A 144179-nucleotide genomic window follows, 5' to 3' on the forward strand; every position below is an offset into this window, starting at 1 on the left:
AAAAGAATACAGACTATTTTGATTAGGTGAATTAAAATCCATAATCATATTTACACAAAAAAAATTACACAAACTATTATAGCAACTGCAGTAGGTTTATCTTCTTGTTCACTAGTGGCAACAATGCTTCATAATAACAAAAAACGGTATTATAAAAATTACCTTCTCTTGTGGCCTATACCATACCATATGCTATAATTATTGTGCAAACTTGGATTTTCTTGTTGGATCACAACCAAATCATCACATCCCCTTGTGTTACATTTCGAGGGTGCTGTGCCTTTAAGAGTTTGCAACGCTCGTTGAATTCACAGCGCCGTCGCTGAAAGTTTTGAGGCAATGCAAGTAGAATACTCTGCTGTAGTTTGGATACCGAAGGAAGTGACGGGACTGAATGGGAGAAAAAAAAATAAAAATAATATGAGGATAAAAACAGAAAGCAGAATACGAAGCAACGTGCTGTGTGTACGATCAAGAGAGAGAGAGAGGGATACTACATCTCGCATGATTCTGATATGCATTGAAGTCGTGCGGGTCAAAGTTTTTTTTAGTTGTTACAAAGTAACGTTAGCTGTGAAATGAAAAGCAGAGATTGAATTCTTGATCGAGGTGGGTTTACCTACCTAACGTTACTGTATGCGTTTGACAATTCACCCGAGTCGCGTTAATGTTTGTACACAATCAAATCAATCACGGCATGAATTATAGCGTAAAGCATGGAAGACGAACAACTGGTTGGATTTCATATATATATATATTTTTTTACAAAGAATAGATTGCAAAGGGGCTGCTGTTGAAACTGAAATGCTAATAAATAATTATATGTTAATATTGAATAGAGACGGTTGGATTTCTCCTGGACTTTAGTATTTCTCCTCTGTCAAGTTCAGTTCTGCGTCTTCTGGAATGTTTGGGAGTTGTTTTCCACCGGTTTCAGCTCGAATAAATACATTTCTCTGGGCACTAATATTCTTAACAACGTTCGGACTTTGTTCAGAGCTGAAAGTTCGTGTTCGTTTAGCTGATGGACAAATCACAGAGGAAGTTCTAGAAGCAGACAGTGAAAAAGACTCCATCACACTTGAGTTCAAACAGGAAGATGGAACTCTCATAACGTTTGTCGCTGACTTCAAACAGGTGAGCGGTACCAAATGTGTTTTGCCCCACACCCTCATTGTTTTGTGTTGGGTTATTGCCCAATGACCACCTATGTTGCCAGCCTGATCGGCGGTAACGCAGATGTTGAATGCAGACTATTACACCTCCATGTAACTAATTTAGAAAACAGTACACCATAGCTTAATCGTGTTAGTCTAGCCTGTGTCATTTCAGTGCTGATGAGTTGACTCCCTGGCCATGGGCCCTCCTCTTCTCATGCTGGTAAATTCCTCAACATGCATGAGTGGATAATGTGAGGTGGCACAACAAACTGAATATTGAATTAGACTCTCACTTGTAAGGATCGGTTTAGGAATGCTATTCTTACTGTTTTGCAATACAACTCAACAATGTATTTTACTCTGAGCCTGCTCAGTCCTATCAACACGGAAGGGCCTAGTCTGAGAGCAAGGGCATCCATCTACTCCAGTGGTTCACAAACTTGGTTGTGCCAGGGACCGGAAAGATATGGTCCTTCTTTCTTGCAGGACCAGTTACATTAAACAAATGGCTACATTAAAACTAGCACAAAATAAGCGACTAAGCCTAAACCAGTGTCCGCTAACCATAAGGGACCCGTCAGCAATATCTCCAGGACTGGTGCTGTTTCATGGGCCAGAGGTTGAGAAACACTGATCTACTCACTGCTTCAGTGTGACATGTGAACCAGAAAACATGCAGCCTGTTCTCCGGGTGCCTCTGGTCACTGTGCACTACTCTCAGACACAGACCAAAGGCATGCGTCTGTGATTGTTGCAGTCCCACAGAAACTGACAGCCTGGCAAGAAGTGAAGGGGGAGATTTTCTAGGATTAAGTGGGCATGTCTGACCTTTTTGATCTGTGGTTTGGTTCGCAAATCAAATGGGAAATTTTGTGATTAAAAGAGGCCGGCACGTTGCCAAATCGGTGATGACACATCTGAGCACATCACACCATGGTGGTGAAGCCTGTTTAGCCAAATTAGCTACAGGCACAGGGCTCTTTCCTCTTGGTTTCTGCTCTGTTTGATCAGTTCCACTTGGAGGCCTGCCTCTCCATTCCGTTTACATGTGGTTCTCATTCAACTCTCTATCTCAAGTATTTATGGGAAGAATTTACTGCTCGGATCCGCATCTGGACAGGAAAGCTCTTAAACAGGGCATATCAAACAATGGGTAGCAGTAAATGGACAGAGTAGATCTATATGAATGGATTTGTTGCTGTAATGAGTTTGTTCACGGGACCAGCCAGCTAGGTGTGTAGATGCTGTTTTTATCAGTCATAGCCTCATGCCAAAATCCCCATGAGTTGGCATGGGTTGTGGGAACAGGAGTCCTGTAATCTATGGGATCAGTACAACTATGAGAATTGGAATGAGTCATTCCGTGATAAGAAGAGGGGGGATGAACTGAAAATTTTACACGAACATGGACACGTGGCGAAATGATATGGCTACCTAACAAACCACACCTCAATCTGTAGGAATGGATTATTCTTATTCCCCATTTGCATGAAAACAGCTGGAACGTGTGTATTAATTTACCATGTTCAAGCAAGCACTTGACCCCAAAATGTAGCCCCTGATTCCCCAAAGTTTAATTTGACTAAAAAGGGAGATGCAATTGCCAAAGTCTCTATACTAAAATCAAAAGACCACTGCTTTACGTTGAACTCCAATGTTGTGGCACATTCAGAATTGCCCAGACGTAGCAGTTACGATAACAGAACTAGAGCCATCATAACATTGCTTTTGCCAACCTGATAAGGTAATGATTACATTAAAACAAGTAGGGCAGGGTACCCCAACCGAATTTGGCCCGCTGGTGTTTTATTTCTATATATAAGGAGTGTGTGTGTGTGTGTGTGTTTGTTTGTTTGTTTGTTGTTGGACTGTAAAAACACCAGCAAATCAGCATTAAAAGTTATTTTAATTTTGGAAATCTGTTCCAAATTATTCCCACTCATAATAGAGAGAAACAGTATATGATCGTGTACAAATGTAAGCAAGGTTTGAAATATTGATTTAGTTAATTATTATATCAGTTTGGGCTTCTTGCGGTCAATTTGCAGTTGACAAATGATTTGTAATTATGTTCCGCCCCCCTGACCATCCTCTCAAAAAAAACTATCCTAATTCTTGTATTTTTTAGTCTCTAGTCTAAGATGACCTAATATGAAAACAAGTGTACTGTTACCTTGACTGAAAAGCGAAACCTCCCCAGAGTTTCACTTCAGGGCACAACCTCACTCTGAGTATACCCTGTCCCCTCAAAACAGCTTTAATTTGTCGGGGCATGGACTCTACAAGGTGTTGAAAACGTTCCACAGGGATGCTGGCCCATGTTGACTCCAATGCTTCCCACAGTTGTCAAGTTGGCTGGATGTCCTTTTGGTGGTGGACCACTCTTGACATGGGGAAATACCCAGCAGGGTTGCAGTTCTTGACACAAACTGGTGCACCTGGCACCTACTATCATACCCCTTTCAAAGGTACTTAAATATCTTGCCCATTCGCACTCTGAATGGAACACATACGCAATCCATGTCTCAAGACTTATAAATCCTTCTTTAACCTGTCTCCTCCACTTCACCTACACTGATTGTAGTGGATTTAAGGGATCATATCTTTCACCTAGACTGACCAGGTGAACCCATCATGGAAAGAGCAGGTATTCTTAATTTTTTTGTATCCTCAGTGTATATAGGGAAAACACCAGGAGACAACAAACATACTATTTACACAAGGGAACATAATATTATTTACAGTACAGTTAAATTAGATCTTTAGATAGAGGATACAATATGTTTGTTTTTTTTAAGCTGAACTTTGCTTTTTGCCGGAGTAACCTCTGGTGGCAGAGCATTCCACGATGACATGGCTCTATACATAACTGAGCAACGCATTAAATCTCTATTTTTGGTTTGGGTACTGTAACGAAACCATAGTGGCTTGTGTGGTGGGGTATGTACTCTTACACACACACACACACACACACTAAAGTATACCCTGGTTCGAATCCAGGCTGTATCACATCCAACTGTGATTGGGAGTCCCATAGGGTGGCGCACAATTGGCCCAGCGTCGTCCGGGTTTGGCCGGGGTAGGCCTAGGCCGCCATTGTAAATAAGAATTTGTTCTTAACTGACTTGTCTAGTTAAAGGTTACACACACACACTGACCAAAAAGTTATTTTGTTAGAGTTACGTATGTCCCCATTACCAGTAAAACATAATCAAAACCTATTTCTTTCACTTACTTGCTGTGCTGTTTCGTCGTTCACTCGTTTCATTCTCAACCAGGATTTCATCATGCATGTCAAGCAGTGAAGTTTCAGCTCTCTCTGTCCGTGGCTTCTCTTCCTCAGTGCACTCTGTCACTGTCCGTTTCCATATTGTTCAGCTGTGTATGTAACATTTCACGTAAACCCTGTTTCTTGTCTGCCTCGAGGTAGCGGTCCTTGTACATAGCATCGAGCATGGTGGCGACACAGTAAAGAGAGAATGCCACCGAATCGCTTGTTCACAGCCTGTGTTGGCAGTTTTGTTGAGCAGGCATTTCAATGCCATGACCGAGAGTATCACGTATTCTGCAGGCGCAGTTGATGAGCTTATTTCTCAAGTCAGTTGTTCGAGTGGAGCTAGCTAGTGTGTGTGCAAGTTTCAAACATGTTCTCAAGTGCCATTGAAATGGCAGCAGTGGTATGATAACCAGCATATTCATGAGCATGCAAAACGACTTTCCTCAGTACGAAATCCTCAACGACACACTGTGCTATCGGACTTGGCATGCTCGTGGGCTGATATTTTACTGGTCCAAATGTCAGTCGTGAAGCTAATAGCAGTGATGCTATTACTGTGTGACTTCGGTAGGGCAACATTTGAAAAATAGCGCACTTGGTAGTATGTACCGGCGCTCGACCAATCAGTGAAAGCCAACATTACCCACAACCGAGAACGGTTGATTGTCAAGGGCAATGATTTCCATTATCTTGGCGTTAATGGATTTAGCCTTTTTGAGTTCTCACTGAAATGTTCTTACTCTTTTGAATGCCTGCTCGACTTGTTGACTGCTCGATCCACACAGCAGACATTGTGGGCTAGGTTAGGAATGCTGTGTTGCACGTGTAGTGCAACGTTTTACGTGGCGTCATTACATCATGTACCTGTACACTACCATTCAAAAGTATCGGGTCACTTAGAAATGTCCTTGTTTTTGAAAGAAAAGCACTTTTGTCCATTATTAAATAACATCAAATTGACCACAAATACAGTGTAGACATTGTTAATATGTTAAATTACTATTGCAGCTGGAAACGGCTGATTTAATGGAATATCTACATAGGCGTGCAGAGGCCCATTATCAGCAACCATCTGTTGTCTATGGCGTCATTAAATTTGAAGACTTATTTTATCATATCAATTCTCTTGCATGATTTTTATTTTTTATTTTTTTTATTTCACCTTTATTTAACCAGGTAGGCTAGTTGAGAACAAGTTCTCATTTGCAACTGCGACCTGGCCAAGATAAAGCATAGCAGTGTGAGCATACAACAAAGAGTTACACATGGAGTAAACAATTAACAAGTCAATAACACAGTAGAAAACGAAGGGGGGGTCTATATACAATGTGTGCAAAAGGCATGAGGAGGTAGGCAAATAATTACAATTTTGCAGATTAACACTGGAGTGATAAAAGATCAGATGGTCATGTACAGGTAGAGATATTGGTGTGCAGAAGAGCAGAAAAGTAAATAAATAGAAACAGTACGGGGATGAGGTAGGTGAAAAGGGTGGGCTATTTACCAATAGACTATGTACAGCTGCAGCGATCGGTTAGCTGCTCAGATAGCTGATGTTTGAAGTTGGTGAGGGAGATAAAAGTCTCCAACTTCAGCGATTTTTGCAATTCGTTCCAGTCACAGGCAGCAGAGTACTGGAACGAAAGGCGGCCAAATGAGGTGTTGACTTTAGGGATGGTCAGTGAGATACACCTGCTGGAGCGCGTGCTACGGATGGGTGTTGCCATCGTGACCAGTGAGCTGAGATAAGGCGGAGCTTTACCTAGCATAGACTTGTAGATGACCTGGAGCCAGTGGGTCTGGCGACGAATATGTAGCGAGGGCCAGCCGACTAGAGCATACAAGTCGCAGTGGTGGGTAGTATAAGGTGCTTTAGTGACAAAACGGATGGCACTGTGATAGACTGCATCCAGTTTGCTGAGTAGAGTGTTGGAAGCCATTTTGTAGATGACATCGCCGAAGTCGAGGATCAGTAGGATAGTCAGTTTTACTAGGGTAAGCTTGGCGGCTTGAGTGAAGGAGGCTTTGTTGCGGAATAGAAAGCCGACTCTTGATTTGATTTTCGATTGGAGATGTTTGATATGAGTCTGGAAGGAGAGTTTGCAGTCTAGCCAGACACCTAGGTACTTATAGACGTCCACATATTCTAGGTCGGAACCATCCAGGGTGGTGATGCTAGTCGGGCATGCAGGTGCAGGCAGCGACCGGTTGAAAAGCATGCATTTGGTCTTACTAGCGTTTAAGAGCAGTTGGAGGCCACGGAAGGAGTGTTGTATGGCATTGAAGCTTGTTTGGAGGTTAGATAGCACAGTGTCCAAAGACGGGCCGAAAGTATATAGAATGGTGTCGTCTGCGTAGAGGTGGATCAGGGAATCGCCCGCAGCAAGAGCAACATCATTGATATACACAGAGAAAAGAGTCGGCCCGAGAATTGAACCCTGTGGCACCCCCATAGAGACTGCCAGAGGACCGGACAGCATGCCCTCCGATTTGACACACTGAACTCTGTCTGCAAAGTAATTGGTGAACCAGGCAAGGCAGTCATCCGAAAAACCGAGGCTACTGAGTCTGCCGATAAGAATATGGTGATTGACAGAGTCGAAAGCCTTGGCGAGGTCGATGAAGACGGCTGCACAGTACTGTCTTTTATCGATGGCGGTTATGATGTCGTTTAGTACCTTGAGTGTGGCTGAGGTGCACCCATGACCGGCTCGGAAACCAGATTGCACAGCGGAGAAGGTACGGTGGGATTCGAGATGGTCAGTGACCTGTTTGTTGACTTGGCTTTCGAAGACCTTAGATAGGCAGGGCAGGATGGATATAGGTCTGTAACAGTTTGGGTCCAGGGTGTCTCCCCCTTTGAAGAGGGGGATGACTGCGGCAGCTTTCCAATCCTTGGGGATCTCAGACGAGATGAAAGAGAGGTTGAACAGGCTGGTAATAGGGGTTGCGACAATGGTGGCAGATAGTTTCAGAAATAGAGGGTCCAGATTGTCAAGCCCAGCTGATTTGTACGGGTCCAGGTTTTGCAGCTCTTTCAGAACATCTGCTATCTGGATTTGGGTAAAGGAGAACCTGGAGAGGCTTGGGCGAGGAGCTGCGGGGGGGGCGGAGCTGTTGGCCGAGGTTGAAGTAGCCAGGCGGAAGGCATGGCCAGCCGTTGAGAAATGCTTATTGAAGTTTTCGATAATCATGGATTTATCAGTGGTGACCGTGTTACCTAGCCTCAGTGCAGTGGGCAGCTGGGAGGAGGTGCTCTTGTTCTCCATGGACTTCACAGACTTCACAGATTAAACTAATCATGTAAATGTAATTAACTAGGAAGTTGGGACACTAAGGAAAATCTTGAGATTATAAAGTTATAATTTTCCTAATATAACTTCAGATATTTAACATCTGATCAATTAGTCTTCTAATTAATGAATTATTCTTTACCTCATGTTAGTTTCATTCCAAACATTGTAAATGGTTGGTTATCTGCACGAGCCCCAGGCTTTACTATGAGTTATCTATACATAAATTGTCTTAATCATTTATTTACTAACTAAGAAATAACAAAAATGCATAAACACAGTAGATATGGTTACAATGAAATGATAGGGGAGGTTCCCGAGTGGACTAAGCTGATATGACGGCTTGGCGGACAAAGGGTGTGGACTGAGAAGGGCGGGAAAGACACTCACAATACAGTTGATAATTATATTAATTGAAATGCTAATCCTTTGCACTTGAACGATCACTCATTCGGGAATAATTGCAATCAATCAATATATTTACGCACCAGTCTGTCATCGTGGTCTCTGTTGGAATCGTCAGTCCCTTCTGTTGGAAAGTTCATCCGAGCGTCTCTCTCTGCTTCCCTGAAGTCTTTCGTGGTTAGAATGGATACTTCAGAGTACCATTCAGAAATGTTCTTATAGATTAGATGTTTCGGCGTTTGTCGGTCTTCGCATCCCAGGTTGATATCATTTCCAGCTGCAGACTAGTAATTAATATCTAAGATTTGCTCTTATTCTGTCGGGATAAGATTTCCAGCCGTGTAGCCAATGCTCCACGTGGTATGGTTAGGAATTCAACAACCTTCGCTTAAACTGAGGTTTTTGTGGTCTAAACTCAACTTGTGTCCATCGAGGTACGCGTGGTCTGAAGAGGATTTCTTCAGGAGGGTTTTTTATTCGTAACAGTAGAAAAGGGCTGTTCCATGACGCTAGATCTTGTCTGTGCTCACGGGGGTGGGCCCGATGACTTAGTTAACTTTAAGGAATACAATTCTTTAACATTAAATGTTTTGCATCATATTACATCATTTCACAAATAGTTTCATTTTTATTCATTCATTTTATACAGGAATTAGATGCAAACACCCTAATTGAGAAATGTACATATTCAGAGATAGTCATCTGTGTTTCCTGCCCTCTCTGAGGTCACCAAATGAAACACACTCGTCATACCCTTACATTTAGGAGTTCGCCATGTGAAATCGTTTGTTCTCTCTGTCTCTTTCTGCATGGCCCGGGGGAGAGGGTCTCCTCCAGGAATTTACGACCTGAGATAAGTGTGTGTGTGTGTGTGTGTGTGAGAGAATACCCCAAAAGGACCACGTCATGACACATCACTCCTGTGTTCCAATGGCACGTTGTAAACTATTCCAAGTTTATAATTTTAAAAGGCTAATTGATCATTAGAAAACCCTTTTGCAATTGTTAGTACAGCTGAAAACGGTTGTGAGGATTTTAAAGAAGCAATAAAACTGGCCTTTAGACGAATTGAGTATCTGGAGCATCAGCATTTGTGGGTTTGATTACAGGCTCAAAATGGCCACCAGAAACAAATACCTTTCTTCTGAAACTCATCGGTCTATTCTTGTTCTGAGAAATGAAGGTTATTCCATGTGAGAAATTGCCAAGAAACTGAAGATCTCATACAACGCTGTGTACTACTCCCTTCACAGAACAGCGCAAACTGGCTCTAACCAGAATAAAAAGAGGAGTGGGAGGTCCCGGTGCACAACTGAGCAAGATGACAAGTACATTAGGATGTCTAGTTTGAGAAACAGACGCCTCACAAGTCCTCAACTGGCAGCTTCATTAAATAGTACCTGCAAAACGCCAGTCTCAACGTCAACAGTGAAGAGGCGACTCCGGGAGGCTGGCCTTCTAGGCAGAGTTCCTCTGTGCAGTGTCTGTGTTCTTTTGCCCATTTTAATATTTTATTTTTATTGGCCAGTCTGAGAAATGGCTTTTTCTTTGCAACTATTTAATACATTTTAGAATAAGGCTGTAACGTAATAAAATGTGGATAAAGACGAGGGTCTGAATACATTCGAAATGCATTGTATGTGTGACCGATACTATAATTGCTGCTTATTTGTCTCACACATACACACTGGTTGAGATGAGCAACAGATGTTGGGAATATACCTGACACACTATCACTTTAAATGTATTATGCCCCTGTACCAACAATGCCACGGTCGTGTGAACGGGAACATTAGCTCTCTCTTAAGTCTTTTATCGGTGTTCATAAATGTATTGTGTTTCACAACTCCCTCAGCCCTCCGGCTGTCTTATGTCTAGATATTCTCTCTTCAAAGAAAAGGTCATTATGAATACGCCCAAACAGTAAGCAACTCTTGGGATGAATTGATTTATTTCTATCACACACCCACTTGTTTGTAAAGAGCAGCGAGCACGGCGGTTAGCCTTTTATGAGCAGACTCCCATTGTGATATATCTCTGACCCGTATGGCGGCTGCCCATCCCTTTTTATATCCTTTCATAGCCATCGCATATCTCCCAGTAACCTTGGACAAGTAGTTGGAAACTTGAACAATAACTTGGACCCCGTTGCAGCACAATTACCAATGCACCTTTTTTTGTTTCCATCTTTTCATTATTATCTGGGTGGCTTGCACGTTATTCGGTTGCTCGTGTGGGAATTCTTTGAAATTTCTCTCAGCATTTCCTTGTGAACGTTGAAGTGGGGTTCGGTGTGCAATGCGTCCGATGTCGACTCATTTACCAGATCTTATGCTCTACTGAGGCCATCCCACTTTGTCACTTGCACAAACTTGTCAGCCTTTTTTTTAACGGGCAAGCAGTGTCACCTTTTCCAGGAAATGTTATTGTTTTAGGAGTGGATGCCATACAAGGTTAGAGCTCTTCATCCGCAGGGGCCATCCAGTGAATCCATCCACTGCAGTTGTTTAAGGCCCCACTACTGCACTGCATATGGGAAGGATATGGACTCCAACTCCCACCATGTATTCATCCCTGTGTGGAAGATCTGCTCCACAGATAAGAAATGGGTAGTTGCTCAATACACAGGACCTGCAGGGCATTTCCTCAGAATATCTTTTAAGTTTAGCAGACAGTCAGCATGCACACTAAAGAGGGAGGTGTGGAAGAAGAATGGTGTCTAGTTTCTTTCTCTTAAGACAAGCTTCTTTCTGACAGTAGCCTTGTTTTGGTGTGGCAAAATAATTTGGGCTACATTGTTATTCTAGGCCAAGTTTGCTGTTTTGGCAATTTTTAGCCTGCTGTTTTCAGAGCCTGTTCCCATTTTAGTTTTTTTTTGTTGCTGTAGCCAACTCACTCCTGTGGTTGTTGGCTACACAGCACGAACAGAGCCTTTCTCCCATACTCATTGTCCTCCACTCCGGGCTGTTCTCCCTGAGGACTGCCTCCTGGCCTCGTCCACTAGCGGATGTCTTTATTCTGCTCTGGGTCGCCAGGCAGATGTTGGGCTTTGAACACTGCTAATAATAAAAAAGGTCTCCTGTCGTTCCCACAGTCAGAGACAGGCAGGAGGGGAAAGGGCAGGCACAGTAACGCCAAATACCTTTTGAACTTTTCGCAATCAAATGCTCCACAACACTAGACTATTTTTTTTAATTGGATTTTTATGACTATGGATCTGGTTTCTGCTTGTTTTAGCCCATCTATATTCCCTTTTTGGACTGCAGCTCAACAAGGAAAGCAAGGCACCTTGTAGAATCAACACTAAGAGATACGTTCTATCGGATATGGCCAATTTTCTATGTAATTTTCTATGTATGTAAAGTTTTAACTTTCTGGCTAACTGGTTTTCAATTGAAAGGATGGCAAGGCTGTTCAACCTGTCTTGGCACATTGTAGATCTTTTAGTTATTGAAAAAAAAAAATCAGCTTACTGAAGGAACGTTCGCCTCCAGCAACTGTTACAGGCATTGTACAGAAGAGTCGCAGCGCACACCTCTCCAAAAATGCTCTGTAGCTGCAGCTTGTGGATGGCTGAAAAAAGTGGCACCATATCGTCTTTAATATCGCACTTCATTTTCAAATCCAAATGTGAGGTCTTTGGTGTACTTGTTTCTCAATTTATGGCAAGATAACCACATTTTCTGTTACTTACATTTATGAAAATGACTGAATTGGTGTAAACTCCTCGCATATAGCTTCAATCGTGTGGAACCGCATGTCCAAATGACTGACTGAACTATCCAGAGCCACAAAACACTTGTGAAATCCAGTGTCTGACTTCTGTTCATTTGCTATGTCATCTTCAGTCTCATCAGGGAAACTCCTCTGCTCCTCTACACCAACTAAGTGTGCCAATCAGTGCACTGACATTTTAAAACATTAGATAACAAATGGGCTTGGACTCCTAGGAAATGAAAGGCAAATTTTCTGAATGTCAAATGAGAAGACATGTCTGTTCATTTTTAGATCAATGCAACACACTCATTTTGTCAGGGATGTTGCTGAATGTTGGGTAAAATGCATAATTCTATATAATTATGTGGTCATATTTCTGCTTTTAGCAGATGGGCTTATTTTCTCATGTTTTCTCATAGCACTTGGCACATTTTAATTTAAAGCACAAATATGTAGTTTTGGTAAAAAGCTGAAGGATGTAAATGTAACCACTCAAATTCATAAACAGCTATGGCTGCAAGGACAGACCATACATGATGTCATTTTATAACTTTAAATTCTTTTATTATTATTATTTTATTTTTTACAAATATTGGAGTCAATCAATCTTATATTTTGGGCTCTGATGGGGTTTCATGAGGAATAAGTCTTATTTCAATAATCAATGGGTATAAATCATTAATTCAAATGGATGTACCAATCAGATTGCATTTTTATTACAGATTCTCCTGACTAGTGTACAAAACAAACTTCAGTTTAGGGGTATATTTAAACATGAAAATGCTTGAATAAAAATGACAAGCCGTACAGTTGTTACAGTCCTATGACACAGATGTGTCAATGAGTTATCTTTGTCATTTTAATTGTCAATCTTTTAGGTTTGGGCAGCTGTGGATACCACCAGTTGCAGTCTCTGACGTGCAAGGGAAGTAGAGTGGGCCAACAGGAAGGGTTACACACACTCCTCCCTCATTAGCATTCCTGTTTGCGTCCCAAATGGCACCCTATTCCCTACATAGTGCCCTGTGGGCCCTGGTCGGGGTACCATTTAGGACACAGGTCCTATCGATCGATTAGCTCTTTGGCCCTAGCCCCTTAGCTGTTCGAATCTGGACAACTAAATCAGCTGGAGCTTCCATCATATTTTTTCCACCTTACAGATCAAGTCAAAGGGTTAGGGCCAGAGGTAAATGGTAGGGAGAGAATTGGAGCCGACTATCTATGCAAATTTATTTGAGGTGGCCAGTAGCTTGTGCTCAGTCACCATGTGCTGCTAAAGAACAAGGTATTTTCATAATGCACTGATTTAAAAAAACATAACCAACTCACTTGCCAGATTTTTTAAGTAGGATCTATCTTTTGATCGCTTAGGTTTCAATACACTCTCGCATGGTGCGTTGCTCTTGACATGGCTTATTTGCATTCTGTCATCATATGAGCAGGGGTACTGCCTTTTAGCCATTTTCTGACACCGCCCATCATTGGTTGCACATTTTCTCACTTATCCTGTAACCTAATGTCTGTCTTCTCGAGTGCACAGTGTTGCTGTGGCAGTTAGGCCTGGGACTGGGAGGGTGCCAACCTAGTGTGGCTTGGCACAGAGCTTCTATTGCAGCCCAAAGTTAGGACTACTCCATGATCCTACTGGTGCTGTTGTATTTATAGAACAGAGGGTGTCCATCTTATTTGTTTTTAACAAATTCTAGCCATTTTACCGGGTTAGTGAAACCACCCCAAAAATGCCATAAATGGTTTTAAAATAAAGTGCAAAAAAACCCATTTTTCTTTTACAAGAAAACAACACTTCCGTTTTTTCCTTTTATGAAGTTCACACACAGTAGGTCTCCAGCATACTTTATAGCAGGATGTTAAATGTAACACATAGATGTTACCCAGTCTTAACACCCGCCATAACACAATGCTGGGGTTGGAGAAGCCTTGGTTGCATTACCATGTCCTCCCCTTGTACTACCCCCCCCTGCTGCTCTCTGCCTGGGTTCCTCCCCTATGATGTTGGTTTCAGAGGAGAAGAGCAGTGCTGCTTTCCTGTAATTACCCTGAGTGTGCCAGGAGCAGTCCCTCCGCGGGCTGTCTGGTTCTCAGCGGACTGTGTGTGTGTGAGAGACACGTCAGGGAAGGGAGAGTTGATGAATGGGGGAGACAGGTCTGTGGCTTTGCTGTCCTCGGCTGGAACTTCTCTTTATGGCCTTGGGGCTGCAGCCAGATCTCTCGTTCGGTTGCCAACAGCAACAAAGTCGTGGTAAACCTTCCTTCCAACATCTTCATTTTTCTACTTTGTTCACATGAAGAGTATAATGAGATGATTCATCTTTTGAAGTTATGGGGGTTATAGTTTATTAAGAAGAACTCTTTGGGCACCGATTTGACTGTAAATAAGCAGTGTTAGTGAAAGGAGACTGAATGTGAATTTATTTTTCCAAATCTCTCATTCTAATGTGGTTTAATGTGTAACAGTGCAGATGCAGAATGAAGGGTTCAGTTGCTTAACTTGCATTTCAACCTTGTTTCAAGCCTACTATACTGGTCCAAAACAGTATGGCACACCCTGTGAGCAAAACGTTTTAAAAATGGTAAATTAAAATCTTTCTTATTGGACAAGTCCAGGAAGTCCCTCACTGTTTCAATTGTTTGTTTTGTTTTCTTCCATATGGTGCATAATGAACACGACCCAAATCCTATGCAGTTACCCTGCCTCACAATCGGTCTCCCTCCTTCCCTCCCCTTCAGCATGTGAAGATCTTCCGGGCACTCATCCTTGGGGAGCTGGAGAGGGGCCAGAGCCAGTACCAGGCCCTGTGCTTCATCTCGCACCTCAACCACAATGAGTTCATCCCCAGCGAGTCCATGGCCCGACTCAGACAGGTATGTGTCACCCACTGGGGTTCTAACCCGGGTCTCGGGTGCTTCAAGGCTGTTAGTTGCTGAGTTAAAGGCATTAGCTCAGGGCGCTAACAGAAATATTCAGGTCTCAGGCAAGTTTAGTCAACGCATGAGAGTGGATCCAAACCTCCTCTGCTACATGTGCACTAGTAGTACAGAGAAAATAACTTTCTGAGTTGCCTTGTTTGAATATGTTGAAAGTGTATCCTTCCTCTCCTTCAGGTAATCACTGATCTAACATGATACTTGCTAGCAAGTGGTTCCTATGTAGCTTCCACCTATTCCTGCTATGTCAGATCAGTGATAACGCCAAAGGAAGGGTACAGGGAATAACAAATAATAAGGCCAGTGGGTACCCTTGCTGGGAGTGTGGGGGGAAGTGAATGAGCATTATCCCATTTGATAAATAAAGTGACCATGGTGACATGACTTTGTCCTGTGGTCCACCAGAAAAACCCTCAATCCATTCGCACGGCGGAGGAGAGGCGGGGCCTGGACCAGCTGACCATGAACGTGGCAGTGAACCTGAGCCAGGCTTGGCAGCTCAGCAGCCACATCCACAACATGTGCAGTGAGGCCCGGGAGGCTATCTACACCCGGGAGAGGGACGTCAAACATTGGCTGGAGAGAGGTCAATAGAATGAATATGTGGGCACATCGTCACAGATTTGAATTGATTTTGGGCAACGTGACATATACAACAAAATGCACAATGTGGACACAGAGGATATCGCTTGAAAGTATTAATTAAAATGCTTATTTCCAAAGTGGTCCTCAATGGTAAAAACAATAACACATAATGATTTAAAATACAAGACAACATTACGAACAACCATAAATATTAATTTATATTGACATCCTAAAAAGTGGCACTATTCACTGCGCTTCTCCCTAACCTTAAAGATCAACCATATTAAAACAATCTATTTTTTTATTTTTTTATTTAACCAGGTAGGCAAGTTGAGAACAAGTTCTCATTTACAACTGCGACCTGGCCAAGATAAAGCAAAGCAGTTCGACACATATAACAACAGAGTTACACATGGAGTAAAACAAACCTACAGTCAATAATACAGTAGAAAAATAAGTCTATATACAATGTGAGCAAATGAGGTGAGAAGGGAGGTAAAGGCAATAAATAGGCCATGGTGGCAAAGTAAATACAATATAGCAATTAAAACACTGGAATGGTAGATTTGACAGTAGATGAGTGTGCAAAGTAGAAATACTGGGGTGCAAAGGAGCGAAATAAATACAGTAGGGGAAGCGGTAGTTGTTTGGGCTATTTATAGATGGGCTATGTACAGGTGCAGTGATCTGTGAGCTGCTCTGACAGCTGGTGCTTAAAGCTGCTAGTGAGGGAGATAAGTGTTTCCAGTTTCAGAGATTTTTGTAGTTCGTTCCAGTCATTGGCAGCAGAGAACTGGAAGGAGAGGCGGCCAAAGGAGGAATTGGCTTTGGGGGTGACAAGTGAGATACAGTGCCTTGCGAAATTATTCGGCCCCCTCGAACTTTGCGACCTTTTGCCACATTTCAGGCTTCAAACATAAAGATATAAAACTGTATTTTTTTGTGAAGAATCAACAACAAGTGGGACACAATCATGAAGTGGAATGACATTTCTTGGATATTTCAAACTTTTTTAACACATCAAAAACTGAAAAATTGGGCGTGCAAAATTATTTTGAAGCCTGAAATGTGGCAAAGGTCGCAAAGTTCAAGGGGGCCGAATACTTTCGCAAGGCACCGTATACAGTGGGGAGAACAAGTATTTGAAACACTGCCGATTTTGCAGGTTTGTCTACTTACAAAGCATGTAGAGGTCTGTAATTTGTATCATAGGTACACTTCAACTGTGAGAGATGGAATCTAAAACAAAAATCCAGAAAATCACATTGTATGATTTTTAAGTAATTCATTTGCATTTTATTGCATAACATTTTTTTAAATGTGTTATTTTTATTTCACCTTGATTTAACCAGGTAGGCTAGTTGAGAACAAGTTCTCATTTGCAACTGCGACCTGGCCAAGATAAAGCATAGCAGTGTGAACAGAGAACACAGTTACACATGGAGTAAACAATAAACAAGTCAACATAGTAGAAAAAAATTATCTATATACATTGTGTGCAAAAGGCATGAGGAGGTAGGCAATAAATAGGCCATAGGAGTGAATAATTACAATTTAGCAGATTAACACTGGAGTGATAAATGATCAGATGAACATGTGCAGGTAGAGATACTGGTGTGCAAAAGAGCAGAAAAGTAAATAAAATAAAAACAGTATGGGATGAGGTAGGTAAATTGGGTGGGCTATATACCGATGGACTATGTACAGCTGCAGCGATCGGTTAGCTGCTCAGATAGCAGATGTTTAAAGTTGGTGAGGGAGAGAAGTCTCCAACTTCAGAGATTTTTTGCAATTTGTTCCAGTCGCAGGCAGCAGAGAACTGGAAGGAAAGGTGGCCAAATGAGGTTTTGGCTTTAGGGATGATCAGTGAGATACGCCTGCTGGAGCACGTGCTACAGGTGGGTGTTGCCATCGTGACCAGTGAACTGAGATAAGGCGGAGCTTTACCTAGCATAGACTTAGATGACCTGGAGCCAGTGGGTATGGCGATGAACATGTAGCGAGGGCCAGCCGACTAGAGCATACAGGTCGCAGTGGTGGGTGGTATAAGGTGCTTTAGTAACAAAATGAATGGCACTGCTATAAACTGCATCCAGTTTGCTGAGTAGAGTATTGGAAGCTATTTTGTAGATGACATCGCCGAAGTCGAGGATCGGTAGTATAGTCAGTTTTACTAGGGTAAGTTTGGCGGCGTGAGTGAAGTACGCTTTGTTGCGAAATAGAAAGCCGACTAGATTTGATTTTGGATGGGAGATGTTTGATATGAATCTGGAAGGAGAGTTTGCAGTCTAGCCAGACACCTAGGTAGTTATAGATGTCCACATATTCTAGGTCTGAACCATCCAGGATGGTGATGCTAGTCGGGTGTGTGGGTGCAGGCAGCGACCTTAGATGAGCTGGGCAGGATGGATATAGGTCTGTAACAGTTTGGGTCCAGGGTGTCTCCCCCTTTGAAGAGGGGGATGACCACGGCAGCTTTCCAATCTTTGGGGATCTCAGATGATACGAAGGAGAGGTTGAACAGGCTGGTAATAGGGCTTGCGACAATGGCGGCGGACAGTTTCAGAAATAGAGGGTCCAGATTGTCAAGCCCAGCTGATTTGTATGGGTCCAAGTTGTGCAGCTCTTTCAGAACATCTGCTATCTGGTTTTTGGTAAAGTAGAAGCTAGGGAGGCTTGGTCGAATAGCTGCGGGGTGGGGGGGGGGGGGGGGGGGGGGCTGTTGGCCGAGGTTGGAGTAGCCAGGAGGAAGGCATGGCCAGCCGTTGAGAAATGCTTGTTGAAGTTTTCGATTATCACAGATTTATCGGTGGTGACCGTGTTACCTAGCCTTAGTGCAGTGGGCAGCTGGGAGGAGGTCCTCTTGTTCTCCATGTACTTTAGTGTCCCAGAACTTTTTGGAGTTAGAGCTACAGGATGCAAATCTCTGCTTGAAAAAGCTGGCCTTTGCTTTCCTGACTGACTGCATGTATTTGTTCCTGACTGCCCTGAACAGTTGCATATCGCAGGGACTATTCGATGCTATTGCAGTCCGCCACAGGATGTTTTTGTGCTGGTCGAGGGCAGTCAGGTCTGGAGTGAACCAAGGGCTGTATCTGTTCTTAGTTCTGCATTTTTTGAACGGAGCATGCTTGTCTAAGATGGTGAGGAAGTTACATTTAAAGAATGACCAGGCATCCGCAACTGACGGCATGAGGTCAATATCCTTCCAGGATACCCGGGCCAGGTCGATTAGAAAGGTCTGCTCGCAGAAGTGTTTTAGGGAGCGTTTGACAGTGATGAGGGGTGGTCGTTTGACCGCGGACCCGTAGCGGATACAGGCAACGAGGCAGTGATCGCTGAGATCCTGATTGAAGATAGCAGAGGTGTATTTGGAGGGCAAGTTGGTCAGGATAATGTTTATTAGGGTGCCCATGTTTATGGATTTAGGGTTGTACCTGGTGGGTCCCTTGATGATTTGTGTGAGATTGAGGGCATCTAGCTTAGATTGTAGGACTGCCGGGGTGTTAAGCATATGCCAGTTTAGGTCACCTAACAGAACAAACTCTGAAGCTAGATGGGTGGCGATCAATTCACAGATTGTGTCCAGGGCCCAGCTGGGAGCTGAGGGGGGTCGGTAGCAGGCGGAAACAGTGAGACTTATTTCTGGAGAGATTCATTTTTAAAATTAGAAGTTCGAACTGTTTGGGCATAGACCTGGAAAGTATGACAGAACTTTGCAACTCCTCCCCCTTTGGCAGTTCTATCTTGACGGAAAGTGTTATAGTTTGGTATGGAAAGCTCAGAATTTTTGGTGGCCTTCCTAAGCCAGGATTGAGACACGGCAAGGACATCAGGGTTGCAGAGTGCGCTAAAGCAGTGAGTAAAACAAACTTAGGGAGGAGGCTTCTGATGTTGACATGCATGAAACCAAGGCTTTTTCGATCACAGATTAACTACACACAGAGCCTGAGTTCGCGGCTGGGTTCGACAGATAAAACATAAATAAACCAAATGGAGTACCGTGATTAATGGACAGTCCAGCAGGCATCAGCTATGTAGCCAAGTAATCATAGTGTCCAGGGGGCAGCAGTAGATGGAACAGGGAAGCCGCAACTACGCTAGCACGCGGGTGACACAGCGTTTAGTAGCCCGGGGTTGGTAGAGGGGAGTCTCCTCAGACGGAGGCCGGTTGAAGGCACAGCGGATGCAGTATTCGTCGGCAGACCAGACGTGGTGTTGTGTCGGAGCGCCGTGTCGACAGAGAATCCAAGCCGGATGGCGAAAGAGGTATTGTAGAATTTTGTTTGCTAGCCGGGAGATGTGTCTGGCTCACGGCTAACTGGTACTAGCTTCGTGGCAGTGGCGTTAGCCACTATAGCCAATCGGTAGCAGTGGTGATCCGGTGCCAAGGTCCAGACTTTACAGCAAGGATCCGGTGGAGTATTGGGCTCTAGCCGTGTATGAGTGGGGTTCGGGTGAACAGCTAGTAGGCCGGGAGGTGGGCCTCAGGGATAGCTTCGGTACTGGGTGCCATGGAGGGTGCAAGCGAGCTGTGAAGATTAGAAGTAGTGGCACAGGGATTATGGCAGGAATCCGGCGTTGTTATGGAGAGACAGTCCGATACAGGTAGATTGGCGAGTAATATCCAGACTAAGAACAGGGCTGGTATCTGTGCAGAAGGTAAAAGCCGCTAGCAGTGGCTAACAATGACTAAATCGCTTGTAGCTAATTAGCTGGTTAGCTTCTGGAGGTTCTTGAATGTGTTCTAAAGTTTAAAATAATAGCGATTCCGTATCACATTGGGTGAGGCAGGTTACCGGCAGGTTACCGGAAGGTATAATCGAATTAAAAATCGAAAAGATAATTTTTTTTGTTGTTGAAATATATACAAAAGTACACGAGAGGACAAACAAAACACGTCTACACTGCTACGCCATCTTGGATGACATAAGTATTTGATACATCAGAAAAGCAGAACTTAATATTTGGAACAGAAACCTTTGTTTGCAATTACAGAGGTCATACGTTTCCTGTAGTTCTTGACCAGGTTTGCACACACTGCAGCAGGGATTTTGGCCCAGTCCTCCATACAGACCTTCTCCAGATCCTTCAGGTTTTGGGGCTGTCGCTGGGCAATACGGACTTTCAGCTCCCTCCAAAGATTTTCTATTGGGTTCAGGTCTGGAGACTGGCTAGGCCACTCCAAGACCTTGAGATGCTTCTTACGGAGCCACTCTTTAGTTGCCCTGGCTGTGGGCCCCATCCATCCTCCCCTCATTACGGTGCAGTCGTCCTGTCCTCTTTCCAGAAAAGCATCTCCAAAGAATGATGTTTCCACCTCCATGCTTCACGGTTGGGATGGTGTTCTTGGGGTTGTACTCATCCTTCTTCTTCCTCCAAACACTGCGAGTGGAGTTTAGACCAAAAAGCTCTATTTTTGTCTCATCAGACCACATGACCGTCTCCCATTCCTTATCTGGATCATCCAGATGGTCATTGGCAAACTTCAGACGGGCCTGGACATGCGCTGGCTTGAGCAGGGGGACCTTGCGTGCACTGCAGGATTTTAATCGATGACGGCGTAGTGTGTTACTAATGGTTTTCTTTGAGACTGTGGTCCCAGCTCTCTTCAGGTCATTGACCAGGTCCTGCCGTGTAATTCTGGGCGGAGCCCTCACCTTCCTCATGTCATTGATGCCAAACGAGGTGAGATCTTGCATGGAGCCCCAGACCGAGGGTGATTGACCGTTATCTTGAACGTCCATTTTCTAATAATTGCACCAACAGTTGTTGCCTTCTCACCAAGCTGCTTGCCTATTGTCCTGTAGCCAATCCCAGCCTTGTGCAGGTCTACAATGTTATCCCTGATGTCCTTACACAGCTCCCTGGTCTTGGCCATTGTGGAGAGGTTGGAGTCTGTTTGATTGAGTGTGTGGACAGGTGTCTTTTATACAGGTAACGAGTTCAAACAGATGACGTTAGTACAGGTAATGAGTGGAGAACAGGAGGGCCACCTAAAGAAAAACGAACAGGTCTGTGAGAGCCGGAATTCTTACTGGTTGGTAGGTGATCAAATACTTATGTCATGCAATAAAATGCTAATTAATTACTTGAAAATCATACAATGAGATTTTGGGGATTTATGTTTTAGATTCCGTCTCTCACAGTTGAAGTGTACCTATGATAAAAATGACAGACCTCTACATGCTTTGTAATTAGGAAACACTGCCGATTTTGCAGGGTATCAAATACTTGTTCTCCCCAGTGTACCTGCTGGAACGCGTGCCGCGGGTGGGTGCAGCTATGGTGACCAGAGAGCAGAGATAAGACGGGACTTTACCTAGCAGGGTCTTGTAGATGACCTGGAGCCAGTGGGTTTGGCGATGAGTATGAAGCGAGGGCCAGCCAACGAGCGTACAGGTCGCAGTGGTGGGTAGTATATGGGGCTTTGGTGACAAAACGGTAGACAGCATCCAATTTGTTGAGTAGGGTGTTGGAGGCTATTTTGTAAATGACATCGCCAAAGTCGAGGATCGGTAAGATGGTCAGTTTTACGAGGGTATGTTTGGCAGCATGAGTGATGGATGCTTTGTTGCGAAATAGGAAGCCAATTCTAGATTTAACTTTGGATTCATGTGAGTCTGGGAGGAGAGTTTGCAGTCTAACCAGACACCTAGGTATTTGTAGATGTCCACATATTCTAAGTCAGAACGGTCCAGAGTAGAGGTCGACCGATTAATCAGAATGGCCGATTTCAAGTTTTCATAACAATCGGAAATCTGTATTTTTGGACGCCGATTTGCCAATTTTATTTTTTATTTTATATATATATATATATATATATATATATATATATATATATATATATATATATATATATATATATATATATATAAAATTGGCAAATCGGCGTCCAAAAATACTGATTTCCGAAAAAATGTGTATATGTGTGTATGTTTTAAGACTTTTATTTAACTTGGCAAGTCAGTTAAGAACACATTCTCATTTTCAATGACGGCCTAGGAACGGTGGGTTAACTGCCTTGTTCAGGGGCAGAACGACAGATTTTCATCTTGTCAGCTCGGGGGATCCAATCTTGCAACCTTACAGTTAACTAGTTCAATGCAATAACGACCTGCCTCTCTCTCTCGTTGCACTCCACAAGGAGACTGCCTGTTATGCGAATGCAGTTAGCCAAGGTAAGTTGCTAGCTAGCATTAAACTTATCTTATAAAAAACAATCATAATCACTAGTTAACTACACATGGTTGATGATATTACTAGATATGATCTAGCGTGTTCTGCGTTGCATATAATCTGACTGAGCATACAAGTATCTGACTGCGCTGTTTATGACTTCAAGCCTATCAACTCCCGGGATGAGGCTAGTGTAACCGAAGTGAAATGGCTAGCTAGTTAGCGCGCGCTAATAGCGTTTCAAACGTCACTCGCTCTGAGCCTTCTAGTAGTTGTTCTACTTGCTCTGCATGGGTAACGCTGCTTCGATGGTGGCTGTTGTCGTTGTGTTGCTGGTTCGAGCCCAGGGAGTAGCGAGGAGAGGGGCGGAAGCTATACTGTTACACTGGCAATACTAAAGTGCCGATAAGAACATTGAATAGTCAAAGGTTAATGAAATGCAAATGGTATAGAGGGAAATAGTCCTATAATTCCTATAATAACTACAACCTAAACCTTCTTACCTGGGAATATTGAAGACTCATGTTAAAAGGTACCACCAGCTTTCATATGTTCTCATGTTCGGAGCAAGGAACTTAAACGTTAGCTTTCTTACATAGCACATATTGCACTTATACTTTCTTCTCCAACACTTTGTTTTTGCATTATTTAAACCAAATTGAACATGTTTCATTATCTACTTGAGGCTAAATTGATTTTATTGATGTATTATATTAAGTTAAAATAATTGTTCATTCAGTATTGTTGTAATTATCATTATTATAAATACATTTAAAAAATCAGCCGATTAACCGGTATCTACTTTATTGGTCCTCCAATAATCGGTATCGGCGTTGAAAAATCGGAATCGGTCGACCTCTAGTCCAGAGTAGTGATGCTGGACGGGCGGGCAGGTGCAGGCAGCGATCAGTTGAAGAGCATGCATTTAAGTTTTACTTGTATTTAAGAACAGTTGGAGACTACGGAAGGAGAGTTGTATGGCATTGAATCTCGTCTGGAAGGTTGTTAACACAGTGTCCAAAGAAGGACCAGAAGTATACAGAATAGTGTCGTCTGCGTAGAGGTGGATCAGAGACTCACCAGCAGCAAGAGTGACATCATTGATATATACAGAGAAGAGAGTCGGCCCAAGAATTGAACCCTGTGGCACCCCCATAGAGACTGCCTGTTATTGTTTAGAACCTTGAGCGTGGCTGAGGTGCACCCATGACCAGCTCTGAAACCAGATTGCATAGCGGAGAAGGTACAGTGGGATTCGAAATGGTTGGTGATCTTTTTGTTAACTTGGCTTTTGAAGACCTTAGAAAGGCAGGGTAGGATAGATATAGGTCTAGCAGTTTGGGTCAAGAGTGTGTCCCCCCCCTTTGAAGAGGGGGATGACTGCAGCTGCTTTCCAATCTTTGGGAATCTCAGACGACACGAGGTTGAACAGGCTAGTAATAGGGGTTGCAACAATTTCAGCAGATAATTTTAGAAAGAAAGGGTCCAGATTGTCTAGCCCGGCTGATTTTGTAGCTCTTTCAGAACATCAGCGGACTGGATTTGGGAGAAGGAGAAATGGGGAAGGCTTGGGCGAATTGCTGTGGGGGGTGCAGTGCTGTTGACTGGGGTAGGTGTGGCCAGGTGGAAAGCATGGCCAGCCGTGGAAAAATGATTATTGAAATTCTGAATTATAGTGGATTTATCGGTGGTGACAGAGTTTTCCTATCCTCAGTGCAGTGGGCAGTTGGGAGGAGGTGCTCTTATTCTCCATGGACTTTGCAATGTCCCAGAACTTTTTTTGAGTTTGTGTTGCAGGAAATACATTTCAGCTTGAAAAAGCTATCCTTGGCTTTTCTAATTGCCTGTGTATATTGGTTTCTAACTTCCCTAAAAAGTTGCATTTCTCGGGGGCTGTTCGATGCTATTGCAGAATGCCACAGGATGTTTTTGGGTTGGTTAAGGGCAGTCAGGTCTGGAGAGAACCATGGGCTATATCTGTTCCTGGTTCTACATTTCTTGAATGGGGCATGCTTATTTAAGCTGGTGAGGAAAGCACTTTTTTAAAGAACAACCAGGCATTTTTTACTGACGGGATGAGGTCGATATCCTTCCATGAATACCCAGGCCAGGTCGATTAGAAAGGCCTGCTCGCTGAAGTGTTTCAGGGAGCGTTTGATAGTGATGAGTATGATAATGATTGCACATCATACCAATCCTTAAAATAAATACACCTGACCAGCAGTACCGGGGGCACAAGGGTCAGTGGAGTGGTTTCCCTTACAATTACGACCTTGACCAAATTAAACTTTATTCTGTGGAAATGGAAACTGTCTATTCCATAGACAAATGCCTATATGGAAAAACGTGCTCCTCGCAGTACTGTTTACTCTTGGGATTTTACAAGACATAACACGAGCTCTGGTATTGTGACTGTGTTGGTTATAGACCATATCAATGCGTTTCATGTAACCTGGGGCGCGATCGTTTAAGATGTCAAGCATATGATTTAAGTTGGTCCACTCTGGACTCCAAAGGCAACAAGCCCACCTTCAGGAACTCCCCTACCCCTATGTGGGTCCTAGGGGAGACATTCAGCATATACCTGAACATTATTTTGCAAGACCTGCGTTCTCTTTTTCAGCTTTTTTGATAGCCCACTATACCAAACAGAGCAGGCATAATCAACATGACACTGAATCAAGGTTGAGACAAACAGTTTAACTTTAATGTTAAAATATCTAGTGTTATGATGTCAATTTAATTTGTTTGCCATTTTTATTTTTTTTAATTTTTAGCAGCAATCAGGTCTCCAGAAAGGGATTTATCTAGGGACACAAAGATAAGATACTTGTTTTAGATTCGCTCTCCTTGCCTGGACAGTTTACCGTTATCTTGTCAGCCCTAAGCAATCTGTTTTGTTCCAAACAAAATCGATTCAGTTTTTACCAAATGTAGTGACAATTTTAATTTGCTTAATGAGCTCAGCTCAAACAAATAATTTGTGATACCTTTGCTATGGTAAAAGTAGTTAATGAAAGTCTGGCCATAGTGTCCAGAGCAGAAGGGTAACTTCTGAACCAGAGATGAAGCTATATAGTGGTAAAAAAAAAAAATATCCAGGACAATACTACAGGATTTTACATAAGGGGGAGTTTTTAAGCCAGTGTCCATTTAAAAAGTTCTAAAGTATACAAGGCTGATGTAAGTTGACATTAACGGCATCTATATAATGTTGGGATTTGGTCTTATCCATTTTGTAACTTGCCTGGTTTCTACAGTTAATTTAACCATCATAATCTTGTTGTAGATTTGTCCTTCTGAATCTGGCCAGGTAGCGATCCCTTTTCCTTATGAGGTCTAAGATCTCGGAAGTGATCCATTTCCCTGACCGATGTTTGATTTGAATTTGTTTCATCGAAGCCAGAGTCGAGTGCAGACAAGCATATCCTTAAAAAGATACCAAGCTTGATCAACATCACAGTTTAGTACATGAGATCAATCCAAAATTCCCAGGACCTCTACATAACGTTTTTTTTTGTTGTATTGTTTCATAGACCGTACCTTCATGAATATATTACCAGCTCTAGTAGCATTATGGATTTCTTACGGGTACAGTAGGTTACCATATGATCACTAAAACCAATATTTAAAACTCCTGACTGGCAGACATCCTCTTGATCTGATACAATAATCAAATCCAAAGTCGATTTACTGTCAATACGCACCTGGGTTGGCTCAACAATTAGTTGTTCTAGTCCAAATAGCTGATTTTAAAGTTATAAAGGGCATTTACTAGTGTACTTTTCTTGGGTGATAACTGCACATTTGTATTAAAATCGCCGATAAAATACACCAAGTATAGGATGACATTTAGGAAGAAGTATATCTACCCATGAAACCTCAAGACCATCCATTTTCAGATCTGAAAGAGGGTTAAAATGCACATCATTCCTAGTAAAAACACACACGCCACCACCGTTTCGGTCAATTCTATGAACGCTATGAACACGGTAGTTCAACCTCATGGTTGGATGGGTCAATTGAGGACGATGTCGCAGTAACTACTGCAGCTCGTGTGTTTAGAAGCAAGGAATTTTAGTTCCTCTAATTTCAGCAGTAGGCTCTGCGTTCACATGGATAAAATGAAGTCCTCTCTGGTTGAAACAGTCAAACATGTCATTTTCTGTGCCCACTGCTGATACATGACGATCTCATCTAGATTGCACTCATCATCCCTGCTTGTGTCCAGCATCCCAATGTTTGGCACCGCATTTAAACAGCATACATTGCACAATGTTACTTTGAGACTTTACAGCTTCATCATATGACAAGGGGTTGATACTTCCACACTTTGTGAACAAACAAATGTCACAATCCACTGCTTTTGAATTCTTCCTTTTGGTCTTACCACAGTTTGGGCATAGTTGTTTAGCTTGCTTTGTGGTGTTTGGGCCAGGATGGGTGTACAGTGTAGCAGGCTTAATGTAACACGCAGCTTGTTGGAGTTAACACCGGTCTCAGCTGTGTTTACTGTGTACCTTCCCCGAGCGGCTCAGCTGTTGCCGTAGGAAAGGTGATATCAGGTGCTGGTGCTGTGCTGGAAAATGTCCCCCCTGCCAGAATCCCCCCCCCCCCTTTGCGTTCTTCATTGCTGCGACTTGCCTGCTAGTTGAGATTTCTGCTCTTCACTCCGTTGTCAGTTTAGCCTACATTTCACTGATCTTAGTAGCAGAAAGCATTTTTTTTGTCTGCAGTTTTCGGCACCCGTGCCGCCCCCTGCAAAATGCTACGGTGGGTGGCTGCCCATGTCACCCGTACCTAAATCCGCTACTGATTTATATTGGTCTATAAATCAATCTCCAAAATTCGTCATCTCTCCCATGTCTTATTCAACTAGTATTTTTGAAAGTGGAAGGATAATAATTCAGCTATAATTGTTCTGAAATGTTTATTGCTTGCCAACATATTACTCCCTCTATGTTTAATATAATACGCATTTATGAATTCTGTTGCCTATCCTGACGTGAAGTTTGTTCTATAGAAAGTATTTGACTCTAGCCACAAAATTAAGGAAATTAGAAGGGGGGGGGGGGGGTTCTGCCAGGTTGGAGATTTTTGGCACAACACCTGTTCAGTTGCTCATGGCTGAAGTTCACAATATGAAAGCGAAGATTTCCATCCACGTCTTTCGGTGTAGGTGGAATGGGAGTTTAGGATAATCGCCATGTTTGAATTGTAGAATAAATCAGAAACGACAAAGCAAAACCTCTGGCTATAGCCATAATAGTATTGCATGTTGAGATATACAAACAAACAAACAAACAATACTCGAATAGCAAAAAATACATTTAAGAGTCTGTTAGGTGAAAATAATAAAAAGTGATCTGCAGTGGTGTAAAAATATTTTAAAGTACTACTTAAGTAGTTTTTTGGGGGTATGTATTTGACTTTATATTTTGGACTACTTTTACTTCACTACATTCCTGAAGAAAATAATGTACTTTTTACTCCATAAATTTTCCCTAAGACCCAAAAGTACTCATTTACATTTTGAATGCTTAGCAGGACAGAAAGTGTCCAAGAGAACACCCCTGGTGTACTTTTTCCACCACTGGGGAATAGTAGCTTTCACAGTCAATGTTTTTGGCCTAGTGGCCTTTCTCAAGACAAGGTGCACATTAGTCCACCTTTGTGTGGACGTGGAATAAAAGATGCAGATGACCTTTTCATTTTTGTCCTTCTAGCTTCTCTTTTTCATATGGAGAGGTCAGCCCCTCCCTCGGTGAAGTATGATTGACTGGAGTGCTGAGCTGGAATAAAAGCCTGCACACACTATGGCCTCCAGGAATTCAGTGCCCACCCTTGGTCTAGACCTTAATCACACACTCGCTCCAAGTTAAATTCATCCAATACATTTTAGCTCTATATGTACACTACCAAACTAGCCCAGTTCTACTTCAATAACACTATTAGTATTTGACAATGTAGAAATAGTTTACGTAAACAATAGTTTACGCTATTGACTGTAAACTGAAACGTTCTCTCCCTGAGAGTCTGTTTTGCTCCTATAGCTCTCTTGCTCAAACTTTAGGCAATCACTTTTTGTGATCTTTTTAAAATATTTTTACGAGAGCTGACTGAAGAGCCCTGTATCTTTTAGTTTATATGAAGTCAACCGTTTCTAGTCGTAGATAATGTACTGTAAATTTTTTTTTGCCTAATGGTCAGTGCAGTGCACGGTGAACCATCTGTGATTTGAATAGAGATAGCAGCACTCTTTTGCATGAAAAAGCTCCTTATTACTAGCCTAGTCCCAGATCTGTTTGTGCCGTCTTGCCAAATCCTATGGTCATTGTCACAGTGGGTGTTGGCAAGACCGCACAAACAGATCTGGGACCAGGCTACCTTAATTAGTGCATTGACTCACAAATATGTTGCTTGCTGCACCTGTAGGAGTGGAGGGCTCCGTGTTTGAGATCCTGCCCCAGTCGGTGGACGTGGTCCCGGTCCTGCTGTCGTGCCGCTCTACGAGAGACGTGTGGCAGCCCTGCTCCTGCAGCTTCAGCCTGCGTCTGGAGTGGTACCCCTGCCTGCTCAAGTACTGCCGCAACCGCGACACCACAGGCAAAGGTAGCCCCTACAAGTGCGGCATCAAGAGCTGCAGCAAAGGCTACCAATTCACCTACTATGTCCCCCACAAACAGCTCTGTCTCTGGGATGAGGAGACTTAGCAGCACACTGGCTGTGCAGTCAGACCCCCTCACCCCCCAATGCTTTTCTTTTCCTCCCTTATTTAATTTGGATATCACGTTGGAGTTCAGTTCATCTTGTCGTGAGATGATAGTAGTTTTATGCCTTAAATGGGACAGTTTAGGTTGAAATTGAGACCAAAGCTATACCCTCTCAATGACTCCTTTTGACATTTCCTATAGTTGGGATATGATGCTGCCGAAGTGTCCAGGTACCTACTGTGCCACCTAAAGTTACTCTCACACGTTTGTTACTCACACGTTTGTGCCCAGCTAATAAAAAATGACTACAAGAACCTCCTCTCATAAGGACACGTTTATGCATACGGCTGGACAGAGCAGCCTTTTTTTCTACATTTCTTGCCCAGTGGGATGATTGGTGAAGGAACAACGTTCCCATTATGTTGTCACAGGAAACCGTGGGATGCGGATCGGATCGGTCAGTCGGACAGTGACTCATGACGTCAATAACACCGCTTTAGCCAGCTCTCTTCCTGGTCGACGGCAACTCAGGTTGCAATCAACAATGTTTCTCTGATTGCTGGGATTATTTATTTGGTTGCAAGGTGAAATTATTGAAGATTCTTACGTATAAAATGACTAATCTTACGTTTTCTTTATATAAACTTCATCCCATTTTGTCTTTTGATTTGTGTAGCAAAACAGACAGATTATATACACATTGTAAAAAAACATTAGCAACACCTTCCTAATATTGAGTAGCACCCTCTTTTGCCCTCAGAACAGACTCAATTCGTCGGGGCATGGACTCTACATGGTGTCAAAAGCCTTCCACAGGGATGCTGGCCCATGTTGACCCCAATGCTTCCCACAGTTGTCAAGTTAGCTGGATGTCCTTTGGGTGGTGTACCGTTCTTGATACACACGGGAAACTGTTGAGTGTGAAAAACCCAGCAGCGTTGCAGTTCTTGACACGCTCAAACCAGTGTGCCTGGCACCTACTACAATACCCTGTTTTTCCAAGGCATTTAAATATTTGGTGTTGCCCATTCACCCTCTGAATGGAAAACATACACAATCCATGTCTCAATTGCCTCTAGGCTTAAAACTCCTTTGTTAACCTGTCTTCTCCCCTGCATCTACACTGATTTGAAGTGGATTTAACAGGTGACAATAAGGGATAATAGCTTTCAACTGGTCAGTCTGTCATGGAAAGAGCAGGTGTTCCTAATGTTTTGTACCCTCAGAGTATATTGTGAAAATGTCTGGGCATTGTATTTAGTTAACAGTATAGATGCTGATGCTAATTTAAAGTACATTGTTGAAGAGCAAGTCACTTCTTTCTAGCCTCAATGTTGTTTTTCTTCTGTCAATGTGATAAAAAATATATATTTCTTGGGACCAAATTTCATGAATCCCAATTCACAATGGAAGATCACCTGAGTATCTGTAAACCGTCTGGGTTTGAGAGAGAATGCCACTAACTTGATCATTCACAGCTCAATCACTGACGGCCATGATTGATTTTTCTTTTACACACACTATATATATATTATTTCATTTTGACAAATGTCTCCAAGTTAATTTGCTTATATTTCATTATTCTTTCAAGGTTAGGGGCCAACCACAGTAAAGATTCACAAAGGAAATCTTCTCCAAGGAAGGGCTGAAGTTGCAACTTATTTGATTTGTGTTCACTTTTTTCACTTCTCATGGAATGGATCTGATAAATGTTCGATGCAATACCGTTAATGCAATGTGAAGCTAATGCATTCCATTCAAAGTTCAACACATGGAGTATTGGGGGGGGGGGGGGACATCTAACCATAGTCCGTGAAACCCTTTTACCATTATTACATTTCTCATGTCGGTTCATTTCATTAACATCACAATTTGTTAAATGTATGTGTAGGGCCTTCCTGATTATCACTTGGATATGTGATTCTATTCCACACAGAACACTTTGTTCAGGTAGGACTAAAATAATCAGCAATCAGTAGGGAAAAGTCCAATTTTATTCCACAATATGATCACTTGTCTGCTATCCGATTCCTATACCTCATTACGGCATTTTACATCTCGAGTAGGTTAATGTGTTTAATCATATTCAGTAGTAACTGGTACCTAATTGTTTTTGTTTAATTCTCCTGGTTTTATTCTGTCACGTTATGCTAATGTTCACTTTGTGTATGACTTCTTCCTAACTGACAAACCAAAATGTATTTTTTTGTTTGTTGTAAAAACCCTTCAAACTGTGGCCATTCTATGGTAACCTATGTGCCTTAACACTTCAAATGATATTTTTGCAATGTAAAACTAGAGTAAAGTCTCTTGTATTTTTCTATGTAAGAGTTGTGTATGTTTGCAAAGAGCAATACCACAGAAAATGAAGTCATTTACAATTCAAAAGTACATTTTTGCCTGCAAGGGTTCAATAAAGGCACTTTTGCACTGCACTTCTGTGGGTGGTCTTTATTCAGCAAAAATCTGACTTCAGAACAAGATTCACTGACACCTACCATGCGCCAGGTACAGTATCCATTTTCGTGTAGCTTTCATGTTCCCCACCTGTACCAGAGAGAGCATTTCTGCAGAAGGCTTATTATACCTGCATCCCACATTTTCACCTCCACGTACTGATGGAAAAAATACCAAAATATTACCAGCGGATGGCGCCACAACCCCATTCTAGTTGACAAGTAGACACCACCCGACCACGGTAAAGCTACTCCTACATTCTGGAACCAGGCTAGCAGTAATTATATTTTGTTTTTGTCTGAGTGTTGGAAACTAATTCACTAATTTCGTTTAGGGTTGGGTAGCTATCTGCAGCACCATTTGCTGACACTGCAAGGTGGGGGAGTTGGCTATTGAGATTAGATTCTCGAGACGCAATTGTTTGTTTTTGAGCCGAGTAACGTAATGGACACAAAGAACCGAAGATGAAGTGACTGTCACCCGAGGGACCATGCTGGCCACAAAGAGACTAGAGATGTCACCGACATGAACGTGCAAGCGGTGCAGAAATAAGGTGATGTTACAAAATAGTTATTTCGCTTTGCCAATATTTGATAGCTTGAGGAGCTAAGCTCTTGTCCATCTAGCTTGCTGTCTTCTAGCCTGCCTTAGGAAACTTGCCTAGACAGCTAATCTGGATTCATTTTTATTCCCTTTTTAAATATGTTTTTAGCTAAAATATTCGCATCTTTATAAATGGCTCAGTCTGGAGCTATATTGGCAGTGTTATTTTCTATCTTTGTTATAGAGCCCTACAGTGGAGCTGTCATAAAACCCCTAAAACATAGTGGTCAAACGGGGAGATGGTTCCAATCGTTTTTTCCACCATAAATGTTTCACATAGGGGATTTTAGAAACACTTAAAATAAGGGCTGTGTTTCGTGTAGGCTTACCCTGGCGTGACGTTTTGGTAACCATGTAAATCTCTCTGACGAGTGACTTTTGAAAAAAATATGTCCAGCTCCATTTACTCTGATTCGAAAATGCTAATTCGCTTCAAAGTAGACATGCAAAACTACAAGTCCCTGCAAGCTCTTAAATATCATCTTTGCAAACGGGTATTGTGTCTTTTCAAAACGTGCACAAGACAGTTCACAAAATTCTCCATTTAAAGAATGTATCCAATTTATTAATTACTACATTTAACTAACATTAGATATTTCTTCCAGAGATTCTTTCCTTTGCCTCGATTTGCCAGACTTGTCAAGATCATTGCATTTGTAGTTCTTTATGATAGCCACATTAGCATTTCATTTTTGGGGGATACATACAGGCTAATACATTGATAAAAGTCACAATGTCTTAGAGAGATTTACAAGGTTATCAAAATGTCACGCCAGGGTAAGCCTACACGAAACACAGCCCTTAGTTGAAGTGTTTCTAAAATCGCTTATGGGGAAAAATGAATGGTGGAAATATGATTGGAACCATTTCCCTGTTTGACAGCTCAGTTTTATGGGTATTATGACTCATACTGTGGTACTCTATACTAGAGGTCGACCGATTATGATTTTTCAACACCGGTACCGATTAATCGGCCAATTTTTTTATTTGATTTATTTGTAATAATGACAATTACAACAATACTGAATGAACACTTTAACTTAATATCAATAAAAATCTATTTAGCCTCAAATAAATAAACATGTTCAATTTGGTTTATATAATGCAAAAACAAAGTGTTGTAGAAGTAAAAGTGCAATATGTGCCATGTAAAAAAGTTAACGTTTGAGTTCCTTGCTCAGAACATGAGAACATATGAAAGCTGGTGGTTTTAACATGAGACTTCAATATTCCAAGGTAAGAGGTTTTAGGTTGTAGTTAATATAGTATTTATAGGACTATTTCTCTCTATACCATTTGTATTTCATATACCTTTGACTATTGGATGTTCTTATAGGCATTAAAGTATTGCCAGTGTAACAGTATAGCTTCCGTCACTCTCCTCGCCCCTACCTGGGCTCGAACCAGGAACACATCGACAACAGCCACACTCGAAGCAGCGTTACCCATCGTTCCACAAAAGCCGTGGCCCTCGCTATTAGCACGCACCCCGCTAACTAGCTAGCCATTTCACATCGGTTAAACCAGCCATTAGGCTGATAGGCTTGAAGTCATAAACAGCGCTGTACTTGCGAAGAGCTGCTGGCAAAATGCACAAAAGTGCTGTTTGAATGAATGCTTACGAGCCTGCTGGTGTCTACCATCGCTCAGTCAGACTGCTCTATAGACTTAATTATAACATAACACACAGAAATGCGAGCCTTAGGTCATTAATATGGTAGAATCCGGAAACTATCATCTCGAAAACAAGAAGTTTATTCTTTCAGTGAATTACAGAACCTTTCCGTATTTTATCTAACGGGTGGCATCCCTAAGTCTAAATATTCTTGTTACATTGCACAACCTTCAATGTTATGTCATAATTACATAGAATTATGGCTAATTAGTTTGCAATGAGCCAGGCTGCCCAAACTGTTGCATATACCCTGACTCTGCGTGCAATGAACGCAAGAAAAGTGACACAATTTCACCTGGTTAATATTGCCTGCTAACCTGGATTTCTTTTAGCTAAATATGCAGGTTTAAAATATATATACTTCTGTGTATTGATTTTAAGAAAGGCATTGGTGTTTATGGTTAGGTACAGTCGTCCAACGATTTTGCTTTTTTAGCAAATGCGCTTTTGTAAAATCATCCCCCAGCGTTGCATCGATTATATGCAACGCAGGACACGCTAGATAAACTAGTAATATCATCAACCATTTGTAGTTATAACTAGTGATTATGATTGATTGATTGTTTTTTATATAAGATAAGTTTAATGCTAGCTAGCAACTTACCTTGGCTTCTACTGCATTCGCGTAACAGGCAGGCTCCTCGTGGAGTGCAGAGGCAGGTGATTAGAGCGTTGGACTAGTTAACTGTAAGGTTGCAAGTATGGATCCCCCGAGCTGACAAGATGAAAATCTGTCGTTCTGCCCCTGAACAAGGCAGTTAACCCACCATTCCTAGGCCGTCATTGAAAATAAGAATGTGTTCTTAACTGACTTGCCTAGTTAAATAAAGGTACAAATCAGCAAAATCGGCACCCAAAAATACAGATTTCCGATTGCTATGAAAACTTGAAATTGGCCCTAATTAATCGGCCATTCCGATTAATCGGTCGACCTCTACTCTATACTAGCAAACTAGCTGCTCTCTCCCCTACTGCACTGATGTCAAAACAACTGAACAGAGGAAATCATAGCTAGCTCTATAAATAGTACTCCAAATTCATGATATTAATAATAAACATTTACATTTGGATATTGTCTTTTTTTTTTTACATATTGTACATAATAAAGGTTCAAGTATAAATAATAAATAGGTACTCTAGCTTGCTTTATGACAGTTTGCTGGCAGATATGGCTACTGTCTGCACTGCAGCGCAACCTGGTCTCAGAGCATTTTGTGTTATTCAGTATGTAAAACCGGGACTCCATTTAGTATGCTAAGTATGAATTTGTGAATGTCCATCATCCATTTCGTATGATATGTTACGCGATAACATACAGTGTGATACTGATTTGAGTGCCCCGGATTTGAGTTTACTATGTTACGTCTTGTCTATGAGACCAGGATGTGCTGCCCCACTGCCCCAGACACAATTACTTTTGGACTAGTTTTGAAACTCCCTGAAGTGAGCTAGCATGCAATTTCCCCTCACCAACAAGGTTGTATCATGGTCTCATTTCCCAATCCTACGACATGAGACGTCCCCCTCACCAGACCTTCACTACTCAGACTGGCCAGAGCACTACAGCTGCTCAGTTCATATATACACTTGTTTATCAGTCTCTTTGGATTATAACAAGGGTTCATTGAAAGGTAATGTATTTCCGTATTGCAATTATGTTTTAGTATTTTTAGGTGAGGGATGACATCGCTGGCTGTCGGCGTGGTCCTCTGCCTAACAGGCTGGATCACTCTCTACACCCTACTGTGTAGCACCAGTGGCAGCCATGGCTCTGAGTGGAACTGTAGGCTGGTCACACTGCTCCATGGAATCCTTGCAGTCTGTATAACAGCATACATAGGCTATGTGGATGGACCTTGGCCCTTCACACATCCAGGTAAGATGCTCACTATCTAATCCCATTGTAGTGTTGCTCCTGTACCAGCTTTCTGTAAAGTTGGTATATGAGCTACATGTTTTTTTAATGTAGATTCTTGATCAGTATACTTCGATGTGTGTACAGTACCAGTCAAAGGTTCCATTTGTGTTATTTCATCGTTTTGATGTCTTCAGTATTATTCTACAATATAGAACATTGTAAAAATAAAGAAAAACACTTGAATGTGTAGGTGTTTCCAAACTTTTGACTGGTACTGTATGTATGCTACTAACCATGAATGGTGTTTACAATAATGTTGTGATCTTGATTTCAGGCACAAAGAACACCCCCCTTCAGATCACTGCTATGGTCATTAGCCTGGGCTACTTCATCTTCGATATGGGCTGGTGTGTTTACTTCAGCACAGAGGGCCCGGTGATGCTGATCCACCACACCATGAGCATCCTGGGTATCTTGTTGACCCTGAGCTTGGGGGAATCGGGCATTGAGTCCTGCGCCGTACTCTTTGGCAGTGAGATCACCAACCCCCTTCTGCAAGCTCGCTGGTTCCTGAGACAATTGGGTCGCTATGAGAGCCTGACAGGGGAGGCGGTAGATGTTCTGTTTGTAGTGCTATTTGTATTTATGCGCATAGTGGTTGGCGGAAGGATGTTGTACTGCGAGCTCATCTCCACACGGCCCAGGTTCATTATAAAGTGTGGGGGAGTTGCCATGTATGTGCTGTCTTGGTTGTTCATGGTGGACATTGGTCGTTTCGCCTACCACAAGAGTCAATCCAAATACAGACGCTGGCGACACCAACACAGATTGGAAACAGTTAACAGACATGATGGAAAGACAGACTGAAAGACTTCCTGATCTTTAGAAGATGAATATAAACATCCAATGTTTATACTAATATACCTTTAACAAATGATTAACTAACACATGGTTGTGTGTAAGAGGAGGGTCAAAGTCACGTCATTCTTTAAGTATGATTATTGGGGAGACGTCTTTGGTATTCAGTTTACACTTTTTTTGTGCTCAGTTCAGAAAAAAACAAGCTGCTCAGTTTAGACATACACTGTTCATCAGTCACTTTGGATTATAACACAGGTTCACTGGAAGGTAATGTACAGTCCCTTCAGAAAGTATTCACGTCCTTTTTCCACATTTTGTTCAAATCCATTTCTATTTGTCATATGCTTCGTAGACAACAGGTGAAATGCTTACTTACGGTTCCATTTCCAACAATGCAGAGAGAGTTAAGATACACAATGTAATACTTTAAAAAAATGTAAAAAATGTTTTAAATATTGACACAAGGAATAAATTCACAGTGAATAATTAATAAAAAATAACAAGTAAAAATAACATGGCTATATACAGGGAGTACCAGTACCAAGTCGATGTGCAGGGGTACGAGGTAAATGAGGTAGCTATGTACTGTAATTATAGGTAAGGGTAAAGTGACTAGGCAACAGTATAGACCATAGACAGTAGCAGCTGTGTATGTGGTGGGTGTGTTGTGTTACAGCCTGAATTAAAAATCTATTAACCTTAGATTTTTAGTCACTGGCCTACACACAATACCCCATAATGTCAAAGTAGAATTGTTGTTTGAAATTTTGACAAATTAATTACAAATGAAAGCTGAATTGCCTTGAGCAGTGGTGGAAAAAGTACCTAATTGTCATACTCGAGTAAAAGTAAAGATACCTTCATAGAAAATGGCGAAAGTGAAAGTCACCCAGTAAAATAATACTTGAGTTAAAGTCTAAAAGTATTTGGTTTTAAATATAGTTAAGTATCAAAAGTCAATGTAATTGCAAAAATGTACTTAAACATCAAAAGTAAAAGTATATATCATTTCAAATGGCTTTTTATTAATCAAACCAGATGGCACAATTTTATTTATATATTTTTTATTTATGGATAGCCAGGGGCACACTCCAACACTCAGACATAATTTACAAACAAAGCATTTGTGTTTAGTGAGTCCGCCAGATCAGAGGCAGTAGGGATGACCAGAGATGATCGTCTCTTGATAAGTGCGTGAATTGGACCCATTTTCCTGTCCTGCTAAGCATTCAAAATGTAGCGAGTACTTTTGGGTGTTAGGGAAATGTGTGGAGTAAAAAGTACATTGTTTTCTTTAGGAATGTAGTGAAGTAAAATTTGCTAAAAATATAAATAGTAAAGTATAGATGCCCAAAAAAACTACTTAAGTAGTCATTTTCACCACTGGTTTTGAGTCTGTAAGTATTCAACCCATTTGTTATGGCAAGCCTGAATAAGTTCAGGATAAAAAATGTGCATAACAAGTCACATAAGTTGCATGGACTCACTCTTTGCAATAATTGTTTTTAACATGATTTTTTAAATGACTACCTCATTAACCCCACACATACAATTATCTGTAAGGTCCCTCAGCCGAGCAGTGAATTCCAAACACAGATTCAACCACAAAGACCAGGGAGGTTGTCCAATGCCTCGCAAAGAAGGGTGCTGTTTGGTAGATGTGTAAAAAAAATAAAAAAGCAGATATTTAATATCCCTTTGAGCATGGTGAAGTTATTAATTATACTTTGGATGGTGTATCAACACACACCTAGTCACTACAAAGATACAGGCGTCCTTCCTAACTCAGTTGCCAGAGAGGAAGGAAACCGCTCAGGGATTTCACCATGAGGCCAATGGTGACTTTAAAACAGTTACAGAGTTTAATGGCTGCCATGGGAGAAAACGTTGTAGTTACTCCACAATACTAACCTAATTGACAGAGTGAAAACAAGGAAGCCTGCACAGAATTAAAATATTCCAAAACATGCATCCTGATGCAACAAGGCACTAAAGTAATACTGCAAAGAATGTGGCAAAGCAATTCACTTTTTATCCTGAATACAAAGTGTTCTGTTTGGAGCAAATCCAATACAACGCATTACTGAGTACATCTCTCCCTATTTTCAAGCATGGTGGTGGCTGCATCATGTTATGGGTATGCTTGTAACCATTAAGGACTGGGGAGTTTTTCAGTATAAAAAAGAAACCTAATGGAGCTAAAAACAGGCAAAATCCTAGAGGAAAACCTATTTCAGTCTGTTTTCCACCAGACACTGGGATATGAATTCACCTTTCAGCAGGACAAAAATCTAAAACACAAGGCCAAATCTAAACTGAAGTTGCTTACCAAGAAGACAGTGAATGTTTCTGAGTGAACGAGTTACAGTTTTGAATTAAATCTTCTTGAAAATCTATGGTAAGACCTGAAAATGGTTGTGTAACAATGATCAGCAGAGCTTGAAGAATTTTGAAAAGAATAATGGGCAGATGTTGCACAATCCAGATGTGGAAAACTCTTAGATACTTACCCAGAAAGACTTACAGCTGTAATCACTGCCAAAGGGGATTCTAACATGTACAGTATTGACTCAGGGGGTTGAATACATCTAATCAAGATATATTAGTGTTTTATTTTTCACAAATGTGTTTTATTATTATTTACATATATACTTTTTCTTCCATTTTGACATTAGAGCATTTTGTGTAGATCATTGACAAAAAAAAAAAATCACAATTAAAACCATTTTAATCCCACGTTGTAACTAAACAAAATGTGGAAAAAGTTGAGGGGTGCGAATACATTTTGAAGGCACTGTATTTCCATATTGCAATTAAGCTGCATTTTACAGAACATTACCTGAACATAAAATGTAGGTTAATCAGACTTGCTCACACACATCTTGAGCATAGCTAATATTTTTGGTGATGGTAGAAAATGAAGTGCATCATGCAATCTTTTAAAACTTCTATATGTGTTTGTTGGTCATTAAGTTGTTTTTGTCTTGTTTTTGTGTATTTAGCTGAGGGATGACATCACTGTCTGTTGGCGTGGTCCTCTGCCTTACAGGCTGGATCACTCTCTACACACTACTGTGTAACACCAATGGAAGCCGTGGGTCTGAGTGGAACTGTAGGCTGGTCACACTGTTCCATGGAATCCTGGCAGTCTGCATAACAGCCTACATAGGTTATGTGGAAGGACCTTGGCCCTTCACACATCCAGGTAAGATGCTCACTATTTAATTGCACGGAAACAGTGTAATCGTTTCCATGTAGAGTGCTGCTTCTAGAACACCTTTTTCTAAAGGTGGTTAAGTTGGTATAGGGATCATTCCGTGCCATTTCAGCAAGCCATGACACCCACCCTCATATTGTTCAGAGCATAGGTTGTGTCTGAGTTGGTAGAGACCTGTTGATGGGCATATATAGAGTCAGTGTGGACAGTCTGTGGGAGATGGAGAGCAGTAGTTATTAGACATTTTAGAGTATTATGGTCAGGGGATAGAAGCTGTTTGCTGGACAGGAGCATGGAGAACAGTCTTTCTCAGGCACCGCTTGGACCGTCCTCAACTAACTCTGTAGGGCCTTCCTGTCACAGGCGGGGCATTTGCCGTACCAGAGAGTGGTACAACCAGTGGTGCAGCTGTACAAGTTCCTGAGGATCTGAGGGGCTATGCCTAATCGTTTCAGTCTCCTAAGGGCTTCTTCACGACTGTTCTGGTGTGAAGAGACCATATTAAGCCCTCAGTTATGTGGACACTGAGAAACTTGAATCTTTTCACCCCCCCATTTCCTGTAGTCCATGATCAGCTCCTAGGACTTGCTGATATTGAGGGAGAGGTTGTTGTCCTGGCAACACACAGCCCTGGCAACACACAGCCAGTTCTCTGACCTCCTTCCTGTAGGCTGTCTCATCTCCATTGGTGATCAGGCCTACCACGTCGTGTCATCAGCAAACTTGATGATGGAGTTGGAGATGTGCGTGGCCACACAGTCATGGATAAACATGGAGTACAGGAGGGGGCTAAGCACACACCCCTGTGGGACCCCCGTGTTGAGAGTCAGCGTGGCGGAGGTGTTGTAGCCTACTTGTTTCGGCCTGTTAGGAAGTCCAGGATCCAGTTGCAGAGGGAGATGTTCAGTCTCATGGTCCTGAGCTTGGAGGGCACTATGGTGTTGAATTCTGAGCTGTAGCCGATGAACAGCATTCTCAAATAGGTATTCTTCTTGTCCAGGTAGGAGAGGGCAGTGTGGAGTACAATTGAGATTGCATTGTCTGTAGATCTGCTGGGGCAGTATGCAAAATGAAGTGGGTATAGGGTGTCTGGGATGATGGAGGTAATATGTGCCATGACCAGCCTTTCAATGCATTTCATGACTACAGATGTTAGTGCTACAGAGCAGTAGTCAGTGTGGCAGGTGGCCTTAGAGTTCTTGGGAACAGGAATGATGGTGGTCAGCTTGACGTGGGGATTACAGACTGGGACAAGGAGAGTTTAAAAATGACCATGGAGATGCCTGTGAGCGAATGTTGAACAGATTAAAAACCTTATTCACGTTGGCCTCGGGGAGCAAGATCACCCAGTCCTCTGGGACGGCGGGCCCTCGTGCACAGCTCTGTGTTGTTTTTGTCGAAGCGTGCATGAAATGTATTGAGTTTGCCTATATAGGCGGAGTCTCGAGCCAGGATTTCGCTACATATTTTGGCAGGAGTCTCGCCCCCTAAGCTCTACAGATCAGAGCATGCTTAGTGTTGCTAGCTATTCTCTCAAAGCATCCGAAGCCGACACCGAGGCAAGAGCACGCAGCAGCAAAGCAGACACTGAGGCACATCGAGACACAAAGCTATTTAGCATATATTTTTGTATTATAGCGACTTTTTCTTGGAACACACTTCTCTTGTGTATCCAATTGTGTGACATCCGTTCCTTGCACACAGATTCAGTGCTGTACTCAGAATGTCATTCCACCCGTGTCAACAGTGTGAGAAGCGTCTCCCAGCCTCAGATTAGCACACTCATCTGCTTGGGAGCTGAACATGCTCAAGTGGCTTCACAGTGTAGCAGCTGTTGTACTCAGTGTCAGAAATTCAAACAGAGAGTATTAAAATCTCGACTTGAGAGCTTTGCGGGCGGAACCTCCGGACTGTCATCAGATTGAGTCTGCCACACAGATCATTGATCGTAGACCTTCCTCTGCAGATTATTTCAAACACTCCAGGTCAAATGACAGGTCTCACTCACCTCGTGATCCACCGCCCAATAAACACCATTTCTTATCCTCGCCATACGGAGGTGCGCAAGGAGATTGTCACTGGGCATCCACATGGGAACCATTTGAGTCCACCCTCAAGCACATCCTGGCCAGTCTTCCTCCACCGGTACCAAACCCAACCCCTACCTCTGAACAGAGTGTGGTTGTTGAATCGGACGACACTGATGTACTGTCCACAAGAGCTTCCCAGTCTTATGCCACCGACTAGGATCACTCTGATGATGGTATGCACCATGGCTCTAGCATTGTCCAGTCCCAGCCTGTCGGCCTGGCAGTAGCCACGCTCATGCCCCACCCACCTGAGGATGTGTATTTTTCAGCCATCAATTTACTTTGTTCGAGGGGTGCAAAATCCACTTGTTGCTTAAATTTTCCTGGATTGATTGCTTTCATTTTACTCCTGCAACTCTTCCGTACTCTTGCTTGTGCCTGATGTTTTTTCCCGTTAACGTGACGACGTGGAAATGCTTGTAAGGACCTGTCAAACACACCCAGGTGGCTGAAATGGGCGCAATGGAATACATTCTCTTTCCGTTGCATTTATAAGAATGCTAAAGCTTAATCTTGGATTTAAGACATCATTTCGACACTTGCGTCACAAGGAAGAGGAGCAAGATAACTTTAGTTTGATGGGTGTTCATTTTTTGTTGAATTGAAAAAAGTTAGAATTTTTATAATGATTAGATGCACTGAAATGAAAGCAACTTCTGAGAATGAAGACTTATAGTGAGTGATATTATGTCTGATCTCACAAACAATGTAAAGTATGTATAGATATATGTAATATAGAGCCAAGTGTGTTGATTTTTTTTATCGGTGTATCCTGCTATTGACTCACTTGTTGAATTATGCAACCGAATGGGACAACAACAGTAATGAATGAGGCAGTCTAGACAGCACAGGTGAGTGCAGGTAGGCCTAGACATTTTTGTGGTTGCAGCCTACCCCTTTATCTTAATGTATTAATATATGCCAATACACCCAGTGTATTTATGCAAATTAGGCACTTATAGTTTTCTTTATTTTAACACAAAATATAAAATAAATACCTGATACCATTAGAAAATGTAGTATATATGAGTGCATTCTATGAAAACAAAAGTTACATTTGACAAATTGAACACCTGGATTCCACACCAAAATCCCACTGCATTCATTATTTGTCTGTGCCAGTAAAATGTTTTATGTGCTATAATTGAGTCAATACTTGATGGATTCAAACAGTTTGGAATATCTTCATCCATTGTCCTACTGTTACATTTATTAGAATTGTTAGTAAAACCTTTTTAACAATTTTGATGACCGTTGCTACTGGCAGTGACAGTCGACCAGAAAATATCCTTTGAAATCTTTGAGAGGGCAAGCAGGAACCTCAATGTGGAGCACGCCCCTTCTGCCATGGTGTCCACATTCAAGTTTGATGAATTCAGTTCTTCAAAGACTGAGGTATGCCTCCTGTTGTTCAAAGACTTTGTGCGTTAGCTCCAATGCACATGAAACACGCCAAATCAAAGAACCCCTGCCATGCCAAGCAAATGCACTCGCTTAGCTACAGTTCATGATGCAGACAAAAATGGTTTTGGCCATTTCCCCCGTATGGATAAATAATTTGCTTCACTTGTTCTGCCTGCTTCGATCTGTCACAGTTCAGACCAAGAGCTGGCTTACAAACAATGCAGGGCATTTGATTGCTTCCTACGCAGGACACATGGCAGCACCTCTCTAGCCGCTAGGCTTGGCAATTCAGCAACGATACTGGCTTCCTTTCAGGAGTTGCTGCAGGCACGCCTCTCCGCAATCTACGACACTAGGACCATGAAAGAACTGTTGACAGTGACAGATCTGCTCATCCAGTGCCTTCAGGGCAATTCTAAGATGGTTCGGAAAACTTTGGCCACACTGAGTGTTGCACAGCGCCATTTATGGTTAGCGCAGTCCCAAGCTACCTGACAAAGAAAGTTCCACTCTTAGATATACCCATATTACCTGGCCAGACTTTTGGCTCAGCAGCGGCCCACTTACAAGGCTCAGACATGCTGCACCTGCTCAGCAGTGGGGGAACGGACACTCTCAGCCATACCAAATAGGTGGAGGGCCTCGGAAAAGGCAGAGATGCACCACATGCAGACCGCGTACACTCTGCACAACAGCACACAGAGCCTTGGTCCTACCACAAGTTTCTCGCTTGCCCCTTGCGCTTTCACAAATTGCATAAGCGCAGCGTCAACACCCCTTCGCCAAGCAGGAGTCGGGGTCCTGGAGTACTTAGATGATTGGATAGTATGTGTAGGGTCACAAAGCCTTGGCACACACATTCCTTGTCTCGCATCACCTCTCTGAGTTGGGACTAACAATGAGCTTGGAAAATAGTTATCTGGTCCCTACTCTGTGTGTGCGCTTCCTGGGTTTGAAACTGTACTGGAGCAACTCCCTCTTCAAGCAGACCTCCTGTCACAAGCAAATGGCAAGCTTTTTCACCCCAAGCCCAGCATACTGAAGTTGTGTGTGTGGCCCCTGAACGTGACCACCTTGTAGCTGTACCCTCCTTGGTAATTGATACAATACGTGCAGTAAGGGGGTCCTCTACACAAAGACTCTATCCCAACAAGTGGAACGTGTTCATGAAGTGGTGTATTGCCCATGCAGAATTGCCATCTTCCTGCCCAATTACTGACATTTTGTCTTTTCTCCAGAAGCTTATTTCTGCAGGGAAGTCCCCATCTACATTGAATGTGTATATGACAGCCTCCCCACTTCTCACAGGAGAGTCGTGAGTTGCATACACTTTGCACGGTTAGGGAATTGAGAGACCATCTTGCCACAACAAGAACTGTTCGTCAAACAGAACAGCTTTTTGTGTGTGTTATGGGGAGAACACCAAAGGTCGCACTGTCTCGAAGCAGAGACTGGCACATTGGATTACCAATGCAGTGTTATTCAAAATCATACATTGCAGCAGGTACACCAACTCCAGATGGCATGGTAGCACACTCCACTAGGGGTACGGCCACCTCATGGGCCTTGTTCAGAGGGGCCTCCCTGGAATCAACACCCATTACTTTCACAAGGTATTCCAGACTCAATGTTATGTCCACACCATCAGTGGTGTCTGTGGTTCTGGACACAGCACCCTCTCTCAACCCAGATAAGTGAGCATACTGTGAACCTTGTACTTACTTATCAACCATCAGTGAGATGGATGTTCTATACAGAGGCCTTTTACTCTTGGTGATGTTACACCTAATTGAAGCCTCATGTTTTAAGTTCTTGCGTTCAGCTTGTTTGTGCTTACAGTTGTATACTACAGTTGGCATTTAATCCACCCTGTTGGGTTAATATATTCTGTTGCAAATGGTTTCCCAACCATTTCCTCACGCCCCCCCCCCCCCCCAGACATTTCACATTTTATTTTTACGCCTAAACTGGCACACCTGATTCAATTAGCCAACTAATCATCAAGCCTTTGACTAACTGAATCAGGTTTGGCAGTTTAGGGTTAAAACAAAAATGTGAAATGTCTGGGGGGGTGGGCCTGAGGACAGGTTTTGGAAACCCTGCTGTGGTACATACAAGGACTTCCCAGGGACTCATCTAGACTAAGGTTTAATGGTGAGTGAGGTATCCCACTCTGTTGCCTGAATCACCTGTTTGGTACAGCAGCCCCTTTACAAAAACGAAAGAGAACATTACGGATTTAGCCTTGGTTCTCTGAGTAGAGTAACGGATCGCCAAGCTTTTCATGTCTTTCCTCCACCTCTGTGGAATTCAAGTGAAGTAATAGACAGTGTGCCACGTCACACCGCCTTTTATATTGACAGGTCACATGGGTACAGTAAGGGAGGGGCCTAACTGTAAACATCTTTGATATTAAGCATCTCATCGCGTGAAGGGGAATGAGTTTCCATAGGTCGTTTGGCGACCCCGTTAATCTACTCAGAGAACCAAGGCTTACATCCATAACCAAATGTTCTCATGTAGAGTTTCTTGCCTAGTATAATTTGATGTGTGTATGACAATGTTACTAACCATGAAGAGTGTTTACAATAAAGTTGTGATCTTGATTTCAGGCACAAAGAACACCCCCCTTCAGATCACTGCTATGGTCATTAGCCTGGGCTACTTCATCTTTGACATGGGCTGGTGTGTGTACTTCCGCACAGAGGGCCCGGTGATGCTGATCCACCACACCATGAGCATCCTGGGTATCTTGTTGACCCTGAGCTTGGGGGAATCAGGCATTGAGTCATGCGCTGTAATCTTTGCCAGTGAGATCACCAACCCCCTTCTGCAAGCTCGCTGGTTCCTGAGACAGTTGGGTCGCTATGAGAGCCTGACAGGGGAGGCGGTAGATGTTCTGTTTGTAGTGCTATTTGTGTTTATGCGCATAGTGGTTGGCGGAAGGATGTTGTACTGCGAGCTCATCTCCCCATGGCCCAGGTTCATTATAAAGTGTGAGGGAGTTGCCATGTATGTGCTATCCTGGGTGTTCATGGTGGACATTGGTCGTTTCGCCTACCGCAAGAGTCAATCCAAATACAGACGCTGGAGAAACCAACACAGATCGGCAGCAGCTAACGGACATGACGGAAAACAGACTGAAAGACTTCCTTATCATGATGAATAAAAACATCCAATGTTTATGCTAATAGACCACCTTTATACAATTGGTTGTGCATACTGTAAACATGGGGTCAAAGTCATGCCATTCTTTGGGCCTATATGATTATTGGGAACTATTTTTTGGTATTTAGCTAACACTTGTACATTTGTTTTTGTTTGCTTTTTTAATTAAAAACAAGCATCTTGAAAAATGTACAACTGTAGCAAAAACAATTGAGACATAGTTTGTCATTGAAACCAAAGGACCTAGTGCCAATATGATGAACAGATGTATTTCACAAGCTTACTGCAATGAACTGTAACCTAATAAATAGTATATTCTTCTAACCTTGTATCCAGCAATAAGTTGACTATTGGGAAACAGACACTTTTGATATCCATCCAGATGACATAACATCCCCTAGCCATCATAGGTTAGGCCACACCTGTTTTGAGGCAGTGAAATTGAACCAATACTGACTGTTTCCTTACTTTTATTTTGTTATTGTATGCAGTAGTTTTCCTGCAGAAATTCAACTTTTTTGCAATTTGTTGTATAATGTTTCTAATTTCAGTCTAATTTGTCTAATTTAAATTGTGGTACTCCTTATAAGCCATGGAATATCCCATGTTCCGTTCCATTTCCAGGAAGATGTTTATAAACGCTCGCTGAGATTGCAGTGTTATAGATTGTGTATTGTATGCATATTCATATGGAGTACATTGACACTGGCTTTTATATAACATAAAACTCAGTAAAAAAAAATGTTTCTTATCTCTGTCTTTCGATTTAGCTAACAATAATGCTTTTCACAACGGTTTTTCGTTTAAGTTCACAGCAACAACAAATCAATAACAAATTTGGAATAAAATAATTGTATGTTTAGTGGCATTCCATTGCTTGATTGGGTATATGAGTCATTAGTCATTGTAAATTAGTTGAAAATACCAACTGGTAAACAGTGATTTGTGCTAAATGTTTTGTATTGGTTGAAATGTTCCAGTATGACGCAAGGTCACATTTCCCAATATTGTATGCATTCATATTTGAAAATCACTACTTTTATATTAAATATTTAAATCTGGTGCCTAAATAGTTAGATCTGTGGAATGCTATATTAACTTTAACATTCACCATCCCTGTGTCTGTGATAAGGGAGAATCATACAAGTGTGACTTTATACATGTTCAAATGTAATGTTTACTTTTGTTGTGTGTTCAATAAATACCCTGAATACAGAGCTGGTATAAAAATATGTGCTGTAATATCAAGTAAATTAGTCCAAAAATGATTGCATCCCAGTAGGCCTATATAGTACAAAAACGTTTTAGAACATTTTGAAGAGTTGTTTTTTTTTACTCAGGGAACTACTAGTTTGCCATTTGTTGCAATGAACTTTTACATGTATTTATTTTTTATTACAACAATTTTAAAGAGATACTAGTCTACATTACAATCAGAGATGTAGTGTAACCTTGTCCTGTACTGTAGGGTAGGCTTATTGTGCAAAAGCCATCACAGAGTTCTCTGTGCTTGAAGCATTCAAATTGTCCACATGGTGGCATATGTAAATCACCAAATCCTCCATTATACTGTAGTATAGTCCTCAACCAAAAATGTTTGAACACGTTTTGCTGCTAAATGCCATAACCATTTATCCCTGTAGTGTTATGTGTAGTGTTAAGTGTAGTGTTAAGTGTTATGATTTATGAGTTATGATTGTCACACCAGGAAATGATTGTACTTTATTAACTGGTCATTTTAATGGGATAGTTCACCCACAAATTAAAGTTAGTCAGAAGTTGTCACACCCCAAAAGGTGAGTCCTGATGAGTCCACATCCTAACCATCTGCTGTGTAGATCCATTTATACAGTGTACTTGAATCCAAAATGAATGGGTGTGGTATAGGGATCTCATTTTATTCTGGGCCTTGTTTTCATTCATTTGGGTTGGAGGCATACAACGGTTAACATGGACTCCTCTTGACATTAGACCACTTTCTGAGACCTAAAATCATCTGAAAATTTTGATTTTGGTGTGTCAGATGTTTTCAAGTTTTAGGAGTGGTCTAACACAAATATATAAGTAGACACAATGAGGGGAATATAAGATGGTGTTGTAGAATACCAATGTGATAATCATTAGGCCAATAATAACAATGATAATTTTTGGTTTCACAGAAAATGTATCTACATTTTAAGTTCAAAATAGATTTGGTCTACAGTAAAATATATGTGTAATCCTATCTGCCAAGAACATCCCGTCAGACACTATAATGAAAAAGGCGAATGTATTATTATTGTTATTATTATTTATGAAAGTCTGGCAAGGTTTTTATTTGGATCCCATCTGCCAATGGCATCCAATTAGACACCATAATGAAAAAGGCAAATGTATTACTATTATTATTGTTATTATTTATGATAGTATGGCATGTTTTTTTTCGGCGGAAGTAGACAGACGCAAATTGGGAGCTGTTGGCCAGGGCGTAGTTATCCTGATATTTAGTGAAATTGTAGAATGTCGTGTATTTTTCTCCTCAATAACACATCTGGAAACACATTCTAATAATCACATTATTCTAAAGTGATAACCGGCTCAGTGTTTATTTTTTGTAATTGAGATAATTATTTTGTTAGCTAGCTATCCTTGTTAGCATAGACGTCCAAGGGAATTCTGCAGAGAAAACTCAAATTGTCTGAATTCTGGAAACATGGAGTCAACGAAAACTGCGCTCCGTTAAGTTCTGTGGATGTTTGCAACCCGAAGGAGATCTACAAGAAACATTTGAAACGGTTCCTTAAGTCGTGAGGACTTCATATATTCGCCGGGACACGTTTTATAATTTTTGCTACGCTTGTTTTTGGGAATGACATTCAGAATTGTCGGAGCATACGAAGCGAAGTTTTCTAGTTACTGAAAGTGATCCCGTTTTCGTTGGTACAGTAGATAGCTAGCTAGCCATCGTTGGCCGAGACTCGGCAGCAAGGTACAGTAGTTAGCTGATGTATTCATTCGGCTGAATTTCAATGATTTACTTTGTTTCGTAGCCAGCTATCACTCTTAACTTTTATAGAAAACGTATATTATTGGACACGTTTCGAGTCTACTGGAGGAAAAGCCGTTGGATTTTCCACTCCCTGGAGTTAACTAACCGCTAGCTAGCGTTCAAGCTATCTGAATTGAAGCTCCCAACAAATTTAGAGGGGCACATTGGCTAGCAAGCTAAATAGTGCAATAGCTAGCTGGGGGGGAAAACAATGCATTTGCTATAGCTAGCTGATCAAGCTAGGAATATTACGTAGTTTGTTATTTTGATGCAATAATTACTAATGGTTATCTAGTTAATTCCCAACACGGGTTTCAACTCAGACTTGTCGGTTTTTAGAAATTCTCATGGTCACGAGGGGCTGGCTGCTCGTCTACGGATAAAGGCAAACCTGGAGGCTGGGAACACCAAATGGGACTGACTCGATTTTTTTTTTTTAAGATACACTGGCTGTTACTACACCAGGCCCAGGTAAACTGGTTGTATTTTCTATAGGGCGGAAACAGTTAAAGTGGAGCCTGTATCAATATTTTCCAAGGGAACAACGCATCATTGTCAATAGGAACATCATCCCCGACCCTGGTGTCTTGTGCGATAAAGTGGAGAGCTGCACGACGTAAGACTAGGGCTTCTTATTAGAGGTCCTGATTTATCTCAAGAAATTGCTACAGTAGCGAAAATAGCATTATCGTCAGTGGCTTCACTGAATACGTACCATTTCACTGTACATGATTGCAAAACTCTTACATTGAGGTATTGAATTCAGTATTAGGACATACCCAGATATTTATTTTTCACTGGCAGTCTATCACCGAAAATTGAAGGTGTTTTCATGACATTGTTATTTGGAGATTCCGCTCTCAATGTTGTTGATTTTTTGTTGTTGATGTCATCACCTTTTTCAATCATCTCTTCAACATAGACGGATGTTAGGGGAGGGGTATTCAAAGAGTCTGTCTTATCATACTTTGGAAAATGATAATTGGATATAAATCCCAGCAAATCTAGAAACGGAAGCCCAATGAGCGACACACAGTCCAGTATCACTGATAGGTAAGTACAACCTTTTCCAGGCATTATGTAAACACACTTCACAATGTCATTGAAGGCTGCGTGCCTCTTGGCTCCTGTACTTATGCACCTTTGCTTTATCAGACATGTTATGTTTGATCTCAAGTCTTGTGAAAGCCTGCAAGGATCGTTATGGCCACAATGCGAATTTTCTACCGGCTGCATGCAAGTGGCAATTCTTCTCATGTTATGTTATGGCCAATTGTTACAGTTTCTGGAGTCATGTATAGATTTTTTCTATCTTTCATATGGTATAGCCTAAGCTGTATGTAAGTAATTTGTATTAAATGTCTATTAGTACTGAATGTTACTCAATATGTATTCCAACAACCCAGGCAAGTAATGTTGCCCCATTTCAAAATGATAAACCAAAAGGCAGGCCTATGTGGGGCTTTATTTTTCATTGCAGTGTTGTTTTTAAGTAGCACAATAACCCCCAATCTATTTTCTCAACCCAGCACTCTACTCAATTCTCCAATTTGTCACACCACTGAAATGGCCCTTTTTGGTAGGGGCAGACCTCTGACCATTTACCATGATTTTGGCACAAACAACCATTTTAATTTAGAAAGAGGTCTTGAGCAGGTTGTTTTTGCACCACCAAGAGTGAAAATGGAATTTGATCTGTTCCAAAGAGCTTCAGCCACAATCACGGCAGTAGTAGAGCTGATGAGGCCTGACAGCCAAATGAAGGAATGGTGCAATTGTGTCCTCTGCACCTGAAATCCACTTCCCTGCAAAGAAGGAAATTAACAGACCAGATATTCCGTGTGTAGGCTAACCCTGTAGCCTGTACTGGAAGCTGTTTCATTAATCTTATCCAAAATAGAGAAATTACGTTTCCAACATGAGTAGTCTTATGGGGTGTTTTGAATGAATGGGATGCTACTTGGTCAAACTAGGCCTATAGCCTAGTAAAAATAATTCTACCTATGCAACTACATTTGTGCAGTGCAGCACTCTTCTCTCCTCTCTGTGAGCTGCATTTTGTTTATGCTTTGGCTTGTCTAAAGGCAACAATACACTAGACAATTTTGCTTTCTACGGGCTCTAACTATCGGAGAACCTCACATTTAATGATTCAGTCAGGCCAAATTGTAGTGACCTAGTAATCGGTTTAGTACATACACCTGGCCGCACCTCTGTGGCAGTATGATTTGGACAATTGGGCCAGAATCAGGCTATACTTGCTGGGCAGGTTTGCACATGTGCAGGCCTAGTAAGGAAACCATCATAGCAACTGAAGAAGCATAACAATGCGCATAGAAGGAACGCAACGTCTGTGCACGTGGATTACCGATGTCCTGTTCAGTTTGAGAGCACGAAGATGAGTACTGGAGGTAAACTTTGATAGCTTGCTGCTGCTATAATTGATTTGAATAAACACTATGTTTTGTTGCCCATGGTTAAGCTATTTATCAGAGATGTTGCCCTCACAATAAGCCAGATTCGAGTAACTTACACAACTTGCATTACATTGAAGCGGCAGCCACGGCACAATCAATCAGAGATGGACAGCGCATGGGTGCTGAAATTGGGCTTCATTTTAATTTGACTTACTAACAACTAGGGCTTAGTGTTGAAACCAATTTCTTGTTATTTAAGAAATAAGAGCTAGGGCTGTGGCGGCCATACATTTTGTCAGCCGGTTATTGTCATGCAATTGAGTAATTGTCACAGTAATTGACCTTTAATTAACATAAACACGTTTATCATCTCCAGTCCTCCACGAATATAATCCGCTGATGCGTGCCTTTTGGAACATCTACATTTTTTAAAGTATAAAAATCAATTTAATATACATCACAATAAATTATTTATTTATTTTAGGCAGGTCTAAAGAAACATGATATGAAGAAAATCTATTTCAGAAGAACAGAATGAGTTACTTGGCTTACTGTATGTTATCTGGCTATATACCATCCCATAGGCTGTAGGCTTGTTCATTTAGCACACAATATATGCTTATAAGTCCCTTGCCATTGTTTTATGATTTTATAGTAAGAAGAATATCATTGAACTTAGCTGAATAAAATTTAAAGGATATTTTTCCCATTTCGGAGGGAGTGCACACATGAAGTGGCTATGTTGAGTATAAAAGTGATCATTTGAAACAGGTCCGATACGCTAGATTCAGAGTTATTTGGCAACTTCAGTTGTAAGTGACACAAACAGTTAGAATGTCTTACAAATCAAAACCTACACTAAATGACCAAAAGTACTGCTTGTAAGTGCTGCTTGTCAAACATCTCATTCCAAAATCATGACCATTAATATGGAGTTGGTCCTCCGTTTCCTGCCATAACAGCCTCCACTCTTCTGTGAAGGCTTTCCCTAATTGTTGGAACATTTCTGTTGGGCGATTAGGCCTGGCTCGCAGTTGGCGTTCTAATTCATCCCAAAGGTGTTCGATGGGATTGAGGTCAAGGCTCTGTGTTGGCCAGTCAAGTTTTTCCACACTAATCTTGACAAAACATTTCTGTATGGACCTCGCTTTGTGCACGGGGGCATTGTCATGCTGAAATAGGAAAGGGCCTTCCCTAAGCTGTTGCCACAAAGTTGGAAGCACAGAATCATTTAGAATGTCATTGTATGCTGTAGCGTTAAGATTTCCCTTCACTGGAATTAACGGGCCTAGCCTGAAAAATCAAAAACAGCCCCAGACCATTATTCCTCCTCCACCAGACTTTACAGTTGGCACTATGCATTTGGTCAGGTAGCAATCTCCTTGCACCCGCTTAACCAGATTCGTCTGTTGGACTGCCAGATGGTGAAGCGTGATTCATCACGTTTACACTGCTCCAGAGGACAGACAATTTTTACACGCTACAGCATTCGGTTGGCCCATTTTGTGAGCTTGTGTGGCCTACCACTTCGCGGCTGAGCCGTTGTTGCTCCTAGACATTTCCACTTCACAATAATAGAACTTACAGTTTACCGGTGAAGCTCTAGCGGGGCAGACATTTGACAAACTGACTTGTTGGAAAGGTGGCATCCTATGATGGTGCCACGTTGAAAGTCACTGAGCTCTTCAGTAAGGCTGTTCTATTGCCAATGTTTGTCTATGGAGATTGCATGGCGGTGTGCTTGATTTCATACACCTGTCAGCAACGGGTGTGGCTGAAATAGACAAATCCACAAATTTGAAGGGCTGTCCACATACTTTTGAAAAATGAGTTTCGATTTACAATGTCGATGTCTAGTTTAACGCCGATTTGCAAAACCGATGTCAAAGCTCTTGTGCATACCCATATAACGTAATGATGCCGCTTAAATTTTACGCTATACGTGCAACACAGCATTCCTAAACTAGCCCGCTATGTCTGCTGTGTGGATCGAGCAGTCAACAAGTCGAGCAGTTATTTGAAAGAATAACAACATTTCAGCGTGACAACTAAAAGGCTAAATCCATTAAAGCCAAGATAATGGAATCCATTGCCCTTGACAATCAACCGTTCTCTGTTGTGGGTGATGTTGGCTTTCGCCGACTGGTCGAGCACCGGTACACACTATCATGTGCGCTATTTTTCAGATGTTTCCCTACCGTTGCACAGTAATAGCGTCACTGCTATTAGCTTCACGACATACATAGTATGGAACTCCGTTTGGGTCTTTGCGTGTCAAAAAAGATACAGTAGCATTGTCAAGCTGTGCAAACTAGCAAACAGAGTCTCGTCAGTGAAAACATCCAAAGATCATCAAAGGTAAACGCTTAATTTGATTGCTTTTCTGATTTTCGTGACCAAGCTTCCTGCTGCTAGCTGGACATAATGCTATGCTAGGCTATCGACTTGCTTTGGCTGTAAAGCATAATTTCAAAATCTGAGGTGACATGGTGATTAACAAAAGGCTAAGCTGTGTTTCACTATATTTCACTTGTGATTTCATGAATATGAATATTTTCGAGTAATATTTTTGACCGTTGCGCTATACTAATTAGTGTAGTTGATGACAATTCTCCCGGATCCGGGATGGGTAGTTCCAAGAGGTTTTAATTAACTTGTTGACGCTACCCATCCCGGTAGCGGGATAATTGTCATCAGCAACCGCTGAATAGCATAGTGCCACAGTCAAATAATATTACAGAAAAATATTCATATTCATGAAATCACAAGTGCAATATTGCAAAACACAGCTTAGCCTTTTGTTCTTCCACCTGTCGTCTCAGATTTTGAAATGATGCTTTACAGCGAAAGCAATCCAAGCGTTTGTAAGTTTATCGATAGCCTAGCATAACATTATGTACACTAAGCTAGGTCACGAAAATCAAAAAAGCATTCAAATTAATCGTTTACCTTTGATCTTCGGATGTTTTCACTCACGAGACTCCCAGTTACACAACAAATGTTCAGACCATATACCACGGGTATGACAAAGCATTTGACTTTACTGCTCTATGTTGGTAACCAGCTTATAATAGCAATAAGGCACCTCTTTTGTGGTATATGGCCAGTATACCACAGCTAGGGGCTGTATCCAGGAACTCCGCGTTGCGTTTTGCATTAAAACCGCTCATAGCCGGGGTATATTGGCCATATGCCACACCTCATCGGACCTTATTGCTTAATTAACATAGCTCTCATAAAACATCTCTCAAGCACAAGCCCACGTACTAGTGAGTAGCCAGATAATCTATTTGCTAGCTAACAAGGCAGAACAGTTGAGTTGCTAGGAACACACCCTTCTGTCCATCTCCAGCTGTTTGAACAGCATGCTAGCCTGTCCACTTTGTTCAGATGTTGAAGTCAAGTGGCCTACCTTATTTCTCAGAATGAGGAGTTGCCAATTCCTTATATAATTGTATTTTATGCTTATTGCACATTTATAAATCACAGACCAAACAGCTAGTATTACAGCCTTTGGCTAAAATGATGCTAGCGTTACGTGGTACCAAAGTGAGCATGAATTTCCCCATATCAATATTAATTGATACTTTAAACATAAAAAGGGTAACTTCACCTCTGAGACATTATTTTACTGTAATATTGTGTTTCGGAGTCCATATGACGGATACTGTTGGACCTAAACTCAAATGGTGAGTTGTCAGAGAGGAAGAAGTGAGCTCTCATCTTTGTTGTTAGTGGTAGGGGAGGGGCGTGGTGTGTGTGTGTGTGTGTGTGTGTATAAACAGAGAGGAAAAGGGCGAGGCAAGAAGTTACACTTCCCAAAATCAGTCCAAAATAAGCCCAGTGTGTTTCTATTGGCTTATTTTGGACCTAACCTTGTCGCCTGCCTTTTGGACAATGACTCCCATTGTTTGGGTGGAGACATGAGAATCTCGTCATTATATACAGATCCCTGGCTTAAATGGGAGGTGCAGAGAAGAAGCGAAGGAGACGAGATTTAAAAAGACATGAGAAAAAGCAGACATAAACGCTAATTAAAAATAGAAGAAATATCCTTGATTCTTGTGATAAAGACACTTCGAATATCACACAAAAACATACATTGGATATAATTGGATATATAGCCCAGCCCAGCCCTAACAGAAACATACACTAACAAAGAGCCACTCAGCTCAGTGAAGTGCTCTCAGACAGATCCAGCTCAGAGGGGCCCAGCTCCTGAGTTCCCATCAACAGCAGATATTCATTTTTAATTGGAAAATGAATGTTCATGCAAAACGTTTTTTTTTGCATTGAATCTTATTTAATCGCATCAATTAGTTCCCCGAATCGCACAGAATCGTTTCAAACTAAAATGTATCATATCAGAGCCCATGTATCTAGATGCGTATCGATTTGTTTTTTAAAGGAGAGCTAGCTGCATATCCCTATGAGAGACCCATGTGAGGTGCTTCGAAGCACGACTATTGGCAGCCGGGAGAATAATTATATATTTAACTTAAGGGCACAAGGGCCACTTTTTAGGGGCCGTTACAGCCACACAAGGGGGCATCGGCAGCCATGGCTGGAAAATTCGATGCCTGGTGGGATCACACTACCTCCCGGCCCTCTCCCATAGGTCTGCTTGTCTGTCAGTGTAAGGTAGGCTGGAGTGGTCTGTTCTACCTGGCTGTTGAAAGCCTAGGACACACAATCGGAGACCCTGTGAGTTGGGGTCTGACTAAGGTTCGCCAGGTTTGTTTTTGAACTGCGTGTTAGCCTACTAGATGACAGCAAAACATGAATGTGTACATTACTCCCAGCCTGTGGTGCACTCCACTGGTCCGTGTTTATACAGAGTAAGCTCTTTTAGCAGGTGTGAACTGAGCATGCAGGGGTCAAAGTAAAAAGGGAGGTCTCGTGATGAGCTGTGACGACTCCAGCTCCATGGAGGGGGAAATGTCAATATTGAATCAATATTTCACTGGTACTATTAGCTAGAGCTTGGAATTGCCAGGGACCTCACGATCTGATATTATGACTAGAGGTCGACCGATTAATCGGAATGGCGATTAATTAGGGCCCGTTTCAAGTTTTCATAACAATCGGAAATCTGTATCTTTATTTAACTAGGGCAAGTCAGTTAAGAACACATTCTTATTTTCAATGATGGCCTAGAAACGGTGGGTTACCTGCCTCTTTCAGGGGCAGAATGACAGATTTTCACCTTGTCAGCTCAGGTGATCCAGTCTTGCAACCTTACAGTTAACTAGTCCAACGCAATAACGACCTGCCTCTCTCTCGTTGCACTCCACAAGGAGACTGCCTGTTACGCAACTGCAGTAAGCCAAGGTAGGTTGCTAGCTAGCATTAAACTTATCTTTTAAAAACAATCCATCATCCATCACTAGTTAACTACACATGGTTGATGATATTACTAGATATTATCTAACGTGTCCTGCGTTGCATATAATCTGACTGAGCATGCAAGTATCTAAGTATCTGACTGAGCGGTGGTAGGCAGAGGCAGGCTCGTAAGCATTCATTCAAACAGCACTTTCGTGCATTTTGCCAGCAGCTCTTTGCTATGCTTCTAGCATTGCGCTGTTTATGACTTCAAGCCTATCAACTCCCGAGATGATGCTTGTGTAACCAAAGTGAAATGGCTGGCTAGTTAGCGTGCGCTAATTGTCGTTGTGTTGCTGGTTCGAGCCCAGGGAGGAGCAAGGAGAGGGACGGAAGCTATACTGTTATACTGGCAATACTAAAGTGCATATAAGAACATCCAATAGTCAAAGGTTAATGAAATGCAAATGGTATAGAGGGAAATAGTTCTATAATAACTACAACCTAAAACTTCTTACCTGGGAATATTGAAGACTCATGTTAAAAGGTACCACCAGCTTTCATATGTTCTCATGTTCGGAGCAAGGAACTTAAACGTTAGCTTTCTTACATAGCACATATTGCACTTTTACTTTCTTCTCCAACACTTTGTTTTTGCATTATTTAAACCAAATTGAACATGTTTCATTATTTACTTGAGGCTAAATTGATTTTATTGATGTATTATATTAAGTTAAAATAAGTGTTCATTCAGTATTGTTGTAATTGTCATTATTACAAAACAAAAAAAACATGGCTGATTAATCGGTATCGGCTTTTTTGGTCCTCCAATAATCGGTATTGGCGTTGAAAAATCATAATCGGTCGACCTCTAATTATGATGAGACTTTGGTGCTGATTCGATATATATATATATTGCGATTCTATATGTATTGCAACTCGATAGTGTGATTCGATTTCCCAAACATCTTGCTCACTATAAGTCTCCTGCAGAGAGACGAGAGACATTATAATGAGTTTTGATCAGTCATGGAAATAAGTGTTGGAAACATGTTGGCTAACTATTTTTTTAAAAGAAGATGAACAAGCTTTATGATGATAAATACCAGCATTTGTCGCAGGTACAGCCGACTAGCAGTAGGTAACGCTACCTAGAAAAAAATGCTTTCATCTTTTGTCTTGAAGTCAAAGTATCGATATAATATTGTCTAAAATAACATCACGGTATATAACTGTATAGATTATTTTCGTCACTACTATTAGCACACACTTAAACACTACAGGCCAGAACATCTGAAACAGAAAACCTTGTTGAGCAACCGATTTCATGTAAATCAAGGTCTGTTCTAAGCTATGCAACGCTTTAGCAAGGTAGCCTAGATATTATGACTGGATACCCTTATTATGCCTGGAATAGGGGTTGAGTCAGATGGAATTACTGGACATACAGTTTGGTGGGTGCCCTCTTACTAGAGATGCCTCCTCATGTGGCCTTTCACTCTCCTGATGGAATGTTATGGCGATGGCCGGTGACGCAACATGGCCGTCACAGCGGTCCCATCCGTTCACTCTCAACTCCTACGTTGTTATTTTAGTTGTAGTTTCCTATTCCCCTTCCTCTGTCTAGGTTCTCAGGGTGCCGCTAAACCTCGTAGTGATTCTGTTTCTTGAGTTTTAATAAAAAATCATAATAATCCAGTCTGCTCTCTCACTACCCTTCCCCAACGTTGGGTTGGGCACCTGATTTTCCTGTGGGTTTAATTGCCTTGGAGACTCATCGTAGATCGATTCAGTCTCTCACTGGGGTGTAAATGAGGAGCCGTGGAGGGCTTGCCTAACACCTTGCTGCCACTTTGACAGGCACACATCAGCTCCCCTACCACTGCAAGCTCCCAGTCCCTATCACCAGCCCCAGCAGCTCTAGAGCAAACAAGTACATTATAAAAGATTACTGTAATGTTGAAGAATGACAGGCTAGGCGGGCCACACCTATAAATGCAATCAATGTTCCCTCAGAAAATGTCATGTCTGCTGAGCACAAACTTGTAGTTCTCGTTTACTGTGAACAGTGAGGCTGTACCCGCTTTAAGTTGCAGTTTTAAGTGGTCAAGTAGGCTACTTTGACTATTTGATCATAATGTAGGCTTACCAGAGTGGCCTACCATCAAAAACAATGGAGAAAATGCATCCCATAACATTTTAACATGGAAGTACCTTTTCTATCATTCAGGTTAAATGCGGAAGATGCATTCAGTTGTACAATTGACTAGGTATCCCCCTTTCTTTTACTCGCGACCGGTCATACTGTAGCCTAAACAAATGGCACAGATCCATATATGGCAATGGCTATTTGCATATAGGCCTATTGCAGCTCTGCTTGGTTAATGACGCACAGGTCTGTGCAGAGTTTAAAATATATATATATATATATATTATAGTTTTTTTTCTCTGGTTGCACATTTGACATGCTGGTAGAAATAATATTTAGCAAAGTTAGTTTTTGCATACTATGTCTTGCATAGTTTTGAAAGTGGCTAATATTGTGTTCATTCAATCACAATTCCAATAGTAGTGTGAAATGTTGATTTGTGTTAACTGAAAAGGAAATCTCTAGAAAGTTGAGTAAAGTTCAATCTAGTGCTTCTCTGTGCAGGCTCATATTTCTTCTGCATGGCAATCCGAGGGGAGCTGCGCGACTACACGCAGCTTAGAGGGAATATTGAAAGCAGTATGCAGGTGTTGGTGCCGGCCCTTTCTTTGACAGTCTGAAGACGTAGCTGGTAACTCAAAAGCCGCCTGATGGAAATATGTTTTGTCAGACGGCGGTGAGTCATTCTCTTCAAGTCAGAGCCCAGGATTTTAATCCCAGCCCTGGTTGGTTGCCCATCCCTTCTGTTAGATCACTTTCTTACCTAGAGTTCAGTTAGTGGAGCTAATATTTAGACTGCAGAAAAAATACATGCTGCCTAGAGCCTACCTCACTGCAACAACAACCAAAAACGCTTTATCCATTAACAAGTTAGTGGAACAAATGAAAGTAAGGAATGGATAAAATAGAATACCATCTGCTCCCAGTATTTTCTGTAATTATGTAGCCTAGTATTTTCTCAGCAGTGAGTGGTTGGGAGTTGTTGGGCCAGCATAGTGAGAGAGAGATATACTGAGAGATCCAGATAAATCTAGGCGATGCCCCAGGGCTGGTGGTGGAAAGGGGGCGGGGTAGGAGCCCAGGCTAAGGGGTGGGGGACCACCACCGCGCATCTCGCTTTGTGATGCTGATGCTAGTGGACACATTGCAATCTCTTATTTGCAAAGAAGTGCTGCAGGGCCCAACATTACTTTCACTTCACAGAAGACAGGATCGCAACAATGGAGAGAAGGACACGGTGGAAGGCAGTGTTGCCAATGTGTCAAGTCTTCACATGTCTGTGCTGTGGTTTCAGAGACCAAGAAAAAAATAGGCCCATTCAAGGCATTATACTCCCTCATGACTCTGCAAGTAATTGTTGTTTTTGCCACTTAGGACTGTCAGCTCTCTGTTTTTACCCGAAAGGGTTTAGGAACTTTCTCGTTTTAACTGAGAGCTGCATGGACAGATGACTTTGCATTTCTTACTTCAGTGGAAGACTCATTTCCTGACTTGGATGTTCAAAATACTGCAAATCAGAAACAAACTAAGACCAGGGAAGCAGTCTTGCCAGTTAAAGCTCAGACACACCGGTAGGTTTGTCAAATGTTTGCCTGGTGACAGTACTGACCACCTCTGAACGGTGCCGGCAGTCAATCTTATTTGTGTTCACACAGCAAAGACCTTGGAAGTTGTCAGCCACTCAGCCTTGTTAAAATACTCCAAACCAGAAGGTAGCAGTAGCGTTGATTGGCAATGCATATCTGTGCGTGTTGCTTATGGTCTAGATTCCAAGCTATCTGAGCTAATGTTGCTATTTTGTAGAAAGCCCTTGTTGATACTAGCTAGATGACTTCCTAGCAAGATGACAAAGAGATATATATATATATATATATATCTAATTCACTAACCAAACGGCCAGCTTATAGCCAAGTGATTAGCTAGCTAAAGTTAGCTATGTTGTGCTAGCTAGTGAATATGCTAACTAGCTAGCTAAGGACACTGCACTAACACAGGCAGCTGTTTCATGGAAAGCTATTCCATTAGCTAGTCCATTGTGGTTTAATTATGTCAATACTAGTTACAGTGGTTGGAGGAAATATTGGTGCTCTGTGCATTGCATCTGTGCACTTAGCTTAGATACCATTCCATAGCCTACATTGCATATGAAGTGTGACAGGCTCATTTGTGGATGTACAGAGAATTTCTGTATTTTTTTCAAGTTGTTGGCAACTGACGAGCATTGCGATTCTACATGAAGAATCGGTAGGTTCGTCACTACCGGGTCGGCACACAGCTTTTTTTCTAGCAAGAGAAGAAACGGCCTCCCACTTTCATGCTTTAGGCCTATATAAGTTAAATGGGCAATCTGCAGTTGCTACATACATTTTTGGATTTTTAAATGAACGATATGTACACGTTGATTCTTGAGGAATATAACTTATAAATGCCTCATGAGCTTAGTTCAACTGTTGTACTCCATCACAACCCAAAATATAAACTTGTTTTACTCCAATGTTATAAACAAAGTAAATGTAAATAAACACTATATAGCCTCAACATGAGTGGGTACATTTCTCAAACCCTATCCCTCAGCATTTACCGAAACAGGGGCGGGGATGACACTTTCTTATTGTTTCAACTGCTGATTGACCCTTTACCACACAACCAGCCTCCTAGTTTTTTTCCCTCTATCTAGGCTTCCACTAGGTTCTGTTACACTTTTACAACAATGGCATATGGGAAGGTGTTTGTGTGAGGGAGCAGGGTCTGCTTCTCTGCAGAGGCCGATTAGACATGATTTATTTTGCCCGGCTCTCTTTCCCTGCATCTTGGTGAGGATGCCCAAATTGAATGCGGTCTCAAGGGGTAGTGTGGAGCAGAGCGGAGACTATCAGTGGCCGCACTGTGATTTAATGACCGACCAGAGCCTAAAATTCCTGTGGTCTCGAAGATTAACTCACCAAAGCAGAACATTAGGAAACAATACATTTCCACACTCTCCGGCGGCACAGATGCTGTCGTTAGCCCACACCCCATGCGCGTCAGTTGAGGAAGTGCATTAGACTTGATGTGCAAAATACAGTTAAAGGGAAATTTCACCTCTGCTCTTTCACTGTAAATGGCCATGAATATATGAACATATAATGTGCCATAAAATCAATAATTTCCTCACACAAATACAAGCGTTTCTGCATCTCACAGGTAGAAATGAGCCATCTACATTTTCCTGGTTGTAAGCAAACCACAATATCCAGAATTCATAGCAATTTCAGGATGCCTTCGAGGGTGGGGACACAGTTGGACAAGGAAGTATGGCTCCCGTCAGCTGTAGGCTTTACAAAGCCAGAGAAAATGTGTCAACCTTGATAACCTGCAGTGTCCTGGCAGATAGGTTGTTGAGAAAGTGCAACGGCTTTATTGAACAAGGACAACCATCTCAACTCGCTGCTAGCGTGATCGGTGAAACACAAAGGCCACAATAATTGCCACAAAACAATGACTCCATACATTTTTAGATCAGACAGCAGGCTCAATCAACCGATGACATCATTGGTTGAACTCACCTGGCGTGGAAAATGTATACAAATACAACTATAGTGCATAATTACGGTAGCAGTCAAAAGTTTGGACACCTACTCATTCCAGAGATTTTCTACATTGTAGAATAATAGTGAAGACCTCAACTATGAAATAACGCATATAGAATCATGTAGTAACTAAAAAAAAGTCTTAATTAAACAAATCAAAATATATTTTAGATTTGAGATTCTTCAAAGTAGCCAACCTTTGCCTTGATGACAGCTTTGCACACTCTTGCAATTCTCTCAACTAGCTTCATGTGGTAGTCACCCGGGAATGCATTTCAATTAACAGGTGTGCCTTGTTAGAAGTTCACTTGTGTTGTGACAAGGTAGGGGTGGTATACAGAACATTTGGTAAAAGACCAAGTCCATATTATGGCAAGAACAGCTCAAATAAGCAAAGAGAAACAAGTCTATCATTACATTTACTTCTTGACACTACCCATCCCTTTAGCGGGATAATTTTCGTCAGCAACCGCTGAATAGCATAGCGCAACAGTCAAATAATATTACTAAAAAATATGAATATTCATGAAATCACAAGTGCAATATTGCAAAACACAGCTTAGCCTTTTGTTAATCCACCGGTCGTCTCAGATTTGGAAATTATGCTTTACAGCGAAAGCAATCCAAGCGTTTAAGTTTATCGATAGCATAACATAACATTATGTACACTAAGCATTAAGTAGCTAGGTCACAAAACTCACGAGACTCCCAGTTAAACAACAACATGTTCCTTTTGTTCCATAAAGAGTATTTTTATACCCAAAATACGTTTGTTTGTCGTGTTATGTTCAGAAATCCACAGGAAAGAGCGGCCACGACAACACAGACGTATATTCCAAATAATATCCATAATGTCCACAGAAATATGTCAAACGTTTTTTATAATCAATCCTCAGGTTGTTTTTAAAATATATATTCGATAATATATCAAACGGGTGTGTAGGTTTTTCAAATACACCGGGAGAAACAATGGCCGCTTTACTCTGTAGCGCAAAACTCACTCTGAGAGCCCCCACCTATCCACTTACGCAATGTGATCTTTCACGCTCATTTTTCAAAATAAAATCCTGAAACGATGTCTAAAGACTGTTGACACCTTAGGGAAGCCATAGAAAAAGGAACCTGGTTGATATCCCTTTAAATGGAGGATAGGCGTGCATAGGAACAGAGAGGTTTCAAAATAAGAGGCACTTCCTGATTGGATTTTCCTCAGGTTTTCGCCTGCAATATCAGTTATTTTATACTCACAGACTTTTTTACAGTTTTGGAAACTTTAGAGTGTTTTCTATCCTAATATGACAATTATATGCATATTCTAGTTTCTGGGGCTGAGAAATAGGCAGTTTCAAATGTGTATGTTTTTTTTGCCAAAAACTAAAATACTACCCCCTACACGCAAAAGGTTAAGACATGAAGGTCAGTCTATCCGGAAAATGTCAAGAACTTTGAAAGTTTCTTCAAGTGCAGTCGCAAAAATCATCAAGCGCTATGATGAAACTGGCTCTCATGAGGACCGCCACAGGAAAGAAAGACCCAGAGTTACCTCTGCTGCAGAGGATAAGTTCATTAGTTAGCTGCACCTCAGATTGTAGGCCAAATAAATGCTTCACAGAGTTCAAGTATCAGACACATCTGTCACGAACCGGCTCGAAGTTCGTAAAAAAGGGAGACAACGTGGAGACAAGGAATAACAAAATATATTTATTTATTAAATAAAGTTAACTAAGTACAAGAGAGTCTCTCCAATTAATGGGGAAGAGGTGCATTTATCCTGGGACACGCCTGAAGAAACGAAGAAACCAGATCAATGAACATTAGACCAGTGGAAATCTGTACTTTGGTCCGACGAGTCCAAATTTGAGATTTTATTCCCACCGCCTTGTCTTTGTGAGACTCCGAGTAGGTGAACGGATGATCTCCTCGTGTGGTTCCTACCGTGAAGCATGGAGGAGGAGGCGTGATGGTGTGGGGGAGTTGCTGGGGACACTGTCTGATTTTATTTAGAATTCAAGGCACACGTCACCAGCATGACTACCACAGCATTCTGCAGCGATACGCCGTTCCATCTGGTTTGGGCTTAGTGCGCATATAATGTTTTTTTTTCAAAAGGACAGTGACACAAAACACACCTCCAGGCTGAGTGAGGGCTATTTGACCAAGGAGAGTGCTGCATCAATGACCTGACCTCTGCAATCACTTGACCTCAACCCAATTGAAATGGTTTGGGATGAGTTGGACTGCAGAGTGAAGGAAAAGCATCCAACAGGTGCTCAGCATATGTGGGAACTCCTTCAAGACGGTTGGAAAAGCATTCCTCATGAAGCTGGTTGAGAGAATGCCAAGAGTGTGCAAAGCTGTCATCAAGGCAAAGGGTGTTGAAGAATCTCAAATGTAAAATATATTTTGATTTGTTTAAAATTATTTTTTTTGGTTACTACATGATTCTATATGTGTTATTTCATTGTTTTGATGTCTTCACTATTATTCTGCAATGTGCTCACTACGACAATTGTTAAAATAAAGAAAACCCTTAAATGGTTAGGTGTGTCAACTTTTGACTGGTAATGTATATCTGAAACACCTCATCAATCAGAATTATGTGGAGACACTGGAAAAGCACCATTCAATTACAAACCTCTTTAGAGCTCTATGCAAGTGCATAACAGACTGCAACACTGGACTCGATGCATGCGCTTCAACTAGCCTATATTTCCTCCAAATCGCTGCACAGCTCGTGAAGGTAAACACTTGATGTAGCCTAGTGGATTGCGCTTCCTCTGGGATATGCTTCCAGTTTAAAGTTAAAAACCTACAACGACAGGCTGCTTTTGTTAAGCGAACACTATGCCTCCAGTGTCGCTGCACTGTGACTGACGCAAAGTCACTGTTGCGCTATGATGGTGGAAGGTGGTCCAAGATCTTATCACAGGCCCTTGCTATATGATCTGACTCCTCAAGCAAAACATAAGTGTTGTGGCTTGATCTCAAGTCCTTGTATTTTGGATTAGACTGATACTAGTGCCGTATGTAGTTTACTGTTTTCACTGCAGGTTCAACCTCGCCCTCAGACGGCACTGTCTGGGCCAAAAGGTAAAGCCAGTTTCTCACACCCTGCCGTGCAATATTAAAGGATAGTTCCCGACAGTCTAGGGTGAAAAAATGTCTGTCCCCAAGCTCTGTCAGAAATCCTTATTTGGGTTTATTGGGGCAGAAACGGTGCCTTGCCCCCTCCGGCTGTGACTGTGACTTTTCTTCTCACCAAGGCAATGCTTTGATTCCATAATTGGGGAGGGGCTGTGCCTGACAGTGCCTTAGCTTTCACCCTGCCATTTCAGCCTGGTAGCCAATCCACTGGCTCTATTTTCCCTCTATCTCTCTGTCCTCGGTAGTCAACATGGACTCTTACAGGCAGAAGACAAGGGTCACGTTTTCCAAAGACACTTGACTAACAATTTCTCTTTTCGCTCGTATCGTGACTCATCTTGACTTGGATCTTGTAGCACATATCTTTTATCTGTGCAGGACAGGTAGCCTATTATATGGCACTATATCTCTTTGAACGTTGCACTTTGACTCCTCTGACTTCACAAGTCAACCAATTGCTTTAGCCTAAATGTCCATAGGTCACATTGGTTCATTGGCTAATTGCAGGGGGGTGTCCAACTCATTACATGGAGGCCCTAATGTCTGCAGGGTTTTTTTCCATTTTTTTTTCAATGAAGACCTAGACAACCAGGTGAGCGGAGTTCTTTACTAATTAGTGACCTTAGTTCATCGATCAACTACAAGGGAGGAGAAAAAACCCGCAGACACTCTGCCTTCCGTGGAGTGAGTTTGAAACGTGGCTTATTGGCTTTGTGATTATGTTCAAGGTAGCATTTCTTTGCACATTATTGTATGTCCATGTATATCAACCATATATAATATTGTCACCTGTCTGTCCAATCAGACATTGCATTATCAACCTGAATCCCCCAAGAGTTTTTCAAATAAAAAGCTGTGTGTGTGTTTGCGGGAGGACTTCTGTTAGTGGAAAGACAGGTGATGTCATAGTTGTGAGTGAGTGTGATGTTGGTGTGTGTAGTCTGATACAAACAGCATGTGTTCTCTCTCGCCCACATTGGCTCTGCAAACATGAGTCACTTTTCTCCCAGCCCCTTTTGCCAGCAGCCCTGAGATCACCCATTTGCAGCTCTCAGATCATTGAGGATGTCAGAACAGAAGGAAGGGCCCCTCTCTCTCACGACAGCTCCTGTCTGTGCACTACTACACTGCTGCTGCAACCTTCCTTAAAATTACAGCAGTTGGCTCAAGTTTTAGCCCAGCTTTAAACTACACTTTGTCCTGGATGGAAAAGTAGTTCTAGGTATGTGTTGCAGCTACCTTTGTGCTGGTAAGCCCTAGTTGTTTGTCAGGTACCCTGGTTACGGTACAGCGGAAAAATGAAATGCCAACAGTTTCTGTAGTCCAGTTTTTGTTTATTTGGCAAAAGATGCTAAATTAAAAAGCACCCTATTTGTGGCCCAGGTTAGGGATGGGCGATAGATGGACAGTTTGACAGTATTTTATGTTTCTTCATTTGCTTTGAGTAGTTTGTGATCTTAGGGTGGCAGCACACATTCTAAGTGATTTCAATGGGTCTTTCTCCATTCTGATTTGTTTATACTGTTTTAATTCAACTTCAACCCCAAATAATTTAACACTTTCATACATTTTGGAATTTCCTGCGTTCATTTGAGATCATTTCCATACTGCCATGTAAGGCTGTGCGATATTGGCCAACAATCTAGGCCTTATTTTTAACCAAATGTTGCAGTTGTGATTTGGCTTGTGATTTAGAGCGAAACACTTGGTGAACTGTTGGAATCATGTAAATAGAATGATTATTCTAATTCTACCGTTAGAATACAATTGTGGGCACTTTGACTACAGTGTTTGACATAACAATGACGTTATTGTGACAGGATAGGAACCAAAGTGTTAAATGTTTCCTAGGGGACCCTATAATATTTGGCTACAGTTGTTTTCTCATGTAGCTAACATTCTTGCTTAATGCTTCACTCTTTGATTTAGGAGATATTGTTGCACAAGTAACATGCTGATTTAGGTCTACACCATCACTAGTATTATCAGCCTGATAATACTAGTGATGGTGTAGACCTAAATCAGCAGTATAGCTGATATCAATACACAGAAGTATATATTTTTAAACCTGCATATTTAGCTAAAAGAAATCCAGGTTAGCAGGCAATATTAACCAGGTGAAATCGTGTCACTTCTCTTGTGTTCATTGCACGCAGAGTCAGGGTATATGCAACAGTTTGGGCAGCCTGGCTCATTGCGAACTAATTTGCCAGAATTTTACGTAATTATGACATAACATTGAAGGTTGTGCAATGTAACAGCAGTATTTAGACTTAGGGATGCCATCCGTTAGATAAAATACCAAACGGTTCCGTATTTCACTGAAATAATAAACGTTTTGTTTTCTAAATGATAGTTTCCAGATTCGGCCATATTAATGACCGAAGGCTCGTATTTCTGTGTGTTATCATGTTAAGTCTATGATTTGATAGAGCAGTCTGACTGAGCGGTGGTAGGCACCAGCTGGCTCGTAAGCATTCATTCAAACAGCACTTTTGTGCGTTTTGCCAGAAGCTCTTCGCTGTGCTTCAAGCATTGCGCTGTTTATGACTTCAAGCCTATCAACTCCTGAGATTAGGCTGGTGTAACCGATGTTAAAAGGAACTACCAGCTTTCATATGTTCTCATGTTCTGAGCAAGGAACTTAAACGTTAGCTTTTTTACATGGCACATATTGCACTTTTACTTTCTTCTCCAACACTTTGTTTTTGCATTATTTAAACCAAATTGAACATGTTTCATTATTTATTTGAGGCTAAATGGATTTTTATTGATGCATTATATTAAGTTAAAATAAGTGTTCATTCAGTATTGTTGTAATTGTCATTTTTACAAATAAAATAAATTGGCGATTTATTCGGTATTTAATCGGTATCGGCTTTTTTTTGGTCCTCCAATAATCGGTATCGGAATTGAAAAATCATAATCAAATCTATTTATATAGCCCTTTGTACATCAGCTGATATCTCAAAGTGCTGTACAGAAGCCCAACCTAAAACCCCAAACAGCAAGCAATGCAGGTGGAGAAGCACGGTGGCTAGGAAAAACTCCCTAGAAAGGCCAAAACCTAGGAAGAAACCTAGAGGAACCAGGCTATGAGGGGTGGCCAGTCCTCTTCTGGCTGTGCCGGGTGGAGAAAATAACAGAACATGGCCAAGATGTTCAAATGTTCATAAATGACCAGCATGGTCAAAAAATAATAATCACAGTAGTTGTCGAGGATGCAGCAAGGTAGCACCTCGGGAGTAAATGTCAGTTGGCTTTTCATAGCCGATCATTCAGAGTATTTCTACCGCTCCTGCTGTCTCTAGAGAGTTGAAAACAGAAGGTCTGGGACAGGTAGCACGTCCGGTGAACAGGTCAGGATCCCATAGCCGCAGGCAGAACAGTTTGAAAGTGGAGCAGCAGCACGGCCAGGTGGACTGGGGACAGCAAGGAGTCATCATGCCAGGTCGTCCTGAGACATGGTCCTAGGGCTCAGGTCCTCCGAGAGAAAGAGAGAGAAAGAAAGAAAGAAAGGAGAGAAAGTGAGAGAGAATTAGAGAGAGCATACTTAAATTCACACAGGACACCGGATAAGACAGGAGAAGTACTCCAGATACAACAAACTGACCCTAGCCCCCCGACACAAACTACTGCAGCATAAATACTGGAGGCTGAGACAGGAGGGGTCAGGAGACACTGTGGCCCCATCCGATGATAACCCCGGACAGGGCCAAACAGGATCGGTCGACCTCTAATCCCTACCCCAAGTCCAGTTTCTGTGACTGCATTTACGATATTCCTTGCATTGTCTGTTGTGACAGGGATTGTTATGTTGGGCCTCTCGAGTAGCAGTCTTCATGGAACCGTTCCGAAATGGACCTGGGGCTTTCCTACCCGGACCCAATATCCATAAATATATTCTTTTAAATATAGAGACATGTTCCTAACGGACCTGGTTGGACCGGGTCTGGATCCGATCTGAGTGAGGGAAACAGCAGCCTATGGTTCTCCTAACGATGTATTTAGACTTAAGATGCTTTTGGGAAACCGGGCCCAGAGTTGATAAAGCACAAGCGAGAAACACTCTAGCAGGCGGCGGAAGGGCCTTGCAGTGTGTGTGAGTGACACGGGTAGCAAGGAAGGAGGGAGAGACCGCAACCAACCATACCAAGCCGACTCGCGCCTATATACTAACTTCTAGCTTGTCATAGCTAGGTTATTTGCCATCTATACTGAACAAAGACATAACCACAACATGTAAAGTGTTTCATGAGCTGAAATAAAAGATTGCAGAAAAATATTATCTCATTCTGTGCACAAATGTATTTACATCCCTGTTTGTGAGCCTTTCTTTTTTGCCAAGATGCCACTCCTGTCAGGTGGTTGGATTATATCAAGAAGCTAATTAAGCAGCATGATCATTACACAGGTACAGCTTGTGCTAGAGATAATATAAGGCCACTCTAAAATGTGCAGTTTTGTCACACAACGCTACAGATGTCTCAAGTTTTGAGGGAGCGTGCAATTGGCATGCTGACTGCAGGAATGTCCACCAGAGCTGTTGTCAGAAAATTGAATGTTCAATTCTCTACCATAAGACTGTTGTTTTAGAGAATTTAGCAGTGCGTCCATCCGGGCTCACAACTGCAGACCATGTGTAACCATGCCAGCCCAGGACCTCCGCAGTCTGCTTTTTCACCTGCAGGATAGCCTGAAACCAACCACCCGGACAGCTGAAAATTTCTGCGCAAACTGTCAGAAACCATCTCATTGTAGCGCAGCTGCATTCTCGTCTTGACCTGACAGCAGTTCGGCACCGTAACTGACTTCAGTAGGCAAATCCTCACCTTCGATGGCCACTGGCACGCTGGAGAAGTGTGCTCTTCATGGATTAATCTTGGTTTCAACTGTACCGGGCAGATTAAATAAATGTGTGTGGCATCGTGGGACCGAGCGGGTTGCTGCTGTCAATGTTGTGAACAGAGTGCCACATAGTGGGGGTTATGGTATTGGCAGGAATAAGCTACGGACAACGAACACAATTGCATTTTATCAAAGGCAATTTGAATGCTTAGAGATACCGTGGTGAGATCCTGAGGCCCGTTGTCGTGCCATTCATCCTCCGCCATCTCCCCATGTTTCAGCATAATAATGCACAGCCCCATGTCGCAACTATCTGTGTACAATTCCTAGATGTGGAAAATGTTCCAGTACTTCCATGGCCTGCAAACTCAGTAGACATGTCACCCATTGAGCATGTTTGGGATGCTCTGGATCAAAGTGTACGACAGTGCATTCCAATTCCCGCCAATATCCAGCAACTTCGCATAGCCATTGAAGAGGAGAGGTACAACATTCCACAGGCCACAACCAACAGCCTGATCAACTCTATGTGATGGAGATGTGTCACGCTGCAAGAGGCAAATAGTGGTCACACCAGATACGGGCTGGTTTTCTGATCCAAGCCCCTCCTTTTTTTAAATTTTAAGGTATCTGTGAACAACAGATGGATATCTGTATTCCCAGTCATGTGAAATCCATAGATTAGGGCCTAATTAATTCATTTCAATTCAATGGGGCTGCATTCGCTTTCTCCATGTCTTGTAGTTACAAATAACACCTCCATTCAGATGATTAAGTAGCAGCCTACTTGTTGGCTCTTGGTCATTGTAGCATACAGTTGAAGTTTACATACAGCTTCACAAAATACATTTAAACTCAGTTTTTCACAATTCCTGACATTTAATCAGAGTAAAAATCCCCTGTCCTAGGTCAGTTAGGATCACCACTTTATTTTAAGAATGTGAAATGTCAGAATAATAGTAGAGAATTATTTATTATATTTCAGCTTTTATCTCTTTCATCACATTCCCAGTGGGTCAGAAGTTAACATACACTCAATTAGTATTTGGTAGCATTGCCTTTTAAATTGTTTAACTTGGGTTGAATGTTTCAGGTAGCCTTCCACAAGCTTCACACAATAAGCCCCTGACAGAGCTGGTGTAACTGAGCCAGGTTTGTAGGCCTCCTTGCTCGCACACGTTTTTTTAGTTCTGCCCACAAATTTTCTACAGGATTGAGGTCGGGGCTTTGTGATGGCCACTCCGATACCTTGACTTTGTTGTCCTTTTCCTATGAATCAGGGTAACAGCATTGCTACTTCCTCTTACAGTTCACTGTTTTCTATCCCCCCAGCCACTACTCTCTTGTCGAAAATGACTCACAGACAAGCTCTGTTTTTCAGCGTCCTCTTCTGTTTGGGGTGTCCCTGAACCAGGCCCTCTTGGCCCATTCCGCCAGTTTCCAAGAAAACACAAAACCTCAATTGAGTATTCAAGTCTGGCCCCTCCTTTACTGCCCCTCCCATTCCCCACCTTGTTCTCTGCTGCTCCCTTTAGTTCCTCCCACTTTGTCCTCACCTCCTCTTCCTACAAACTCCCCCCTTCTCCACCGCTTCTTCCAATGTGAATCCTGGTCCGGGCACCTATAGATGGGTGTTTTGTGAGGACTCTGCCCCGCTGGCATAACAGTGCAGTGAGAAACCTGGCAAAAACATCCAGGGACATTCAGGCAGAAGGCCATGATTTCACAACAGACATTTGTCTTTGTAATATTTTTTTTCTGAACCTTTCCAGGGCTCTACAGTGACTTAAAAAAAATATATATCATAGCCCACCATAGTTTTTTTTTTTCCTCCCACTTTTTCCTCCCACTTTTTTTTCTTAAAAAAAAATATATATATTTTTTTTTTTTACAAAGAGCACATGTGTGTGCCTATGTTGAAAAAATGTAGGAGCTCACAAAGAACTTACAAATATTTTATGCAACAGCATTTTCTTTGTAATGGTGCAAGCATGATGGTCATGAATCTGCTTTCAGTGTATTCTACATGGCACTCGAGGGCTGCGGTACAGGGAAGTAATCTTTGCAACAACTATTATCTGGGTGATAATTTTTTTTAATAGGTGCTCTGGTGCTCCTAAATGTTAAAATTCCAGGTCACCCGGCTAAATATTTAGGCGCATATGCAAGTAAAATGGTCGCACTATAGAGCCCTGCTTTCTTGAAATACAGCCCAAAATGTTTATATAGCATTCAGGAAGTCTTCTAGCAAATGCTTTTGCTCAATGATGATGAATGTTGGTTTTGAAAGTTAACAGATACTGGTAGCGTATATTTGTTTTGAGAGCGACTGCTCTTCGTTTTCTTTCCATTTCTCCTATGATTCACTGAGGGAGAGAACAACACATCTTCAAGCTATGATTATAAGTCCCTGGGTTTAACCTCATTGAGGTTGTTTGTGCTTGCTTTTCCATTTCTCCTCTATGGCTTTTTGATGGAGTTGCAGGCAGCCGTCTCTGGAACTTATTACAGTCTGAGAACATTTCATAAATGGGCCATTCAGCTCGTCATTGCCTTGCTGAATGGGATACAGTGTCACTAGAAAATAGATTTAATATGGCTACTTGGTGAGACAAATGTCCCATACGGTTGACATTCACTCTGACAAACCACAATACAAAATTTGGTCTCACTTCAGTATTGATAGAGAGGAACTGGAACTTTAGCCTACTAGTTCAGCTTCATGCATAAATCAATTTGAATTCGATCACTTTTTGATGGCACACCTTTTGATTTGAACGAAACCTTCCATACATATTTTAGAAATACTCAAAGTGAATTTTTGGGCTTGAATGCCAAAACAATCAAGAGATAAAGGTGCTCAAACCTATTTTGCATACCCCACCATACTGTGAGACATCCATGTCCTCATCACTGGAAAAGATAAACGGTTGAGATTGCAAAAAGGACTTAATTAAAATTTTATCAAACTTTTATTTATTACATTTAGAAAAGTGTTCTAATAAAAACAATGTTATACCTTAAATGTAAATTATCTAAAAACTTCTTTTTTTTCTTCAAAAAGTCACTTTCTGATCACTGCCATGGCAAAACATGTATGGAAAGATTGGTTTTAAATCAAGACATGCTGTCAAAAGGTGATTTACCCTTTTTATATATTTGTAGCCCATCACCTCTTTTATGAGACGGTACCTATGATTTAGCTTACTTAATCAGCCGAAACTCACGTATAGGTCTGATTTTCAAGAGGTAGCCTCATTATTATATTGAGTTATTATATCGAGTCATGCCTAAGAAGGCTGCAGCTTACCCAAGTCATTCCTAAGTAGCTTGTTTAGGCTTTGTGTTTGAAAACCGTAGTCATCAGAATAAGTTGTACCCACAGACTGGAGGAAACTCCCTGAATCTTAACTAGGGCCCTATAAAATCTGCGATACAGAGAACGTAGACAGAATCGCGGAATCCAGACATTAAAATGGAATTCAACAACCTGCATCCCACTGCTGGCTTGCCACTAAAGCCAAGCAGGGTCAGTCCCTGTAACTATTCCCCAGGTCATTGCTGTAAATGAGAATGTGTTCAGTCAACTTACCTGGTAAAACAAGGGCAAAAAATACAAATACAGTGCACATTTTCCACATTTTGTTAGGTTACAGCTTTACTCTAAAAATTCCTCCTCAAACGACACAATACCCCGTAATGACAAAGCAAAAACTGTTTTTTAAACATGTATGAACATTTTTAAACTGAAATTACATTTACATAAGTATTCAGACCCTTCACTCTGTACTTTGTTGAAGCAACCTTGAGTTTTCTTGGGTATGACACTACAAGTTTGGCACACCTGTATTTGGGCAGTTTCTCCTCTCTGCAGTTGCTGCACAGCTGTTTTCTGATCTCTCCAGAGATGTTTGATCAGATTCAAGTCTGGGCTCTGGCTGGGCCACTCAAGGACATTGACACCTGTCCCGAAGCTATTCCTGCGTTGTCTTGGTTGTGTGCTCCGGGTTGTTGTCCTGTTGGAAGGTGAACCTTCACCGCAGTCTGAGGTCCCGAGCGCTCTGGAGCAAGTTTTCATCAAGAATCTCTCTGTATTTTGCTTCATTCATCTTTCCCTAGATCCTGACTAGTCTCCCAGTCCCTGCCGCTGAAAAACATCCCCACAGCATGATGCTGCCACCACCATGTTTCCTCCAGACGTGACGCTTGGCATTCAGCCCATAGAGTTCAATCTTGGTTTCATCAGACCAGAGAATCTTGTTTCTCATGGTCTGAGAGTCCTTTAGGGGCCTTTTGGCCAAATCCAAGTGGGCTGTCATGTGCCTTTTACTGAGGAGTGGCTTCCGTCTGGCCATTCTACCATAAAGGCCTGATTGCTGGAGTGCCTCAGAGATGGTTGCCCTCCTGGAAGGTTCGCCCATCTCCACAGGGAAACTCTGGCGCTTTATCAAAGTGACCATCGGGTCTCTCCCGATTGCTCAGTTTGGCCGGCCGGCCAGCTCGAGGAAGAGTCTTGGTAGTTTTCATACACTTCCCCAGATCTGTGCGTCGACACAATCCTGTCTCGGCGCTCTACGGACAATTCATTCGACCTCATGGCTTGGGACCTCATATAGACAGGTGTGTTTCTTTCCAAATCATATCCAATCAATTGAATTTACCACAGGTGGACTCCAATCTAGTTGTAAAAACATCTCAAGGATGATCAATGGAAACAGGATGCACCTGAGCTCAATTTCAAGTCTCATAGCAAAGGATCTGAATACTTAAGTAAATAAGGTATTTCTAAAACCGGTTTTTGCTTTGTCATAGAGGTATTGAGTAAAACATTTCATTTAATGCATTTTAGAATAAGGCAAAATGTATAAGGATCTGAAAACTTTCCGAATGCACTGTAAATAAAAGTTGAACTTAGGGAATGAACTAAATGTATTGAAAAGTAATTAATTTGCCCATGTTTATCATAAGACATGAATAGAATGCATCGGTGTTTTATATTTCATGCCACTTTCTGAGGAGGCAACAAGATTTCCCTGTCTGTGTATGTGTTGTGCTCGCGTCTACCACTTTAGTGTAGCAGGTAGCGATGATGCTAATGAAGAGTCTTCTGGTAGATGGAAAACCTTCCAAATGTTCAATTTTTTTACTGGATCGTGACTCCTGTGTGCGTAAATGAGAATAATTTGCTGGTGTCAAACCTTGAATGAAGCCATGATACGTATTTTGAAATCTGAGAAACCGCTCTTTCAAGTGATCTGACATACAATAGCACCACATCAATCAAATTGTAATCAGTCAAGAAAAAACACTTGTGAAAATGTGTATCTTAAAATGCTTTTCTCCCCAACAACTGCCAACTTTCTAATGGCGATAGAGAAAAACGGAGTCTTCCTTTATTTTGTAATGTTTGATCCTGAAATCGGAATAGAAATACCTTTTACTGTGAATGAGGAAGACGTTTTTGTGACCGGTTATATTTTTCTGTGATCGGACACTTATCTTATCTGGATAGTATATTAAACACATATCTGGCCCTCAAAAAACCCAAATAGCATATAGTTTTAAATATGATAAGGAAAGACAAACAAGTGATATAATACACTGCTCAAAAAAATAAAGGGAACACTAGAACAACACAATGTAACTCCAAGTCAATCACACTTCTGTGAAATCAAACTGTCTTAGGAAGCAACACTGATTGACAATACATTTCACATGCTGTTGTGCAAATGGGATAGACAACAGGTGGAAATTTATAGGTAATTAGCAAGACACCCCCAATAAAGGAGTGGTTCTGCAGGTGGTGACCACTTCTCAGTTCCTATGCTTCCTGGCTGATGTTTTGGTCACTTTTGAATGCTGGCAGTGCTTTCACTCTAGTGGTAGCATGAGACGGAGTCTACAACCCACACAAGTGACTCAGGTAGTGCAGCTCGTCCAGGATGGGACATCAATGCGAGCTGTGGCAAGAAGGTTTGCTGTGTCTGTCAGCATAGTGTCCAGAGCATGGAGGCGCTACCAGGAGACAGGCCAGTACATCAGGAGACGTGGAGGAGGCCGTAGGAGGGCAACAACCCAGGAGCAGGACCGCTACCTCCGCCTTTGTGCAAGGAGGAGCAGGAGGAGCACTGCCAGAGCCCTGCAAAATGACCTCCAGCAGGCCACAAATGTGCATGTGTCTGCTCAAACGGTCAGAAACAGACTCCATGAGGGTGGTATGAGGGTCCGACGTCCACAGGTGGAGGTTGTGCTTACAGCCCAACACCGTGCAGGACGTTTGGCATTTGCCAGAGAACAGCAAGATTGGCAAATACGCCACTGGCGCCCTGTGCTCTTCACAGATGAAAGCAGGTTCACACTGAGCACATGTGACAGTCTGGAGACGCCGTGGAGAACGTTCTGCTGCCTGCAACATCCTCCAGCATGACCGGTTTGTTGGTGGGTCAGTCATGGTGTGGGGTGGCATTTCTTTGGGGGGCCGCACAGCCCTCCATGTGCTCGCCAGAGGTAGCCTGACTGCCATTAGGTACCGAGATGAGATCCTCAGACCCCTTGTGAGACCATATGCTGGTGCGGTTGGCCCTGGGTTCCTCCTAATGCAAGACAATGCTAGACCTCATGTGGCTGGAGTGTGTCAGTAGTTCCTGCAAGAGGAAGGCATTGATGCTATGGACTGGCCCGCCCGTTCCCCAGACCTGAATCCAATTGAGCACATCTGGGACATCATGTCTCGCTCCATCCACCAACGCCACGTTGCACCACAGACTGTCCAGGAGTTGGCGGATGCTTTAGTCCAGGTCTGAGAGGAGATCCCTCAGGAGACCATTCGCCACCTCATCAGGAGCATGCCCAGGCGTTGTAGGGAGGTCATACAGGCACGTGGAGGCCACACACACACAACTGAGCCTAATTTTGACTTGTTTTAAGGACATTACATCAAAGTTGGATCAGACTGTAGTGTGATTTTCCACTTTTAATTTTGAGTGTGACTCCAAATCCAGACCTCCATGGGTTGATAAATTTGATTTCCATTGATAATTTTTGTGTGATTTTGTTGTCAGCACATTCAACTGTGTAAAGAAAAAAAGTATTTAATAAGAATATTTCATTCATTCAGATCTAGGATGTGTTATTTTAGTGTTCCCTTTCTTTTTTGAGCAGTGTATTAATAAAACAAGAATAATATTAGAGGGAATACATTTTCTCATTCAAGCCTGAAAATGAAGACTAATTTATATAGCTATCATAACCATAATATGATAAAGCATTCATTTCAGGGCTACTTTAATCAACATTTTTACTGGGATTACAAAATCTGAAACAAAACAAGGCATATATCAACAATTGGCTTCTACATCTTCAATTTCTACATTCAACTAGCATATTTTCTACCACACAAAGATTCAGAACGGGAACAATTCCAAAAGCACCGCATTACTTTACAGTCATTACATTTCCAAGTCCTTTATATCTCCAAGGCCATTAGTCATGAAGAAAGGGAGAACATGCAAGGGAGAAGGAACATACAGGAAAGGGAAACCTACAAGAGAGGCAAAATTACTACTTAATATCTGAGCTACATCTGAGTGCCTTTTTCCGTAATGAGTCCGTCACTGGAATGCCACAACCGTAAACAATTTCGGTCCTCACCAATGCAAAACCGCTTGCCCTCGTATTCAAGTGCCACACAAACAAACCGGGTCCTGTTGTCCTTTATCTTTCCTGTAACCATTTCTAGAGGGGGCCTGTAGACTAGGCACGTGCTGTGTCTGAAAAGATGAGCTTACCGTTTTCACAGACAAAGGTGTGTTGAAAGATGGATACCTGTCATTAACGTCAGTACCTCCTAACCGATGAGCAAAGTACTTTCGGAATGTAATCTGTCGGTAACCAGTTTGACAACTGCAATGGGAATACAGTGTAAAAAGTGTTTTCTGCAAAACATTGTAGGAGTTGATCAGACTTGTCAACCCCACCCATCTGTTTATTTTAATCGTGGATTACAGCAGGCTGGCAGACCCACTTTCCTATTCCAAACATCATCCTCTAGCCTATTTACTTGAGTGGAATCCTTTGCATTTGGAAAATTGGAAAGGCACGTGTCAGTACGTGTCTCTCTCCACTGTATGGCCAATGCATTGCCATCTAACCTACACAAATGCATATCCCCACCCTCAGTTTGATGCTCCCACTTTTGAAAGTCAACCACAACCATCTCGACTGCTGGTGTAAACATGGACATTTAAAATGTAGCCTGTGTGAGAACAAGCAATGACCCATAATTTAAAACACTCATCTATGGCTTCATTGTAGTTTGCTGATATAGCTTTTAACAAATCTTTTTCAGGCGGTCCAGTAAGTACTGTGGTTTTCTAAGCCTAACTGCATTATCCTCAGTGGCAGGATCCACAACATGTAAAGCAGTCAACAGAGCTTTGAAGCGATTACCCTAGAACCCTGGAGAGACTTTGTACCCCAGTATCGATGAAGGTCCTACTACCTAGATCTAAACCAACTGGACGTTCTGGCCTGAAAGGGATAGATTCCGGTACCTATGTATCAACATTATCATAGGACTGAAACATGCTATTGGGCAAGACCGTGTGTTTACAGTTACGGGGATGTGGAGCACGAACGTAAAGACAAATACAAGATGAGAGAAAATAGATAATTGTTAGTATACTTAATCTTTTTTTTTTTTTTCAACATGGTCCTTGTCCAATATATCAAGGCCTGATGATACATAACAACAACACTTCATTTATAGTTGCCTTCCAGTTGAAGAGCTTGGCTGAGAGGCTGATTTCATTCTCTTCATCCTCGTCTTTTCCGAGTAGCTCAGCCTTAAGGTCATCTTCCTCTAAGAAGGCCATGCCTTCATGGTCCTCCTCATCCTGCAGGTCTTCAGCATTGACCCGCAGCTCATCTGCCATCAGTGTCCTCCTCCTCAAGGACAGGAAGTGCATTATCCGCTAGTGCTGGTCTCTGTCCATTTCTAAAACATAAAGACAAACAATGAAAATGAACATTTTTTAAATGTAAATCAGTGACAACCCCTCCAAAGAATAGCCTAAGATTAACAAAGTTAAATTCCGAATACATTTATGTAAATAAAAAAGGAAATCATCAATGAAAAGTGAAGTGTATACACAAGTTATCAATTGCATATCTGATAGTCCATAACTGAAATCATATGATCATGTAAGTAGCAAAGTCACAAACCAGCTAGACCAGAATCATTTCCTTACCAAGCTGACCAACACAGTCATTATTAATAAGCGATTATCATAAGGCTTAGGCTATAACGTTACATTCATTCTTGCAATCAACAGCCAGAAAGCTTAATATTTTATATTAATCATATCACAGATAAACAGACAATTAATGAGATATAGCCATGTAGTCATCTAGCTAGGGGATATGACTAGCTAATAAAATATAGCTAGCCACTAAATTTTCCTTCACAGCACCCCGGTCTCTTTTGGCTGTTTCGCTAGGGACAAAATATAATCACTGGCCAGTTTGTTTTTAGGTCTAATAACTAATGACAAATACATTTTATTTTGTACAGTTATCAAAGAAAACGTTAAAATCAAACATAGATGACAGCCTACTTGAATTAGATCCTATCTTGCTTTGTTTTGGGTGACTGACTTAGCCTGTGTTGGTAGTCTAGTTATCATAGCTAGCTAGGTGACTAGCTAGCACCTTCTAACTTGATAGCTTACATTATCTGAGGAGATTTTTTCATTATAAAGCTTTTAATGTACTTAAAAAAATATCTATGCCATTGATCAGATAATATTAACTTTTACATCAAATGTCAACTCATTTTCAAGCATATATATATATATATATAGATATAGATATAGATATATAGATATATATATTATATATATAGATAGATAGATTATACTTCAAGTGGCCTTAATTCTAAATCAAATAGGTAAATGTTCCTTGGAATTAAACTAATTCCATGTAGCTTAGTCGAAACCACCCTCCCTTGGCTAAGACATGGCTTCGACTCTGATAGGTTACAATGTCTGCATTAACCCATCAAAAGAGGGGTTTTATGAAAAGATTATTTATTGTATTGCAGAGATATTGATGTCACAACCATCGGAAACATGTTTCAGATTTTTTTTAAATAAATGGGCTGGAAAGCGTTAATGTCAACTACGTTAGCCTATGCTTACCTGGTAGAATTATATCATGATTTATTTGCATCAATCCAGTGGGCATTTGTTTTGCGAACTCTTACCATCACTTGCACTACAAAAACACAGCTATATACCATTTTTCCCAGACCCCAAAATTGGTCATCTGATGTGGTTTTAAGCATAGTTGTGGACTTAGAAAATCCAAGTTAATCGTTTTTCTAATAAAATCTTGTGATTTTTTGAGCGAAACCCTGAAAAAAACGGGGGGAAACGGAAACCTGGAAAAACAAAATGGAGGGAACTGGATTTGTGGAGAATCAGGCAAAAACATTCAACAGATTTTATAGGGCCCTACTTAACTGGATCATAATGGCTAATCCTTCAAGTGGTCTCTTTCACTTCCTGGACCCTATGATAATGCGGGCTTAGCACTGTTTGCTGACAACTGAAGCAAGCTTAAAAAGTTAATAGGGAATGAGTGAGATTTTCCAAATCCTGACGGGTGCTGCTTTTTCTCCTCGGAGCCGCGGTGCTGCCTGCTACCTCTGCAGCCTGGACGTTTCTAACTCAGGAAACGGGAGCTATGCCAGGAGTGCTCATTCTTTCTGGGAATCTGTCCCTGTTTTCAGCCTTGGTGCTGGGGCTGGTGAGGTTGGCTTTCCCCCCAAGTCTGGGTCAGGGCCATTGTTTAAGGAAAATAAAAAGGGGGAATATGGCATGATATGGATTTTATTTTTTTATCCTTCATAGCCTATTTATTAATTTGGGTTATAAAAATGGATCATTCAAATTATTAACATTGGTACTTAGTTAACAATGCTAACGTAAGCTATAATGGCTAGCTGAAGCTCCTATTCGGCCTTCTGCATGTGCGTGACCGGCTTGTTCACTGTCATTACTTCTTAGCCACAGGAAATTCACTTTTAAAGAACTAGCCGAATCCACACATTGGCCAGCAAAGATCAATGACAGTTCCTCGTCCGTTGGTTCCCCATGAGAAGACTCAAACTGCTGGAACATGCCTCATTATTGATGTGATGGAGCTGAAATGAACAGCATAGAATCTGCTTTTTGTATTTTAAAGTCAATCATTTTGATTCATGGTCTTAGCCCTTCCAATCAAGCAACCAATGCTTCTCTAGAAAAGTTCCCTATTTCAATTGATTCCCTACTTTACCCCCTACCCCACTTATGGACACTAATCCCTGCAAGGCACTACAAGCAGCCAGCCAGTCTGCATCCCAGTCGACAGACTGAGCAGAGCATGACTCAGATTTTATGATCATGACAGTGGTCTGTTTTTGAACTGTAAAGGACACAATTGGATAAGATCTGGGGGGGGGGGGGGGTTGACCTGGCAAAGCCTTTAATCTTTTAGCTGCTGCTGTCTGTGTTAAAGAAAGCTTGGTGTAGTTTCACCAGGATTATGATGTTTACCAGCGTCGGTCTCAGGAGACGCTTCAGTAGACCTCTTGTTTTTGCTGCTCCCAAAACCCCTTGCAAAGTACCTGCAGTGTACTGTACAGGCTTACATGTTCTTGTTTGAATCTGCTGTCTGCTGATGTTGTCATCACTCTGTGATGTTGCTCGAATCGGATTATGTTGATGATTGACACTCTCCCCTCTTTTGCCTTGCAGGTTTTCCAATAAAGCAAACAGGTAAGAAACCTCATTTCATACAACCAAGCGGTAAGCTGTTTTATACGTGTGTTCCTGACGTTTCTACCCAACACAGAAGTAATGTTTTAGGCCTAACCACCAACAGAACTCACATGCCAGATGAAGGAAATGAAGCGGTCTTTAGGAGAAGCCTGCCACACACACACACACACACACACACACACACAGTGGTCCTCCTCACTGAGTTCAGGGGAGGGGGACAAAGGGGTCCTTCTTTTAGCACGGCCCATCTCTGCCTAGTCCGGCGAGAAAACAGAGGCCTTTTACAGCCACATGTATGCAGAGCAGGGCCCACGCTCTGGCCTTACGACATTCCTCTGACGAGGGCCCATTCACTCGCTCCTCCAGCTCTTACAGACCCACTCAGCAGCACAGCCAGTCCAAGATCATCTGTCAAATGCAGTTATTATCATGATTCATAAGATGTCACCTCGCCGTTGATGGGGTGGCCATTGAGTGAACAATTGAGTTTCTCTGTTTTATGCTTGTGGATATTCCCATCGGCACTGCAGTCATTGGTGGTACTCCACAACATTTAAATTGTTATGTTTCCTATAGAAAAGGACAGTTGTCAGTGTTGTACGCCTAGTAGCGACTCACAAGTAACATATTGTGTTCTTCGATAGCACAGTGGCTGTGCTCCTTAATTCTCATCAGGTTAACTCTTATGGTTTACGTTTTTCCGATGTTTCCTTGTTTTTTTACAAAGCTCTCTCTTTTCAGAAGCAGTAGCATTCTCAGTAAAGACCACCCCCCTGACAAGAAACCCAACCGTGATAAACCAGCAGTCTCCTCTTCACATGAGTTTGACCCTACAGGTAAACCTTCTGACACACACACGTACAGATGAATGGTTTGCAATCGGCATGATGGGATGGTGAGAGTCGATGGTGTATGCTATGCACTATGCTTCATGTTCACTGTATGGATATGCACTGTTTTTTTTTATCTCTGATCTGCTCCTGAATTTCTGAACCTTTTTAAGGCCACCATGTCTTCAATAGGTCTTGCAGAAGTCTCGCTCTATTTGATTATGCGCAGATCTTTGTTGTGCACAATCACGTCTTCTGTTCAGTGTTATTGTACACAAACTGTTTGGTGTCCTTAATGCCAAGTGAAAAAACACCAGACAACTTTTTTGTTCATTCACACTATTGAAATCTGGGCGTATAAGAGAAAAGGCACGGGTTATGTTTGTGTATGATGACTCGTCACTAGCTCTCTTTTATTCTCATCAAACAACCAGGGTGATTTAAAGATAGAATTCTTATTCCCTCCAACTTATCTCAGAATGATGCAACGAACATGGACAAGACGTGTTCAGCGAGAGGTTCCCCAAGACAAGTCTCGGAGTGGTTGTTTAGGCCCAAGCTCTAGTCTCATTTTTGTCAGCCCAAAGCAGAGATACAGTAGAGAAGCAGCAAACAATTTTAGATATTTTTTTACCTTTATTTAACTAGGCAAGTCAGTTAAGAACAAATTCTTATTTTCAATGACTGCCTAGGAACAGTGGGTTAAGAATGACAGAATGAGAGTTTTTATTTATTTTTTTACCTTGTCAGCTCTGGGATTTGATCTTGCAACCTTTCAGTTACTAGTCCAACGCTCTAACTACGAGGCTACCTGCCACCCCCAATGTCTTCCAATCTTTAGTGGAGTAATATTATCAAATGATTATTCCGGTTGAAAAATTTGATTGGATGAGGTTTCATTCCGATGGACTTTTCTTTACCCCTGTTTGCATGTCCATGTTTCTTACTCTGTATTTCACCTTTTGGCTTGCCTTTTTGTGTTGCATGATTCCTATTTCCTAACAATGATATCCCCAAACAGTTTTCAAGCTCCATCTTTCTTTAACGTGATCTAAATGAATTGGCTGTTTTGGGGGGTTTAAGTCAATTGTCTCAGTGCTGGTCTCAAGACATGATCTTAACAACAGAGTGTACTTGAGATTGGATTTGGGTTTGGATAGAATACTACCATTTTAACTCTCTATTGTCACAGACTGTCATTACAAGCAGGGGCATATATTTTTTTGTAGTGTAAAATAATTGTGCAAGGAAATCTGCGCTAAGGAGGTGATTATTTAACTAGAGTTGAGTGAACTGAGCAATACATAAATAGTCGGCTCTTTGTAACACCCATTGATGAAGAAAGGTTTCAAATAAAATCACGCTGCCAGCTTGAGTTTTGCACTTTGTACAATTATTTTGCACTATGAAAATGTTGCCCATAGCCTACAAAGACACCCTGGCTTTCTCTATACAGTGCCTTGCAAAAGTATTCATACCCCTTGGATTTCTTCACATTTTCTTGATACAAATTTTGATTAAAATGTATTAAAACATTTTCTTTGATTAGTAGGAATTAAATAACTAAAATATAGTAATTGCATAAGTATTCAGCTCTTTGTAACAATAAAATGTGAAGAAATCCAAGGCAGTATGAATACTTTTGCATGGCACTCTGTCTCGGATCACTAGTTTTAATGAGTCGAGATGGGCAATTCCACAGTAACGGAATTACGCTTTGACTCTGTCAAATGTATGCCAAACAAAAACCATTGATTTCAAAGTTTAACAAACCATACAACTCTATGCACATTTACACATTTACTGGAAGAACTGTGCAGATGCAAAGTTTGTTAAAAGAATTACAGTAATAAATAAAGTTTAAAAAAAACGTTGTTCAATATTTGCTCCGAAGATGTCTGTAGAAAGGAGTGTCAGCTATGACATGACACCTTGAATTTGAAAAAAACATTATTATGGTTCTTGAACGGCAGTAGGTGAAGTGGATTTACATCCAGTAACGGATTTACGGTTATGGAATTACATCATGGGTCTCTGATCTGTACTATACAGCAATGCATAATTATGGATATTAATATACAGTACCAGTCAAAAGTTTGGACACACCTACTCATTCAAGGGTTTTCCTTTATTTATTTTTTTACAGTTTTCTACATTGTAGAATAATAGTGAAGACAACAACTATGAAATAACACATGGAATCGTGTAGTAACCCAAAAAAAGTGTGAAACAAATAAAATATTTTATATTTGAGATTCTTCAAATAGCCACCCTTTTCCTTGATGACAGCTTTGCACACTCTTGGCATTCTCTCAACCAGCTTCATGAGGTAGCCACCTGGAATGCATTTCAATTAAACAGGTGTGCCTTTATTAAAAGTACATTTGTGGAATTTCTTTCCTTAATGCTTTTGAGCAAGTCAGTTGTGTTGTGACAAGACTCACCATGGTGGAGTTTAGTCAGCTAGCCAGCGGCACTTGCTGCACTGGTGGCCTTTTTGTGGGTGCTTTTCCAAAGCCTATGCTAGATACTGAAGTGAGTGTAATTTCCTCAATATCAGGAGTTGAGAACTAAAGTTGGCATTATTAGAAATAATTATATTTTCTATACTGTAGTTTTGTAATTATTTTTTCTTTTTTTCCTTTGAGGACCCCCTGCAGTTGAATACCCCTGCAGTACAGTACAGTGAAGTAGATATGTTCAGTAGTACATTATACTGTACTCTTCTAGTGGGTGAGAATGCTTATTACAGTACATTTATTTTGGCAGGGTGTCATATTGAGACTATTTACATTTTTCAAATGAGCCATGCGCGGTACAAACACACACATCAGTACAAAACATAATAAAATACTACATTACAAAACTAGATCATAAACTAACACAATCTTCACATAGAGCGTTCCCCATTGTTTTAAATCCCCTAAAGGGCAATATGCATTCAAGCCTGAGCCTCCCCTGAAACACATTACACATCTGTGGAGCATAAAAACCAAACGCAGCTCTCCCTAAATCAGAAGCCACCCTTGAAACCTATAGCACCATCTAATCTTGTGCTCTTGTATTGTATCCTATTGTTTTGACCTTGACGAGTGTTGTCAGATACATCCCAAATTTCTGCCAGAGCGCTTTGTAAATAAACTAAAGGGAACGCTGCTCTCCTCTTACATAAAGAGATGCCCAACCCACCTTTTGATACAATACACAGTGGCGAGTTCTAAAATTATCACTAGTAATGAGTCTAAGGGCACAATGGAAAACAGCATCTAGAAGTTTAAGTGTGGAAGCTGCTACGTGCATGTAGATTATATCCCCGTAATCTAAAACGGACAAAAGTGGTCTGGACAACTTCCTTACTTTTATCAAAAGACAGACATGCTCTACTGCTGTAAAATAATCCAATGTTGATCTTGAATTTCTTTACCAGCTCAGAAACATTTCATTTCAAATGGCAATTTATCATCTAGGCAGATATCAAGATATTTATAAGAGGGAACTCGTTCAGTTTGTGTTCTGTTCAGGCTAGTAAATTCAAGGTCGCTTAAGTCTAAGTTATGGGACCTAGAAAATAGCATGTTTTTTGTTTGGTTTGCGTTAAGTACTAAGATCTAAGAGTGACTTCTGTAGCACTTGGAAATCAGACTGCAATTGTGAAAAGACTTGGTGTTGCAGACCAATTTTTTTTTAAATAATAGTTAATGTCAAGCCCTACATAATGTAAAAATGTAGGCATACAATGAACATCGCATATAGACTACTGTATATAGAAATCCAAAGCTATTTCCATGTGCAAATTTTATGGGATTTGCTCCATTGGTTTTGTTGGTAGGCCTACATTATGCTCAAATAGCCACAATAGCCTATTGGCTACTGTCTAAAACTGTAAGGGTACAGCCTAAGTGTCACTGTAAACGCTCACAAGACCTAAAATTTGCTCAGTGCCCCAAAACATTTTAGGGAACATTGGTCTCCACTCTTATGGAGTGCCAGCACATAAGCTGCCTTTCATACTTTTGTAATATTTCCCGATGTTACATTTAAAATGTGGGTTATTGAGCCAGCTATGAGGAGTGCTGAAGGGTAGGCGGTAGGTGTTTATAGTAAGTGTCAGTAAGGGCCGGGAGAGGAGAAAGAGTGGGTTTTGACATTCTTGCTTTGACTACTAGATGACAGAAAGATAACAGTTATGAGCTGAACATAACAGTATGCCAGTAGAAGGGAGGACAGTAGCAGGTGACCCAACTGTGGTTTGTAACCACTGATTTCCCATTGTAGCTAATTCAACTGCAGTAATTCCATTACAGATTTTTCATGATTAGTAAACATCAATTGATCATCTCATTTCAGATACGTGAGAGTAACCTCACGATATCTCTCAATATTGGCCACCATTAATAGGATGTTTGAGTGATATAAAATAAAAGTTAACTATACCTGACAAGTATAAGTGGTTTAGGTTCATTTCCCATCCTTGTGGGCTCTACCTGTCAAGCAGCAGAAGGGTGCATTTTCCTATGTACTGTTAGCTGATAATGTTTACGTTGCAAGCTACCGGTAGACACGTTGTACAGTTGGCTAAACATAGTGGTAAGTAGACCTAACGTACTTTTCTCCAACCAATGTAGGCCTACATAGCGAATTTACTTAACATCCCCTTTTCAATATTGTTTTTAAGAGTGTTTAGTCACGCTTGCTGCTGACAGACATGATGGGCTACATTGATTGATGGACCATGTCATGTTGGCTAGCTAGCTAATAACATCACGTCAATATGGCTAATTAAACAAGCTAACTTTCAGGAGATAAACTAGACGGTTATATCCAAATATTGTTTGATTTGCTTTCTATCTATAGTGATGATGAGAATAGTCCAACTGACAATTTTACCAGGACGAGTACTTGCCCACGACGAGCTCTTTCCAAAAGCCTAATCTCTGATGAAGCATGCAAAATAACACATGTTGTTTGCTTAGCTACATGCCAAATGGATAGGCTACCCTCATTGTAGCTGAAATTGCATGATCACTTGGTGTTTACGGTTCATGAAAAACATGCAGTTAGTTACTGGCTATATAACTCTGATAGTTCCTACTATGCTCGTCAAGAGGTTATGATATTACAACCAAATAGTTAACAATGTAGTTGTCAATGGTTTAGTGGGGCTGGGGGTATCCTTGCCCCCCAGCATCCAAATTGGACACTGCACCGTATTGTCTTTTATTTTATTTTATTGATGACAAGCTATGGAATCTATGCTGTTTTTAAATTTGGTTCCAATCCTGTGATAGGCCTACATTTCAACTGGTGTAATTAAAACATGTAGGTGTAGTCAAACGTAATGTCTTAATGGCTACCTATTTCATTCATACTCACAGCTACACCCCTGTCATTCCATCCCATTTATTTATTAGCTAATGTTTTATTTAGATTTCTCTGTCTCCATGTTTTCTCCTATAATTTCCTTTCTTTTTATTTGTCTCTTTTTTTCCTTTTTGCGCTGGTTGTTGTTCTGTTGGGTGTTGTGTTGCTCTGCCTGCCCGCCTGCATTCTGGTGGGCCAGACGTTCTGGTGCAGAAGAGTGACTGTGTTCTAGTGGAGGGGAAGCCCGAGTCCTGTGGTAAGCAGCTCCTGGTTGGTGTCGCTAGCTGCCTGCCTCTCTGCTGGCTCTTTCTCTCGCCCTCTTATCTCTCTCTCTCACACACTCACACTCTCTCACTCTCACCCCCTCTGCTCCTCCCGATTCAAAACCCTCCCCCAGCCTGGAGCTCAAATCTCGCCTGACCCAGCCTCTTTTGTTTTGAATGTCATGAGCATGGCTCTCCCCTACAAGACCCAGGCAAGCACAGCCTGCCTGTTGGAAGAGCTCAAGGAGGGCACAGTACTAGTTTTCCCACTCCCTGACCCTCTCCAGCCCAGTTAATTACTACCTCATTGCCCTCCAAACACTTGTCTTCCCTCATCTCCCAGTACAAGAGGTCTAGGTGTGTGTGCACATCAAGCATGCACGTGTTTATGTGTGTTTCCCTGCGTGTGCGTGCCCTTCTGTTTCAATTACTTTTTGTGTGGTTTTGATTGCAGTGCTTTGACATCTCAACCCTCTACATACACTGTTCTACTAACTCTCCACTCGCTAACAGCAGTATGTACATTAGCCTACAGATTTCAAGAAATCTCTGCAATTATTTGACCCTAACCTTTACAGTGACCAATGAGTGCAGTGGTCGTCTTAATTTGAATCCTTCACCCTCGGTTCACGGTGTTGTTCTTTAGGCCTGCTACCTCTCCTTTCACAGGACACCACTGGGTGTCTGGGTTCACCTACCAAACTGGCCTTCGTCGAACTGAATCTGAGGCCCCTTTTTGTGAAATCATTGTTCTCTCTCTGTCCTGCGAAGGGCTTGTCCAGCGATGTGTGATCATTCAGAAAGATGAGAATGGCTTTGGGCTGACGGTGAGCGGAGACAACCCAGTGTTTGTGCAGCTCGTCAAGGAAGGTAAGGTCGCGCGCACACACACACACACACACACACACAATGGAAATAGCCGTTGTCTTTGCCTTCACTTACTTTTCATCCTCAATAGTCTCAGGGCCAAATCTTAGCATCAGATCATCAGCCAAATACTGGTATATAAAAAAAGTCAGGGACTAACCAGGAAGTTAGTTTAAGGCTCTGGTGTACTGCCATGTCATCTGTGTGAGAGATGGGAATTCTAACAGGCCCTGAATCCAAGGCAGCTCTTGTCTTGTCCCTTATAGAGGCTGATGTGTGCGTAGTGAGCTGCACACATTAGAGAGGGAGAGACGCTCGGGGTCTCAATGTGTGTGTATTCTTATGGATGGGCTTGGTAATGTTTCTCCCAGTTGAAGTTATGAAGGCTGTTGTCTATGCTACGGATACAAGTGGAGTAGGCTACTTTTCAGTATCCCGTACACAGCCCAAAGGTGTTAACATACAGTAATGCATTTATATACAAGTTTACGCTATATCACTCCTTTCAGTCACATTTCTGTTTCCCCACACTTTCAATGTTACATTTAAGATGGATTTAAAATACCTCTATATTCTTTGCGACAGGGTGATATTACAGTTCCCCATATAACGCAGTAGTGTGACATGGTAGGAATTTCTGCCTGGTTGACTAAGCTCCAGACTAACGTATACAAAGCCGCACTGGTGTTTATGTTGTGACGGCACGGGCACTCATTTCTGGTGCCACCTATGTCTCAGTTGTCTCCTGACCCTATAATATTCCTCTGAATCCTATCCCATAATGAACCCTCTCCCTGGCTCCTAAAGCCCTATGTCTGGGGAGGAGCAGCGTAATGGGCTCCTTCAGCACCACACAACCACTGTGATGGTTAGGGGCCTGGAGTTCTCCCGATTAGGTCTGGAAAAACTCAAGCCCCAAGTTATGGTGTACGATATGTTACGATAAACTGTGTACTTCGATAAGGCAAACAGTGGTATTGTAATGGGTATTTTGGGCGTTGTTCATCTTATACACTGTTATTTTTCCCTCCTAAATGGATGTTCTTTGTTTTCCTGACACTCGTCCCCTCTGTTTCCTAGATGGCGCTGCAGAGCGTGCGGGTGTACAGACAGGTGACCGGATCATCAAGGTACACTAATCTATACAGCTGCGGCCAAATATATTGGCACCCTTGCACTTTTCTTAAGTAAATCCTATTTCTTCTCAAGTAAGTTTACATTTAAAAAAAACTTTTGGTCTCTACACCTTGTGAGATTTTCAACATTGTAGAACCAATTTTATTTTTGTTAACTTTGAGTTTGTAATTTTTATTTAGAAAATAAAAATAAATTGCATGGACAACACTATTGGCACCCCAGAGCTAGTACTTGGTTGCACAGCCTTTGGTCAAAATCACTTGTAGCCATCAATGAGCTTGCTGCGCCTTTCTATTGGCAGTTTTGCCCACTTTTCAGTATCGAACTGCTCTAATTCTTCAGTGTTTGATGCGTACCCTCCACCATCTGCTGTTTCAGCTCTTGCCATAGGTTATAGATGTGATTTAGATCTGGACTTTTCATTGGCTACTCCAGAATAGTCCAGTGTTTCTTCCTGATCCATTCCCAGAGTGCTTTTGTGTTTGTGTTTTTTGTCTGGCTGGAAGACCCACAACCACGTTTGGACCACAGGGTTGAACATTGCATTTCAAAACACTTTGATAATCGGCTCATTTCATGACATCACAGGGTAGGATCAAAAGTTTTTTATTTTTTATTAATAATAATAGATTTTCAAAAGCTGCAATGAGTTTTCAGCCCAAGGGAAGAGTATTTTCCTGCTCCTCACTTAGAAATGTGCTGTTTTCACACATGTTGACACTGGTATTATGCTGGAGATAATAAAAATGAGTTAGAACATTGGCGGAGTTGCCCTTTTTAAGTTGAAATTGGTTCTGCAATGTTGAAAATCCAATTACAAGATGTTATTGTTACTGATCACGACCCAGGTGCCTTGTTGCCATCTCAGTATAGTCTCCAGTCACAGCTTGTTTTGTGAACTGAGGCTTCTAGCCAAAACACCGGCTCCACTATGCCACCTGCTGGTTGGATTAGATCCCATCAAAAAACACAAAAACCTAAACATTGCTGTCACTGGGGTGTGTGCGAAGAGGGGTGGATGAATGAAATACTGAATTGACATTAGGCCGGACAGGACATTAACTCATTTGATTTCCAAGCAGCGTTGAATTAATCTTCTCATTATGACTGTTTTACTTCATTCCAGGTGAACGGGACCCTAGTAACACATTCAAACCACGTGGAAGTAGTAAAGCTCATCAAATGTAAGCATTGTAAAGTTTTATTGTTCGTAATTGACACCGGAAAGTCATAGCCTGGTTCCTATTTGTGCTGTATTTCCAACTAATATTTTTGCTGTGGTTGTTCCAAAGACCATAGAAGTTGCTAATACAGCACAAATAGATCTGGGACCAGGCTAGGAAAGTCATGCAATGATAATCAGAATTAGGCCTAGTATTCCGAATACACCTTTTTTTGAACCGTATCTCCGTATCCGTCTTATTTCTTCAGCGGGCTCCTATGTGGCCCTCACAGTGTTGGGGCGACCCCCTGGGTTGCCCCAGATCCCCCTATCGGAGTGCGAGGCTAAGCTGGGGTTCCCGGGGCCCCAGGCTGGGTCGTCCCCTGTCTCCTCTCCAAACGCTACTGGACAGCCAACGGGGGAGCGCCCATACAGCCCCCATGACCGCATCACCTCTCCTCTACCGATATGGGTATGAGAGTGCCTCCTCCTCACCTTTTACCATCTTCTGAGATGCATTCCTCCTTTGTGCTCCATCTTCTCCATGTCATCCCTCTTTGCCTGTCTGTCCTCAGTGTTTGTTTCCATAGTTTACGTTTGTCTGTTCACTAAAACTCTGTTGTCCTCCCTTGCTACTTCACTTCATTTCTTCTACTGTGTGTTTGGTTCCATGTCCTGATCAAGCGCTGTTTGTCTCCTTCCCATTGTGCAGGAAGAGAACAACAGCGTACACAGCCAAAAGGTGGACATCCTGCAGAAGATGTTGTCCAAGGAGCAACAAGATTTGCAGGTGCGCATTCTATCTGATGCAGGAGAAACCATCTCTTTTAGTATTTGGGCATATGCTAAATTCAGGGCCCATAATCATGAAGTGTCTCCGATTAGGGGTGCTGATCTAGTCTAAAGTAGGTGTGCTGATTTTAGTATAGCCTTTTACATTATAATGACTAAGAATTAATGGAGACCTGATCCTAGATCACCACTCCTACCCGAGACGGTGAATATATACGGCTCCTAGTCTATGAATTGATTTTCAGAGACTGCTCACTCTGGACATACGAGGTCAAATACTGTCAAGAAAAGCAATGTTTTGTAGTTGGATGAGGTTACATTTTGAGGCATGTGAAGTCATGGTCTTTGTCCTAGAATTGTATTCGAATAGGTTTTGAGACGTTCAGAACAACACTGGTGTGTGGCTTGTGTTGATAACTGACTATAAGAACTTTTCCTGTGGTTTTGGACTAGAACAGTCACTCTAGCAGACAGTCACTCTAGCAAACAGCCACTCAGAGAGAACCAGTCAACCCCACCACCTCCCCTCCAATAATTCTCTCTTGTGCTTCACAGAGCCACATTACCCACTCCACTAAGCACACTTTACTGCTGCTACGTGTGTAAACACGACAGGGTCAGGACAGTATATAGCCACAGCAAGTGTGTTGAGAAACACCTTTGAAAAGGAGTGCAAGTCTATACCGTTCAAAGTCCAAAATACTTTTATGGACTTGGCTACTTTGGATTCCAATGACTGTCTGACTGAGTGTCTCTGCCGCCCTTCCTCCTTCTCTCCCACCCTACAGGCAATGAAGGAGGAGTACAGCAGGAATCCGATGCCAAAACTACTGAAGGACATCCAGGAAGCCAAGAAGCACATTCCACAGCTGCAGTGGCAGCTCAGTAAGGCCACTGGAGGAGCACAGGTAACTTGCATCCCCCCCGAATAATAAAAAAATATATATATATATTATACAGTGCATTCGGGAAGTATTCAGACCCCTTCCCCTTTTCCACATTGTGTTACGTTACAGCCTTATTCTAAAATGGATTCAATAAAAACATTTTCTTAACAGTCCACCATACCCCGTAATGACAAAGGAAAAACAGGAAGAAAAAAAACAACAGAAATACCTTATTTACATAACTATTCAGACCATTTGCACATCCTTGATCTTTCTACAACTTGATTGGTGTCCACATGTGGATAATTCAATTGATTTTGACATGATTTGGAAAGGCACACACCTGTCTATATAAGGTCTCACAGTTGACCGTACATGTCAGAGCAAAAACCATGCCATGAGGTCGAAGGAATTGTCTGTAGAGCTCCGAGACAGGATTGTGTCGAGGCACAGATCTGGGGAAGGGTACCAAGCATTAAAGGTCCCCAAGAGCACAGTGGCCTCCATCATTCTTAAATGGAAGAAGTTTGGAACCACAAAGAAGTTTGGAACCACAAAGAGTGAGCAATCAGTGGAGAAGGGCCTTGGTCCGGGAGGTGATCAATAACCTGATGGTCACTGACATAGCTCCAGAGTTCCTCTATGGAGATGGGAGAACCTTCCAGAAGGACAACCGTGTCTGCAGCACTCTACCAATCAGGCCTTTAAGGTACAGTGGCCAGACGGAAGCCACCCCTCAGTAAAAGGCACATGACAGCCCGCTTGGAGTTTGCCAAAAGGCACCTAAAGGACTCTGACCATGAGAAACTGATGAAACTATTTGGCCTGAATGCTAAGCATCGCGTCTGGAGGAAACCTGGCACCATCTCTACGGTGAAGAATAGCGGTGGCAGCATCATGCTGTGGGGATGTTTTTCAGTGGCAGGGACTGAGAGACTAGTCAGGATCGAGCGAAAGATGAACGGAGCAAAGTACAGAGATCCTTGATGAAAACCTGCTCCAGAGCGTTCATGACCTCAGACTGAGGTGAAGGGTAACCTTCCAACAGGACAACGATCCGAAGCACACAACCAAGACAACGCAGGAGTGGCTTCTGGCTATTGTAATATGTAGTATTAATAACTAATAGCTAGTGTGAGAATCTATGGTTTTCTGTGAGTGCCATAATCAGTCCAATGAGTTTTCCCGGACTATGTAACCCTACCAGGACAAGTTTTAGCCTTGCCCTAAGCAATGATATTTATAGGTAGTTGATCTGTGCATGTTCTGCTCCATTTCTGTAGACTGTGTGTGTTGAAATCATGACAATATAGATGTATACAAAATACTTGTTGGTTTTCGCTTTCAATTATGGGGAATATTTATATTTTCTGCGTGTGACTGACTGTGATATAATTCTAAGGATGCCCTGCAATTGGGTGACGGAGATGACGGTAGCATGGTGGACATGGACCACACCCCTTCCTCCAGGGGAGACAGTAGCAATGACCTCTCGTGGAGCAGCAGTACCATGTCCCCTGTAAGTGTTACTTTCAGTTTTGCACCTAGCAGACAGTACACTACAACCCAAACCCGCAACCCACTGCTGTGTCCCAAACAAGTGTTTGTTATTGGACCGGTCCAGATAATCCCTCCCTGTTTCAGCTGAGTCTCTTCCATTTGGTTCCTAATGAACACCACCCAGGTCTAGCTAGGTGAATGTTTGATAGCTTACCAAATGTTATCCTTTTGCAGGTTCTCCGCAGTTTTGCACCTGCCTCCCCGGAGAGCCTGTGCCAAAGAGACATGTTGTCCTACCACAGCCCAAAGAGCACGCCCCGAGACAGCTTCAACTCCTGCCACTCCCCCGACCCAGAAGACACTCCAGACCTGGTGAGATCGAGACCTGGCTAAAGTTCATTTGGGCATGCTACTGAAAACACTTAAATGTTTTGCCACGTAAAACCAGAATGAGCGTTTCTAATTGGACTTGTCCAGGTTGTCCCTCCCTGTTTCAGTCAATTTTCTTCCATTTGGTATCTAATGAACATGACCCATGCCCTGCAGATGTGGCGCCAACTTCATTAAACACCCCTTTGATGGTATATGAGGTTGTTAGCTACCTCAGAGAACGGAGCAGTCAACACTCAATGAGTGCGAGATCTAAGGGCTGTGTTCCTCCTCTCCCCACCCCTCCAGGACTCGCTGTCCCCCTCTGCTGTAAACAGCCCTTCCTCACGCTTCGTCTCCCAGATCATTGGAGCTGAGGACGACTACTTTGACTCTGATCAAGAACAGGTAGGCCCTAAATACAGGTGAAAATATAACTTCTTTGCATTATGGCCTATCGACCCAAACGTTAGTTTTTTAACATTCATTACAAACACTGTGAAGCATACCAGAGTGCTGGAGTTTTTTTGTCCAGATTTCTCTCCCCCTATAAGGATGAAAGACTGACAAGCCTCACTGAGGATTTTCTAATGGGGTTAAGCTAGCTCGTAACACACACACACACACACACACACACACACACACACACACACACACACACTGTGTGTATCTCAGGTCAATGGCCAGTGCAGCTGTTTCCAGAGCATGGAGCTGCTCAAGTCCAGACCTGCTCACCTGGCAGCTTTCCTGCATCACGTTGTCTCGCAGTTTGACCCTGCACCGCTGGTAAGAGTCCCTACACACACACACACACACTCACCCGACCATGTTTGTGTTGTGACCAGTTACAGACAACAATATTATTTTTTTATTTTTTTTATACAAAAATACAGGGATGTCAGTACAGTGCTGACACAAAGACATGATGGTGTAGAACGTGTTTGTGTCACCTCTCATTGATCATGTGAAATGTTTCTCTCCAGCTCTGCTACCTCTTCGCTGACCTGTGCAAGCAAACTAACTCCAAAGAAACCAGACGGGTGTTCATGGACTTCCACAGCTTCTTCATCGACCGGGGAGCTGTGAGTTGAGTTGAACTAGCCTACATCTGGGCCCACATTCACCAAGAGTCTCAGAGTAGAAGTGCTGATCTAAGATCATGTAACTCATATTTAGTATGCTCTAAAAGGATAAATTGATCCTAGATCAGTGCTCCTATTCGGAGACTATTTATGAATACGGCGCCCTGTAGTCTCAAGTGGCTTTCATCCACAGTCACTACAAGATCCCAGCTAGCTTTTATCCAAACTGCAGGCCCAAGCCAGGACAGACATGCACAGTGCACTGTTGTTATTAAACAAACCCCACAGCGCTGTGGCAGAAGTCATGGACTCCCCCCACACCAGTTGTGATTAAACACCTACATCCCCTGACAGTGTTGGTATGATATGCAACACTAGTGTTACTATAGAGCAGTGTGTTTGTTTGATTGGTTTATTCTGTCAGGAGTCCCCTCTCCCTGCAGTAATACATTTCTCCTCAGCTGGAGCCGTCATTTCTCTCATCCACTGTTCTGTTGACTCCCAATGCAATATATTGTAGTGCCTAAGACCGCAGTACTTGAGGGACCCAGAGATTTTCTTCTGTAGTTTGTTTTCTCAGACACTACTAACATACATACGGCATACATTTAGGACTTCTTCTGCACTTGTCATTTTACTCTTTTTGTTAAATGTCAAGTATTTTTACTCTAGTGTTTCTGTTAGCCACATATAAACAAGTCTGGCTTTGCCAATGCCCATCTAAATGTGTTTTATTTTCATACAGAATTTAAAAGTAGCTGTTCCCGAGTCCATCTCCTCTGACCTTGGTGAGTATTTGTGACTTTGCTTTCATTTCCATTAGTTTCCCTGGCTGACACATCCATGCCAAGTCACATCTGGGTATATGGAGGAATGACCATTGTTATCTAATGGAATGCCAAATAGAGCCAACTCAAGTTTCCTTACTTCAACGGTGTACTAGCAACATTATCACAAAGCCTCAAAGTGTGTGTTTGGTTGTTTAACCAGTCTAACAAAAAACAAAACAAATTGTCAGACTCCAGTCACCCAAGTCATAGACTGTTCCCTCTGATACCGCGCGGCAAGCGGTACCGGAACACCAAGTCTAGGACCAAAAGGCTCCATAACAGCATCTACCCCCAAGCCATAAGACTGCTGAACAAGTAATCAAAAGGCCACCCAGACTATTTACAGTGCTGCTACTCGCTGTTTATCATCTATGCATAGTCACTTTACAAATTACCTCAACTAACATGTACCGGTACCCCTGTATATAGCCTTGTTATTGTTATGTACATTTCTTGTTACTTTTTGATTGATTCGATTTTTACTCTAGTTTTTGTAGTAAATATTTTATTAACTCTATTTCTTGAACTGCGTTGTTTGTAAGTAACCGTTTCACGGTGAGGTCTACACCTGTTGTATTCGGACCATGTGACAAATAAACTGTTATTTGATTTAATACTACTATCCCACATCAGTTATTGAGAAATCAAAGCTTAAACTGTATTTTGTGTCAACCTTCTTCCTATCTGTGTTGTTGTGTGGTGGCTGTGCAGACCGGCGGAGGACGGAGTTGATCCCTGAGGAGCAGAACAGACAGTTAGTCCAGATGATGCAGGACACCCTGCTCCCTGACATCCAGAGGAACCTGGAGGACTTCAGGTCAGTCACCTTGCTCGTGCTCTTCCAAAATGGCTGCCTTTCCCATTGTTGTGTACATATGTGTTAGTCATATGTAAAGATAGATGCAAGTGAGTCTTACATGTAGACAGTGTAACTGGTTGTCTTTTTAAACGTTAAGTTATTATAATCCTGTTATAAGTATGCAATGTAAGTATGATGTAAGCATGTTATAAGTCAACATACTGTAAGTGGGATCTTGACACCGTGGTTTGTGGGGTGTGCAGGCAGAAGCGCAGTATGGGCCTAACCCTGGCTGAGGGGGAACTGGCCCGGCTGGACACGGAGCGCGTCAGAGACCGGGTAGCACTGGAGAGAGAACGCTCCTGTGCTGAAAACATCATCACCAAGATCGAGGATGTCCTGTTAGTAGCAACACTCACAGCTTTGTTTCTTAATGTAGAAGTTCTTTAAAATTTATTTTACTTGCTGACACATTTTAATTGAGGCTGATAATATATTGATTGGAAGTCTACTACTTCTGTCTAATTGTTTGAACTTATTTTTGTACTCTGACATGTTAAAATCATTTTCTGTACAATATCATTTGTTCTAATGGAATTTCTTGACATATTTTAGGTTGACAACCCAATCCACAGAGGAGGAGAAATGGTGAGGGGATTCTCTTTTGTTTATCCATTGGAAAGAACAGATATGAGCCCTACATATTTCACACTATCCGTTGATTTTAGTCGGTGTGATGTCTGGGGAGTGTCAGTGTAAGACTTTATGGTCACAGGCTGACTGGAGACCATGATCGTGTTCAGTAGGGCACAACGTAGCAAAACATTTTGCAGCCAGAAAAAAAACACTGGTGTTATTGGACAAATTCATGTAGAACCTCCTTGTCCCACTGAACACAACCGATACTTACTTGTGGCTGTGAACACACAAAATACTCAGTGCTCAATGTGTTTTTTTTGTTGTGTGTGTGTGGGTTTTTTACTGCACACCCCCACAGAACACTCCATCCTCTAAAGCTAGAGTTGGGAGCACAGGCTGTTGAGCTTTTGGATGGATGTGGTGAAGTGCACTGCACTCCTTGAGGGGTTTAAGACACTTTGGGGCCTTGCAGACTCTTGGCCTTTCTAACCACTGTCTGTGTCATTTCTACTCAATGTCACACTGGAGACAAACCACCTAGTTTCAGTTCACTGCACAGAAAGAGGACAAGAACACCATATTAGATGATTTTGAGGTTGAGCAGTTAACATTATAACAGAAGTCACGTTGAATATGTGGAGTATCTCTTTGCCAGGGGGCAATCTAGCTACATGAGCTCTTGGCCAACCTCCTTTAATAACAAATGACATTTCTCGAGTTCATTTAGATTCATACGGGACTATTTCCGACGTTGTGCAACGACCTTATTTCAAATGCCATATGGTCCCGGCATATCCCAAATGATTAATGAATGGACGCGACATCTTGCCGCCGTCACTCGTTTTCACAGCATATGGTCAAAGCCACGCTAAAGACACGTCAACATGTAGTTCACTTCAGCTTCATCCCAATCTGTTCCATTGATATAAAACCGAGAACATGGCAATTGAGCCTGAGTCTCTAAATCCGGGAATCCTCATTGGTCTGTTGCAGCACTACTATGCAGTATGTCATCCTCGCGTACATGAAGCGCCTTGGAGTGAAAGTCAAAGAGCCACGGGGCCTAGAGTTCAAAAGGGTCCGCCTGAACTTTCTCCCCAAGATCAAGGTATGAGCCTACCCTTACACTGAACCCTGCGCTAACCTAGCTCGGTTAACAATCACCCACCCTGCTATATCTCTCTTACTGACTGATCATGGGATGTCTGTGATCAACAGAAGAGCGTCAAGACCGAGAAGGAGGGAGGGGAGGAGAAGGTGAAACGAACCAGGTTTCCCAGCATCCTCGGGCCTCCGCGCCGGCCCAGCCGCGTCGACCCCACGTCCAGTGAGTCTGTCTGCGTTATAAACAACACTGGCTTTCATTTAGTCATTTAAGATGATAAACATCAGTGACCAACACTAGTATACTATAGGTCTCCCAATTTACTGAACCCCTGGAGAGGCATTTGTATTGGTAGATGGTTATCATCACCCACATTCAAAACAAATCATTGTGTTACTATGGAAAAAAGGAGGAGCAACAGAAAAGTAAATAGATCCTATAGTATTGACTCCTGCTACACCTCTGTGTGTCTGTCTGTATGTGTACTTCCTGCCTGTCTCTCCGACTGATTGTCTGCCTGTCTTGTCTGTGTGAGCAGTCGGCAAGGCCATGGACCTCAACAAGCCGCGGCCCCAGAAGCAGCTGTCCCAGCCCTGCCTGGGGGCCGTGGAGCACCTGGAGGCGGGTCGCCTGACGGCCAGTCAATCCAGCGAGGGCTCAGAGCTCACACATTCCTCCAATACCAACGCCACCTCGCCAACCAACAACACCACCAACAGCCACGCCTCAGACGGAGGCAGCAGAGACTCTGAGTTTGGTGCGACCCTGAACTTCCACATACTGTACAAGACTCTCGCTAGTACATACCTACTAAACTCTCTAGCTAGCACAATTCCCACATACTGAATTCTAAACCAAGTACCCTAGTCTCTAGACCACATACTATATCAGGCGCAAGCAACGCAAGACCAATTATGCTCCCCATAGTGTTTGAGGAGCACGGTTTGTCTGTGGCGCTCTCTAAATTCCTGAATCTCGACATCTCTGTAACTTTGTGTTTGGTTTTATGTCCTAATTGTTAGCTGTCAATATTACCTATTATTTTGGGGTCATTGTAGCTGTAGTAGAGCTGGGCAAAACAGTGCATTTGGAAAGAATTCAGACCCCTTCCCTTTTTCCAAATGTTACATTACCGCCTTAGTCTAAAATGGATTCAATCATTTTTTTCTTCAATCTACACACAGTACTCCATATTCACAAAGCAAAAACAGGTTTTTAGAAATGTTTGCAAATGTATTACAAATAAAATAAACAGACCTTATTTATATAACTATTCAGACCATTTGCTATGAGACTTGAAATTCCGCTCAGGTGCATCCTGTTTCCGTTGATCATACTTGATGTTTCTTCAGCTTGATTGGAGTCTGTGGTAAATTCAATTAATTTGACATGATTTGGAAAGGCACACACCTGTCTATATAAGATCCCACAGTTGACAGTGCATGTCAGCGCAAAAACCAAGCCATGAGGTCTAAGTAATTGTCCGTGGAGCTCCGAGGCAGGATTGTGTCGGCACATCTGGGGAAGTGTACCAACAAACGTCTGTAGAATTGAAGGTCCCCAAGAACACGGTGGCCTCCACCATTCTTAAATGAAAGACGTTTGGAACTACCTATACTCTTCCCAGAGCTGGCCGCCCGACCAAACTGAGCAATCTGGGGAGAACGGCCTTGGTCAGGGAGGTGACCAAGAACCCGATGGTCACTCTGACAGAGCTCTAGAGTTCCTCTGTGGAGAACCTTCTAGAAGGACAACCATCTCTGCAGCACTCCACCAATCAGGCCTTTATGGTTGAGTGGCCAGGCGGAAACCACTCTTTGGCCCGAATGCCAAGTGTCACGTCTGGAGGAAACCTGGCACCATCCCTACAGTGAAGCATGGGGGTGGCAGCATCATGCTGAAGGAATGTTTTTCAGCAGCAGGGAGACTAGTCAGGATCGAGGGGACAGATGAACGCAGCAAAGTACAGAGAGATCATTGATGAAAACCTGCTCCAGAGCAGGAAGGAAGGTTCACCTTCCAACAGGACAACCACCCTAAGCACACAGCCAAGACAACGCAGGAGTGGTTTCGGGACAAGTCTCTGAATCTCCTTGAATGGCCCAGCCAAAGCATGGACTTGAACCCAATCGAACATCTCTGGAGAAAACTGAAAATAGCTGTGCATCGATACTCCCCATCCAACCTGACAGAGCTTGAGAGGATCTGCAGAGAAGAATGGGATAAACTCCCCAAAATGCAGGTGTGCCAAGCTTGTAGCTTCATACCCAAGAAGACTCAAGGCTGTAATCACTGCCAAAGGTGCTTCAGCAAAGTGCTGAGTAAAGGGTCTGAATACTTATGTAAATGTGATATTTCTGTTTTTTTATTTGTAATAAATGTGCAAAAATGTATAAAACCCTGTTTTTGCTTTGTCATTATGGGGTATTGTGTGTAGATTGATGGGAAAAATAAATAAATAATACATTTTAGAATAAAGAATAAAGTCAAGGTGTCTGAATATTTTCCGAATGCACTGTATGTACCAAAATGGAGATCTCGGATCCACTCCACAGCGCATCAAAACTATACTACACTACAGCCTACTCCGGTTGTAAAGTAGTGCCATGAACTGAATATTAAGAGAAATACATAATATACTCACAGGAAGTTATGACTCTGTAACTAGAACAGTAGTTGCTTTGAAAACTGTCTTTTCCCCGCAATAGCAATTTTGCACAACGGTCATATTCTTGTGTTTCTCAGAATGCATCTCTACATTCTCCATGTGCTGTCTGTCCCAGCGAAACAGGGACAGGCAGATGCTTTCATATCAAGAGTCAACATAATGCATTGGCTATTACTGTCGACCAAATAGAGGTTTTAGAACAATCTACAGAAACGTTGTGTAGCAAAATCACTGAAAATTACAGCTAAATGTTTCAATAAGAGGAAGGCAATTTTCGGTTTATCGTCCCTGCTCTAAGCTGTAGTAATGGTCTTCCCACCTGGCCTGATAGTTGTACAATGTAACTGATCTCTCTGTCTCTCTCCTCCTCAGTTCTGACCCCTAACTCTGCCTTCCTCAAACTGAGCGAAGGTCTTGGAGACCTGGACAGTCTACAGTACACTCCAAACACACACTTTGACTACAGCCTGAGCCCATACAGCCTGGACCAGCTGCAGGAGGAGGACAGGGAGAGCAGGTAAGATGGACCCCAAGCAGGCGAAAGCGTAGGGCTTATGGGCCCAGTCAAGAGTAGTGCACTAGAGAGGGAATAGGGTGCCATTTTATTTATCTACCCTCGTTATATAACATGTAATTCCATTCCAGTTGATACAACTGTTTTTTCCAGTCAGCAGTTGACATATTTTTTTTATCCCTATTGTGCACAGTTTTAGTTGTTGTTTCATGCAGGCAGAGAACATCTTGATGAGTATGTGAAGCGTTGTCATTCAGGCCTCGTAGTTTATAGTATCCTCTTGTTACAGAATCCTTGAAGGAACACCCAAGTCTATCAGAAGGTGAGTATTTTCTGTTTTCTTTTTGACTTGACCTACTACTATTTCTGATAAAGACAATGGTCAGATAGTCTCCTTAACCTCTTCGGTCAAAATGTGGACTACCTTTTATCAAAAGTGATGTAGGCTATGGTTAGAAACGGTATGAGCTTTTAGATATTTCCTAACATCTTTTGTTATATTTCGTGACTGCATTTCTTAGTCTGTGTATTTTTCAAGGTTGTAACCAGTGTCTAACTGCTGCTGCCCATCTCCCAGGTTGGATGGCCTTGGTCCTACGGAGGTGCAGAGTGAAGACGACCAAGGAGGCACGGACTCTGAGCATGACCCTCTCAACTGGCAGCAGCTGGTGGGACGTGAGATCCTGGCTGGACTCGGGGCCCATGAGATCAAGAGACAGGAAGTCATTAACGGTAACTTCCTGTTCGAACTGTAACCCAGTCACCGTAATATAAGTAAATAAGGCCCATGTAACCTGACCAGGAAAAACTCTGGGTCCTAGTGATTGGCTTTGCATGATTAGGAAAAACCCAAGGCCCTGCACATACTGTATGTCTGTTAGTTATTCATTTTTTTAATAGGCAGTTTATTGTTCGAAAAGGAATAATTACTGTTGACCCCTTACACACAAGTGGGAATTGGCCTGTATGGATAGGGCTAAAATGAAACATTTCTTACAGAAGAAATATGGAAAGCGTATGCTGGTATGCATGGTAGCAATCAAAAGGGAACCGTTTGGAGATCATGAAAACATTATTAGACTGAAGGTGAGGATAAAACCGATAATCTGACACAAGACTGAATCCAAACGTTACACGGTTGATTTTATGATAATTTTATATTTACTGTACTTTTCGCTGCATTTGTTGATTAAAAAAAATCTGAAAATCTGGATACAGTCAGTAACAAGAATATTCATGGTAAAATGTGGGCTAGGTTCAACATAAGACAAAAAAAATGACATGGGTTTGAGTGAGGGGTCTAACTGGTGTCTCCCAAGTGGCTACACACCTCTCCAAAGTGTGAACTGGTCCTATGTCATTTCAACTCAATGAATAGTCTTCAACTTTAAGGTGCCATTTTGAGCTTTCCTCGATGTGCCGTTGAGGAACTACAGCAAGCAGACGTGTAGTTGTTTTGTTTGGAACACAGCCCTGCGTCCCCGCCTTTACACAATTACTGTTGTTTACTCATTCCAAACACGGTCCATTATAAATCGCAATCTAGTCAGGTCGGCATCATTTGAAAGCGTGTTGTATTGTCAACATGGCTAGCTAAATTACAAATTACAATCTTAGTGTTAGGCTTTCACAAGTCAATTCAGAGATGCAGATTGCCATTTTGGTACGCATAGAATAGAGTGCATTCAATTAAGTCTGAGGAAATCCACCAGAAATATTAATTTATGACGCCATGTCATCTTGTGACTACATCAAGCTCAGTGATCATAAACGTTGGCACTGTATATTAAATTAGTTTTATGATATGGAAATATGAAGTGCCCATTTGGACTAACGGGTGCTTGGCTTGCTTGTATGACATCAAAGTGGTATTTATTATAATCCTCAATGTCTCATCTTTCAAAAATATATCAAGCCCCCTTTATTTAACAGTATTTCCCTCACTCCGATGACAAAAAAATGTTTCCACGGTAGCGGGAGGGATGGGAGCAACTTCTCGACGCTATTGTGTTCAAGTTCAGAACCGCTGTCAGTAAAAAACCTGCGCTGTGAAGCGGAGACCCTGAGCTCTGACGTCATGTATAGCATGTTACTGTACAGCCACTGCGTTCCAATTTTGGCGCTTATCAGTGTCCAAATCTGCTATTTTTAACCCGTATATGGGTATGAGTGTAAAGAGTTAGAGTGCACTGAACAGACATTCACTAACAGTGTAGGGTGTGGTAACCACTGCAAACTCAATCAAACAAACGTTATTAATTTGTCACTTTCACAAATGCATCTTTCCTAGTAGGAACCTGGGCCAAAACGCCCGAAAAACAAGCTGAAATAACCGTTTTCGTTATCACTGTTTATCGCTTATTTATGGTTGCCTAATGGTAGTCATTTATCAGTCTACAATAGTGATGAGCTTTGTGGGTCTGTGTCTACAGAGCTGTTCTACACTGAGAGGGCCCACCTGCGGATGCTCAAAGTGCTGGACAACATCTTCTACCAGAAGCTCACCAGAGAGGCCATACTGCCTCCTGCCGACATCAAGAACATCTTCACCAACCTGGGGGACATTGTTCAACTGCATGGTACTTGCACGTGTGGACATAAGCAAACACACACACACACACACAAACAGGAATGTACATACACACACACATTTTCCCACTTTGATATGACATGCACCCCCCCCCCCCCCACACACACAGACACAATGTCAGAATGGCCCTCTTACATTCCCTTTCAGTTTTGATATCTGAGCAAATGGCAACAATCCGGAAAAGGAACGAGACGTCTGTAATCGACCAAATAGGAGACGACTTGCTGTCCTGGGTGAGTACAGCTCTTTTCTTTTCAAGCCTTTTCCCCAACGGAATAGGATTCATGTAATATTTGTGTTGTTGGAGAGAAGTCTTTCTCTCTCTCACACAAACCACGAAAGCTGTGCCGTTGCCTGAAATTGCTTTTCACTGCGGAATAAACACCCACTTTCTTTTATGGGATTGCTTATCTTTTTAATTGGCAATGAACTGGAGGGTAAAGATGGTTGCTGTGTTTTGCGGAATGGAAGTAAAATTGTTAAACGATAGTGTGGCACAGATGGACTGGCAGAACCCATCCACTAACCTGGTCCCAGATCTACACGTGCTTTAGCAAAAACCCCTCTGTCTATACATGTTTAATAACAATTATTTTGGATTTATAAAGCGCTTTTCCAAATGCTGAAAGTGCTTACATAGAAAGGGGAAACTCGCCTTAACCACCGCCAGTGTGAAGCACCTGCTCAAGTGGTGCACGGCAACCAGTCGTGTCAGAACGCTCACCACACATCAGTCATCACGGGCGGAGACACCCATGAGAACCAACATAAAGCTATGACAGCAATGATAGTCAGAGGGAATTGGCTAAAGCATGTAGAGGCAGATTTAGACCCCCCCCCCATCGATCTGTCACTGTGCCACCACACGCGCAAGGACCAAGGGCTTGGCGGCATGGAGTTGCCATGGCGACTGACCCCGATTCGCCTGGCTCGCCTGTGTTGTTTTCCAGTTCAGCGGGGGCGAGGAGGAGAAGATCAAGCAGGCGGTGGGCACGTTCTGCAGCAACCAGCCCTTTGCTCTGGAGCTCATCAAGAGCAGGCAGAAGAAGGACTCGCGCTTCACCTCATTCATGCAGGTAAGTGGAGGAATGGAGGAGAGAAGAGGAGGTATGGACAGGGGGAGGGCAGCGCAGGTACTGGAGTGCACACACAGGGCTATTGGGCACTGCCTGTTACTTGAGGTTTAGGTCAGGAATTTGACTATGTAATCAACTTCTGCAGATTGTACAGTACAATGTATATGACAGGGAATTGGGATGTTTGAGGGAAGCTTGTGTAGTTCAATGATAGCATTTGAAAATGATTTGTTCAAATCCATTTGAAGTCAATTTAAACGTTAACGAAAGTTGTAGAAAGTAACCATTCAAGATAGCTCTGTCAAAGCCACAGTCACTGGTGGGCGAAGTATATATATGAACGAAAAGGATACATCGTGCCTGTTTTGTTGCTCTTTTCATCATTCCTGCGGCCTTCTGACCTGACTTCACTGCGTTTGCAGGAGGCTGAGAGTAACCGACTGTGTCGAAGACTCCAACTGAAGGACATCATTCCCGTGGAGATGCAGAGGCTCACCAAGTACCCTCTCCTACTGGAAAACATTGCCAAGTACACAGGTAGACCACACACACTCCTATACCTCGTCCACTCTACTAAGCCAAACTGTACTGGGCTGACTACACACCCACAATACTTGCTGGAACCGTGCTAGTACAAGAATGTGAAAATACATACAAATACATTTATTTAACGAGGCAGGTTGTTTAAGAACAAATTCTTATTTTACAATGACGGCCTATCCTGGCCAAACCTTCCCCTAATCAGGACGACACTGGGCCGATTGTGCGCCGCCCTGTGAGCCAGCACAGTACGGGTTGGTTGTGTTTGGCATGATAATGTAAAAAGCGTACTGGACTCTGACAATGAGGTGATGGCACTGGGCTCGAAGTGGACTGGGCCATCACAGTGAAGCAGGGCAGCGCGCTTACAGCAGCGTTAATGATAGCAGTGTCCTTCCACTGTGGTGCCCCAGTGAACACCCTTTCTCTCTCTGTGTGTGTGTCAGTGCGCCTGTGTGTCTCAGTGCGCCTGTGTGTGTTAGGAGCTGCCGGCCCGGCTCAAATTAAATCTGTGCTCTCAGTTAAACTGAGATGATTATTTTGGCATTTTCCAAAGTCGGTAATGCACATTTTGGGAGATGTTCTCGCATTATTCGAGTCCCATCATTTTTAATCTTGGCTCTGGTTTCTCCCTCGCGGAAATAAAATGCACTAAACATAAAGTAGAACCAGCTGTTAAGGAATGTTAATGACCTCTACTTGGTCTTCATTTCCGAATATGATCGGCTGCTAATGAGTGCAGGAAAATATCAATTTGCTGTGCAGTACCCCACAGAGGTGTTTTTTTTCTTCTGTTTTTCCACCACAGAATCTTCATCACCCTTTCTCTCTTGTAATTTCATTTCAGATGACACCATGGAGAAAGACAAGGTAAAGAAGGCAGGCGACTGCTGCAGGAAGATTCTCAACCACGTCAACCAAGCGGTGAAGGAGTCTGAAAACAAACAAGTAGGTGTGATTTTTTTTGCGTCATCTGGGAACGGCAGGTACGGAAGCACAGCCTATCCCCTCGGTCTCCCACATCTCCCCTGTCTCATTTCACCCCTGTTCTGCCGAGAAGGCTTCTCAGACACTCTGAAATCTGTCCTCCCACTGTTCCTTTAGAGCCAGCAGAGATGATGGCAGGTGATTTATTGCAGAGAGAATATGGGGTTTGTGTCTCTTGGTTAGTCTAATACTGCCTGTAGCAGCAGAGCATCCAGTTTACTGCTGTTTTTCTGTCTATCTATCTTTCTTTTTTTCCTCCCTCTCTTGTTCGCTTTCTTTTGCTCTCTCTTTCTCCGTCTTTCTTTCTCTCTCTTTCTTTCCACAGAGGCTGGAGGACTACCAGAGGCGGCTAGACCTCTCGTCTCTGAAGCAGACGGAGAATCCCATGATTACAGAGCTCAAGGTGAGGCGATCTATAAAGCATTTGTCAAAGCGTATTAGTCTGTAGACTACCCACAATTAACTTGAAGCAACATTTTTGCTTCAGTTTCTGCGAGGGAGCCACTGCAGTTATTAAAAGGGGGAACTAGACTAGGTCATGCCGCTCCATTCTTTGGCGTGGAAGAGTACCTGTTTCCAAAGTGAAACCAAATCGGGATCTGACTAAACAAATAAACCCAGCTAATCTGACCTTTGACCTTAACTCCCTCCACACTCAGAACCTGGACTTGACCAAGAAGAAGATGATCCACGAGGGACCACTGTCATGGAAGGTCAACAAGGACAAGACTATTGGTACGCTTACAACTTCATCAGGCGTTTATGTGGATAAGTAGGGCCAGGAGGATTTTCCTGACTAATGTGATCCAACCAGGGGAAACTCTTGGCCCTAGTTGTACACTACAACTGCAGACAGGGCCCGAACTAATTCCATGTCAGGTCATGTGGTTAGGAAAAACTCCTGGCCCCTAAGACGTTTGTCATATGGTTTCATATGATGTAATGGGAGAAATCACAAAACAAACACGATTGTCGCCTAATGAGATATAATAGTAATATAATTGTGACGTCTATATCCATTGAAGTGTTCCATGTAATTCTGTGGCTAAATCCCCTCTTCTTCTGGTCTCAGAGCTGTACACCCTGCTCTTGGAGGACATCCTGGTGCTGCTGCAGAAGCAGGACGAGCGGCTCGTCCTCAAGTGCCACAGCAAAAACCTGTCGGGCACCGCCGACACCAAGCACATCTTCAGCCCCATCATCAAGCTCAACGCGGTGCTGGTGCGCTCTGTGGCCACAGGTGAGTTACCATATAGATGCAATCATACTATTAGTTTCCCTGACAAAGATGGCTGCCCTGTAGTCATGCTACCATGGAATGCCAATCACCATTCTAGTGTTCTATTGAAATCTGTTTGTTAGATCCAACCTTGTTAACACAATGACACCCTATCCCCCTATATAGTCCAACTTTTACCAGAGCCTTATGTGGCAGCCCTATGTGACTGTGGTCAAAAGTAGTGGATTATATGGGGAATAGGGTGTGATTAGAGACTCATCCAGGAGTCTGACCCTGTTTTCCTGCTATTCCTTCTCCCAACAGACAACAAGTCGTTCTTTGTTCTCTCAATGTCGGACAACGGGGCACAGATCTACGAGCTGATGGCCCAGACCGTATCAGAGCAGAGAATGTGAGTCCTCCTGACACTGTGGTTTAGTCATTATAACCCCTACTTAAAAAAAACATTTAATTCACCCTAGGTAGAAATTGCCCCTAACCACTGATACAGGGTCAGATGTTTTTCTCACCTGTCTTAATGGTTACGGTTAGCAATGCAGTTAGGCTTATCTGGTCCTAGGTCTGAGGTAAGGGACACTTATTTTTTTTATCCACAGTCTACTCACCTCTGTCTGCCTGTGAATTGTTATCCTCCCTCCACCAGGTGGCAGCGGCAGATCACCCAGAGAGCGGACGCCATGAAAGTGAAGCCGCACAGCGGCATCCACTTACCTCAAACGGAGTACGTTCCTCCTCTCAGTATAAAACGTCTTAGTTTTCTTTTGGTTTTATTCATCAGCAAGTGTATATCATGATGACCATGACCTTGCTTCTCCTGATGCTGACTCTGCGTTCTCTCCCACCGTATCAGTGTGGAGATCATCGCTGCAGACGTAGCCCGACTCGGTAAGGACCCGGACCGCATCTCCTCTGGAAGCAGCCAGTCTATAGGTAACTGAACTAGCACCTCACCTCTCCCGTGTTCCCCCGTCTAGAGTGATCAGTGTATTTAAGAACTTTTCAGTAGCAGTTAGCGACATTGCGTAATGTGCAGTGGAGGCTGATATCGCTTTAGAATCGAGGACGGGCTTATTTCAATTGCTGGAATGGAATGTATGAAACTGACTTGATGTGTTTGATACCTTCCCATGTATTCCATTCCAGCTATTACGTTCCACCCTCCACCAGTAACACGCTCCAGTAGTATCTAGATTGTATCTAGATTGTCCTTGTTATCTCCCCAGATAAAGAGTGCAGCTCTGCCTCTGGTGGCGTGATGCAGACCTCTCCCCCAGATGCCAAGTCCTTTGTAGGACTCAAGCCCGAAGAGGAGGAGCCCAGTCGGGAGGAGGGGCTTTACGGGGACCCGGACCTTGCAGATAGGCTGCCCTTCCGCATGGCCGTAGACGGGTTCAGCGAATCGGACGGGCTGGGCTTCAGTCCTTCTAGGGCTGACGATGCCTTAAAGACATGTGAGTGAAAGGACATCTACCTCAATCATCAAGACTTTTCTAGCCAGGAAAACCAGTTAGACTTATATGAACCCGGTCAGGCCGGTTGGTCAGGGATAGCGCTCCGCCCCAAAACATACATTACATATATAGATTTTATTTGGTGGGGAATCAATTCATCTAGAATCACACAGACTCCCCCATTGGTCTAACCGTATCTGTCCCCTCTCTCCTCTAGTGTCGGCGCTGAAGCAGGTCCTGGTGACCCAGCTCATGTCGCAGGAGGACGGCGAGCGTGCTGGGCGCTCCTCCTCGGGGGGTGGGCGTCTTCTCAGGACCACGTCCCTGAGGACCCCCGTGGACAGCCGTGCCCGGGTGGCTGTGCAGAAAGGCTCCGGGATGTGCACCCAGGCCAGCCACCCTGAGGATCCGGCTCAGGACCTGGTGTCTGGGGACACGGGTTTCTTTGAGTCCCCCGAGGATTATGGTGAGCTTGCGGTCGTGTGTGAGTGAGCGAGAGATTGTACATTTTTGTTCTAGCTCAGCACCAACACACCTGATTCAACCAACCAATCTCCCAGTGTTGAATAAGGAGAGTGTTAGTGCCGGAGAAGAACAGAAATAGGCACCCCTGTCACCTCTGGGTTCTCCATTATTAAAGAACCCTGTGCTAGGTAACTCTAGGTTTGAGGACCTCCAGTGCGTAGGTGTGTTGAACAGCAGGGACTCCGCTTGATCATGCTCATTGGGGCGGCAGGGTAGCCTAGTGGTTAGAGCGTAGCCTAGTGGTTAGAGCAGAATGAAAGATACAAATCTTTCATTCCGCCCCTGAACAGGCAGTTAAACCACTGTTCCTAGGCTGTCATTGAAAATAAGAATTTGTTCTTAACTGACTTGCCTAGTTAAATAAAGTTTTTTTTTATTTTTTATGAGGGCACCTTGTAGCAAAACATTTTGCGATGGAAAACAAAAACAAGCGTTTTTTTTCTCGTTTTCTCCCCCTTTGGTGCCTATTGAGTTGGACTCTGTTGTTGCGTTTCCCAGCAGGGTACCTGGTCCTGGAGGGCTACGGGGGCTCAGGGGAGAGCAGCACGGACGATGACCTCCAGGCCACTGGGAAGCAGCTGAGCGCCTCGCGGGGCTGCGGGGCAGGAGACTCTGGGATCAGCCTGAGGTTCTCCTCTGCCTCACAGGCAGGTAGCATCTCCAGCTTCAGCCGACAGGTCCTGTCCCACCTCCGCAACCTGCAGACCAACCTCAACCACCTCAAGGTACGCACACGTGGGTGGGATGGTTGGTTGGTTTGTGACTGACTGACTGGTTGATTGGTTGACTGACTGGATGATTTGCTTACTGAAGGGTTGGTTGGTTGGTTGGTTGAGTGATTGACTGGTGTATTGTTTGAATGACTGCTGGGTGGGTGGGTTACTGACTAGGTGACTGGTTGGTTGACTAGGTGGTTGGTTGGTTGACTGACTGGCTGATTTGGGGGGGGTCTAAGCTAACATGGAATTGTTTTAAGATGGTCATACCAAGGATCATTTAGCTATAGGGATCATTTGATACCCTTAAGGTATCAAATACTAAATATGGAACATTGAATTTGGCATTACTGCTATTAGCCGTTGAAATGTATTGAATAACAGATTCAAATTAGGTTTGTTGTAAAGTGTCTATCCTATATCTGAGACTTCAGGAAACTATTTAAATGTTGTTTTTTTACATGTTATTTATCCTCTTATTTTAGACACTAAACTATCTCCATATATACTTCCACCCTTTATTTTTTTGTCCACAGAGGGGTCATAGTGTCTAGACAAAATTGTTTGGACACTACACACAGAAGTTGGTAGAATAGGCTGTACCGAATTCAGACGAGTCTGGTGAGGCTTGTGGGCGTCCTAGAGCACCTCACCTTTCAATAGAGTGGTCATAATCATTTTGTAGGCCAAACTGTTCGGACGCTGGAGACGTTTCTGTGAGAACGATTTCTGGGATGCCTCACGGTCTGACAAACACCACTCTAGCTCTGCCACCTTTTGCCGTAGATGCGGAAGGGCGATATCGGCGGATGCGGTTGATTTAAGATGCAGCCCATGAAACATCTCTAGTTTAAACAGACAGATCTTTGGTGGAGATTTGTGTATTATGTTATTATGTCCGCGGGACAGTGAAATTGTAGGATAAGGGTTAATTAGTAACGTTGATTTTACGTTCATGCGTATCAAATCTGATTGCTGACTGTTCCCTGCTTGTCTGTTTTCTATCAGGAGGTAGAGGCCAAGTATCACAGTCTACTACGCCAGAGGCCGGCCAGGTCATCGACAGGCACGGACATCAACAAAGGTAACATGGGTCTAGTCTTAGTGATTTCTGTGTTTATTAGAAAACCCATGAGCATGTGAGACGTGACAGCCGAGTTATTGTTTAAGGTCTGACTGCCCTGCTCCTCTCTGTTATTATCTTGTTCCTAGATAAAAGATAGTCGTGGAACGTCAGCCCCTTCCCCTCCCAGGCCTCTGCATCAGGCCGTAAGGGAGACGGTGAAGATGGAAGGGTTGATTTCATGCCTCCCTGCTGTCTCGTTGACCTGGATGTCCTCTTAGCTTGTCCACTCAACTGCTGAGTACCCTCTTCCTCCTCCCACCGTGGTTCTCCCCAAGAGACTGAGCATGAGCGAGAGACAGTTGGAGGAAGGGGGGGTTTCCTTTGGATTTCTCCTCCCGCACCTCTCCGTCAGCACAAGGCAATCAGGGAAGAGGGACTGTCCCGAATCCAGCCCACCCCCCCACCCCTGCGTGTCCCCACTCCAATTGCTGTGGGTCGCCCTGTCTCCCCTCCCATTTCTCTCTACTCCTAGTCATCCCTGCAAGAAGGAGAACTGCACCAAAATGTACAAAGCCGTGTGTTTAAGATATATATTAAACACACAAAAAGAAGCGACAAGTGAAAGGAACATTTTAAGATAATGTATTATGTGTTTTTGTTTTTTATCCCATGATGTATTTATTTTCTCTCTTGTGGTTTCCCATGTTGCTTGCATGTTTTTTTTTTGTGGGCTGTTTCGACCTCCTTTTAGGCTGCTCCACCCATATCACACTATCCTATCCTTAATGAACAGGAATAATACAAGTGGGTATAGAGTCACATTTTGCGTGGAGCCCTCATAGGATGGTGTTTAAGCAGTATGGAAAAGTCAGGGGCTCTGTCCTGGTCCTCAGTGTATTTTTTACAACTGGTCTAAAACTCATCCCTTCTACTTCTGTTGGTAATCATGTCTGGTTTCCCCTCCCTGTGCCCGCCCATGCTACTGCTGATGTGCCAGTGATCTGACAATGTCATAAAGTTCACACACAAACTATCAAGTTGGAAGGTTTATGCATAACTTTAATAAAAAAATGCCATGACACATTTCTCAACCTAAACACGGTTTATTCATTTAGTTCTGTTCTCTTGGTGATAGACTTGAAATGTTCTCACGTTCCCTTACTTCTAACCCTGTAGATATATCACTAAAACTATTTGATTAACAAGGAGATAAGATGGGACAGAAAGAAACACCAAGTTACTTGGACTGCAGGGCGTACTGCCCTGTGGCTGTGGGAGTTTTTTCAGCACCGTTTTCCGTCAGTGAGGTAACAATTGGAGGACAATGGAGTTAGCCTACTCATGAAATGTAGCCATCACAGTAAGTGTACAGCCCTTTTCACTACAGTTTTGCTCAATACTGACCAATCAGGTTAGGTAGGTGAACAAAATAATGCAGCCTATGAGTTTGACCATGCAGGAACATGTTGCTAAGCTTTTGTTAGGTAACTAAATTTGGTTATCCCATACACAGTAGTTTTCTATTTCTCAGATTTCAACTAAACTTCTTTTTTTTTGCACTGTTACATGGAATGGATTCAGCAATACCATGACTTAATTAATCAATAACAAGGCAATTAGGTTGTCCTTTTCCTCTTATATGAAGATGCAGTCACCTGACAAATGCCAGTAGGGGGCAGGCTTTTACCATCTGCCAGATAGACATAAGGAGGACCCACCCTGAAACCTGCAGTGACATCAGTTTTCTCCGTCTGAAACAAGGTGTTCTTTTGCTGCTGGATGTGTATCTAGTCTATCATTATATGATTCAGCTCAAACTATCAAATTACATTTTTTTTCCTTCAGGCATCTGTCTGAAAGCTCAGTTACTGTCTGAAAGGTTGATAGCTAAATATACTGGAGAGAAATGCCATTGTACCCTGTTACTGCAAAGCAATGTACTGTATGAAGAACTCAATCTGCTTTGGAATTTAACTTATGTAGTTAAAAGGTTTTGGGTTAAATCTAGACTAAGTGACAGTGTGTGCACATTACTTGATGGTTTTACATCTCTTGCTGGAGAGGACAGACAGAAGCCTCTACAAAGGGTTAAGCTCTAATTAATTATCGTTTGAGTGACACATCTCCTGCCTCTGCCTATCCTCCTGAAAACATTCTGCACCGAAATGGAGACCAAGAAGAGAGGGGTGGTAATTGATTGGCACACTTTCCACATGCACCTGTCAATTACCTAATTGAAGTTCTAGACAGAGGCGTGCTCTGTCACATCTCAGTTTGAGCTACCGACAAGCCCATCGTTTTTCTCATTCTGCCAATGTATAAGATGTATCCCTTGTGCCAAATGCATAAGATGGAAATAGGATCTACGACTCTGATCTATGAGTAAAGGTGTGTTGTCTTCGAGTGCCTGTTTCTTCTAGCCAATAATATACAATTGTAATTTCCATGCACCACCTTTGCTGCATCTGTTATTTTACAAAGAGTGGAAAAAGTTTCCTGCAAGGTATATCACAAGGAGATTTGTGTCTCCTCGAGTCATCTTGACAATATCAGGATTTGTTCTGTTACTTGACGCTCAACTTGACGCTGTTTGTGACATGCAGGTAATTGTAGCGCTTTAAGTGTGGCTTGATTCTAAGATAAGGATGTTTGGCGATATGACTCACTCGACAGGAGACGTGTGTGTGCGCGCGCGTTTCCACGAGGAGTGAAGCAATTTTCACTTAGGCAACTGTGTGAATATTATAGATGTGTACATACCCACGGAATAGACACATGCAAGTATGAACAAGTTCCACCAAGGCCGTGTGTTTTAAAAACATTGCCTCTGACCCTGGTGTGACGTTGACATTCATTGTCACTTGACAATGACAACGCTCAATCTACTGCACACATGCAGCAGCCATCCACTAAGAACTTGTCCTAAAGAATGTACCACGGCTTTTAGCCTGTAAACAATCCAAATGTTTTTGTATTAGAATGACTTGACTCTGGTAGAGCAGCACTCATCAGGGACAGTCTTTCCAACAATATTTAGTAACCATCCACAAGAGAAAGAAAGCCTCTCGTGCAATTGATTGCTGCCAAAAATAAAACGTCGATTAAGTAATTCAGGCATGTAGATGGTCATTAATGGCGCACTGCCTTTGTTTTATGAGCGGTAGGTCTTTTTTTGTGTGTGTTTGCCTTGTTTCTTTGTAAAATTTTTTTTGTTTCTTTGTATATTTCCTTGTATTCAGGCACCCCACATCCTATTCATTGTTAAACATGTTAACATTTTGGTAACACTTTTACTTGCCTCTAGGTATAATTCTTTACAACTTTTTAAAAGCATGTACGAGCCTTTCTATATGTCATGTAATAAGGTATGTATAATGTGTCGATGTTTATAAAAACGACTACCTTGTGTCTAGATCTAACACCACTGACCTTTTAAGTGACCAGTAACCGAAATGTTGCTTCGAATCCCGGAGCCGACTAGGTGAAAACATGTCGAGCAAGGCACTTAACCCTAATTGCTCCTGTAAGTCGCTCTGGATAAGAGCGTTTGCTAAATGACTCAAAAGAAATGACCCTAAAGAAACCAATGTCAGATTGATCACACTGAGGATCAATACACCTCCAAAGATTGATGAATCTTTCCTCTGCACACTGGAGTAATCACCCATCAATCAGTCTGTCACTGTTGCCGTGGCAGCTCAGTCAGAGGTATTTCGTCATATACAAAATCTATGTCTCCCCTAACAATGGGATTCGTTGTTCACAGAGTGGAACGGCGGGTGTCAAGCTCCCGCCTATTCCTCTTTGGATTCGTGGAAACATCTCGTTGTTTGAATACTTTTTAAATCCATGAGGAGTTTGTTGACGTCAACCGCCTGTATAATAGAGAGAAAGATGCTCTGCTAGCCTCATGAATATGCATAGATTGTCTCGAATTTCAACAGGGACAACTGATCATTTTTTCTCAGTTGCCGGGATGTGCATCACACTTACATCAGTACATTTGTAGCAACCTAAGCATTACGAAACTTCTATCAGATCAAATACTCAAAAACATAGCAAATAAATCATGTTTATCTTGACCAAATTTGACACTCATTACCCTCCATACAAAAACTTACCTCTTTAAAAGAAATTAAGGATCTGCTTTTGGGCAGAAATAGGGCTCTTGCTTTGCCTCCCTCTCAGTCCCCTGAGTGGGCGTGGCCCAGTAGATATCAGGTGGCGAATCACCATGCGTTTCCTGTGGGGTGGAGGTGACATCAATGTTCTCGTCGACTGGTGAGTGGGAGGGATAATGGTGCTTTCAAGACAACTAGGACCTCGGAGGAAAAAACAAGGTCAAATCATGACTGCAGTGGTCTTCAGGTAGGAAAGTTGGAGCCCTAGAAAGATGCCATTGTTTCCAAAATGAAATTCACATTTGGATGACCATTCATAAATATAGTTTTTCCGCCAAGTTCCCAGTTGTCTTGAACCTACTGAAGTCGGAAGTCAGAGATCTCTGAGTTGCGAGTTGTTTTGAACGCTGCATGAGCCCTTAGCTCTAGCTCAATTCAGCTTTCCCCACATCCTCGCCTCCTCAGAACACATTGGACAAGAAGATCCAATGTGATGGACCTTGGACCTCCACTAAGGTGGAGGAGGATGCGAGGAATCGCAGAAAGACCAATTGAGATCGAGCCCTTGTCTTGTTACCACACCACATAGTGATGAACAGTCCAGGCGGATACCTCTTCCAGGGCTGTGGGTAGGCTGTATGCCATGAGGCCCCTCGGTTCAATCTACTTTGACAGGAAGGTTAAAGGAGATCTTAGGAGGATATAACCTTCAGGGCCTCCTTTTCAAGTGTGGCTTCTCACGCCACTGAAGCAGTATAGAAATCAATGACTGTTCCCGATGTTGGAGATTACAGTGAACAAGGAGGTGTCGAGGTGCGCACATGCCGGTGTGGGTGCAGTTGTGCAAATGTGTGCGTGCGTGCGCGCATGTATATATGTATTTGGTTATAAGGAGGAGGCTGTGTCATCAGGCCAGCTCAGCCTTGGATACTCTTAGCTTCAAATCAATAATGTATGCGTGTGCGATCGTGTTTGGGGGTATAATTAAGCAGCCGGACATATTGGTGGAGTCGGCGTCCTCCGTGAGCGATTTCTGTTGCGTTGTTACACATTGAGTTAAACAGTGCTTGGGCTGTCTAATGAAATATTCCCATTCAATTGACTCCTCGGTCATGTGACAGGGGTCAGGAGGACTCCATGGCGGTGCCCTTGGAGTTGGTGATTGATTGGCTGTTTATTAGCTACCGCACTCCGAAGGAGGGAAAGAAAACACTTGACTGTGGTCCAGTCAGGTGGACGCATCCCTGTGTAGAGAAGAGGGCAAGCCTGTTCCCTCTCTCCCACCTCAAAGGTTCCGAGACTGTAGATAAAGGAGCTTTAATGCATGTCTAGAATCTCAAGAATTACTGGGGAGACCTGGTCAGGTTATTTATTCTACCTGGAGCACCTTGTTTCACTTTGCTCTGGTCCAACCGAGCTGTGATCAATACCGGTCAGATGCTAATGTCAACTTGGTCAAGAATCCATCCAGAGAAAAAGAGGCCTGGAGAATAACAAAGCCGAAACCTGACCTGAATTGTAAAAATATCACTCTTTTGTTAGCTTGTCCTGCATTCTCCGCAACCCCCCTCCAGGCCAGACGTTAAACTAGTCATTTGGAACATTCAAGAGGATCTCCTGCTGACCGGTTTAGCACATCTGACAGTGTCCTGCTGGCGCCAGAAAAGGCAGCCGATCCAGCAGTGCAAATAATCCTCTCGGCTAAAGTTAGAGGTTAAAGCTGCCTCGGGCACCACCACCACCACTTACCTAAAGTTCAACTCTTTGGCTGGGGAGGAAATGATCCCAGTCAAGGGTTGTGATAATCCCACACTTACAGTTAAACCGTCTCGCATGTATCGGGGAGTGAGAAGGCAAGGCCTGTAAAGAAAGGGTAGAAGGCCTACAGTGTATGTAGCCGCATTGACATTTTTCACCCATGCCAATGCACTGGTTTTTGTATTGTTAGGGGTGAAAACATATGAACTATTCTCACACACATCCATATTATATAGGCCTATTCATCTGATTTCCTCTCATTTGTTGTACATTGAGATAGGGCCTCGTGGAGTAGGGAAGCTTTTAGCGTGGTCTTAGTCAGATTGTTTGCAGTGGTCTCTGTGTGTGCTCTCGTTGATAAATGCTTACTTTTCAGCTTATTGTTGTGGTTGGACTCTCTCTTGTGGACATCCATCCAGTCGGCTGTACCGGTAGAAGAAGCCTATCACTCCATCTGAATTGCCTTTTGTGCCATTCTAAGTCCTGTTCTAAGTCTCTCTCCGGAAGTGGCATGTATGAGCAATTGCCAAGCGTATTTCGGTATCAGTCGAACTTAGCACAAATATTGTCCATGAAAATGCTTTCCATATTTTTCTCATGGCACCAGCATGAGATCCATCTCGGTCCTTTTTGAACATCTTATTTGGGTAGTTGCTGATCTGGAATGGAGGTTTAAATCTCCACCTGTTTGAAAGGATATGCACTGATAGCTCTTCCACTGACTGCCTGCCAGCAGCCAAGATGCGGTGGTCTGATTGCAAATACTCTCAATGTGAATTCAATCCTTGCGAGAGGGAAAAGTGCCTGTTTACTCCGGTTAACCCCTAATAAAGTCAGGGCCAAGTGATTGACACCTCCTCCAAAGGACTTATGGTGGAAATGAAGAAACAAGTGGAGGGTGGAGAGATTGGATTACCTAATCTCTCAGAGGTTTGTGTCAGTAATAAGAGGGTCACAGAACCAGTTCTCCTGTGTCGTTTTAATGATAGAGCTCACTACAGCCCGTCTGTGTTCAGGGTTCAAGAGGGATTGCAGGTACAATAACTTGATTCTAACCCATAGCCAATTTGTGAACTTCTGACACACTCATGTCAGTTTTGTTACCACAGATAAGCTTGACAAATAACATTTTAGGGTTGCACCATAAGGTGTCTTGGCATAACACTAACTTCCCCTCCCTTCCTCCTCGCAACCTCTCTTGTTGGTAAATTTGAGAGCAGGCAGATCCCCAATGCAGTAAAGGTAATTCAAACCCAGACGGCTTACTCCACCTAATGGTGTAATTGTTTTAAGCATTGTCACATATCATTTGCATCTCGATGGCGGGGCTGCGATGATAACATCCAAAACACTTTCTTTCTTTCCTCTCTCTCTCGACGCTGGAGGAGAGCCATTAGCCAGCTGTCTGTCTGTAGGAGGACAGGAATCTATACTGTTAGTTGATGCAAATGGAATACCACCACAGCAGCAGTGCCTTGGGACTCTGAAGACAACACAGTGCCTGTGCGGTCGAGTCTGATTCATGCCTAATGAATATTTACCATCCGTTCCATCCTTATACCTTGCTACCCAGGCCCAGGCTCCAGTACACAGAGAGAAGGCAAGGGAGGTATTGAACCACTGGGTGACTGTATGCTTTCAGGTGAAGCCCCGGGCCTCATTCTTCCTGTGGCAGTGTGCTCTCTGATTGGTGGAGAGTGGGCGAGAGCATCACCCAAGGGTGGACTTTGTGCTAAGGAGGTTCAGAGGGCTGGTGTCTGGTTGGTTGCTCGTAAAGCAGGCTCCAGGTGTTTGAATGGAGAGCCCGGTTATTATGCGGTTCCATGGGCCATGGTGGTCATTGGGCTACGTGTGTGCACTGGAGCCTGCACTGACACATTGACTACGCTCTGATGCGTACAGTATGGTAAGCTCAGTCAGAATCCCCAGGTGGTGTAATCAAGTGTTTAAAATCAGCAGTGGGTTAACTGCCTTGTTCAGGGGCAGAACGACAGATTTCTACTTTGTCAGCTCAGGGATTTGATCCAGCAACCTTTTGCTTACTGGTCCAACGTTCTAACCACTAGGTTACCTACCACCCCATTTTACCTTGTACGTTTTTTTCTTCTTCTCGGTAGTTCTTTTAAAGCCTTTTAGGTGACAAGGCATCGGACAGCTTTGTCACAAAGTGCATGGTGATCTTTAGAGGAATTAAAAATAATAAGCAGAGTTATGTAATTCTAGGTTAATTATGGGGCTGTACTGTTTTTAGAACTTCAGAGCAGAAACACAGGGCGATGAAGAAAAACCCTTGCTTGTCTAGACACAAAAAACAAAGGTTCAGCAGCAAGCCCACTCTTTGATATTCATAAACTCACTGCGCTACCCTGATTATATCAAATGGTTTCAGATTCTGCAATCAAGTGATGTGTAGTTCAGAGAGGAGTTGACACTAACAAGGGTACACGATGTCATGGATGCTTGTCCATTTCACAGTTAGTTGAATTGCCAATAGAATATGCTCTGAATGCAAAGGAGGCACATTGCTGACAATACATGTTCTGATATTCGCTAGTAAATTTTACCCCAATGCACCTTTCTCTTGCCAGCACTTTCAATCAATACGTCAATGCAGACACACCGGCTTCAGCATTAATGTGTCATCCATTATGAGTTGGTTCGCGCTCTCTTGTTCACATCACATCATTCCGAGGTGATGGCGCCTCCCGACTATGGTCTTTCGCTGCAAATTCACGTCAGCACTCTTCTATTCACATCCCTACCCACACACCTCTGCCTGCCTTTCTCTCTCTCTCGCTCTCAATTTCAGACCCTGTCTGTATTAAATTCCAATGTGTAAATTCCCATAGATAACACACCATTTCAAATCTCAGTCTATGAAATAACACATATGGAATCATGTAGTAACCAAAAAAGTGTTAAACAAATATATTTAATATTTGAGATTCTTCAATAGCCACCCTTTGCCTTGATGACAGCTTTGCACACTCTTGGCATTCTCTCAACCAGCTTCACCTGGAATGTTTTTCCAGCTGCCATGAAGGAGTTCCCACATACGCTGAGCACTTGTTTGCTGTCCAACTCATCCCAAACCATCTTAATTTGGTTGAGGTCGGGGGATTGTGGAGGCCAGGTCATCTGATGCAGCACTCCACCACTCTCCTTCTCTTGTTAAATAGTTCTTACACAGCCTGGAGGTGTGTTGGATCATTGTCCTGTTGAAAAAGAAATGATAGTCCCACTAAGCCCAAACCAGATGGGATGCGCATTGCTGCAGAATGCTGTGGTAGCCATGCTGGTTAAGTGTGCCTTGAATTCTAAAGAAATCACAGACAGTGTCACCAGCAAAGCACCCCCACACCATCACACCTCCTCCTCCATGCTTCACTGTGGGAAATACACATGCGAAGACACGGGATTTGGAACAAAAAAATCTCAAATTTGGACTCCAGACCAAAGGACAAATATCCACCGGTCTAATGTCCATTGCTCGTGTTTCTTGGCCCAAGCAAGTCTCTTCTTCTTATTGGTGTCCTTTAGTAGTGGTTTCTTTGCAGCAATTTGACCACGAAGGCCTGATTCACACAATTGATGTTGAGATGTCTGTTACTTGAACTCTGTGAAGCATTTATTTGGGCTGCAATTTCTAATCAGTCAATCAATCAAATGTATTTATAAAGCCCTTTTTACATCAGCCGATGTCACAAAGTGCTATACAGAAACCCAGCCTAAAATCCCAAACAGCAAGCAATGCAGGAGCACGGTGGCTAGGAAAAACTCCCTAGAAAGTCAGGAATCTAGGAAGAAACCTAGAGAGGAACCAGTCCCTGAGGGGTGGCCATGAACTTATCGTTTGTCACATCCTCTGCAGCAGAGGTAACTCTGGGCCTTCCATTCCTGTCATGAGAGCCAGTTTCATCATAGTGCTTGATGGTTTTTGCGACTGCACTTGAAGAAAATGTAAAAGTTCTTGAAATGTTCCATATTGACTGAGCTTCATGTCTTAAAGTAATGATGGACTCTCGTTTATCTTTACATATTTGAGCTGTTCTTGCCATAATATGGAAATACAGCTATCTTCTGTATACCTCCTTACCTTGTCACAGCACAATTGATTGACTCAAATGCATTAACTTTTAAGAAGGCACACCTGTTAATTTGAAAGCATTCCAGGTGACTACCTCATGTAACGTGTACGCTGGGAATTGGGAAGCAAGTAGAGGGAGTGCAAATGTAATAAATAAACGAACATGGAACAGAAACAGAGTCAATAATGCCTGAGGAAAGAATGTTGGCAGGTGTGAGTAATGATGAGACAACATGCGACGTTGAGAGTCGGAGACGCCGACCAAAGGGACGGTCCCGAGGACCAGGAGCGGGCCTCTCACTTCTTGCTGAGGCGCGGGGAGCCTGACGAGCCGACGGAGGCATCCCCAGTTGCCTCGGCAGCGGCACTTGGACCCAACGTCACCAGTAAAAACAAAAAGCAAGTACAGGGAGTACAAATGTAGTAAATAAATGAACATGGTGTTACCCCACTCTTCCACCAAGGCACCTGCAAGTTCCCAGACATTTCTGGGGGGAATGGCCCTAGCCCTCACCCTCAGATCCAACAGGTCCCAGACATGCTCAATGGGATTGAGATCCGGACTCTTCGCTGGCCATGGCAGAACACTGACATTCCTGTCTTGCAGGAAATCATGCACAGAACGAGCAGTATGGCTGGTGGCATTGTCATGCTGGAGGGTCATGTCAGGATGAGCCTGCAGGAAGGGTACCACATGAGGGAGGAGGATGTCTTCCCTGTAACGCACAGTGTTGAGATTGTCTGCAATGACAACAAGCTCAGTCCGATGATGCTGTGACACACTGCCCCAGACCATGACGGACTTCATGTTACACAATACATGTATGTAAAGTTCATATTTATATCCAAAAATCTCAGTTTACATTGGCACGTTATGTTCAGTAGTTCCAAAACATCCGGTGATTTTGCAGAGAGCCACATCAATTTACAGAAATACTCATAATAAACATTGCTAAAAGATACAAGTGTTATGCAAGGAATTTTAGATGAACTTCTCCTTAATGCAACCGCTGTGTCAGATTTCAAAAAAACTTTACGTAAAAAGCAAACCATGCAATAATCTGAGTACGGCGCTCAGACACAAAAACAAGCCAGCAGATACCCGCCATGTTATGGAGTCAACAGAAGTCAGAAATAGCATTATAAATATTCACTTACCTTTGATGATCTTCATCAGAATGCACTCCCAGGAATCCCAGTTCCACAATAAATGTTTGTTTTGTTCGATAAAGTCCATCATTTATGTCCAAATACCTCCTTTTTGTTCGCACGTTTAGTACATAAATCCAAACTCAGGAGGCGTGGGCAAGTCCAAGCAAAGGTTCAGACAAAAAGTCATATTACAGTTCGTAGAAACATGTCAAACGAAGTATAGAATCACTCTTTAGGATGTTTTTATCATAAATCTTCAATAATGTTTCAACCGGAGAATTCCTTTGTCTGTAGAAATGCAATTTAACGCAGCTAAATCTCACGGGAGTGCGCAAGACTGAGCTCATGGCATTCTGCCAGACACCTGACTCAATCAGCTCTCATTCCCCCCTCCTTCAAAGTAGAAGCCTCAACCAAGGTGCTAAAGACTGTTGACATCTAGTGGAAGCCTTAGGAAGTGCAATATGACCCCATGGACACTGTATATTCGATTAGGCAATGACTTGAAAAACTACAAACCTCAGATTTCCCACTTCCAGGTTTCTGCCTGCCATATGAGTTCTGTTATACTCACAGACATCATTCAAACAGTTTTAGAAACTTCAGAGTGCTTTCTATCCAAATCTACTAATACTATGCATATCTTAGCTTCTGGGCCTGAGTAGCAGACAGTTTACTCTGGGCACCTTATTCATCCAAGCTACTCAATACTACTCAATTTGATCTTTACAAATATCTTTGAAAGACAGGGTCCTGAAAAAGGGACGTTTCTTTTTTTGCTGAGTTTAAAATGCAATGTACAGGCACAGTAGTAGAAATATTGGAATGAGCTATGTCGAGAATACAGTATTTGTGAATATATTTAGTAGACACTCGGTCATTTAGGTTAGTATTGTGGAGTAACTACAATGTTGTTGATCCATCCTCAGTTTTCTCCTATCACAGCCATTAAACTCAACTGTTTAAAAGGGGGGAAATGGGGGAATGGGAAATGGGGAAATGGGGGAATGGGGAAATGCCTGAGTGGTTTCCTTCCTCTCTGGCAACTGACTTAGGAAGGACGCCTGTATCTTTGTAGGGACTGGGTTATTGATACACCATCCAAAGTGTAATTAATAACATTACCATGCTCAAGGAGCTATTCAATGTCTGCTTTTTTATTTTTACCAAACTACCAATGGTCTTTGAGGTTTAATCTGTGTTTGAAATTCACTGCTCGATTGAGGGACCTTACAGATAATGTATGGGGTACAGAGATGAGATACTCATTAAAAAATCATGTTAAACCCTATTATTGCACACAGAGTGAGTCCATGAAACTTACTGTGTGACATGTTAAGCACATTTTTACTATTGAACTTATTTAAGCTGGCCATAACAATGGGGTTGAATACTTATTGACTCAAGACATTACAGCTTTTCATTTGTAATTAATAAACAAAACATTATGACATTATGGGTTATTGTTTACAGGCCAGTAACACACAACCTCAATGTAATCAATATTACATTCAGGCTGTAACAAAACAAAATGTAGAAAAAGTAAAGGGTTGGGAATACTTTCTGAAGGCATTGTACCTATAAAGTGTGTTAAACAGTACGTAAACATTATTAAAGTGAACAGTGTTCAATGACTCTATGTACAGTACATTTGGCAGCAATCTCTAAAGTGCAGTGTAGAGTACCCGGGGGTAGTTTCTGTAAATGTCTTGTCAATTAGCAGACGCTCTTATCCAGAGCAATTAGGGTTAAGTGCCTTGCTCAAGCGCACATTTTTCACCTAGTCGGCTTGGGGATTCAAACGAGAAACCTTTCAGTTACTGGCCCAATGCTCTTCTCAGCTCGGCTACCCGCTGGTAGCTGGCTAGTGAGAGTGTCTGAAGTTCAGGGCAGGTTACTGGGCGGAGGCTGGCTAGTGATGACTATTTAACAGTCTGATGGCCTTGAGATAGAAACTGTTTAATAGTCTCGCGGTACCAGCTTTGATGCACCTGTACTGTCCCCGCCTTCGAGATGGTAGCGGGGCGAACAGGCCTTGGCTCGGGTGACTGAGGCCTTGATGATCTTCTTGGCAATCCTGTGACACTGAGTGCTGTAGATGTCCTGGAGGGCTGACAATGTACCCCAGATGATGCGTTGGGCTGACCGCACCACCCTCTAGAGAGCCCTGCGGTTGCAGGCGGTGCAGTTACCACAGGTGCAGTTGCCGATCATGTAATGGACGACGTTCAGCATATTCAAACTGTACAGCACAACAAGAAGGTAAGAAGAAACAGTGATACTGCACTTCTCAGCATGTAAGAATTTGCTTTTAGGGGGCACGTTGCTTCGTCCCGCGACGAGCCATTGTGGGATGAAGCAAGGGGGCACAATGAGAGGGAAAGTTCCCCTATCAAGGGTAACTACAAGAAACTTGCAGAGGTAATTGCTCGTTACAATGCTTTACTTGCTGAGCATATGGACGTTTCTACTGACTTCTCTGGGATGTTGAAATCAATGCAGAAGGATTTGATAGCTTCCATCACATCATCCATTGAAAGTGAGATTAACAGAGAGGTTGGCGCAGTGAATGTTTTCGCATTGCAAATGGATGAAACCACAGACATCTGCTGTCGCACGCAGTTGTTAGTTATCGTCAGATATGTGGATCAAGGCTTTATTCAGGATCCTTTCTTGGGCTACTTTGATGTGTTTAAGTAGTCTGTGTTTGACTTTGTGAGTTCTGAGATGTCGGAGTTTATAAACTTAATGGAGAAACGTGTTGCCCAAACTTATGATGGCGCTGCTGTAATGGAATGTATCTGCTATTTGTATTTACAGCTATGTCCACTCCTGTTCACTGATTTAAGAGGGGATGACCACTCCACTACCAGTCTAAACAACCTCTCCCTTAATGTGAACAAAACAAAGGAGCTGATTATGGACTACAGGAAAAGGAAGGCCAAACAGGCCCCCATTAACATCGAAGGGGCTGTAGTGGAGCAGGTTGAGAGTTTCAAGTTCCTTGGTGTCCACATCACCAACAAACTATCATGGTCCAAACACACCAAGACAGTCGTGAAGAGGGCACGACAAAACCTTTCCCCCTCAGGAGACTGAAAAGATTTGGTATGGTTCCCCAGATCCTCAAAAAGTTATACAGCTTCACCATTGAGAGCATCCTGACCGGTTGCATCACCGCCTGGTATGGTAACTGCTCAACATCTTACCATAAGGCGCTACAAAAGGTAGGGCGTATGGCCCAGTACATCACTGGGGCCAAACTTCCTGCCATCCAGGACCTATATAATCGGCGGTGTCAGAGGAAAGCCCATAAAATTGTCAGAGACTCCAGTCACCCAAGTTATAGACTGTTTTCTCTGCTACCACACGGCAAGCGGTACCGAAGCGTCAAGTCTAGGACCAAAAGGCTCCTTAACAGCTTCTATCCCCAAGCCATAAGACTGCTGAACAATTAATCAAATGGCCACCAGACTATTTGCATTGACACCCCCCCCCCCATTTGTTTTGTACACTGCTGCTACTCGCTGTTTATTATCTATGCATAGTCACTTCACCCCTACCTACACATACAAATTACCTCAACTAACCTGTACCCTCACACAGTGACTCAGTAGCCACGTTATTGTTATTTTATTGTGTTACTTTGTTATTTTTTACTTTAGTTCATTTTGGTAAATATTTTCTTAACTGTCCTTGAACTACACTGTTGGTTAAGGGCTTGTAAGTAAGCATTTCAAGGTAAGGTCTGGACTTGTCGTATTCGGCGCATGTGACAGATAAGGTTTGATTTGATTTGGAACTCTCCTGATGTGAACTGAAGCCAGGTCTCACGTGCTCTCATCCACTGGCACGTTGAATGTTTCCTCTCCAAAGCACTATGATCAGCCCTGTCAATTTTCACATTATTACACATCGATGTGATTTGAATCCTTGATTGGACTCATTCTTAGCTATTTTGTGTAACTGTCCTGCCCTCAGTGGAAGAGTTGAGCTCTTCTCCAATACCGTCCATCCAAGATGAGTCTGTCCTGCACTGAAGCCTATCCTCTGAACACCTCAACTCATGCCTCATACCCTCATTCAATCACTGCTGTGACCCTTTCCCAACACCAGTAGCCCTCTCATTCCCCATAATATTTTACTATAAATAAAGTCTTTATTAAATGTTTTGGGTTGAAGTCATTTGTCTTTGCCATTTTTAAAAAATACGCTTTGTCGTCTCCGTGCGGTCCACGCCTATACTGCACATTATAGTAAAACCAGCTTCAGTTTTAGAGATTTAGAACAATAAATCATTCTATTATTGTTTCTCCTCACTGTTTGCTAGTAAACTTAACTAGCTAGCTTGCTGGATATACCATACATGTTATTTAGATCCATTTGAAATCCTATCTTGCGACATGCATATAATTTTGCATGATTGAAATGCATCCACGTGTGTAATCATAACCACTGTCAACCCTCATCAAATGTTACATAGCTAGCTATTAAAATTGTTTACAGTTGCTGATGTTACACGCTTGCTAACAAGTTACAAACGCGAGATGTGGTGCATAACAATTTAGCAGGCACCAGGCTAACTAGCTATTCATGTGCTAACGTTTGCTGGTAAACCTAGCTTTAGGTGGCTGGTTGTAATGTTTAGTAGCCATATCGACGACTAAAAAAAGCGGAGGTTTTACAATTGAGATATAAAAGATCTCAGATTGTAAAACCTCTTCTATTATTAGTCATAGATATGGCTGCAGGTAGTTGTTTAAACATAAAAATAGTCAGATTTCACCCAACTGCAGCACAGTAGTATGTTAGCCAGCTATATGGGTTTCTGTAGATAAACTAAAGTTAGCTAGCTCATGTTGATGAGAGGAATCACTTGAAGCCATTGAGTCTGGCCAGTTCTTTCAGTTTTGCCTAAAGGATTGTGTTGTTACTAGCCCTCTCCTTTTCAAAAACATGTGCCAGAGCACAAAGCAAGACTACAAGTTGTAGTCTTTCAGAGACTGGAAAGAATGTGCCCGCTTGAATATTTAGCAATGAATCCTCCAATAGGAACATCACTAAAAGACGTCCATGGCTCTATCGAACAAGGACAACCATATCTACACCCACAGAAACATATGGTGCGATCAGTATAACATAGAGCCTTCGCAATACGCCACAATGCAAGATCACATGTATTTTTAGAGTTCATCCCCCAAGGCAATACACTGGAAGTCATCATAGGGTGTATCATTCAGCTCACGAAGACCAGACCTGCCCTCCTCCTGGGCAATTATGTGTGAAACACATCTCACTGTCCTAGAAATGCCTCGGACATGATGAAAACAAGCCCAGATTCCTCTAGGGTGAAATTCCCCTTTAAAGTCATGTTCTCCTGTTGTTCCGAAAACTTTAGGAAACAACAGTGTTCAGTGGGAATTTCAGTACTTCAGCATAACATTTCCTACAGGACCTCTCTGATTCAGAGGGGTTGGGTGAAATGCGGAAGACACATTTCAGTTGAATACATTCAGTTGTACTGAATAGGTATCCCCCTTTCCTTTCCCTTTACAGGTTTCCTAATGGTTATTTTTAAAGTCATGTTCTCAAAACATTAATAAACAACGTTCTTCTGTGTGAATTTCAGTACATAGGCATAATGTTTCCTGCAGGGTTCCTCATGGTTTTACTTAATGCTAGCTCTATCCTGGTGGCACAGTGGACTAATTCCATTGATAGAAAACAGGAGATCATGGGTTTGAATGTGACTGACGTCACGACAGAATAAAAAATAAATGGGGTTTGTAGGCATAAACTGTGCATGGAGGTCAAAATAGATAATTAACCTAAGCTAGGTTTGTTATTAAATGTCTAATTGGATGTTGGACTGAAGATGGCAGTGAAAAAGCTTAGGTTTGTAGGCCTCCTTGCTCGCACACGCCTTTTCAGTTCAGCCCACAGATTTTCTATAGGATTGAGGTCAGGGCTTTGTGATGGCCACTCCAATACCTTGACTTTGTTGTCCTTAAGCCATTTTGTCACAACTTTGGAAGTATGCTTGGGGTCATTGTCCATTTGGAAGACCCATTTGCGACCAAGCTTTAACTTCCTGGCTGAAGTCTTGAGATGTTGCTTCAATATATCCACATAATTTTCCTTCCTCATGTAGCCATCTATTTTGTGAAGTGCACCAGTCCCTCCTGCAGCAAAGAACCCCCACAACATGATGCTGCCACCCCCATGCTTTACGGTTGGGATGGTGTTTTTCGACTTGCAAGCTTCCCCCTTTTTTTCCCTCCAAACATAACGATGGTCATTATGGACAAACAGTTATATTTTTGTTTCATCAGACCAGAGGACATTTCTCCAAAAAGTACCATCTTTGTCCACATGTGCAGTTGCAAACCGTAGTCTGGCTTTTTTTATGGTGGTTTTGGAGCAGTGGCTTCTTCCTTGCTGAGCAGCCTATCAGGTTCATTCGTAATTATAAGACTTGTTTTACTGTGGATATAGAAACTTTTGTACCTGTTTCCTCCAGCATCTTCACAAGGTCCTTTGCTGTTGTTCTGGGAATTATTTGCACTTTTCGCACCAAAGTATGTTAATCTTTAGGAGACAGAACGCTTCTACTTCCTGAGTGGTATGACAGCTGCGTGGTCCCATGGTGTTTATACTTGCGTACTATTGTTTGTACAGATGAACGTGGTACCTTCAGGCATTTGGAAATTGCTCCCAAGGATGAACCAGACTTGTGTAGGTCCACAATTGTTTTTATGAGGTCTTGGCTGATTTCTTTAGATTTTCCCATGATGTCAAGCAAAGAGGCACTGAGTTTGAAGGTAGGCCTTGAAATACATCCACAGGTTCACATCCAATTGACTCAAATTATGTCAATTAGCCTATCAGAAGCTTCTAAAGCCATGACATAATTTTCTGGATTTTTCCAAGCTGTTTAAAGGCACAGTCAACTTAGTGTATATAAACTTCTGACCCACTGGAATTGTGATACAGTGAATTATCAGTGAAATACAGTGCCTTGCGAAAGTATTCGGCCCCCTTGAACTTTGCGACCTTTTGCCACATTTCAGGCTTCAAACATAAAGATATAAAACTGTATTTTTTTGTGAAGAATCAACAACAAGTGGGACACAATCATGAAGTGGAACGACATTTATTGGATATTTCAAACTTTTTTAACAAATCAAAAACTGAAAAATTGGGCGTGCAAAATTATTCAGCCCCCTTAAGTTAATACTTTGTAGCGCCACCTTTTGCTGCGATTACAGCTGTAAGTCGCTTGGGGTATGTCTCTATCAGTTTTGCACATCGAGAGACTGAATTTTTTTCCCATTCCTCCTTGCAAAACAGCTTGAGCTCAGTGAGGTTGGATGGAGAGCATTTGTGAACAGCAGTTTTCAGTTCTTTCCACAGATTCTCGATTGGATTCAGGTCTGGACTTTGACTTGGCCATTCTAATACCTGGATATGTTTATTTTTGAACCATTCCATTGTAGATTTTGCTTTATGTTTTGGATCATTGTCTTGTTGGAAGACAAATCTCCGTCCCAGTCTCAGGTCTTTTGCAGACTCCATCAGGTTTTCTTCCAGAATGGTCCTGTATTTGGCTCCATCCATCTTCCCAACAATTTTAACCATCTTCCCTGTCCCTGCTGAAGAAAAGCAGGCCCAAACCGTGATGCTGCCACCACCATGTTTGACAGTGGGGATGGTGTGTTCAGGGTGATGAGCTGTGTTGCTTTTACGCCAAACATAACGTTTTGCATTGTTGCCAAAAAGTTCAATTTTGGTTTCATCTGACCAGAGCACCTTTTTCCACATGTTTGGTGTGTCTCCCAGGTGGCTTGTGGCACACTTTAAACGACACTTTTTATGGATATCTTTAAGAAATGGCTTTCTTCTTGCCACTCTTCCATAAAGGCCAGATTTGTGCAATATACGACTGATTGTTGTCCTATGGACAGAGTCTCCCACCTCAGCTGTAGATCTCTGCAGTTCATCCAGAGTGATCATGGGCCTCTTGGCTGCATCTCTGATCAGTCTTCTCCTTGTATGAGCTGAAAGTTTAGAGGGATGGCCAGGTCTTGGTAGATTTGCAGTGGTCTGATACTCCTTCCATTTCAATATTATCGCTTGCACAGTGCTCCTTGGGATGTTTAAAGCTTGGGAAATCTTTTTGTATCCAAATCCGGCTTTAAACTTCTTCACAACAGTATCTCGGACCTGCCTGGTGTGTTCCTTGTTCTTCATGATGCTCTCTGCGCTTTTAACGGACCTCTGAGACTATCACAGTGCAGGTGCATTTATACGGAGACTTGATTACACACAGGTGGATTGTATTTATCATCATTAGTCATTTAGGTCAACATTGGATCATTCAGAGATCCTCACTGAACTTCTGGAGAGAGTTTGCTGCACTGAAAGTAAAGGGGCTGAATAATTTTGCACGCCCAATTTTTCCGTTTTTGATTTGTTAAAAAAGTTTGAAATATCCAATAAATGTCGTTCCACTTCATGATTGTGTCCCACTTGTTGATTCTTCACAAAAAAATACAGTTTTATATCTTTATGTTTGAAGCCTGAAATGTGGCAAAAGGTCGCAAAGTTCAAGGGGGCCGAATACTTTCGCAAGGCACTGTAATTTGGTCTATAAACAATTGTTGGGAAAATGACTTGTGTTATGCACAAAGTAGATGTCCTAACAGACTTGCCCAAACTATAGCTTGTTAACAAGAAATGTGTGGTGTGGTTGAAAAATTAGTTTTAATGACTTCAGCCCAACCTAAGTCAAATCAAAACATCAGCTGATATCTCAAAGTGCTGTACAGAAACCCAGCCTAAAACCCCAAACAGCAAGCAATGCAGGTGTAGAAGCATGGTGACTAGGAAAAACTCCCTAGAAAGGCCAGATGTCATGTTCTTGGAAATGAGCAGACCAAGGCGCAGAGGATGTTGAGTTCCACATATTTATTTCAAAGTGAAACTAAGCAAAACACAATAAATCAATAAACGACCAACGAACCGTGATGCACAAAACAATATCCCACAAAGCAGGTGGGAACAGGGAACCCTTAAGTATGATCCTCAATTAGAGACAATGAACGTCAGCTGCCTCTAATTGGGAACCATACCAAGAGCACCAACAGAAATAAATAACCTAGAACACCCCCTAGTCACGCTCTGAGCTACTACACCATAGAGAACCAAGGGCTCTCTATTGTCAGGGCGTGACACCAGAACCTAGGAAGAAACCTAGAGAGGGACCAGGCTACGAGGGGTGGCCAGTCCTCTTCTGGCTGAGCCGGGTGTAGATTATAACAGAACATGGCCGAGATGTTCAAATGTTCATAGATGACCAACAGGGTCAAATAATAATAATCCCAGTGGTTGTCGAGGGTGCAACAGGTCAGCACCTCAGGACTAAATGTCAGTTGGCTTTACGTAGCCGATCACATTCAGAGTATCTCTACCGCTCCTGCTGTCTCTAGAGAGATGAAAACAGCAGGTCTGGGACAGGTAGCACGTCCGGTGAACAGGTCAGGGTTCCAATTCCGGAGGCAGAACAGTTGAAACTGGAGCAGCAGCACGGCCAGGTGGACTGGGGACAGCAAGGAGTCATCAAGCCAGGTAGTCCTGAGGCATGGTCCTAGGGCTCAGGTTCTCCAAGAGAGAGAGAGAGAGATAGAAAGAAAGAAAGAAAGAAAGAAAGAAAGAAAGAAAGAAAGAAAGAAAGAAAGAAAGAAAGAAAGAAAGAAAGAAAGAAAGAAAGAAAGAAAGAAAGAAAGAAAGAAAGAAAGAAAGAAAGAAAGAAAGAAAGGAGAGAAAGTGAGAGAGAATTAGAGAGAGCATACTTAAATTCACACAGGACACCGGATAAGACAGGAGAACTACTCCAGATATAACAGACTGACCCTAGCCCCCCAACACATAAACTACTGCAGCATAAATACTGGAGGCTGAGACAGGAGGGGTCGGGAGACACTGTAGCCCCATCCGACGAAACCCCTGGACAGGGCCAAACAGGAAGGATATAACCCCACCCACTTTGCCAAAGCACAGCCCCCACACCACTAGAGGGATATCTTCAACCACCAACCTACCATCCTGAGACAAGGCTGAGTATAGCCCACAAAGATCTCCGCCACGGCACAACCCAAGGGGGTGCGCCAACCCAGACAGGAAGATCACGTCAGTGACTCAACCCACTCAAATGACGCACCCCTCCTAGGGACGGCATGGAAGAGCGCCAGTAAGCCAGTGACTCAGCCCCCGTAATAGGGTTAGAGGCAGAGAATCCCAGTGGAGATAGGGGAACCGACAAGGCAGAGACAGCAAGGGCGGTTCGTTGCTCCAGTGCCTTTCCGTTCACCTTTACACTCCTGGGCCAGACTACACTCAATTATAGGACCTACTGAAGAGATGAGTCTTCAGTAAAGACATAAAGGTTGAGACCGAGTCTGCGTCTCTCACGTGGGTAGGCAGACCATTCCATAAAAATTTAGCTCGATAGGAGAAAGCCCTGCCTCCAGCTGTTTGCTTAGAAATTCTAGGGACAGTAAGGAGGCCTGCGTCTTGTGACCATAGCATACGTGTAGGTGTGTACGGCAGGACCAAATCAGAGAGATAGGTAGGAGCAAGCCCATGTAATGCTTTGTATGTAAACTTCCGACTTCAACTGTATTTTATTTATAAATACATAAAAACTAGGACAATTTATGAAATAATAAATCCCCAAATACAAGGAACTGGAACACAAAAGTACCCAAAGACCAAAATTAGTCAGGAATAAACTAGGGGGGAGTTTTTAAATGCATTGGGGTTTATTCAGGGCCTACATGTGGGCATGCTTTCTCTATATATGCAGCTTAATAGGCTGTATTCGGTTATTATGATAGGTGTTTAAAAAGACAGGTGTATAAAATCAAGCACACCGCCATGCAATCTCCATAGACAAACATTTGCAGTATAATGGCCTTACTGAAGAGCTCAGTGACTTTTAACGTGGCACCGTCATAGGATGCCACCTTTCCAATAAGTCAGTTTGTCAAATATCTGACCTGCTAGAGCTGCCCCGGTCAACTGTAAGTGCTGTTATTGTGAAGTGGAAACATCTAGGAGCAAACGGCTTAGAAGTGATAGGCCACACAAGAGCACAGAATGGACCGCTGAGTGCTGAAGAGCGTAGCACATATTTTTTTATTTATCTGTCCTCGGTTGCAAGACTAACTGCCGAGTTCCAAACTGCCTTTGGAAGCAACGTCAGCGCAACAACTGTTCGTCAGGAGCTTCATGCAATGGGTTTCCATGGCCAAGCATCAGCACACAAGCCTAAGATCATCATGCTTAATGTCAAGCGTCAGCTGAAGTGGTGTAAAACTCGCCACCATAATACTCTTAGCGAAGGTGTTTATCTTTAATATACAATATGTAGAAACTATGCGAATAGAAAGGTTCAGAACTTATGTGAAAGAGCACAGCACAGTGGGAAAATATATGACAGCTAGATATCTAAACTGGATGGTATTCAGAGATAGATGGGAGGGGTTGAGGGTAGCTGAAGGCTGGGACTAAAACAAAACAATAGATAACTATTGGAAATATATACTGTCTGTGAAATGGATGTAGTATGTATAAGCTGGAAGTGGAAGCCTATGTATTGCTATCCATTAGTTTACTCCAATAAGGGAAGTGGTGGTAGGTTTAGGGTAAAATAATAAAGAAGGAAAAAAATATAATTAAAAAAGAATTATATAAATATATATATTTAGAATAATATATTTACAACAAAAATGTAGGGGGGTTGGTGGAAATGATGCAGATAATTTCATTGCTAGAAGCCACAATCTATCTGCAATATTAATGTCACGCCCTGGTCTTAGTATTTTGTGTTTATATATTTATTTGGTCAGGCCAGGGTGTGACATGGGGTTATTTTGTGTTGTGTTGTGGTATTGGGGGTTTTAGTAGGTATAGGGATTGTGGCTGAGTAGGGGTGTCTAGCATAGTCTATGGCTGCCTGAGGCAGTTCTCAATCAGTCAGGTGATTCTCGTTGTCTCTGATTGGGAACCATATTTAGGTAGCCTGGGTTTCACTGTGTGTTTGTGGGTGATTGTTCCTGTCTCTGTGTTAGTGTTCACCAGACAGGCTGTATAGGTTTTCACATTTTTCGTTTGTTGTTTTTGTATTGTTTCGTATTTATCGTCATTAAAGATGTCTCGATTTAACCACGCTGCATTTTGGTCCGACTCTCCTTCAACGGAAGAAAGCCGTAACAATTAAAGGATTTGGTTTATCTAAAAATATATACAAATACATGTCTAATTTAAACATTCAGTGAAAGTTTTAAGTCATTCAAAAACCTCAAAACAACCTTAACATTTCGTTCAAAACATTTAGCTAATGTTTCCAGAAAGTTATACAATTATTTTCAGATAGCCTATAATTTCCGTTCTCAGAATGATAATAAAACCTCCCAGGAAAACTTTCAGGGAACAATAGTTAAACATTTTCAACCTAAAAAGGCTACATTTTGACTGATGTTCTCAGAACGTTTAACAAACATTCAGTTTTGCCAGTCAGGAAACGCGTGGCTTCCTTCGATCCCAGAACTAATGGGAAACCAAAAACGTACGTTCTCACAACTTCCAAGGAACCAAATGTGCTCGCTGGGATAACACTCCATATGCTGTATAGTGATGCACCTGTAAACTCACTGCACAGAAACAAGTGCTGGTTCCTTTAACATTGGATGTACTCTAGTAAGGCACCAAAAGCTAGTGTGAGGGGGACTTCACTTCGCAGCGGCGTCTTTCTCCAGCATCGTTCCGGATGGCACTTGATGTTCAGTTGATTCTTTAAAACGAAATTTGAGATAGTTTATTCGGTAAATGCTTGATTTATATTTCGAGAGATTGAATTAACCGTTGACATTTGGATGCATTGCGTTCCGTACCCTCCCTGAAGCTCAAGCTGTGGTAAAGCATTTTCAACTACGGCCGGTCGGCCGCAGGAGCAAAGGGAAGGAGGGAGAGCCCTATTTTTTTTTGAGAATAAACTGAAATAGATAGGCTGAAATAAATTCAAGCTATTTGTCCATTTCAAGGCAAGAAAGTACTCCAAGGAAACGACAATTGTTCACATTTGGAGGAATTGGACCACTCATTTTCTTAAAAGAAAAGTAGAGGATAATTTCCAACTATTTTGGATGCGGATATAAGAGAAGGAATCAATGCCCCATATAACTGGTACCGCAAGGATATACGGAAAGGGGACCGATTTTAAAATGGTTATTGAGTGAGTAGCCTGGTCGATACGCGCATATAGCAGGTTATTTCTCCCTATACCAGCGTGCAAGAGGCTACCCCATATTAAGGGCTACCCGCGGAAGCGCATTGCTATAGAAAACCGGGGCTTGCATTGCACAAACTGCTGCCGTTTTTTCCCTTACCGCTAAAGCCAACCGAGTCTACACCTGTTCCATAAGGAGAAAATACCAAAAGAGATATAAAGAGAAGCACTGCTAAAACAGCAAAAACGTCGATTGATGTTGAAGAGCCAGGTAAGAAAGTGTACAAGTCTACAATGACTGCTTGTGTACTGCTCTTTGAGATAATACATTTGAGCAATGGTAGGCTATTGACTTTCGTTATGTGTTGTTTACGGTTAATAGGGTTCATTGAGAATATAAGACCACATCATGTCCATAGCCTAATGTCCATAGCCTATGCAAGATGCCTTATCCGTCCCTCAAATGGGTCTGCGTTGCGTCAATTGAATAACCTGATTTATCTGCCCCCCCCCCCCCCCCCTTTCATTCATTCATTCCCTATCTATCTCAATTATGGTGAATTAAGTTAATCAAATGTTTTCCTATAGGAATTGCCTCACACACCTATCCTCTCTGAAAAGTAAATTGTTGCATTTGTGCTTTTGTAATGTAACCTAAATGGGGTTTTAAACTGAGTTAAGCTAAGCCTATTTGAAGTTTGAGGCATGAAGGCATATCATATATGTACTATAGAGTTAAAAAATAAACACCCAAGGAAAATTCCAGCCACAAAATTGGTTGGAAGACAAACTGTCTTTCTTTGGGATACAAGTGTCATTCAGGGCAGATTTTTATAGACAGGGCCGCCCTAGCCTTTTGGGGGCCCTAATCGAGATTTGGTTGGGGGCCCCACCTGGCTGGCAAAACATTTTTTGGAAAGTGGAGAGCAAAAATGTTTTAAAATTAATTTCCTGCAATTCTACACCTTTTGCCATGGGGCGTAGAGAAAATGTTGCAGTTTTATTATATTATTTTATAAGAACATTTTACTCATTTTGCCATAGGGTAGAGAGAAACATTTTTCAGAAAATGTTCTGCAATTTACACATTTTGCCATGGGGTGGAGAGACATTTTTGCAGTTTAAAAGCTAATCTCCTGCAATTCTGTATATTTTGCCATGCCTTGTGCCATGTTAATATGATATCTGAGTGAGAGTGACTAACAAAATCAATGGGGGCCCCCTGGAGGTCAGGGCCCGGCCAGTCATTTGCAGATGAGGTTTAGATAGCTAATTTAACACTCTAAAAATGTTTGGTGACATGGGCTAATTGAGTGACTGTCAGTGACCCCCCCCCCCCCCCCCCCCCTTTCAAAAAAAAAGTAGCCCTGACCACAGATGGCATACATCTGATTTAGGAAGCCTCACCTGTGACAGCCTCTATGCTCACAAGGTTCTGATGCATGTCAACTCCATCGGAGTCAGAATAATATATGAATTATCTAGAGTAATTGATCGATTTGATTGGTATTCACTGATTCATTCATTGATTAGTTTATATTTTTGTGCTTTGCCGTTGCTGAGAGCCTCATACGGTATATGACATTCCCTTGCACATCTATTCCATCCACTTATCTGATGATTGAAGGTTTAGAATAAGGGACACACATGTTGCAGGATATTGTGTGTGTGTGTGTGTGTGTGTGTGTGTGTGTGTGTGTGTGTGTGTGTGAGAGAGAGCGCGCGCGTGCGCGCGAGACGGAGAGAGTGGGTGCATGCTCAGGGGTGTTAGTTGGTGGTTTAGGAGGCTATTTGGCACCCCCTTGTGGACCACATTTGTGCACCTTTGTGTACATACTCCTAATCCATTTCCAAAACCTTTTTTGCATTGGGATTTGTGGTTTACCTAAAGCCATTCAAGAGTTCTTACTTTCCCTCAAAGAGATACAATCATTTTCCTAAACTTAATCCCAGATTTATCCTTGACTCACCAGCCACCATTTGGAAAACACTGCTCTGCATTTCATCAAACTAATTGTAGAGCAACTAGAGCCTACCAATTAGACATATTAGGCCTTTGGTGTCTTACTACACTATGTCATGGCTTAAGACCTGCATTCAGCCAGGGAAGAAAAGCCACATGTCTGAGTTCTGAAAATATGGGCTTTTCTTAGTGTTAAATTGAGATGGATAATCTACAACTGCCGGTGTGTGTGTGTGTTTTCATACGTGTGCGTGCGGTGTACTGGACGTGAGGCCCACATGGGGTGCCCATGACATTCCTCCCCAGCTATCTGGGATGATTGTGTTGAAGGTGAATTATCATCACCCACTCTCCCCTGAACAGTTAGGGACAGAGTGACAGTCACTAGTCCTTAACAAAGTCCCATTTCCTCTAAGTGGGCAGGGCCCAGCTCTATCGTGCTCAACATCTGTCTGAGTTAATTTAGCCAGCCATCCGCATTCCCCTTTCTCTGGCAGCCTGCTGAAAACACACACACACACACACACACACACACACACACACACACACACACACACACACACACACACACACACACACACACACACACACACACACACACACACACTCACTGCATGCATCCAGTATGCATTAAATAGGGCCCTTTTTATCCAAAGATGATTTATCTATTTGCATAGCCGACACCTCCCATAGGTCACATTTATCATATTAATTCTTCCGGTTTGTTTGCTGTTGAATTTCAGGTGGAGTAATTTGCTCAAGGGTACACTAAACACTGTCCCTCATGTGTTTGACACTGCATCTTAATGGCCCCAAGTCCAACTCTCTGACCACCATTTGTGCACTAGCGGAGACTCTCCAAGGTTGAATGGGGCATCCTTGGATTATCTGCTTAAACTTTCATGGCCAAAGTGCTGCACACAGGAAATTGTTTTCGTGAAATATTCCCCAATAATTCCTCAGAGTATAACGATGTTAAGGTAAAACAGCTACAGCCCCAAAATCCAAATGAAGTTTTCAGCTCTTCCTCTGCTGGATGACTGCCTGAGCAAACACCTGTGTGTTGTTGCAATTTGCACCGGCTGACAGAAAAGTGAAGTAAGATGCATGATCTCATTGAATGCTTGATCAATTGATGGATTGGACACCGAGGCACAACTCCCTAGTGTAGTGAAGGTTAACAGGCCTACTGCATCCATTGTTCACCATCTGATGGAAGGTGATCTCTACAGAATTGAGACAAGGACAATCATTCACAACATTTAACTTCAAGGGCCACTTTCAAGTCATTTGACAATCGGAAGATTACCCAGGGGACAAATTCTGCTTGAGAAGCTTATGACTCAGCTAATGGAAATGTGCTTAAAAACTTTGTCAGTCCGATAAACTCTGCGAACCTGTGGCGAGTGTAGAGCCAATAGTTTTTCCAGACACAGACCCAAAAACTTTGGGCCCTATAGTAGTTTACCTGGTCAGGTCACGTTGTCAGGAAAAACTCTGGGCCCTTTATACATGTGATAGAAATGTCATTAGGGAGGACATAAAAGGGAGTTTGAGTTTGTAGCATATAGATCTTTCTACTGCTGCATAATTACTTTTTGTTTCCAAAGCTCATTCCAATATTAGCAATCGGGACGGGCCGCTTCAGGCTTTGAAGAGATTTGAAATATGAATTAATTAACTTGCAATGATCTGAAAGCTGTGAGTGTGCTCTATGAAAGGATTCAGCCAGGATGACTGGCTTTCTAAGACGGTCCCTAAAAGTCCATGTCAACCACTGATGACCGTGATAGGTAGGAGCAGAATAGAGACTACCAGCTGGGTCACTTGGGCCTCAGTCACCCGTGGAACAATCAACTTAAACATGTTATATATAGCCTAATTATAACATATGCTATGTTACAGTAACATATGTTACCATGGCTGGATCTCATCTTGTTGTTTCTGTGTTTCGTATTTGCGACAGTCTTACGCACATTGCGCTCGTTCGTATACAATCTAACGTACGCAGGTATGTCTTACAATGTTTGCGCTTACAGGCTATGATCAATGAAATCAATGTCAGAAAGCGTTCACATGTGGGATTTGCTATGTTAGGATGCGAGACATATTGATTAGCATTGAACTGGATAGCCAGTAGGCACCTCACCAAGACCTACTGAGCAGTGCATCACATTTCAAAGGCGTCTGATACAAATTGGCTCTGACGTGGGCTCTCCTGAATCTTGGGCATTCGCACGAGGCATGTGGATGCTTAATTTCCCTATGGTACATTGACGTAGACAAATGGTCTGCCTTTGCCTTAACCTCAACTTCAATACGATTCAGCAATGTGTTTTCATTTCCTCTGCAACCAATCAGTAAAATATTCAAGTTGCAAACTATTAAGGAATCATATTCTGCGGCACACAGTCCTAATAATCTATAATTCACTTTTTATTTCAGAGGTGTTCAATTAATATGGATCTCGTTTTTGACTGTGAAATACTGTAGTCGATTATGGCAGTGGTCTGAGGACTTCTCTGTCAGTCAGTCATACATATGTACATAATTCATAATAATACATCATACATGCTTTGCATGGACAGGAGTTTTCCATGACCATGTGAACTGAGCAGGAACATCTGTTGGCCCATGTTATAGCCTTGAACTTTAACTAGGGATGATAGTTTTTTCTTCATGCTCAAGAAAAACTCCTATGTAACCGATGTGAAATGGCTAGCTAGTTAGCGGGGTGCGCGCTATTAGCGATTCAAATCGGTGACGTCACTGGCTCTGAGCCCTTGAAGTAGTTGTTCGCGGCTTTTGTGAAGCGATGGGTAACAATGTTATGTTTCGAGGGTGGCTGTTGTCGATGTGTGCAGAGGGTCCCTGGTTGGAGCCCAGGTAGGGGGCGAGGAGAGGGACGGAAGCTATACTTTTACACCTAGTATGTCCAAGGCAGATGTCTATGATTGGATTCCTTGTGGCAGTAGATTTCTTTGTGAATATTTTAAAGAATTAAAAAGATCAAAAAGGTACTTAGGAAGTGGGTGTGGCATGGCCCCCTGCCACTTTTTGGTCCAGACAAAACCTTGCAAATGGGTGTGGTTGGGCGATCTGTGTGGTTGAATTTTAGAGTATTTTTGGTGGTGTAGATACATTTTTTTTAATTTAACCTGCAATTCTACAAAATCATGTAAAATAAATACTGTTCAATTCATTGTTTTGGCATTTAAAATTCTTCCTGATTGTCTAGATTTTATTTTGGTGATTGTTAGTTCTCAAATATTATATTATAAACACAAATATAGGTTCATTATATTTTCTACCAGCTTATAGCTGGTTTAAGTCAAATACTGAACACTTCGGGATGTTAAAATGCTTTATGTATTTTTTAATCTATGATTTTTTTTTACACTGTTTGGACTTAGTTTGCATGAAAAAATGCTTAGGATTTCAATGACAGAAGAATCCCTGATTTGTAACTTGTTGCCATGAACTAATGGGGCAGTTTAAAGATCTACCATCCACTCAAAAGGGTCAGTTTTACATTTGAAAATGATGCATGAATAGAGATCTATATATAGTTTATTTTCTGGGCACAATACAGCAAGCCCTTACCTTGCACCTTATGTTGGGGACATACTGTATGTTAGTTTGCCCTATAGATAAGAGGAAAGACAGAGCTCTGCATGGGAATACATTTTAAGCCCGAGCCCTACCCATGCCTGCAACTTTCAGTCCCTACACTACCCAGGCCCGAATGCTTCTGGCAAATGTGAGGCCCTGCCCGAAACTCTAAATCAGAAAGAACTTCCTCCATTAGTAAATCCATTAACTGCTCCTGTATGTCTGTCACTCGACCGCTCCGCCTGGGCTGCTCTGCCAGATATATTTGTGAAAGGAGGAGATAGGAATCCCA

The 144179-nt window shown here is 42.5% G+C and overlaps 5 protein-coding genes across 16 annotated transcripts in view; all 5 read left to right on the forward strand.

Annotated features, from left to right (window-relative positions):
* The first annotated feature begins 315 nt into the window (after positions 1-315).
* On the forward strand, positions 316-31710 carry LOC109905378 (out at first protein homolog). Its single transcript, XM_020502712.2, has 4 exons — positions 316-1137; positions 14601-14735; positions 15204-15384; positions 28998-31710. The coding sequence occupies exons 1-4, from the start codon at positions 907-909 to the stop codon at positions 29273-29275; spliced, it is 825 nt and encodes a 274-aa protein (XP_020358301.1). The 5' UTR covers positions 316-906; the 3' UTR covers positions 29276-31710.
* A 229-nt stretch (positions 31711-31939) lies between these two features.
* LOC109905379 (TLC domain-containing protein 5) lies at positions 31940-47825 on the forward strand. 4 transcript variants are annotated; one of them, XM_020502714.2, is made up of 3 exons: positions 31940-32009; positions 39732-39934; positions 46053-47825. In XM_020502714.2, the coding sequence occupies exons 2-3, from the start codon at positions 39739-39741 to the stop codon at positions 46607-46609; spliced, it is 753 nt and encodes a 250-aa protein (XP_020358303.1). In that variant the 5' UTR covers positions 31940-32009; positions 39732-39738; the 3' UTR covers positions 46610-47825. The 4 variants fall into 4 exon arrangements, with proteins under 4 accessions (XP_020358303.1, XP_020358302.1, XP_031646290.1 ...); XM_020502713.2 differs by lacking the exon at positions 31940-32009 and adding an exon at positions 35559-35641; XM_031790430.1 differs by lacking the exon at positions 31940-32009 and adding an exon at positions 36368-36480.
* On the forward strand, positions 31953-38422 carry LOC109905381 (TLC domain-containing protein 5-like). Its single transcript, XM_020502716.2, has 3 exons — positions 31953-32285; positions 35675-35886; positions 36203-38422. The coding sequence occupies exons 2-3, from the start codon at positions 35691-35693 to the stop codon at positions 36733-36735; spliced, it is 729 nt and encodes a 242-aa protein (XP_020358305.1). The 5' UTR covers positions 31953-32285; positions 35675-35690; the 3' UTR covers positions 36736-38422.
* Positions 47826-49041: 1216 nt separating the features above from the next.
* LOC109905382 (rho guanine nucleotide exchange factor 12) lies at positions 49042-114991 on the forward strand. Of its 9 annotated transcripts, none has more exons than XM_020502717.2 (42): positions 49061-50252; positions 50559-50689; positions 82887-82907; positions 83652-83746; positions 89301-89357; positions 90136-90234; positions 91312-91361; positions 92495-92552; positions 92800-93002; positions 93243-93320; positions 94111-94230; positions 95612-95728; positions 95944-96081; positions 96388-96486; positions 96754-96864; positions 97062-97160; positions 97906-97948; positions 98702-98807; positions 99053-99190; positions 99405-99437; positions 100422-100536; positions 100647-100755; positions 101072-101290; positions 103574-103718; positions 104005-104037; positions 104293-104447; positions 106148-106294; positions 106453-106538; positions 107256-107381; positions 107804-107918; positions 108769-108869; positions 109234-109311; positions 109568-109643; positions 109981-110148; positions 110452-110539; positions 110792-110869; positions 110999-111078; positions 111372-111599; positions 111817-112065; positions 112623-112849; positions 113849-113924; positions 114053-114991. In XM_020502717.2, exons 2-42 carry the CDS (start codon positions 50658-50660, stop codon positions 114061-114063), a joined length of 4407 nt encoding a protein of 1468 aa, XP_020358306.1. In that variant the 5' UTR covers positions 49061-50252; positions 50559-50657; the 3' UTR covers positions 114064-114991. The 9 variants fall into 9 exon arrangements, with proteins under 9 accessions (XP_020358312.1, XP_020358306.1, XP_020358308.1 ...); XM_020502719.2 differs by having other exon boundaries at positions 49061-50107; XM_031790431.1 differs by having other exon boundaries at positions 49061-49576; positions 49976-50689.
* A 22738-nt stretch (positions 114992-137729) lies between these two features.
* Positions 137730-144179, forward strand: part of LOC109887491 (glutamate receptor ionotropic, kainate 4) — a 435871-nt gene continuing 429421 nt past the window's right edge. Inside the window, exon 1 of the mRNA XM_031790434.1 lies at positions 137730-138583. The gene's annotated coding sequence lies outside the window, so the exon portion shown is untranslated. The remainder of the gene's footprint in view (positions 138584-144179) is intronic.

This window comes from Oncorhynchus kisutch, linkage group LG15, assembly GCF_002021735.2.
Source record: "Oncorhynchus kisutch isolate 150728-3 linkage group LG15, Okis_V2, whole genome shotgun sequence".
Lineage (NCBI taxonomy): Eukaryota > Metazoa > Chordata > Actinopteri > Salmoniformes > Salmonidae > Oncorhynchus > Oncorhynchus kisutch.

What these genes read in the sequence shown, in the direction of transcription:
- LOC109905382 (XM_020502717.2), top strand. Translation starts at nt 50,658, where the DNA reads ATGAGCGACACACAGTCCAGTATCACTGATAG. An exon ending in AGTAGTAAAGCTCATCAAAT is followed by an intron (nt 92,553 to 92,799) that starts GTAAGCATTGTA and finishes TTATTTCTTCAG; the next exon opens with CGGGCTCCTATGTGGCCCTC. An exon ending in ACCAAGATCGAGGATGTCCT is followed by an intron (nt 99,191 to 99,404) that starts GTTAGTAGCAAC and finishes GACATATTTTAG; the next exon opens with GTTGACAACCCAATCCACAG.
- LOC109905378 (XM_020502712.2), top strand. Translation starts at nt 907, where the DNA reads ATGTTTGGGAGTTGTTTTCCACCGGTTTCAGCTCGAATAAATACATTT. An exon ending in TTGTCGCTGACTTCAAACAG is followed by an intron (nt 1,138 to 14,600) that starts GTGAGCGGTACC and finishes CCTCCCCTTCAG; the next exon opens with CATGTGAAGATCTTCCGGGC. An exon ending in CCATGGCCCGACTCAGACAG is followed by an intron (nt 14,736 to 15,203) that starts GTATGTGTCACC and finishes GTGGTCCACCAG; the next exon opens with AAAAACCCTCAATCCATTCG.
- LOC109905379 (XM_020502714.2), top strand. Translation starts at nt 39,739, where the DNA reads ATGACATCACTGTCTGTTGGCGTGGTCCTCTGCCTTACAGGCTGGATC. An exon ending in TTGGCCCTTCACACATCCAG is followed by an intron (nt 39,935 to 46,052) that starts GTAAGATGCTCA and finishes TCTTGATTTCAG; the next exon opens with GCACAAAGAACACCCCCCTT.
- LOC109905381 (XM_020502716.2), top strand. Translation starts at nt 35,691, where the DNA reads ATGACATCGCTGGCTGTCGGCGTGGTCCTCTGCCTAACAGGCTGGATC. An exon ending in TTGGCCCTTCACACATCCAG is followed by an intron (nt 35,887 to 36,202) that starts GTAAGATGCTCA and finishes TCTTGATTTCAG; the next exon opens with GCACAAAGAACACCCCCCTT.